The sequence below is a fragment of the Anarhichas minor genome, unplaced genomic scaffold, assembly GCF_050575085.1.
Source record: "Anarhichas minor isolate MPS153535 unplaced genomic scaffold, ASM5057508v1 ptg000010l, whole genome shotgun sequence".
Classification (NCBI taxonomy): domain Eukaryota; kingdom Metazoa; phylum Chordata; class Actinopteri; order Perciformes; family Anarhichadidae; genus Anarhichas; species Anarhichas minor.
In genome coordinates this window covers 10,678,394-10,821,719 of record NW_027466456.1, presented here as the reverse complement: position 1 = coordinate 10,821,719, position 143,326 = coordinate 10,678,394, and the positions used below count along the sequence as shown (strand labels likewise).

The window sequence follows — 143,326 nt, the reverse complement described above, 5'->3', positions numbered from 1 at the left end:
CAACTTTCAAGTTTCAGGTGATTTTATTTAGAGAGTGGGCTGCTTTTGCAAAGCTGCACTATAGTGCAGACTCTGAAACAGTTGTTAAGCTAGCAGGTTGTGGAAGAGTCAGGGGGCAGTTAGCGTGCAGGCAGGCGGGTAGGCAGGCAGGTAGGTAGCCAGTCTACTGATTACATTCAGGCCAAAATAAATGATTGGACGGTTATTATTACAGTCCTGCTACAGCCACAGATTAAGTTTTTTTGTTTCTTTTTTTTTGTCAGAACATTCGATTCATTGATTACAGTCAGGATTTAATGAGAATTTCAACAAAAATATCATAAATGTTTTTAAAGAAGATTACCAACCCTGCCTTTAACGGCAGTATGTGTGATGTATATAATGGACTAATCAACTCCGAGCATGATGCTGACACGTATCAGCCTGGCTGCATATCAAAATAAAAAACAAACACGTCCTAGTTCTTTAAAAAAAACGTAACACACGTCAGACATGGAATCTGTCTAAGTAGCAAAAAGTACCTCTGTTATAGATAAAACAATAATACATTTCTCAGCCTCGAATGACACACACAATCAAGAAATCTATTAAACGTGACAGTGGCGATATTATTATACAAGCAGTCTCCATGTTTTACCAGCAGACCCTCCCAGTAAAACCAACATGATCAAACAGCAGAAAGGGGTCATGTGGACAGGTTCCAAAACATTGTTAGCACCGGCCTGCCACTGTTTCAAAGCTCTCAGAGATTAGATTGGGCAGGTAACTCCATGGAAACACATGAATAGGTTTTGGGGCCGTGAGGTTAGGAAAACGTAACGTTGCAACTGGAAACCCGATGTGACCAAAAGTTAAGACCTGTGAGGTTTTTTCCCAGGGAGGGAACAGGATGGGAATGGCAGAGATGGGCTATTATTGCTATAAATCCTCCAAAACACAGCGTAGGAAATGATTTATGTACATAAATCTGCCTAGTGGGGAAAAGATGGCGGATCATGTTACTGTTTCTGTGTTTGTGCATCTGGGGTTCACGGGTGGTGCGTAACAGATCCCAGTGTACACACCTTAGGTTTTGCGTGGGTTGGCAGCGACATCTCTCACATCATCAGATCATTTGTCCTGCACAGTGATTAGTGAAAGCACCATAAGTTTTGAGAAAAATATCCCAGTTTTTGATGAAACATACATCTGTTCAGACATAATATAATACAGTTGACAGGTGTTTAAGAAAGGAATAGACTTGAAAGGGGCTCAGCGCTCTCATGCAATGTCAGATGTCAGATTTGGATATGGGGTTGCGTGAGGCTATGAGGGTTAAGTGGTCAACTAAACCTGAGAGTTTTACAATAATTACCAAAGATAACAAGTATGAAAATGTATGTTAAGTAAAGCTTTTTAATGGATAATTCTGCATGCTCCATTTCACCAGAGCTCCGTTACTATTCACTTCTCTTAGCAAAGAGAAAGTTCCCTTAAGTGTGCATCTGTCCGTCACATGACTTTGTCACCATGTTTTAGATGGTAAGTATAAGAAGAGTTCCATTTCATTCCGTTTGCTGTTATCTATAATACCCATCTACATCATAGCCAGGCTTACAGCACTGATCTTTTGTTCTAACTCAACTACTTTACTCCATGCGGAAGCAGTGACTCAGATCTTGCAACAACAGCCACATGATGGTAAGAGATTCCCTTATTTCCCCATCTTTCCTTGTCTCCCGCCAAACTACAAATGCTTTTTTTTTTAATCTGAATGATATCTGGGCCACCTAGGTGAAGGCAAACACCCTTCATGGAAAATACACAGCCTACTTGGCTAGATACATGCAGGAGCTTACGGAAAGAAGTCTCTCAGCAGGTCAGGAGAGGTTCGAATTAGGTCTGAACTAAATGAATATAATAATACATACAATGCAAAGATATTATGAACTTGAGAGACAACCATCGCTACAAACTACTGAAGTACAATTTCACCCAACGATAAGAGGCCACTCTGCTAATCTTCACCCAATATGGTCTTCCTCTCAGTGAAAGGGATGATGATTAATCTGAAGTTAATAGCCGTAATTAGGTGATGAAAACAACCAGCTGAGGTCATCATTCAGCTTCTACGGTGGAAGAAAGCATCTCCACAGATCCCCATGGCTATATGACACCATCCTTCCATCCTTTTCTCTTTTCATTTCTTATTGCCCTCTTTTTCTTCGCTCCCACTGAGGACTTTCACTTTGATTCGGTAAGACACAGCAGGGAAAAAGAGAGTCGTCAATGGGTTGTGATCAACTGTAAATCCCTCAGGAGGGGATAAATCATTTAGCCCACATTAGGCAAATATAATGGTGGGGAAATGTAGGGAAAAAACATTAAAGGGAAGTCACTGAAAGATAGAAATAAGCCATTTGTGCATTATGGGCCTCTTTGGAATGGATCAAATTATTAGACACTGACATTGGAAATATATATTTGTAATGTGATGCATTTGGTGATAAAACAACTGTCACCTTGAAAGCTATAGACATTTTTCCTTTATTGCTATATTTAAATATGAATCCATTCCGGATTTTAAATATACTTGTATAGTAATATACTATACTAGCATTATGTAATGATTTGGCTATCAATGTAGCATGTAGTATGCAGTATGTAAACACAAAAGCCAAATCTGCAAAACACCTGGATGTCGTACTGACTCTGAAAAAAATCGACTGTTGCACAATGCAAAGCGCTGGTAACAACAACCAAGGCAAAACAAGTTTTCTATAATTTTCTTATGCTATTTCATCATTTAATTCACTTCTGAGAATTTTAGAGGTGCGAAATCAACTGTGGAGAATATTGGCAGTTTTGCGAGTTGAGAAGCTCCACAAACTCGTGAGCCAGATAGTGAGCCAGCAAGTTTAAGAAACTCAAGTCAAGTGTTGTTGTTTTTTTTAGTCTACCCTCAATCACCATCTCTTTTGTCTTTCTTTACCATGAGCTGTTAGAAATAAAAGGTTTAAGGGGTGGGGCAGCTAAACCATGCAGTGTCTTATGAAGTTAACAGTTAAAGCTCAATAAATTGTGTTTTTCGATAATATTGCAATAGTAGTATGCATTTATTTTTGTCCAGTGCTTTAAGAGCTTGTTTAATCTAATAGCTAATTAGGTGGGCGACTGCAGTGTGACATTACCCCCAAGTAGACTGACTCACCGTAGCCTGTGTAAGCCTACATCCATTGGTGTATTTTACACAATGCATTTTAAGTAGCATTCTCCTTCCACTATCTTGGCTATCTATTTTAAAAGGGCACAGTCGTTGCATCCTGTGTTTAGCGCTACCCAAGATGTTTGTGATTGTTTAAAGAAATACAAACAAGCCAGAGCGTTTTTTCTCCTATCCCGGAATGATATTGTGTGGCGCCAGACCTATCTTTAGTGCTGACACAGCGTTGTGGAGATAGGTCTGGCTATACGGGACAACCCCAAAGCAAATAACTAAAGGATTCAGTCTGTTAAACTGATCATTAGTAAATCATTCTGTAAACCAAAGACTTAGATCATCTGCTGTATAATCTTTTAAACAAATACTGTGCTGTAATTTACTATCAGCCACTATATGTAAGATTAATTGTGGAGCAAAAAGTAATATTATTGCAGTGATAATTACTCAGTTTCCTCCCTTGGTATCATCACAGCACAAATATACAAACAGTACACAAAACCCAACCAAGACAACTGCTTATCAGTGTTGCTAACCAGAGTTTCTACCGTGCATCCCAAAGCATCTCCTCTGTTTGTGTCACCAAGCCAACCCGTGATTGGATGTCCTCTCATTGTGGTATCAAGTGATCACCGGTGGGGTCGTTTCAACAATTCCCACACTGGAAATATTCAAAGGCTACTTACAAAGAAGAACATTTCTATTTAGCAAACATGAAATGAGCTCACAGAGAGCGGATGGAAGGAGTGAAAGCAAATGAGTGCCTGGCTAGGAAATAGTGGCTTGCTCCTGCAGTTTAGTAATACAGCATTAAGATGATCCATTGAAACAAACAAATAAAATGACTTAACCTGTTTTGGGGGGAAAGTGCAGTCAAGGAGAAACATGACATGGCAAATCTGTAACGATGTCTGGAATGTGTTTAGGACGCAAGATCAAATAATCTAATTCATCTGTAATCATATTAGGAGAAGGGAGAGCATATGTAGTCCACTCTTCAGTGCAATCTTCTGGCAATCTTCTGGCTTTCCAATTTATTCACCCAATACATATATTTTTATGAATATCTCCCCATAAAACAATGTTTATTTGTTTTTATGTTTATGTAAGATTAATTCCCACTAAACTTGACTTGATTTTTAGATACATTACCGTAATTAATGCCAACGCTAAATGCTTTTTAACACAGTCCTGTGTCCTGCTCTTATTAGGCTCTTTGTCCCTGTGACATGAACTTTAGTTAATGACTTCACATGCTGTGCTTGAAGGCAGCCAAAGGTTATTATTTCCGGCCCCTTGGTGAAAGTCTCTCTCTGTGTCAGTTGGTCGTAAATAATTCTGACAGCGATGAACTTGAATCAGTTGTCTGAAAGCACCATTGACTGCACCAGGCAGAATCTGCGCCTCATCCCAAAAACGAAGTGGTCTAGCCTCACAGAAACAATAACAAATGCTGCATTCAGGTACTCCTTGATAACTCATGAAGTCAAACATTTAAAAGTGTATGATGCTATTTACGGGATTAGAGTGAAACTGGGATGGGACTTAAAGTTCCAGTCCTGAATTGGGACGTTGCCAAACTGATAATGAATACATGTTAAAATAATATGTGCCCCAAATTTGAAAACAGTTACAGTGTTGTGAAAACCATTTATCTTTGAAGAAACGTTTTCACTGAACAATGAAATTAGAAATTGAAACATAATGTAATTTGACATGATCCCTCCAGATGCTATCTGCAACATTTTACTATCCATATCATCATCCATCCAAACCGTTCTGTGTGAAGTATGAATACATAAACCAATTTGCCATTTCTTAACAGTATAAATCAGCTATTGGTGTTTTCTTATTAAAGTGTAAACTATGGGTCAGAATAAAAAACAAAATAAAAAAAACAATCTCAGTCTCAGACATTGAACTTTACATATGATCTGAGGAACAATGAAAACCCTCCCTTTCCTGGCTGGAAAGGACGTTGGGTCAGCAAGATGGACTTCAAAGTTCCCCAAGTGTGAGACGAAGAAAAGAGGAAATGAAGAGATTTTCTGGGGCTGCTCCTCCATCTCACATTACATAAGAGAGTATGAGGAGACTGTAATGCAGTTTCTGCTACATTTAATGACAACTGCTTTATCTTGTTGTATATTCCCATTGTTTACTCAGGACCTCTGATGCTCTTATCCATAGGTAGTCGTTGTCATGCTCAAGGTTCCTTCCACAATGCAAATGGAAAAAATGTAATCTGTAATATACTTTGAGGTCACGGTTACCCTGGCCTGTCGCCAGTCACGCGTTTCTGTGCATTTGCATCCTAATTTCATGTTTGATTCTAAAACCTGTGGCCTCCATACAACATGCTCAGCCGTCATCTGAGTGTGAAATGAATCTTAAACGACTCCCGCTTTGGATTACATCACAGCCGAAGACAGTGTTGCAAATAAACCTTGAGGACCTCTTTTTTCATTTTACCATACCCGCTAACTCAACAGTAACGTGCATGTTTCACCCAACAGTGGCACACACCAGCAGCTCCAGCCCAATGATTTCACCAAATCACAGCTGTGGCTCCTTCGTCTTTGATGTCTCATTAAGGCAACTGCAAGGGAAAACGGGTTGAATAGAGAGGGAGAGAAGGGAGAGAAAAACAACATTTAGCCTTTACACTGGGGAAAAAAAGTTCAACACTGTACAGACCCTGAGCCCTCTGGTGCCTGACTTTCCGCAGGACCACCTAAAAAGCAGCTCTACAAACCCAGAAAGCTCTGAGAAAACTCAGGGGTTTTCTTTAATGGACAACGCCCTTGCCATGTGCTCATCAGGTTCAGCTTCTCTCTGAGCAGGGAAGGTTCACACTGTTTTGATGTGGCCAAGCCGGGGCTGTACGTAGGTATGCACACATGATTTAATTATAGTCAATCGTAGTCATGCAGGGGATTGACTCTGCCTTAGTCAATTGTCTCTCTCATTTATATGGCTCAATATGATGTGTGAATATAAAGCCTAAGTAATGCCACTGATCCTACATGTGACTTTAACACGATAGTGCTAACATCATCTCATCCCCGCACTTCTTTTCTTAGCAGGATAGGCCTGTGTTTACACTGTGCAGATGGCTAATCTAATGCGGCTCTGCACTCTCACCAAGCCAGGTCCAAGACTAACATTATGAAATGAGCAGCACAAATTACTATAAAAATAGAGGGCTGCTTTAAAATAAACCCAGCTGATTTTACATTTACTGAAATATTAGTTCATCTGAGCCCCCTTCCACATTTTTTGTCAACCACAATCTCTCGCTCTCTCTCTCTTTTTTTCACCTTTTCAGTTAAAAATCAAATGCAAGCAACTGAGTCTGAGTCTGTATTTATTTTGGTGAATGGCTGAGGTAATGTTTCCTTTTCCCAAAAGATCAATGGGCACCGCAAGTACACGGTCTGTTGGATAATATGCACAACCTAAAAACACCCTAACATATACTGGATGTACTGTAACAATGATGTGTAACATCTTAATCATGATATTTACATGTTATTTTGCTTGCAATGAGTTCAATAGTAGAATAAAGCTGCCCTTGCTTTTGGAGGCATGTAGGGGCAATTGTTTTTTTACATTGTCCTTGCTTGGAAAAATAACTTGATTTGCTTGCACATGTTTGATTGACAGCTGATTATTGTGCAGAACAGGACATTTAGGAATGAGTTTAAAAAAGGGGAAAGTTATTCACACATGCATATAAAATAAAATCATATAGTGCATTCATTTAAACCAGTGATTAAACACTTTCATATTCCATTCATATTCCAAATGTTGCCTCAGGCTAAAACAAACTGAACAGGGTTGAAAAAATTCTTCATCATATCCAAATGCAAAAAAAATGTAGTCTGAGAAAGCAGAATATTTAATTTTAAAAAGTAGTACTTTTTTCAATTGCTAAAAATACAGTAAATAGTGGCACAATGACTGGAAAGTTACTTTGGGATACAGAAAAGCTGAAAAATAAAATAAATTGAATTCATACTTTCCATTTTTGCCCTGCTGCCATGGATAAGAAAACCAGGAACCCAGACCATGACTAAAGTGGAAGCGTATCATATAACCGTCTGCTTTACAAATGAAGCTTTGTGTGTTTGCATGTTGCTCAGCTACAGAACAGAAGAGCCAGCGACTCCTGTGCGAGACAGTTTGGAAAATGGTCACATTTTTGTGCAAAGAAAAAGAAACATTTTGCAAAGTGCAAACCTCCTCGGTTGGTGGAACCAGTGAAGAACTGATATTAGTAACTAAATGATTGCTGTTGGACATCTTCTGTTTTTTGATAAATGAAAGTGACGGTGGCACCAAAGGAAATGGTTAGTCAGTTATACTTCACTATATCTCACTATTTTTGTGTAGAAACCTGTAATATTACACTACATTTGTGTTGTTGATCTCTTAATGAGGTCATTATGTTGGAATTTCTAACTACGTGAAGGACCAGAGTGGAATCGTGGGAAAATGAGCAGCCTGTTAATTTGGGCACCGGTCAATGTTTGTCTGCTTGAGAAGAGCTGAAAATCACAGCAGATGTTTATGCTGGAATATCTGTATGAAATTAGTTAATTAATCTAAGCAGAATGGTGCAATATGATTAAATGAATGAATAAATAATTGCTTATTTTTCTTTCTTTAATCAAGTAGTTCCTTGTGTAAATATACAATTTTTCAGTGTGTTGTCAGTGTTGTTGTTGACTTTTACGTGGTACGGTATGATTATTAATTAAATTGTTATTGCTCCACATCCATGACAGAGATGGAATTGAATAGTGTTGTCGCGTCAAAACAATTTGACACGGAGGTGATGCCATTGAGCTGGTCGGATAGCTGGAGCAAGAAACAATAACTTAAAAATAAAACAGAGGTTGTCTAGTTTATTTTATAAAATAGTCAAATAATGATGCTCTCTTGGGTTAAACTGTAACTCTGCAAGTGTTTAAATGACATAAACAACATTTTACTTTAATATTAGTGTCCACAAGTTAAAGAAACTTCTTCTTGAATAGGGAACACTTATTACTGTTTCCACCCTTGGCAGTAATCCATATCTCAAGTTAGCTGGACTCCCTGTGTGTGCGTATGTGTGTGTCTCTCTCTCTCCCTTGTCTTTCCCCATCTATCGGCCTGTCTCACTCTCCCTCTGCCTGTCTCACTCTATCTATTCTGGTCTGTCTCTAAAGTAATTGCCAGCTGTATGGATCCAGACTCTGTTATGGTAACAGCCGGAATAAAGCCCAGTGTTAAAATCATTATGGTGCCATGCTGATGAGGCTCTCAGTGTTACTTCCACTCCGGAGGCATTCCAGGTGTACCGCCACTCCCTTGGAAATGTTTAATAATAGCTGCATCTCAATCTGTAATTGCATTTCCCTCTATGTTGTATTTCCCAGAAGCTGCTTGATTCCGTCATTGTTGACTGGGCATCATACGTACGTATGTAGTGAGTGGAGTTGTTCTTTTCTGATGCCAGAATTGGGATTAATAAACAAGTCTTACTTTAGACTGGAGGTACATTTTTGAATTGATGTTTTGGTCACTGGGTGATCATCCAGGTTTCCATCTAAATGTAGTGCAAATTCTCACCGAATACAAAGAAAACTGGCAAAAGGGTAAATTCTATGCTGCTGTGCATATGTTGGTTCATTGAGATAACAGTTGGTTTCAGTACTATGTGAGAGGATGAGGGTACAACGATATAACTTAATCAAACACGAGCCAGTCAAATTTCATAATGGCAATATGGAATTTGTGTTTTTCATGTATTCATTTCAGGAACTTTACAGTCCACTCCACACGGATCAGAAGATTTGGTCTGCCGCTATTATCAGTTTCTTCAGCCCGGAGTCAGATCACTATGTCTTTGTATTATCATTTTATTATTTCTGAAACAATATGGTATAAAAAAAGCCTCATTGTGCTGCCATCTAGCCTTTGGAATGTTACTATGGCCCCTATAGTTCCCCTCTGGAGATGACATGATTCTAATGTCATATGGAGACATAAAGTACCATTATTGAAGCGGTCCTTTTCGTAAGCTGACTGCTAATCAGTAGCAAAAACTATATAAATTATAAACAAAAATGATCAAAGTAAATAAAAACAGCAAGTAAAGAGACACATGTTGAAGCACGTGGCCAGAAGGAAGCTCTAAAAGATGGCTTCACCTGATAGCATGCTTAGTCTTTAAGCTGGGTAGCTTCTAATGGCGCCCGTCTACACTTATCTAGTTCAGTTGCTCCTTGTGACCCTTCCACCCCCTACAGCGAAACATAACCCTGCCCCATGTTAGGGTGGGGGGGCATTACATCAGCCTGGCTTAAGGCCACGGTAAGTGTGGATGTGTACGCTGAGTCAGGCTGACATCATGCTGGACTTTCATCCGCCTGGTAGCAATGGCGCTGCCCTCCTCTCGTCGACCCCCCACATTCCTGTTCTCCTCTCCCGCTTGATTGCTTTCTTCTTGGACTCGGAGGCTTCCATCTGTCAGCAATCATCTGCCCTTCAAACCCTAGACTGGGCCATTGTTTGCCAATTTGCCCCACCTGCCAGTAATCTTCCCCACAAGGCACCGGCGCTGGTTCCGAATCGGGTCCGCCATTTGTTTCCCCTTCGATGCTAATCACCTGTTTGTTTTGAAAATCTTAGAGTACATGTCAGGAGACACTGTGCCGCTGTGTGTGGGGGTGAGATTAAACAACGTCATGATCTGGGCCACGATGGAGACTGCTTGAGCTGAACGACTCCAACTAGACCAGCTGATGACAAAGATATAGCTTCTAAATGGCAGAAACTGAAGAGCTTTCTATTTTTATTTTGCTAACACAATAAAACATGTTGTATTTTTTTTTTCCATTTTACTTCACATACATTTTGATAAATCTTAACATTCATATGAAAATATGGTTATGTTTTTCATTGGCTTGAAATAAAGCAAAGAATAACTTTGTGCTTTATCTAACTGCTGTGTGACAAAAGCTGTTCTTCAGAGAGTCAAAGGTTATAGATCATGGTACCTTTCAAGCTGTTGTGACAAGTGATTTCTAGGAAATGCCGTGGCAAAACACAGAAGATATGACATAATCTAGCATATTGTCATAGGAATTTAATCTTTTCTGAAGTAACTGCGGCTCCAGGATGACAATGACAGTAAAGAACAGGGGCGTAAATATCGAGTGCAGGCAGTGCAGATCAATGGGTCACGTCGTGACTACCTTATGCCACTGGTAAAGAGCTAGGGAATTGCTGGCAAAAGCGATACAGTACATGTGATGTAAAATAAGAACATTTTAAATCTCCAGCTGTTATACTGCAGCACGCATACAATTACTTTATTTTAATAAATCTAAAATGTATCTTTTTTTTCTTTCAAAATTTAGAGCATTTATATTAACTCTCACCGGCTCTAAACATGGCGATGGCTGAGCCGGCGGCTCTTGGCTAACAGTGCTAACAGCCTTACCAGTGCAAACAATGGCAACGGTGCTGACAGAGTTGAGTTGAGGGGTAAACGGAGGGTGGGGGCTCGGCTTCCACAACAACGCTGTTGGTCACGACAGCGTTATTAGCTGTAACACTGTGTGGATTAATTGCAGGGCAGCGGCCGTGAACTAGCCAGTGGGGCACGCTCACATGCACAAAACTAGAAGGCATGCACGTCCGGCCCGGCAATGTCAGCAGAGCACAGAAGTTTCGATAAAAACAAAAAGAGAGAGAGAGCGACTTAACTTTCTCCTCAGGTTGACATCACTCCACTAGATATATATATATATATATATATATATATATATATATATATATATATATATATACATAAAATTGCAAAAAGCAAGCACAGAATTATGGGAAATAACAAAACAATTTAAAGCTATTGAATTTATAACAAAACACAATTCCATTTCCCACAGTTATTCCACACTGGAAATCTATTTTGAGCAGTCAAATTACTGCAGTGTGTTTTAAACAGTCCAAATTAATGCTGCATGCAAAGAAACACTTCTCCTTTTACCCCAAAACCCACAGGTATTGGGCTTGGATATCCCATTTGGCTGAGGAGGGACCAGCAGATTCATGCGCTAAAGAGTTACGTCATTGAATGAGCACTGACCGAGGTGCAGCTTGTGGCTGTCTTAATTGTGGAAGAAACGGTGTTCAGTGTACAGTTGTGGGTTTAAGCTATTTCGTTTACAAAGGGGGAGGGTGGGGTGAGCTTTAAAAGAAATTAGCATTTCTCATCTGTTGGCCTTTGTATTAATTAAACTGTAGATGTTATTACATGCCTGGGAAAGGAAGGCATTGTGGGGTATATTAGCCAGCCTCAAAATCTGAAAATCTGAAATTATTAAATGAATAATTACGAATAAGTCCTCAAACTTCCAAAAAATGAATTGCTCTAATTTACATATACAAATAATTGAAGGTGACTAAATCCACCCAAAATCTTGTCCAAAGCTACAAATACTCTTTTCTTTGTAGGAGTACCATGACTAACTTCACAACTGCGACACTGAAAGTGGGAACACTGAAAATAAAATAAATGATTATTATTAAAACATAGTGCTCCTGATGTGCATCTGTTTTTCTTTTCCTTCACTTGCATAACTCATTTCACTTACGCTCCACCATGACATTGTTCTGCTCACAAACTTTGAAGTAGAGCCCATATCTGAAGGTTTTGACTTTCCCACATTTTATAATAGAAATCTACTCATTCCTGTGCTTTGGTGAACATGGCATGCACCATGCCAAGCAAGTTAAGCCCCAAATAATGAGGAAAGTGTATTCGTAAAACTCTAAGCATCTGGGAGTGGTTGTGTAGGACGCGGCATCATCAAGGCGTCTTTGGCATGGTTCACCTATGTTGGAAACACATTCTTTCCAAAATCCAGAACAAAAACAAAACAAGTGCTACGGCAGTACTACAGGCTCACTGGGAAACACCGCCATAAACAGTCGCCTCATATGCATTAACACAACAAGCGGCTCACTGTTAAAACCATGACCAGAAATGGTACAGCGGTTTTGATTTGGAAAGTGGCAAATGTCACAACGGGGGGGAACCATTTCTTGAGAGGAAATTGACCTTGATAACATTCAAATGTGTTAGTAAATGAATCTTTACAGCTTGATGTGTGCTTGCCTCTTTTACTGCTGGAAAAAAATGAAGCAGGCTTAAAGTCTCCATTATAAAATGGTGTCTGACTTTTATCAGTTTAATAAAGTTAAAATCCTCTCCACAAGGAATAATATAATGGTTTGCATACCATTAAACTAGATGATTCCAGAGATTTAGTAGGTATTTCTGGGATCAGGGGATGTATTTGAAGTCCCCTTTGGAAATCCTGTAATGAATTTGGAGCAATACATATCAGTGGCAGTCCACCATCTAGATAACACAATAAATGTGCACTAAAGCCTTATTTATCCTGGCAAGTCCATACCAGTGGTCTGTGAAAGAGGCTGTGATGGTGTGGAATCAAGAAGCATGCACATGTGGATGTGGGCTGCATATCGTCAGCCACTAAGTACTAAAGCAGTTTACAATGCCTTGCTCAAGGGCAACTCAGTAATAAATGCCAATGGAGTGGAAAACCCATCTGTTCCTACTCCCTACTCTGATTTCCCTATAGTTGCCCTATGAATCTGACACATTGCCTTTAAAATTACGAGCTGTCTTTTCCTTCTATCATTACAATATAATGAATGATCTCTAAGCAGAAAAGTCAAGTCTTTTTCACATTTTTCCTGTGTGTGTCTATAGTGCACAGTCTGTGCATGTTAATGTCAAAAATCGGCTTGCTTGGCTGTAACTACCTGTTGCAGTTAATCGCTGGAACACTGTTTCTTAAACGGTAATAAGTTCCATTCAGTAACTCAGTTAGCAGATGCCCGATGCTATCATATCCTGATCATCTGCCTATGTTGTTTTTTTAACAGTGGATCCATATTATTATTGAAAGATATTGCAAAGATAATTTCCAAAATGCTTACATAACCATTTTGGAAAATGCTTTCCTTGAAATGTATGAGTGTGGTTCCTCTAAAATATAGTGGCTCTGACTGCAAGAATTTGGTAAAGCAATACAGTCACTGTATGTTGCAAGTATCATTTTGTATTAGCAGATGGGAACTTTTTCCTGATGGTGGATATTTCACTTAAAGAAAATCTTATTTCCATTTACTAAATCCAGTGCTTCAGGGATGGGAACCACTGCTGATTTAGGCTATTAGAAACATATAAACAGAAAAAGAAACAAATTGGCTGCAACAAATCCAATTAAATGGCACCTGTGTGCGTCATCACAAGACATGTCCTAATTCTCGGTAAACACATCCCTTTAAGTAAATTATTGGCGTTGAAAGCTACACAACAAAAGGCCCCACAGGTCTCAAGGAAGCGGAGCAGGCAGATAACAACCACGTGGCTCTGAAAGCTTTGTCCTCGACTCCAGTCTGTTCACGCCCAGGACCTTCCGACTCTGTGCTACGGTTGGTCGGATAATGAGTGTGAGGGTGGATCAACTTATTCATTGGCTTTATCATGACCTGCCATGCTGTAATCCTAAAGATACACGTATCAAAGGGGCTGGAGAAACCAAACATCTGTCACATGTCTGTTTATCACTTGGTTAAAAAAACAAAAGGTCCAATAATAGCCAGAGGAATTACAAGTGGTTGAGAAGAAAAACCATTAAAGTAGATGCATTTCAATTTAAGCAGTATGGATATAACACTTACTGTGTAATTTTGCTCCTCAAAAAATACACTTTCATATTTCATACTCTGCCAATTCTGAATCAAAAATATGAACGTACTTACAATAGAAACTATGCTTGAAAATCTATTTTATTATTTTATTTCGGCTTGCAAATACATTTTTTATATTATCATGCCTTTCTTCAGAAGCTTCGTTTGCTTTAAGAGCTTCTTTGCCACACAGTCTTCTCCCGTCTCACAACAATCAGCTTTTTCCATGTGTTTTGCTTAAATTTCCGACACACTTTATGGTTACCCTTAATGACCTGATTATTTGTCTTCCCATATCAAAAACAGATTTCGTCCCAACAAATTATTTCCCTTGGAAGCCGACGGGGGATTCCGTTAAGGCTGCTTCTCATCTCAGATGGGTTATTAAGAAAAAAAAAAGTACTGGTATCAATTAACAAACACTACAGACTTCACACCAAGGGGAATGTGCTTTGATGTGGCTACTTATCACAGGGAACTTATAACTAATGCCCATTCCTTATTGGTTAAAATATCTCACACTTATGCCCAAGCCTGAAAGTGACCATATCCTCTGTATGTCCACAAAATGTATAGTATGTATGTAGACAATTCAGATCACATACACACTGACACATTTCACCACACAGGCAGCAGCAGGATACAACTACTTCCGTGTGAACCAATAAAGAAGCATGCATTTCTGAAGTCCTCCATAAAAGACGTCAATTAAAAGCATGAATCATTATTTCCTCAATGCCACTGTTGCCCATTAAAGACAGGGATGGAGACAAAGAGGCCTCCACAGCTGGCAGGAAGCAAACTGATAAAACCAACATGGCAACCCAGAGTCTAAAAGCCACCAGGCTCTACTGCACGTAGCACCTCCAGTCGAGTCCTGCTGAAAGATCTATCAAGGCCTGCCAACTTCGATAGCCATTTCATACGTATTATTCACTGCTGACAAGGATATATAGAAAATCCTATGACTCCACCATGCGCATTCAGACTCATGTTACAAAGCGTATAATGTGAATAGCAAGGTATTGTATGTGTTACTCACCGGCCTGTTTGATTTTGCTACACAGCGTTATGACAGGAAATCTTTATGTGGACCTGTACAGCATCACAGGAGGGTCAGAGAGTTTGCTCAAACACTGTATATTGAGCATTTTCTGCCGACTATAAAGGAAAACACTCAGTGGCTTCAGTTCTGGGCAATTTGCTTTCCATGCAAATTTCAATTCCTTGCATGCAAATCATGGGCAACCCCTTGCTGGACTGAATTACTGAACAACTTTACAAAGAGCAAGCACAGTAAAACAGAAACCATTTGCAGGGGGAAAAATGGAATCCCCTGTTAAATGAACTAAACTGCTGACTCAATAATAAACAAATGGCAGGTAAGGGCCAAACATTGCACGAAGGTGCTTGGAAAGAATACTAACATGCAATGTGTGTGTGTGTGTGTGTGTGTATGTGTGTTTTATTTAATTTTTTCTCCCCAGCCTATCTGAAGTAAGTGCCACTGGAACATGTAAACACAGAGCAGTGGAAGCCTCTCAAATGCCACCAGATCTGGAGCTACACTCTCTCATTCCTTCAAAGTATTGAAGGAGTTGCAAGGAGGGGTTGTTTTCGGGCACCAGAAATGGAAAATCCAACAAGGAGGCACCCCTTGTCAAGCGCATAATGAGCAAAGAGCAGTTGTTGTATATTTTTGGGGGCTGGTGGAAATGTGTAGTGAGGCGAGGGAATCCCCCAGTGCTTTAAGAATGAGAATACTTTCTAAGATGCTGTTTCAGCAGTTGTGTAACTAAAGACAGATATCCAGGCCTACTCTTAATGATCAAATCTTTTAGAGAACAAAAAAACAAGTTTTATGAAATCTTAAGTAAAGAGGTAAAAACAAACACCACAATAAGAAGTATGGTTTACATTTTGTACTCCCTTGTCATTTGCAAGTGCCTTCATCATTTCAAGTGTTGATTGTTTTAAAGAAATGTTATTATAAAATAACATTAAAAGCCATGAAGGCCCTCTCCGTATACACAATATACTAAACTTACCAAAGACATGGACAAGAGAAATAGTTACATTTGGAGTACGAGCAGAAGACTGCCTTGCAGACCCTAAATAAAAGGACCTATTCATGACCACAGAAAGCAAATATAACCTACATACTGCCAACCCTTGAGGTTGAATCCTACATCTTGCCACAGCAGGAACCCGATATCAAGACATCACCACGATATGTCATCACCTGTTAGTATCCATATCTAAAGTACACATTTGGCATAATTTAGTTTCTTTTTTCATTATTTCTGCCACATGAGTTGGGTAATATTTTCTCATGATAAAGAGCTGAATGTCAGAGAGGTAAAGCAAGAAAAGCCTGGGTGTGATTATGACTGAGCCTTAAAATAGACCTGTTACCTGAAAATGAATGAAATACACACAGAGAAATATGTTAATTCCATATCTGAAGGAAATAGATTTCACATTATGTGTCATATTAGTCTAATATATTTCAAATCTATCTCAGGGTTCAATGACATATATGTAATCACACTGGTTGAACTGTTGCGGCTAACTGTACAAACAGAATGTAAGTTGTGTAAGCTGACAGATTTGATTTTACTATGATGGCTGATGAACAATGTTGGGTGGCAGGCTTGTGAAGTTCTTCCACAGGTTGTGTGGACATTTAATTGTCCGGGTGTAATCATCAGTACAAAAGATGATCCTGCATCAAACAAATTCAAAGGTACAAGCCTTTTTACACAAAACATAACAAGAGACATTATTACCGAGGAGAAGTTTAGAAAGAAAGATAAAATCACCAAGTAAAAATGATGATGCGTACAATGCTAACATCGAGCCAAAGCTAAAAGACTATGCTTTGTGGAAACCTGATAATTAAGTCATCAGTTCAAACCAACTCACTTTTGTAATCTGTCTCCGGGACCCCTTTTCACCACAGTGACTCACACACAGACTCACAAGGTGAAAACAATACCAGCGTCATTGTCGCGGCTGGTAATAATCCCCAAGTGTGTCTTGAATTGCTTAATTAATCAAACTAACACACACACACACACACACACACACAGACCTATCAGACCTGTTTGCATTCAAATGGATAGCAGCCACAGGGAGCTCTACCTGAGAATTAAATGAAGGCAGATTGGAAGCCTGACGAGAAATTTCCGACTTCGAAGGTTGTATGGAACAAATTACTGTGCCCTGTAATGCCTGCAGATCCCAAAGATATTCTAAGACTCTTTGGCCTGATGAGGTTCTTGGATCACACACACGACGCAGACAAGCATGACGGACTGACCCGTCTGCATGTTCCCTTTGTACTTCTGGTAACTAAACACAAAAGAATTGAACACACACCAACCTGGCACACAAACACACACACAGATCACACAAACAGAGGCAGTCAGTTTCGAATGAGTCACCATTGCACAGGTCCATGGAGAAATCTCAGCGAATCAGCACTCATTTTCCTATCAGCACTAATAATGTGCTCGCCACTAACAGTCCGGTATTATTGAAGTTCCCTAGTGGTAAGTGGCTCAACATGCCTCCGATGTTTTGGTGTCTGAGGTCACATCCTTAAAGGAATTAAAGGCAGGCCCGTACCCCCAACTCTACATTTAAATGCATTGCTCTCACTTAGCCAAAGGCAAGCTTACAAGCTCATGACAGAGAATGGCACACAGTTTCACTGTTTCTTTTGTTGGGTAAAAAGAAAGTGATCAGAAAAGTGCTTTGGGCCGCAGGTGTAACAGCTGCTGATAAAAGAAAGGTGAAAGCACGCGCTAGATTCGGTAGTACTGGAGTTTGAAGATATCAGACATTTTTGTAATATACGTTAAACAATCTGTTACATTTTAAAACCAAAAATGTATTTTCCATGCACAACGTGTGGTTATTGTTTTTTTATAACAATTCATATTTTTAGTAATGATAAGCTGTAACAGAGTGGACTGAGAAGAAAGTGAGCCAAAGATATCCAAATCTGAGTGTAAAAAATAGGCAAATGACGCCCTCCCCTTCCGCATCAGCTGCTGAAAACATTTATTTATTGTGCATTAGACACTAATTTGTGTGAATTAGTCAGTAATTAGGCCTGTCTCTTATCACAGCTACAGTCGCCGACAGCTGCGTCTCGTCCCTAAGCTAGAGACTGACACGTCCCTTTGAGACAATCGTTTTTCCAATCAGGTAATTAGACCAATTAGCCACATTGTACCTACGTAATTACCTGCTGTCGTTTAGTCTAATGATATTACTTACAAACACTCTTTAAAAGGAAGATAGAGCTACTTACTGAGCCACCAACTTCGGTGTTTAGGCCAACAAATGAGAGCATGCCAGCTGCTCAGCAGACTTTGCTCATGTATTTAAAATACCTCTGCCAGGCTTCTTGACTTATAATGCCAATAAAAGTTGGGATAATGCAATAGAAAAGGGAGAGACATGTGACCTACTGAACATACCACATTGCTGTTTAATTGCCTTTAATCCACTGCTACTCCATTTTGCTAAGCAGGTCATGTCATATTTGTTTCCTGCCATTGTTAGCAAGTTCAAACAGGTTATTGTTCTCATCCAAAACTGAACTTTTGGTTGGACAATACAAATAAAAATGAAAGAGTGTCATACTGTCATCAAGCAAATCATTCATCAGAGTCCTGGTGGATAAGCAGTTACCATTTTGCGTCAGCTATTAAATCTTTAGACAAATTCATAACGTTTTTACTTTTGGGCTAAAGTCATTGAAGGTCTTGTATGCTGTCAACCTTCGAAGAATGAAGTTCCCTTGTGTCATGTCAAAAATCAGTTAGACCATTGATTGTCCAGTGCATCGTGCAGCTAATTGTCCACTGCCTTTTCAATTTCAATATAGTTGCTTCTTTTCCTCCTGGTTTTACAGCTGTTGTAGGTTTGTTTAACCACAAAATAGCAGTGAAAGGGATTATAACCCATGGAAATATCTAAAACATGTCAGAGATAAGCGGCTGAGTGGCATTCGCAGGTCAAAAACCCCTGCAACTACATTTGAGCTTGATTTTGGTCAAATATTTATAATACACAGACACGTACAATTATCTGACCATGTATAAAAACACAATGCCAACGTCAATGATTGCATTGCTCAATTATTTTAAAAACATTTATTGAAAAATAACGGTATTGGAAATTTAAGATTTCTGTCTGACACCGACATTATAAAAATGTCAAGACTTTTATCTTAATGTTTTTTGCAGTGCTTTAGAGTCAAGCCCTCACTAGGATATTCTCATAGTAGCATATGTGTTGGTTTCAAGCGACTTCACTCATGGTGGTCCCTTTCCCCACCGAGCAGCCCTAGCAGTGTACATGTTGTTCAGTGAGAGCTCCCTACACTCCTCTGCTCCGTTGAACACCAATTGCCTGAGAAGTGCAGAGTCAGTAGCGAAACAAAAATAAGGTCAGTCTTTTGAACAAGCCTGAAGAAGTGTCTCACACTTGCAAAGACATCAAAGAGCACCACGGGTGAAAACAATACCGGGCCTGCTGCCAACTCAGGATGGATCTTTTAACTAATTATTATGAGAGTGCAGTTTTGCTCTTAATCATCCTTCAATCTAAAAGGGCTTGCTAGTCCAGAGCCAGGAGGTCTCGTTACCTTAATCTAGTGAGAAAAGACCCCTGCCAGACTTTCCCTCTTTATTTATCAGGCCTGTAATTTACTCTGAACTCTTGGTACTTGAGAGCGCTGGTCAATACACTCTAAAAAATTGAAGAGAAAATCAAGGAAACTGGAACAAGTTTTCTTCAGATTGCAATTCAGAGTGATGTTTGGAGAGCCTCTTCGGTAGTACGGTATACAATCTGTCTTCAAAGAACTCTATACTATAAATCTGTGCTGTAGAATTCTAAATTACTTATTGGTTTCCTTTGAAAAAACCCTGTTGAATCATTTGTTTATAGTGTGGGCTCCCCACTGGTCACACTGAGCAAAAACGTAGGGTATGGAAGTCATTATTGAGCCTTTTTTATGTCAAAGTACTCAATCACACTATTGCATTTACGTGAAAGGCTTCAACATTAAGAGATCAAAGAGTTGAAGATTGTTGTTGCACATTTGTTTTACTGTCAGTCAATTTCTACTAAGCTTATTCATCAGCAGATGACTGAGAATGTTTCTTCTTTTTCTACACGGTTCGACTTTAAATACACCAAGGTACACACATCGACACAAAGCTGATTATTAATATCAACCATTATCTTATTTTTTTGTGTTTTAGCAATCCAGTGTTCTTCTATTCTGGAATCATACTGTTAGATATGACGTCAAATCTAGCACACAAGGAGGACACAAGGATGGAAACAATAACACAGACTGAAACTAGAATTACCGCCTCGGGCTGGTGTGCCTCCGCCAACCAGTCACGTTGAAATTTACATCCACGTCTGTCCAGACTCATATCATGTAGGAAAGACTTTGAAGGAATTTAACGAAAGCTACCAAGTGTATTTTTCTGGTGAAATTTCGGTGAAAGTTGTCACTATATTGACACATAATGTTTTTACAGAGGACTGACAGAGAGCTTAATCACATGCTGCAACGACAATCAACTGAAAGTCAATATCAGCAAAAACAATGAGCTTGTGGTGGACTACCAGAGGAACAGGAGGCCCCCCTGTCCTGGTTTTCATCCTGGGAGAGGAAGAGAATAGAGGGTGGACTCATACAAGTACCTTGGGGTCCAAACTGGACTTGAATCACAACACTGAAGACCTCTTCAGGAATGGGGAGAGCAGACTGTTCTTCCTGAGGAGAGTCGGGTCATTCAGTGTTCTGCTCCTGCAGATCTTCCTTCATTCTGTAGTAGCAAGTGCTAGAGGTTGCAGAGAGGAGTATGAGTGAAAAAATGATGAGGGACAGGATCAAAGCCTGGGAGCTGTTCCTCATCCAAGTTGAGTGTCTGACAACAGTGGATTATATTTGCTGTGAAGATTGGGAAGCCCCCCGAGGCCCATTTTTGATTTGTTATATTGGGATAATACCCACAAAAGGAGTGGTCCACAGTCTTCTGGTGTACCATGACCATCATCCCAACTGATTTACAGATGGCTGATAACCCTAGTGTATACGCTGTAGGTCACACACCAATAAAGCCTTCAGCATTTCAGGTAAATTACATTTAGCCCTGTTACCCGCCACTGCAGAGTTCATTATTACCTCATTGACCTTTATCCAAAATACAGAGAGTGTATAAATCAGATTACGGAGATGTGTTTCCTTCCACTGAATGACTATTTCCCTCGTTGTGGTCAGCAGTTTCCCTGCCTTGTTGAGAATCGCTTGGGCAAGGCCATACCGTAGTCTGACATTTTTGCAGTACCCCATTGAGGCCAAGTGTAAGTCGGTCTTGGCCACAAAATCCTAAAGCCTTTAGCACTGTCTTTTAGCAGGAGCACAGTTCCATTGAATATTTTGTGCATACAGAGAATATTGTCCACATGTTTTTTCTTTGGCAAATTATCCTGCAATAAAAGGGACATTACACGTTGTTCCATCTGATGTCACCTTCTCTCATCTGACTTGTTAAGCCTGATGGGGAAGCTTTATTTTGGGTAAATCAGTTGCCTTGTGAAAGAACTTACCTATATTTCATAATAATTTGTTTAGACACTGTATATATCAGCTGTCGCTGATGTTTACACCATGCAGTGTTATTAGTAAGCTGATGCAATTTTGTATTATGACAACACCGCATTACTTCCTAGACCAAACTACTCGATGCGTAATAGTTGCCAGTTTAGAAAGTGTGTTTTCAGTTGTGTTTGCACAAATGTATTTTTAAATATACTCGTGTGCAAAGAACACCACTTTTAACATCTTGTCATAGTTGGCAGATAACATGTGCATTGGCATATACAGTATATATATATATATATATATCAGCACAACAAGTTTACTCTTTTACGTTTAGTCTATCTTGGGACATAATTTCTCACCTACATTCAATTTTGGTAATAAATGTTGTGAATTATAGATCTGGTCGTTGAAGGAAAATACTTTTTTATTGAATGATTAATCAATTGTATTACTTGCTTTAAAATCAACGTGTGAATACATTTCTTTGAGTGCACCTTTGAAAGTCAATCAGGTCAGAATGACCGCAAAACATGCACGTCATCACCGAGGGTGATTTTATTAGCGACATTATTATTATTTTATTAGATGACAGTATTTCCATTCATTTGTCTAAATGTAGAAATAAAAGAGTTGAGTTGATGTGATAGCAAAACAGATTGGAACCCCTGCTGAAAATTGACTTTCTTGCATCTGACCTGGCAAGTATGTTACAGTCCCATCACTCACCTGTTGTATTCTTTTAATTGTTTCATGTTTTAAATCAAAGCTGAGACATTAAAATGTGTTACAACACTGAGCTTTGCCTGCCTAAATTGATTAATTAGAGCATAAATGCTGCACAGGACCTGCAACTTTTCATCTAACTTTTAAGCTTTATAAAGTAGAGTTCAACTGTAGCTTTGCTGTAGTCAAATACTTGCAGGACAGTGATTTCTAATTTGACAGCTTTTTAAATAAGTACTTTGCTAATAGTATAGCAGGTGCTTATACTGTATAGCGCAGCCAAGAAGATGGCTGATTACACCGTAAGACTGTGGCCATCACAGTGTCATCAAATGCGGAATGCCATCACAGTTTGAGGGCTTGGTTTGTCATCATGCATACCACTGAATAAGCTGTTATAAAGTGTTCCTAAACCACGCACACACTTCCTTTTTTAGTGACTATGGGTCACTGGAAGATGAAGCCCTTTTAGTGCAAAGCTACACTCAGGCTTAAAGTAAAAATAGCACTTCAACCTTTCTTCCAGTTTTGTGGGGAAGGAAATGGGCAGTGTTCACCTAATGTCAAGCACAGAAACTGTCGTCATGGGAGTATGAGCAGGGAATTTGTGTCACCATTCCCTTCCTGTGGGCAGGCCCAACAGCAGAACTTATACCCCAAGATAAGAACTTTAAGCAGCCCCAGCTTCACTTTATTTCTACGGCCTAATGCAAAAACCAAAGCACTTCAAAAGCTGGAACTCTGCTTGCTTGTGGTACCCAGGCAGCAGGCCATTTCTCCTCTACCCATCGCATCAACAAAAAGTGACAGGAACTAAAGCTTCAATGGGAATTTCCTGAAATCGTCGCCAAGGGGAGAGCCTTGCTGTGTTTTACATTATGGACGTCTGCCATGTTTTGGCAGTTGACAACAGCCAAGCAGAGATGAGACAAATAACAATTTGGGATTCCAAAACAAAGTAGGTCTGCCCGAAGCCACACCTCCATTGGTTCCATGGTGAGCCTGAGGTTTGATTATCTCATAGGTTTATGTTTGCTCTTGAAGTACGTCGCATCTTGAGCCACATCGGTGAGTCATTAGTTACTCAGTGGACGGCAGGAACGGTAACCATAAACAGAGGCGTGCTGTTTGGGTTGGGATGGCGCTTTGTGTTCCTTCATCAATGCTTCTAAATAATCGTACACAATCCTCATTTGAATGATCAGTTTAGATGTATTTTTTCATACTTGCATTGAACAGTGGCAATGACAACACTGAAAAAGTATTTCTTGATAAGTATTTTCATATTGTACCCTTAAACAAGCTGCCACATACAGTACATGGAAAATGGCCACATGCAAAGCATATGAGCCATCCACGCACAGAAAATAAAGCTAACCTGCTAGTATTACCACCACTCTTTTTTAAATGATTTTGTGACCTTTACCAAAGTTTTACACATTTGGAGGAGGCAATCAAATGCAATCAAATCAATGACACGAGAGAGTGTTCAACCAAATGCTGAATAAGACATTTTTAGTCGACCAAAACAGATAAAGATAAAATAACATAAATATAAAAGATAAATGTAAAATAGATGTTCAAATTTGGTTCACCGACTAAAGATACAATACATATTAGTTTGTCTTTTTTGTACTCAATGATGTGTGAGATCTACAGTATAGAAATTACTTCCTTTGTCAGACCGCCACTTTTGGCTCATTCTCAGTGGAGAACATTACATCAGCAGGAGGGGCAAATTGATTTTAAGTGACCGGGGTTAATGCCAATTAACTTCTCCTATGGAAAACTGAAATCTGGATTTGAGATAAGAAGGGGAGTGCCCATTTGCGACATTTTTTAAGTCTCCGACAAACGTTTAGAGCCAAAGCACATCTTCCAAAAGGGAAACTCTGATCAGACCTTCAATTTATTTGGGTTGCATAATAAGCATTAAAAACATACATGGAGTTTGTATTTATGTATCTAATTGCTGAGGCCTAATGATATGACTTCCACTACTACAATACTGCCCACACATAAATACTGTACATGTTTTTGGTTTCGCTTCCTTTCCTCTTACAGCATGAACTAAAGCCAAAGCTTAGCCACACACAGAATTGGAAAAACTGGAGCATGCATCGATTCAGAGCTCACCGCTCATTTAAAGCAACCAATAATGAGTGGTGCAGGGGCCAGAATCACAACGGCCAAATTAATATTCATGAATAATATTGCAACAGGTGACACAGAGGTACTGTAAAATAACCAAGATACAAATCTAAACCAGAGAAGTAAATTATGCAAGTTGACAAGATAGATCAAGAGCACACTTAAGTTTACTTTTTCCGGAGATTAATTCAGTTGTATGAGATGCTTAAAGAAATCCATACAGTTCACTGTTAACAACAACACCAGCTGTCTGATGTGAGATACTCCCTCTGAACACAATCAGAGTGAAAAACCAAAAAGCAATGAGTCTGAGTGGAGTTTTAAGTGGCTGGTGACTGTTGCCCAGTGCGGTCTGCCGCATGTGTTTTAATACGGAGCTCTGAGGTCGAGAACAGCACACCTGGGACACAGCACACACACTGCTAGAGGAAGTGGTCCTCCGCCAAAGAAAGCAACAGGAATTTCCAGCTAATTCACCAGACGACCGAGACCCCCCTCCAACCCCCCTTTTAAACTCTCTCCTTTGTACAGGGTGAAAACAATGTCCCTAATTGGACGTTTTGATATTGTACAACAGTTTGTAGAGTAGATGCTTCTATTGCAGTTACATGTTAATGATGTCATCCTCATGATAAAAAAGACTTGTGGTTCTTTTGTGTCCACAAAAATGACATGCACATATCAAGGCATGTTGTGTTTCAATAGCTCTTGAACGTGTGAGATTTTAATTTCTCCTTAAAACACATTTGTTGCAATTAACAAACATATGCAGTTGCAGTCTGCCATGTTGAGCCATAAACCAAATATTTTGTTACGGTTTATTTTACGGTAATATTTGCTTCCTTGCTCTTTTATTTTGATCTGCTCCTCTTGATGTGTGGGTCGTGACAACTTTGACGACATCTGCAACTTAGATCAAATAATGGCCATTACCATGTGATTTGCAAACCCTCCATTTCATTGTTTTTCCAATATTCAGTGTCAAGCCGCAGAATTAGTACGGCCTCCAAGTGAATATTGGCCATTATTCTGCATTCAAAGGGAGGGGTGGAAAACATTATGTCTCCTTGGCTTATCTCATGGAGTCAAAAATCACCGCAGGCAGGTTAGTTGGAGCTGCACCCCTCCCTCTTATCCCATTAAAATATCTCATCTCTTAGGCAGATTCTATCTTGAATAGTTCTGTTCGTTATTCCAATGCCTGCAACCATTTCCACATGAAGCAACTGGACGAGTAATAGCATTACGACACAAACCCACAGGTTGTATTCTGACTGAGTGTCCAATAAAATTACTATTCAGCATTTTATAGACTATATCTGAGCAGGCCATTTGTTTTAATGACAAGTGCTTTGTTTTATGGTTTGGTGGCATTTTGAAGCCTAAAGAACTTTTGTTATTTCGTGTCATACAGTTTCATACTGCAGATGTGTACTTTTTTCCCCCCGAGGTTCAGCCAATTTCACAGTGTTGAGCTTAATTTCTCCGTACTAAGTTCTGTAATGGAGAAAGTGTTGATATGAATTTCATGTCTTCTCAAATGTGGTTTGTGTGTACATGACAATTTGTGTGACTTTTCCAGTGGTTTGAAATGTAAACATGCGGATAAGCCCAGAAATTAAACAATGTGTATACTGCACTTGGGTGGTGGTTGGTTTGAGACAATTAAACCCTCATCGGAATGACTGGAGCAGTCATAGCTAAAATGTTGCAGGTTCTGTAGTAGTCAGAACACTTTCAAAAGTTTATTTTGATTGGATTAAATTGACTCTGAATGCAGACCCCGATCCGAGAAGGCCACCAGGGAAAATGTGAAGCATTGGTTATCACTGTTACAAATTTTGATGGTTCCTGTTACTAATTGTGAGCTGAGCTCTAATGGAGTTTTGTTTCCTCTTATATGTTTTTCATGTTTTCTTGTACAGGTGGATAGGTGTAGTAGACATGGGGAACTAACATAGCTGTAGTAGACATGGGGAACTAACATAGCTGTTTTTTGGAGACATTTGGAGACATTATTCCTGTCTTAATTAAAGTGTTTAGACAGATTTGAACTTGGTGCTTTTTTGGAGTGCCAATGAGACAAAGAAAGAGTGTCACCACTCAATCTGACGGACATTAGCAGTCATGAAGAAAGTATCTGAGGAGGCCAAAATTAAGTCAAAAAAGGTGGGACAGGAAAAGGAAAAGGGCTACTGTTCTGGGTGGGAGTTATCAGAGAGGCTCATGGTTCTCATGGAAACATTGTTGAGGTTCCGTATGTGTAAGAATTTGGGAGTTTTTCCTGTCCTTTATCTTTTAAGGAGGGAAATCTAAATAAACGGCTGTCACTGCAGGCTTTGCTCAGCAAGCTGAGTTCAAGGGTCTCTAGAAGAGAGAAGAGCCTCCCCTTAATGATTGCAATGCCCAGAAATATCATGAGGCCTTGGTTTCTTCGCAAGTTGAATTCTAAATTAGGGGCAGACAACATCAACATTGCTTTCTGCTTCCTAGACAAGAGATAGGTTGGGTATTCATAAAGTCTGAAGCTACTGTGGGTGGAAACCTTGTTTAACTTGAAATATATGACCTTAAGAGATAAGAGTCAGCAATTTAAACACAGCTGTTTCCTCTGAAACAAAAAAAAAATCCTTGAACTGAATGAGTATGATAGAATATTTTGTAATAGGTTTTCCTGTACAGGAAGCTGCTCCTGCTGACATTTCCCTCCACTCACGCCTGATTCAAGATCTTACAGGAACACAGCTCATGCCCTTTGTTTGTGAAATCAAATCCTTGTAACACTAATTAATGTTTTGTTATCCCACACTGCTATGGTTACTGATTGACAAATGTCGCCAAAAGTTGCCATTCACTCATCATAATTTAAAATCAAACTTTGTCTGATTTTGAAGTTCTTATTAACTGAAGGATAACTAAGGTCCTACTTACTCACATACACCCTCCATTGCGCCCACCGTCGCTAACGCCACCGTGTGTGTCTCCGTGTGTTTGTGTGGGGGTTGTACACAAGCATAATTGGAGTTGATCACAGTTCTCTGAAGCACATTAGCACAGAGCCCACAGTGTACCAGGCTCCACAGAAGGCAACACAGCTGCGCAAAAACAGGTATATGGAAAACCAAGCTGATACAAAACAGAAACGTCTGAACTGAACAACAAGGAGAGGCAATGGCTGAGAGAGGGGACTCCAACCACGATCTGGGACCACCTCGAAATGGACCCAACGAATCCAACGGGAAGTTTCTTTCCCAGTCAGGATGCAACAAGATTTCTGTGTTTCCCTACACTGAGGAACTGTTACAGCATGCAAGTAGAAAAACAAAAGATCCATCTTGACTCAGCGGTCTTGATGAAACATGAGAAATGGTGACAGTCTGATCTTTTAGTTTTCTTTGCCTGAAGGGTTTGCGGAGTGTCACCATGTAAATCATCTTGGTTTGACTTTCATTAAGGAAGATGGATAGACTTTGATAGTGATAATAGTTTCCTGAACGAAAACGTTATGCCCATTCATCTTTCAGACATGTGACATTTGTCAGCAATTAGGGCTACCTGGTTACAGATCAGTATCAATGACTCTACCAAAGAACTTTAAACTTTGAGTAATGCTTTATCAGTTTCGAGTCAGCTTTCAGTCTAGCCTGGTTCCAGACATATGAATTTATACATGTATTTAAACTTCTATTTTATACTACGTATCGATGTGACCACATGACAAAAATGTTGTCATCTGCATGTTCGTGAGGAGCAGTATGGTCATCACAACTTCGATGTTATTTGAAATGACATGGGCGGATGGACACATTGGTACTTACTGGTTGGGATAAAATGACAAACCGTGCTAAACAGAAAAAGGTGAACAGGAACACGATTTCAGTGAAATGAAACAATGGTAATTCCGCCTTATTGTCAATCTAACCTTAGTCAGCATTTGTTGCTCTGTGTTCTGAACATTGAATACCTTTGGGATACTAAAGGATCTTTTATCGGAGTGGCCTAACCTGTAACAATTTCTTCCAAAAAAATTTCCATTTGGCTACTCTAGTTGATATGACAATATAGTGATTCAGCAAAAGTCATTAAAACATGTTTGATTTGTTGCCCCATGACTAGTGTCTGGTAGATATTTAGTGGAGAAATAACTTGTGACGCCTAGTAAGCGTTGCAGTTCATGTCTTTGGCAGCAGTTTCTTTTCTTTTGAATAAAAATAAGAATACATAAAATAAAAGACCTGCAGTCCAAAGACATATAGCCACAACCACCTTGGCATCAAGGGAAAATCCAAGGAAAAGACATCACAGCACAAGTTGCATTGATTGACAAGTGAACTCTGGGGAGTGCAGTGCAGGAACACCACAGCAATGAACGCTTCGCACCAAAGTTGCTGCCAGAATGACAAAATAAGGATCTTGTGGATTACCACTTGAACTTTTAACCAGATGAGCACAAACTGACACAAAAACCAAATGAGGTGCATTTCTTTCAGCATGTTATATCATCATCGCTGCCATAACCATGTGCTCATGAAACCAGAGTGCAGTATACACGTTTTGTGATTACACACATATGGTAGCGATTAAGCTCATGCCAGTCGGGCTAGCCTCTTGTGGCTGGACCTTGTGGTAGTGACACCAGTTTCACTGAAATCTTAATGCCAAGTATGGTTAGTGTCACAACAGATGATTTTAACCTGACGCAGTCGTGTCTTCACAGAATGAGTGCTGACGCTGTCTGCTAAGCTGTATGGTTATGTGCTGGATGGCGGTGAATTCGGATTAGTCTAATATCATTGTCTGAGTAACAGTTTCCAAAGATGTTAGGAGCAGTTTGATGAGTTTTTTCCTGCTGTCCGTTTTCCTGCCTAAAAGTTGTGGTTTACCAAGGAGGGCGGGACCAGAGAGTTCAATTTCTTTGCGACAGGCATTCAGTCAATTGAAGTGATGCAGGCTGGCATATTCATCCAACAATGTGGCGGCTGAATACGTGCTGATTTGCAGAGGCACACTAACATTTCCTCTCTGAAAATAGTCTCTTTCTTGAATATTACATTTATAGTCTCTCTTTCTCTGAATATTTGTATGGGCTATAGCAAAGGGATGACCAGCAAAGAGGAATAGAAAATCCATGTGAATAGCAAATCAAAAGGTAAATACATCTAAGGGTGGTTACCAGCTGTAGTTCACAAAAACTGCAAGCAGCAGCTATGGCCAAGTTGAAGAAAAAGTTCAACCAAAATGGAACTCCTGCTTTATTTTCTCACATTAAAGTCAATACTCCACAGAGGTTATTAGACCCATCACTTAACCCTCACAGATTAATCTCAGCTATCTCTTACTACTTACATACTATTGAATGTGACATAAGATGAGGTGTTCCATTGTAGTCAGTGCTCGGTTCAATTTGTCATTTGCTGAGCTTCATACATACATACATAGAGTACATACATACAATTGTCTTACCTAGGAGTTCAAATCAAGAGAGGAACAATTCGTAATTTGTAGCCAGTCACTGACGGTATCAAACAGTCAATACAATATGTTATCAATAAAAACTGTTTTCAAAAAGTGTGAATCACTGCAACCACGAGAGGTCCTATACAAAGCACAAAATATATTAGGCTGGTGGGTCCAGTAGTTTGCAAGATTAGCTGTGGACAGGCAGACAGACAGACACGGAGATGCACACACATGCACGCTCATACTCACTCTCACACACGCGCGCGATACATAATATCAAAACACACATTTCTGCAACACAAATGTTCTTACCTTTTAATACTGATTACATGTTTTACTATGAAATGTTTTAAACAGTTTTGCCTTTTTAGGCCTTTGAAGCAATCCAAGAGAGGAACATCACCAAATGGTCAAGATGTTTGCAATATGCAAACTGTGTCAAGGGGTCACATTGCTTTGCTTTCATGGGTGATGTGCCAAAAAGGTTGGGAACCACTGCCATAAACTGTGAAAAAACAATGATATCATATATGTGACATCACACATAGGTAAGGGAGTTGTGGATGACTGGAGTAGGGTTTCCATCATCATGGTTGCCAAATTGGAGCCAGAAATTTCCAAATTGTGTAACAAGTAAGGAACCTACATGAGTGCTGCTCAGCTGGTCTGGAATAGCAACTTGTATTAACCAACTGACTGAATAGGATTTTAACTTTTGTTGTAAATAATCCTAATGTATCTTTTTTCTATCCACTAAAATAAAACAATATTTTGGTTAGGGTATTGGTTCACTAAGATAAATGTCATACTGATATTGTATGGTGTTTGGTTTACTGTGACTACCATCTCTGTGCATTATAATGCATTTGATAAGGTGTATGCGGTGACAGCTTAGACATTTGTCTTGGTTAGGATAAAATAACAATCCTTTTCCTGCTCCAGGAAAGAAGGTGTCCCCCTCATTAAAGACAACCACATTTACTGGGATTCATTTTAAAACAAGAGCTGACAAAGTGCTCAACATAAGGCCACATCAACATCTCAGGTAGACTAAATTTCCTGACTCCTGGCGATTTTCAGCAAAACACACCTCACACATTCTCATCTTAAAAGAAAAAAGTAATGGAAAGGGCACTAAAGCATTATGGGTAATTAAACCTAGAAACTGACTACAAAGCAAACCACTGAGGGGTTAGTTGCTTGATTATTACTTGGAGAGGTGGCATGTTTCCTGTATTCTGTATCTTTCAGCTCCACGCCACAAACTTCCAAACAGTGTTTGCTGGTTTGTTTTGTTGCTCTGTAGTCTTAATTGTTCTTGTTGACTCATGCTCCGACTCCTCAGCTGCAAAAAATGCCACCGTGCCCTCAGACTCCCTCTCCATAACTTATTTGTTTAATTTTGTTTTTGTGGAAAGTGACGGTGTTTGAATTTCCACTTTCACATTCAAAGAACAAATGAGAAAACTTCTTCCTAAATTAGATTGGCACAGTATTAACTCTTTTATTGACTTCTTATTTTCTTTTTCACTCACTCCGAACAGAAAATGATAAAGTTGCAGGATAGTCTTTGGTAACAAAGTGATTATACATGCTGACAGTACTCTGCATTTCCCTTCAAAGACTTTTACATATCTTCTTTTTTCTGGCTATGTGGCATTATATACTATTTTCTCTTGTTCAATTTTGCGTGACCTGCTCATTTAGGTTCCTTAGTTTGAATTCTTATTCCGTCTTTAATTCTTTTTCACTTTGTATTTACCGATAAACCTATCACACATTAACTGTTCTTTCAATTCTTGATAAATGGCCTGCAATCATGGTTGCTGAATTGTACTTCTTCCAATAGTGTAACAAATTAAATTTCTGTGGCATATCGACGCATCATACAATGCATCTATTCATCTGTAAAAAGACACATTAACAGAGACTAACTGTGCAGCAAACTCCTTCACCCACTATGTACTGATATCAATCCAAAGTCTGGAAGGGATAATTTCCACTTTAACAATGCTCTTCAGATTGATGTTGTGCAGAGCAGTTCAGAAATACATGATCTAAACTAATAGTCTTGCTTTAATGACACCAAGCCTTGTATTCAGTGCCAAATTGCACTAGTCAGACGCCTCGGGGTGTTTCTTCCTACTCGAGGCACCACTATTGGGTTTCCAGCCCTTAATTTAGTTCAAATCAACATCCCCACCCAGAACAAATGGTTTACCTCAGATGACTCTCCAAACAGATCACACAGGATGAGCCCAGGTCTCCAACCGTGCTTCCTATAACCTTTGAAAGCCCTCCGAGGAGCCTCTCCTCGTCAAGTGTTTCAGCAGATCAAAGGCGGATCAAAAGTTTTGATGTTTTTCTTTTCTGTGTTTCCTGTCCAACTTGACCAACTGAATTTGATTTAAAATGAGGAGAGATAGTAGATGAAATTCACCACAATAGTATTGCAATAGTAGTAGAATATGGGAAGTCGAAAAGTGAGTACAAACCCCATGACCTCTGAATTATTATCTAATGTCAATAGTGGTAGTAGTCGAAGAGTAGTAATACTGGAAGTAGTATTAGCTATTGTCTGTTTATTGGAACTCAATTTCATTTAAATGTGTTAAGTCAGACTGAGAGTTAACTTGTTGAGTTAACCTCAAAACCACAGCAGGCGGAGACAAAGAACAACAGTCAGTTAGTGAAATGAATATGTGAATGACACTGACCTCTTTTACCACTCGTTTTTTATCTTGAAAGACGTAGTAGTTACAGGCCAACAAGCTAACATAGTTTGGATTGTATTTTTTTAATGGTAACCTAAGGCCTCATGTTTGCAACCTACCTTCCCGCACGCATTTCTCCCTGGACAGAGATCTGAGATTACTTCACCAGAAAATGTTAGCTTCTTTGGCTCGCTGTGAGCGGTTTAACTCCGCCAATGACATAATTTAATGTTTGTATTGTATAACTATAACCTGTATCTGTATCAATAGTGATTGTGTGAAAATGTGCAGCCTGGCGAGTCTGTCAGTCAGAGGTAGAAATAAAGAAGAGGAGGACTGGGGAGGAGGAGAATCTCCCTCAGGCAGGATACAGCAGGGCAGGAGACAACATGGCAAAGGCAGCAGCAACACTTGAAGAACATGGCCGACTGCCAAGAGTAGCTTGGCGGACCTTGACTGACAAAGCACTTCACTGCAGCAGCCACACAAGCTCTCTTTGGTTAAGGCTTACAGAGCTTTGTGCTGAAACAAGCTCCCTCTGCCTCATGCATGTAAACAGTGCACACACACATCAAGATCGGATGCGGTGAGACTCGACAATACTCTTACAAAAACAACATGTGCACACTCGAGAGGTCTATATTAAGCTTGTGAAGCACCATGCAAATAAGGCACGCTGCCCACAGAAACAAAATCCATGCCAAAACAGACAGTATTAGACAGACCACACAAAAACACAGAGTGCACAGTGCTTTTGATCATATCAGGACTTTAATGTACTGCATTCATTCCCCAAACTCTAAACCTCTCCCTCTCTCTAATACGCCTGACCGTAATCTTAACTTTAATTCTAAAAAGGTAGCGATGGAAACTCATCGTTCCACACATATCACTTAAACCGTAGTAGTAGTACACAATGAACACACATAATGTACTAGTGTACTTGTGATACCACGCACACATTTGCTTTTACTAAATGAAAAACGTCTCGTACTGAGACAAAACATACACATCATGATGAAACACACCCGCACATGTCCTTGTACTTGAGAAATACGTAAAAAATAACAGTAAGATTATGTGCTGTTGTTGGAAAAAGAGTCTTGCATCCAGGTAGCTATGAGTCATGTCCTCCAAAGGTGTCCCCAGGTGCTGCAAGATGGTACAATACATAAGCCTTCCCCAGCATGTCCTGGGTATGCTTAGGATTCAGGATTAAGTATCTGGGATGCATCCTGATTTAGGTGGTCAAACCACCTCAGCGAGCTGCTTTCACTGAAGAGCAGTGGTTTTACTAAAAGCGTCCAGATACCCCATCAATGGCAGATTGTGCTGGTAGTCAATTCTGAGTTTTTCTTAGTCCTATTGGCTGAATTACAGTTATACAAATGCACTTTTTGGGAAACAAAGAATGCTTGCACCTGCTTGATTATCATATCTAAATTACTCAAAATGTTCATTGATTGGGGTTGGTGGCTTTCAATCTTCTAACCCTGTGATTTGGGATTATGTGTTGATGATTTTGGAGGCAGTGTGTTGTACAAGTGACTTGTGTTTGTAAGTCTTATGCCTCTATATGTATGTTTGTATTCATTTGTTTGCATGTATGCATTCATGTGCAAGTGCTCCATCGCTGTATGCATGCCAGGTTTGCAATTTTGTCCTCGACAGCTTCTGACAAAGACTAGTGCATGTAGCCATTGAAGCTATATCCCTTCAGTGAGCATGACAAGACAGTCTTATGTATATGTTTGTAAATGGGTACATTTACAATGACTAGGGACTATTTGTTTTTTTTACTTCTGATAGCTTCCTCAAATTTTATGAATTTTATGTTATGTTAAGAGGGAGCAGTGAGAATTAGAAACAAAGCCAATATTCTTACGTGTCATGTTTTACATTACTCACGTTACCTTTGGTTGTTATATTCATGATATAGACATCAAAGCTATCCCTAGACTTGAGCTTATTTTAACCGAGAAAATGGGGTAAGGCAGTGTTAACCGACTGATATAATTACTGCAAATATATTGTCATATTCATAGAATGAAATAAAACAAACTACTCTCTGTTATGCATGACCTGGGCTCACCTTAGCTGTGCACATATTGTGATGAGCACAGCAAGAATGAGGTCTCAAATTATCCAAATATTTATTTTAAAATCTTTAAACACACTTGACTGTATTCTAAGGAAAACTCTAATGTAAACATAATTTGCCATTGAGGAGATAAGAGTTTTAAATGAGCCTTGAAGAACACATCCGATGTCTTTAAATATGTTTCCCTTGGTCTTTAGGAGATAATATTTTCATTACTTGTTTTTTCACATCATAATTGCAACATTCATAGCTGCGGGGCAGAAGCGTTGGCTTCACTGTAGCAAAGCTTTTGGAGGTTGGGCTATTGTAGGATGGCCAAGGCGTCTGATCACTGCTCAGATCTTGTCAATGTTGTAACAATGACTGTCAGGCTTTGAAAAGGAGGACAGATATAGCTTAGTTTTTGAAGGACATTGTCCACAGCAGAGTGAGCAAGTGGGGGTTTAGTCTCCTTGTAATAGGATAACTTTACAGTACACACAGTTGATGGTGGCCACAGGCTAGCATTATGCTAATGTGAACTCGGTAAAAGGTGTCATGGCTGGTTTGCCAGTGAGGTAAGGTAAGCTAATATTAGCTCAGTGACAAAGGAGCAATGCGGTCACTAAACTGCTTCATGGCTAATTACATGCTAAAGGAACCTGACCGCTCCAGTTCTTGACACCACCATCCGGTGCTGCACTGTTTTAGGAAACAAACGTCCACTTCCAATGCTCACCGCCAGCTGCTAGTGCAGCGACAAATTATGGCGATAATTTTGGAAAAAGCTCCACCCAGATGTGAGGGCAGCTTCAGGTCTTATAAAGTGAAGAAATCGTACTTTTACAACCACCCACTGAAAGGTTTCCCTTCCGTTCCCCAAGTGTATTACTTATTTGGAGAACCTAATAACGATTATTCAGGGTGGTAGGGTGGCCTAGTGGTTACAGTGACGGTCCCATCATGTAGAGGACAAGGGTTCAATTGCGGAAACAGCCGTATATCCTGGCCAAAAGCCCTTCAGCAAGATGCTGAAACCACTCAGTCACCGAAAGTCACCCTGGATATGACTGCTCGCCACATGTTAACATGCTCTAAATTAAGTGGAGTGTTTTTTAAATTCTCATATTAAAACTAGAACGTCAGGCCCTGAAAAAGCATTGTGACTCATAGAGCAGATAAACATGCAAAAAGAATTTATCACAACGCATGCGGTCACTGAACATTAATACCACATCTCATTGATGAGAAAGACACACATGGTGGAATTAGAGTTCAACTGTGAACTTGGTGAACGAATATGAAAAACAATGTCGGCTTGTGTGTTTGGATGGAAGAAGATAATGTCTTTATAATATGTCACATAGCTCAATGTCACACTGGAACAAAAATAATGAAAGCAGACGTGGTGTTGGCTTACACTTTATGTAAATGATTATAATATATGTGGGCAAATTAAACTATTCTCAGAGAGAACATGGGTAGAACCTTTATACATAAAATTGACATTATTTTGTTGTCAAAGATGTCCAACCTAATTGCAATCAGTTCCAGTATGACTACTGATTTTACTGTCATCCACAATTTACATTGCATTCTTGCTATGAAGCAACAATGTAACCACTGAGCCGCATTCTTACCACACTTTCACAATTACGAACGGAAATGGTAATTAAAAATATATATTTGGTTTAAAAGCTGCCAGACTTCCGCGACCTATTATAATCATCCTTTATCGGTGTGCAAAGTGCCTCTCAAGTAAATTAATGCATGAAATAATTCAAACCCTTAAAAGAACAGTGAGTAACATATTAAATATAATATTCATGACTATATTTTAATCAGTATATAATCACCCAGAAAGAATCTGTATGTTTTCCCTCGCTAAGAAAAAGCCATCTATATATTTCTAGGGAGCAGGTCCTCTTCCACAAAGTCCGCCATCTTGCACCGCCATGTTTCTACAGTAGCCTAGAAAGGACACTGGTTTTAGCGAGAGCCTTTCGCATTTTTACGTTATCTGAAGGTAGGGATGCATTCCATAACCCGGTATTAAACGGGCCCCGGTGCTAAATAATTAAAGATCATACCCTTGTTACTGTACGTGCAATACAAATATTTGCGAGTAAAACAAGCACCGACATGTAAACATGGTGAAACCAAATTCAATCGGCTCTGGCTGCAGTCTCTCATCCACCACCGCTATGTTTACACAAGCACAGCACGCAAGAATCGGCCAAAAGCTGGCTGAGACAAGAAGACAGGAGGGTAGACGACGGGAGGAATGACTGATTCTGACAGATGTCTTTGTTCTTCATTCTTTATAAACTTCTCTCAGAAATTCATTTTATTAACATTTTACAGTTGTTTCTAGTGATATTAATAACTTTATATATGAACTTCACTGTTGTAAACATAACTGTACCCGCTCTAGAAACAATATTTAGTTATATCTAAATTATACATAACTTCTAATCCTGTTCTTAATTCATTTGTTTTTAAAATTCTATTAAAAACAATTATTAAGTCATGTAGAAGAACAGAGTATTGATAAGAGTAGCTCCTAGTTGTACTAAATCCTAAAGATACCTATCCATACCTGTAGGCCACCGTAGTGCTCCGATACCCTTGGAAAGGGAGGGGTGAGCTCAGGGGTATTTAGTTGGCTGCAACCTGCCACAAACCACTAGATGATACTAAAACTTACACACTGTTCCTTTACCAATGACACTAAAGGGACCCATTTCCCTTGTGTTTGAATTTCTTATTGAGGGAAAAGTCAAATTGTCCACGAAGGATCTGGAAGAATGAATGACTACACTATGTTGGCATATTGTTGCTGCTGTAATGCCTTTAGGAAGACATGTAAAGTGAGCAATCAGAGTTTTTAGAGACTTACTCTAGCAAAATAAACAGAGATGATATCTGCTGTCCTTTCCAAGAGAATTCTGCAAGTCGGAATACGCGAGGACCTAAACTAGATTGACAGGTTGAGCAACAAGGTAATCATTACGTTGCTGATGGTACACATCAAAAGGCAAGCAAAGGAGTGTGGAATACATTTTTAGAAACCCAAGATTGATATCTACCTGTTATCACTGCGCCAGCAAAATGCCACAATATAATATCAAAGCCTAAGGGTCCTGCAGGGAACGGGGAAAAAAGAAATATAAAGTAATGATAACAAGATTGCTTCAACATTTCACAAGTAGGAGTCTGGAAACAACTAAAAATGTGTTGCTGGCTCTTTTTGATCATTCTTATTTATAGCAAACAAGAATTAACTAACAAACAACAGACACAATCTACACTCAGTAATTAGTTATTGTGTGGTGGCTGCTGTCTACATATGTAAGTAGTTTGAAATGCTCCCACATTGTGATACAAATTATCTGTAAAGCCTCCATAGTTAGTGAAAAAAGTTAATGCAAAGATTTTTGGTAATTTATCTACTAAGGCTTTCAAGTGAGTAAACGTTGTGGGATTCCTGTATCACTGCCCCACCCTAAAAAAAACTAAAAAATCAGAGCAGGACATGCACCTTGAAACACTGTGACGTCGGACATTATTGGATTTCTTTTAAACTGCAAAGCATGGGGCCCATTCATGAGTTGGCCAATTATGAACATAATAGTTAATTTGGTGAACATCACTCTTTCCCAATGATTTGTGCCTTTTTATCTGTTTGTTGTTTTAGTTACAAATCCTCCAGATTAGTCGGTAATGAAAAAAAGCTGACAATCCCGCTCCGAAACAGGGACAAACGGAAATGCGGATTGGAAATGTGAGGTGGGCCCACGCCCTTGGGTATAATGCCTCAGAGACATGGACCTTATGGCCATTACGAGTCCCTAATTTGATTCCGCCGTACAATTCCGAACAATCAGGACCAGGCTTGTCTTTAAGGATGACTGGTAAAACCCAGCCAACGGAAAAGTCAGTCTGCATAGCAACATGGAGACGATGCAAAAACAAGCTCCCTTAGACCTCTCATAGGTCAGCTAAAAACGTCAGGAGGAAACAGACCTGACAATGCACACACACACCTGTAGCCCCTAGAATGGAAAGGCGGGAAGAAAATGCAGACAAATCGTCCAACTGCCCACTAAAACCCACTACATCACAATTACAGTAATGCAACTATCCTACAGTAGAGATGTCTATATGGCAGTGCAATATGTGAATCTCTTTGTAGCTAGTTAGAACATGATGGAAACTTGTTCCTCATCCTCACTACCGTGGTCAGTTTAACAGCTTTTCCATGGGAACGTTCCCCAGTATACCCCAGCTGCAGGAAGGGAGCCAAGAGATGCAGGGTTTGAATGTGGGCTAGGGCGAGCCTCCATTAAACTGGTGATCCCAGCATGGCGGTAAACCTCGGTGTGCTTCACTCATTCCTACTGTAAAAGCCTGGTTAAGGCGATCCAACCTGATGCTAAAACTGGAGCTTTAATTTTAACCCAATGCAAACGCTAGAACCTTAATGGGTCTAGTTCCTACTTCCAGTACTTCCAACTGTTTGTTCGGCTTTGTGAACGAGAATAACAATGGATGAACCTGCTGTGCGCACACCTGATGGACAGCTTATTGTGACAGTAAAGTAAGGAAGTGGTGCATTGTGCTCACCTTTCACTTGCTGTCATTAGCTTGTTTACTGTGCTGGTTCCTCTGGGTGACAGCTAGTCCCAACTGTGACTTCAGCAGTTTGAACATCAATCCATGTTTGATATTGTGATATTGTAAATGTGATTTTAAAGAAAATGTGAAAATTTCAAGATATATAATGTATATAGCCTCAAAATATTGAGATATTATGTATAAGCTCTATAGCCCAGCCCTAAATATCACAATAAGTAAAGTGAAACACTTTATATGTTGTCGTCTTTATGTAAGCTACAACTAAATATTTAAAGGATAAAGATGTAGTTAGCTTTACTTCTACATAATACCTGCACATCATGTTAGTGTGCCCCATAGTGCCCTCTAAATACTCAAAATACTCAGGGGCAAATTCAAAGCTTGCAAATTTCGGGCTGGACAGGGATGTCCACATAGGGGTCCGCTCATACCCTCCCAGACATGGGCGGATGACGACATTAACGTCACGCAGACCAAAGTGGATCCTCGCAGAAAGTATGAATTGGCTTTAACTACTCTGCCAAGCAAATAGCTTCTCGGTGCTCCTGTGCTATTTGCACATACTTAAATGAGGTAATATGTGTGTGTGTGTGTGTGTGTGTGTGTATGTGTGTGTGTGTGTGTGTGTGTGTGTGTGTGTGCGTGAGCATGACCTTATGTAGAGTTATTAATGTACTGCCTGGAGTTTCATTTAGCCACATAGTCACCACCTCACCCTAGTTTGCCACCCCGGCCATGATCCTTAACTGTTATCCTAGATGATGTCACTTGATGGTTGATGGCGTGTATGTGGTTATTAGTCTATATAATGGTTACACTTAATTTGGGTGGGGATAATTTCTGATTCAGTATGTGCCAGTCAGATAAAATAACATGATGCCTGTGGAAGAACACTGACCGCTCTGTCTGAGACTGTCTTTGACCTCCTGAATAATGGAAGGGGTCACCCAGAGGTTATGGTGCAGTTCATTCACACAGTCTATAGTGTGTGACAGGAGTTTATGAGAGCGGTGCTTAACGCTGCTTGACAGCAGCCTGAGTTTTCCTTTAATGTGTCAAGTCAGACGCCCTTCAACAGCGCTAGGGTTACTGTCTTCTATCCTCTCTCATTTTAGACTCAGCTGTAGACGCGTACTGGGTGAAAAAAGATCTTTATTAAATTAGCTCCCCACTGTAAGGTTAACTGCCATCAAGCTCGGGACTTTTTCTCAGGTCTTAGGCCAACAGGTTTCTCTTGATGCGTAACGATCCCAGACCTCTGCCGTGTCATTGTGCGCTGGCTTTGTGTGTCATACAAAGGTAAATGAAGCATTCATTCTGGTCAATCAAACAATCAAACAAAATTAAACAATGTTACATCTGCACGGTCATACAAGATTGAATCCATGCATATTAAATGAAGTCTGAGGTAAAATGTGTTTATGACTCCAAAACAATATCAATGTGTTATATTCACCAACACAAACACTGGCTCTACCAAAGAACACAAAAATTACAGAATATGCAAATCACACACGTACTGTAAATATATAGAGTCTGTATTTTGCTATGCGCTAACTTGCTCATTATAGACCTGTGTGGCCTTTGCGCAGGTCTACCTAACTTGACGTCAGAAATCACCCACTAAATAGGAGGCACATGGGAGTTAGGCGTGAAGGTTATTTTGAAAACACCATTGCCAGACTGGCCTGGTTTGTCTGATCTGGGTTGGACCTCACATCGTCACCACGCCACTTGTCAAATGCTTCATCTGGTTTGAAATTACTCTGGTGTGCAAGTGGCTCCAAGTGGCAGCTAGGCTCCTAAATGCAGGTTTCAGTGAAAGGCAAAGCCATAATGCACCTCATTTCCAGTCAGCCAGAAAATTCTTGTAGTTTTTTCAACAGGGACAGCCTGACAATGTAGGTTATGGTGACATGCAGAGAAAGCTGTCAATGGCTTTCTCAACGAAAAATCCACAAATTCCACTGACTGATTATAATAGGTGTCATGAGTGAATCAATTCTCAATTGAAGACACAAGGGTCAACATTTTATTCACAGTGATATTGCCCCGTTATGCTGCATTTAACAAGAAGTGTTAATAAACAGGCACCGATAAGGGTTTCCAGTCAAATCATGTTATATCACTATGCTTTCCTGCCGAGTCAGTTTCAAGCTGAAACGATCATTTGTGTAGTAGAGCAACAGAAAATTGATCGTCAACTATTTATCATTTCAGTCATAAAATGCCAAAGATTCTCTCATTCCAGCTTCTCGAGTGTGAGGAATTTCAGCTTTTCTTAGTCGAGACAGAAAACGGAACATTTTTGGGGTTTGGGGCCGTTGGTTGGATAAAAAAAGGAATTTTAAGACAGTACACCACACGGGTCAGTATGTTTGCTAATACTACTGACATTTTAAGTATGTGTGATTTGTAGTTAATGGGATAAAATGTAAAAAACACTCGTATTTCAAGTTAGTTTTACGAGTGGATAAGATCTGTGGATTGCTTTTAGGCCGTGTTCAGACGAAACACTGTAAAATCTAAGCTCCCTCATTTGTCATGAGACCATTGCATTGGCACAATAATCAAATACATGCAAGCTCACTTTCATAATAGATTTCATCAGATAACATAAATGACCGGTTTCTACTATTTTTACATCAGCTCTTGACGGCAACTTTTAATACCTGTTTTTTCATTATCCTATAAAAACACTGCTAATTGTCCCGTCTAACTTTGACTCATTTTAAGCAGCTCTTGGGTAAAAATGCCAGCTAGATGCCCTAAAGCTCTTAACTAAGCCTTTGAATTTCCTATGTGGTCGTCCTGACACACATTCCTTGTTGTTTTTCAAGTGCAGTAAAGTAGTGACCTCATATGAAGCCTTTGCAGCTCTGGGTTTGTTGTTCAGCTAACAGCGGGTTACATCACTGCCTGAACGCAGTTGTCCTCAGACTTTATGACAAGAGTGAATAAAAATATTTTGTTTTACAGAGGAAGAAGTTGTTTTATTTGTCGTAAGTCAATTAATTGTATCACACCTCTGTGTTTTGGCTGGCTCTATTATTAACAACAACAAAAAGTATGCTGTGCACAAACTGTTTAAGAATAGTATAACTTATACTAGTAGTCTGACTATTCTACTCTACACCACTGATTAAAGGATTGTGTTTCAGTAAAATGGTGTGCATTGGCTGTTAATACTTGCTAAACCATGAATTACATATATTACATCCCGGTGTCTAAATATTGTCTAACTATTAGTAAACCCATAAATTACATATTGGGGAAATATTGTTCTAATATTTAAACAAATAATAATTAGGGAAATAGTGTGTTGCATTATGTTTATGCAGTGGCATTCGTGTAGCAATAGGACTCTTCATTTACAGTCCAGCAAATTATTTGGAACTATGATCCAAGTCTATATATCTGCGATTAAATGTGCTCTTTCCATGTGGTTTTGTCACAGCTTGTGCCACCCAAACCCCAAACACGCGTTTTTCCACATGGTCTGAAAAACACAAGTGATACACCACCGTTAGAGTGGCTTAGACAAAAACATTTCTGCCACCAAGTATGTGTGGCAATGCTGTGCATACTGGAATAAATGCTCTTAAAACAGTCTGCATATTGTCACTTTTATGATTTTAATAGAAATGGTAACATTGGCAAGGACATCAATGCTAATGGTGGAAAAACTTAGTTTTACATAATGAATAATTATTATGAAGATTGTAGCTATTTTTTAATGTTGCCACTAGGAAAAGCATGCTGTCGCAGTGATATCATTGGCCCAGTATTTGACGATGTTAGCAATTTGTGCATGTGCGTTTATACAGTCATTTCAACTACTAAACAAAAACCCAGTAAAATAAAAGCCAGACAGCATCTCTTGTGGTCCAGAAAACAAAATATCTGTGCAAGAATAGCTTTTGACCTAAGAGTCTTTCATATGTTCTTTCCTCGCGTCTCCAGATTGGAATGTTTGTCCGACCGAGGCAATATGCCATGAGGGCAAAAAATTAGCATTTTCTGTATTAAAATCTTAACAGAGAACAGGCACTATTGTTCACCCTTTTAGACATTAGACACATTTGGCATAGTTGGAATTTGGCACCGGTTTTTAAGTGCAATGCCATGGATGTTTGATGATATTATAAGATGTAAAATCTGACAGACAATTTGACTTGTTAGTAGATGACTGAACTTTTTCCACTTTTTAGTCATCTTAGTGTCTGCTCAAAAATCACGAGTATATTTTGGTTATGGAATTACAATAAAGTGAAAACACAAGTGCATGCTTTGGAGCGGGCAATAAAACTTCATTATTCATATGACTCTATTCCACTTGTGGCTTCGTCATCCTTTGTATTTTGCCTCATGCATGATCAACGCTGAACCAAATTTTGGAGGGATTCAACTTTTCTGAGAAGAATCTCCAGGCATCCTTGTTTGTTTGTTGGGGGTCCTGTTGTGCCGTGATAGTGACTTTTATTAGAGCTTCTTACAGTTCATCATTATGGTTGAGAAGAAATTGAGTGATTTTTGACCAAATAACAAGTAATTGAAGTTTTGTGGATATAAATGTAGACGCCATACAGCCAGATGTTAAAAGGCCTACCCCACACAAACCACCAGCTTAGCAAGAAATAATGGATTCCCTAATAAAGACTTTCAGTTGGGGGAAAGATGGACTGGTTTGCTGCAGGGGAGGACAGTGGCATCACAACTTAAGGCCTGTTTTCCACAAGTTGAAAGAAGGTTGATGTGTGATGGATCGTAACCTAAATCAAACAGTGGACGCTAAAACTGAAAGAAATGCAGCAATAATAGTGCATATATTATTTGCATGTGCTTTATCAGATTTACCAATGTAAATAAGGTTACATGAAGTGAAAAAAATGATGCACACCTTGAATATATGAACACAACAAATTAAATTAATATTTGTACATTTCTGTGCATAAATTCACAGATCTTCATTTGATCTGTGAACTGGAATACAGCAATAGTTGATACAGGTGTGGATGTTTTCACAACTTCCCACAGAAAAATAGTGTGTCTGTGTGTGGGTTTGAATGTACAGGATGTAACTGACAATTGCAGAAATCATGATCATCAACACCAGTACTTGAGAGATACAGTCCAACTTTTTCACTTCACAAAACTTCATTTGTATGTCTTTAAAGAACTTGAAAAGGATATCTGCAAACATTTTGCACCATAGTTAAGAAAATATAAGATTCCTCAGTTCATTAAATCTGCCACCTAAAACTAATGCCACAAAAACGTCAAAACAAACTGCCTGAAAATTAAATTCTTGACCCTGGTTTGTGTATATACGGGAATCTATCCATCCCTTGCCATTGACAGCAAGCCTGTTGTTGGCACATGCGAAAGCCTTCAGAGCACTTGTGTGAAAAGCATTAAAATTCCCCGTGCAATAAAACCGTTATTTGTAGGACCGTAACAGCCTTGTAGTTTGTCTTACACAAACCCAAGAGGAGGAACCAAGACACTCAATCCTCTCATAGACACTCACTGCTAAGGCGACTGCAACACATGGCTCCTTTGCTGGTTTGTATAGCTTCCTGATGCAAACCAGTGAAATGCTTCTTCTTTTTTTTCAGCAACATGAAAGCTAGAGGATTTATTGAAAATTAAGCGGATAAGAATTTACTCCAAAGGCAGAGCCAGACAGAAAGGGGGAACAAAAGGACAGAGCAAAGTAGCTGCTCTCAGTAACCCGTGTGATGTCATATGGAAAAGTGTGTAACATTGTTAAAATATACAAAAAAAAGACAAACTTGTGACACAACACTTGCGGCATTGAGGAAGAATGTGTCACTCACTTGTTAAAATTCAAAATAAAGGAATTAACAATCAGAGAAAAATATTCTGCAAAAACCAGAGAAGTCGTCATGGACACAAGGTCAGCAGAGTTCAACAGTTCCACACTGTTGTTGTGGAAGACTGCGGATGAGTTAAGATATGAAGTGGCTCCCCAGTGAGACCGAGCATCCTCTACTGCCTCTCGCCACAGGTACCTCAGAGGGTGAGTGGGATTTTTTCAGCTGCAGTCGCTGAAAGGGGGCCCTCAATTAGTCCACAGAAAGAATTCAATGAGACTTCCTTTCATCTTAAGGGAATGGGGAACAAAACCATCTCTCCTGATGATAGCTGACACTGCATCACCCCAGTGCCACAAAAACTGCAAAAGAGCACGGAGACCGTCGTTTTTGGACAGAATCTTGATGATAGGGCAAGCAGGTCTGGAAACTTGCACCTGAACATATCAGACTTTTTCATTTCCCATTGTATCCAACTTCCCCAGTGTCAGAAAGTAGATTAAATGTACAGAGGTATAGTGTGGCGACAGCATATTAGTGTAAGAGCAACTTCCATATGAAGGTTTTTTGCATTGCAAGACACTGATCGGTAACACAAATGTCACAAGTTCAATTCCAAAAACAGCTGTAATTGAAGAAGATACTTAACGTCAATCTACTTGTTCATGTTAATTAAATCTACAGAAAAAACATGTTCAGAACGGGTCAAAGGCTTGGCCTGTGGTGTTGCTGCTTGCTGCTTTCTCGAGAATCTCTCATAAAGACAACTTCACATTCAACAGTGCCCAACACCTTCCATTACATAGTTGCATCACACATCCAAGAACAACAAACAATCAAGTCAGAAACACGGCTGAAATACTGTACACACTGGTTCACGGGAAAAAAAACAGGGGCCAGACTTTAGGCAAGGCAGACACCGTGGACCTGGGCCGTCCAACAGCTATAAATATATCATATTTAGATATGAAAAATATAAAATGGTGCTAATATTTTCACTCATTGTACCCCAAAATATATTACAAAGCCCCCCCTCCCTCCCTCCCTCCCAAAGCACTTATATATACAACTTAACCATATTGTGTACTTCTACTTCACAGGAAAACATTGTGCAAATACATTTACTGATGCTTCACCCCCGCTGCTGAGCGCTGTTTACTTCTTTATTTTATGTTTATTAATATTGAACGTATCACCTGTAAAAACTGCATCAAATTCGACACGGCACTCCCTTAGGACCCAATATAGGGAAGTAGAGATTGAAGTAGATCAGATGAGCTGTTTTGGAGATATGCAAAGACCAGACAGAGATTCCTTGATCCTTGATGATGTGTGTGTGACAACAAACGGGTGAGTCGGTGAAAGTTCCATTGCGGTGTGACGAGTATGTCATGGAAGTAAGGATATATGACTCATGTCAAAGTTCTACATGTTGGTGATGGAGGAAACAGTTGTAACTCTTTTGTTTTCATAAAGCAAAGTGGGTAGCACATGTTTAGTTTAGCTGATTTACTTGCCATTAAGAAGTGATTACCACATTCAGCTGCCCACTCTCTTTAAAACATTTCTCCAGCAGCTTTCATTCGATTTTGGCAGAAAACAATAGCCGTCAAAATCTTTACGGCAGAATCAAAACTAGCATCACATTGATCAGTCAAGTACAATAACATCTCAGGAGGATTTTGGCAAGGAATGAATGAAAATGAAGTGGAGCAAAGCACATTACCCTGAATCTTCCCTGGTGAAGACATGGATCAGGGTTATGCTAAATTGTGCCTCTGTGTTGTGTTAAAGAGGGCACAGCACGGGGAAAAAGGGGATGCATGTTCAGTAAACATTCTCTGAATCATTAAATGCACCTCTAATCTGCTGTTTGACGTGAACCCTTTTGTCCCCACAGACCCAGTTAGTGAACCCAGACATACGCAATTTTGGAAGTTAATTTACCTTACACAATCATTTTGAGTAAAACTCTGCAATATTGTCACATTAGTAAATGCCTGGTTTACATTGTTGCTGATTGATATAACACAATAGTGTTTCCCAGTTCAGATAAGGTTTTTAGTCTGTTGTTGTAGTGTCTGGTTGCTCTTTCCCAGCACGTCCTCTACTTATTCCTGGGCATACAGGAATGAATAGAGGAAGAACTGGGTAGTTGGTATGAGTAATGATAATCACCACGGCTGAGGAGAGGCAGAAGAAAAGAGTGCCAGGCTCTACAACTCAAACTTAATCAGAGAATTACAAGGAAGACGCCACACTGTTTTATTCATGTCTTAGAAGTGCCCTGCAGAAGCACCGAATGCTAAATGCAATGCTGCTGTGAGACTTAAAGAAGAAAATATTACATATGGGTGTGAGACTTTTGCAGATAGATGCTTTTCCCACAATACTACAGACTGAATCCCTTCTGTATATAACTGGGAAAAGCTCTCACAGACAGCTAAAGGACGGGATGCATTATTTGTTTTGACTTTGTTTGTGTGTGTGTGTGTGTGTGTGTGTGTGTGTGTGTGTGTGTGTGTGTGTGTGTGTGTGTGTGTTAGGATGAGAGCAATCCATTTGCCTGACTTTATTTTCTAATTTAAACTAATTTTGGGTTTCAATGCCAAGTGCTGCTACAGACACTTCCACACATTCATCAGATTATGACGACACTTGTCCAAACATCACCCTCGCTACTCAAGTCAATAGAAATCCAACACACGATGTAAGTTTTAATTAAGGCTAGAAGTCTGAGATGAGATAAATGTGGTACATGAAATCAGGGATTTACTGATATCCTTTCATCACATATGTCTAATCTGCTCCACACAGTCTTATTGGGATTTTCATATACTCCTGATCTGCTGTGAATAATGAGGTATCTTTACAAGATGGTATTGATCCAGTAAACATGTGACTATGGGGTATTCACTTTTCGGCACAGCAAATACTGCCACTCTGTGTTCCAAAACAGACGGTGCTGCTTGAGATTGCAGCTCCGCTCTGCTCCACACTGCTCCAGAGTCATTCCACACTGCAAAAAGTAACAGTGTTTACTGACTTTTTTATTTCACCTTAAATGCACATTTATCTTAAACCATTTGAAAACCACCTGTTTGTGGGCTAAATTAGTATAATTCAAGTCATTCTCTTGACACAGATTATTAGTTATTAAAAAAAACAGGTGTAATTTATTTTAACGTGTGTTATTTCTAGATACCTGCATTTTTGAATCAAGCTTTAAACATTGCAAAAAAGTGAAATTATCACATTCCAACTGAAACCAATACATATCACTACATTAGACTATACGCTATAACGTTAAATGCTATTATATAACGTCCGACTCAACACTGTATTAGAAGATGGCTCTTAAAGGTTGTAGCTTATTGGTTCTACTGTGGTAAAAAAAAAAAAAAAGATCTGTACTCTGTTGTTAAATCAAATTGTTTCCTACTTGGTAGTACAAAGATTCATTCCAGAAAAGGTTCTTGATAACCCTGAAATAAAAGCTGGACCCAATATCCCTATATTGTAAAAGAAGTTGTTCAGATTCTTTAAACCACTAAGGGGATCTTAAGCCTTTTGTAGTACATAATCTTTTTCAGAGAGATCATGTAACACTAAAATAATTTAAGAAAGACTGTGATACCACCTCACTATAAAGAGTTGTATTCTGGATATTTATTGTGCAGTAAAGACGGTAGGAAACATATGGGACATTTACAATTATTATATTGTGGACTGACATTGTAGTAGTATTATTATATGGTTCAATTATTTTCCGAGTGCAGCTATAACATCATAACTAATACCTAATTAGAAACCTGATAATAATTAGGTTAATGACCTAATGGAGCCCTAATCAACCTCCTCCGATTGTGTTGGTGACTGTGTGCGGGTTACTGTCGGGACAGATTGACACAGACAAACACACACGTTTTCAGTACAAACAGGCATCATGGTGCCTCAGAGAAGCCTCAGCATGCGTCTGTGGTTCCACTGTGAGTACCTGGTGCAGTGCGACAGGTCTGAATGGCACCCAGATATCTCCAAGATCCACAAAACAAATCCACAGATCTCATATGAACGAATGATAACGTCATTCCCAGCGAGACACATTCGTAATTCCTTCATAATGAGGCTCCTTTTTTAAATGTGAATCATGTCTGTCGTTTGAACCATCAGATCCATTTACCTTTGAATGTACCATGGTGGTAGATGTCATCGCTCTGCATAAAGTCAACTTTCCAGTAACCTCTTTGCGCACAGATAATCTGATACACGATCTGTTTCTTTGTATCACCGCAAAAAAAAAATCGCAAAATCTTTTCTTTGTGATAAATAAATGGGGCACATCTTTTTTATTTTGAATGCCATTTCACTTGTTCAAGATGTGTTCAAGATGTGTGCAAGAAAGTCTTCGAAAATGACACTTGATGATATAATTCCCTGGAATATAAAACATAAATAATAATATATTCTTTTTATTCCCGTGGCAGAATTTTAATTCTCCTGCAATGAAGAAATGTCATCCTCACTCTCACAGTAGAATATTTGACAGAGCGGCTGGCATCTAATGAGTTATTCCTCTGCCAAACTCGCTCTTCAGCTCTTGACGCGCAGTCTTTGAAACTACCTTCGATTTCAGCCGCTGCATCTCAGCCAGAGGTCTGAAAGTAAAGAAAAAAAGAAAAAAAAGGGACATCTCACTTCCTCCATAGCACAGATGACCGGAGCTTTTATCATTACGGCTAATTAAGCCCTGGCATGACGTGCTAAGAGGCAGGTAGAGAAAACAGGGAGTTGGCGAGAAAGGAGGACCATTACGCAGGTTATCATGACATCACCACGGGCTGGCTATAAAGCGGTGAGGACCAATACACAGAGTTAGAGAAGCACTTGAGGAGCTTTGGAGTAAAGGACGGACTGAAGCCTCTTAACAGCTGATTGGTTGCTGCTACCGTCTCTTTTTCTGAACTTCAGCGCAGCGGAATCCTTTAAAGAATACAAGACTCGGCAAAATGAACTTGTCATACTTGGTAGCGTGTGGACTTATGGTCACCCTGCTTTCAGTGAGGATGGGGGCAAAACCTGTATCTCAGACGCAACAGAAGGTAAGAATAAGTCACTTATATTCTTATTGCTGAGAACTAAAGGGTATTTGCTTCGCTCTATCAACCGTTGGGAGCTGAATGCCGCTGCAGGAGTGAGCAGCTGCTCTGTGGTCCAGACGCGCAGGACTGTTGTTTTACGCATCATATTTCATAATTTCGGTCATTTTTAGCAATTCAGCAAAGGCATTTTTTCCACACCCTGAATCTAAAACATTATAGCAAATCGGCTTTATATCACTTTATTGTATAAAGAGACAGCATATTTTATATCAATTGATCCGATATAGACATCATAACTACGGTCTTTTGCTCCCCAACATTTGACATTTAGCATTTAAGCGCCCAATGAAGTAATTTGACAAGACCTCCAAATAAGAAAAAAACGAAGCATTTTAGCAGAAACCATTCAAATTAAAATATGTGGCTTAAGCAATATAAGAAGCTCATTTACATGATTTGGATTTTCATTATCAACTTGGAATTGATGTTTTCTAATTTCTTTGCCAAATTAAACTACACCAATCTCAACGTGTTTATGCGTAAAATAACCATTACGCATAGAATTTGCCTGTAGAATAAAACCGATAATTCATACGTTACCATTTTAAATCAAAGTTTTAGTTATTAACTTCGATGGCACAATTTGGAATGGCTCCAAGTTGATGCCACAGCCTGCCTTCAGAGCAGAGGAGCGGGCTGCAGGCACCTGTCTTATGACTCCTCACTGAAGGCATCAGCAAGGTCTGAAATGCCATTATTGACCTGTCACCTAGTGAAAATGAAAGTGCAGAATCCTAACTACATTGATGGTCTCCTTTGAGTCCTTTGAATTAAATAGCTTTAGCATCTTGTGGATCTATTTGAAAGTTGCTTTTTGATTAGACAGTACCACTATCCAACACAATTAATCCTATAGCGCCATGCGTAAAACATGGCAAACATTATACATGTTCTCTCTTGGCCAATGCACACGGTGTTTGAAAGAGCTTTAATACGCACCACGTTGAGGTTTCCACCCAATTTAAACAGTTGCTCTGCTCAAAGAGGCACCAAGCATGTATTGTTATATGATCAAAAGAATATCTCTTTGCACAAGGCTAAGGGAGACGTGGTTTATTTATTTTTTTCAATCTGTGTTCCAGTCTCTTAAAAGTTTGCTGGGCGAGGAGCTGGCAGAGTTTCTGGAGTCGGAGGAGAGGGAGAGGCGGCTAGACGCTGTGCGCTCTCGGATACGGTTACTGCGAGATTTACGCATGGACACCCGGGCCAGAGGGATGTGGGCTCGTCTCCTTAACGACCAACCTGCACCGAGGAAACACAAATCTGGAAACAAGAAAGGGGGTTCCACGTCACGGAGTGGCTGCTTCGGACACAAGATGGACAGGATAGGAACCATCAGCGGCATGGGTTGCTAGGGTTGGAGCAGCGCTATTATGGTGAGTTGTCTTCAAGTCATGGACCGCCTCACACTTAGATTCACTGCAGCCTAACGACATGGCGTATAAACAGAACCACGAGGACAAAGGGGAATGTATTGGAGTAAGGAGAGAATGAAACAATGAGGGCAAAAAGAAAAACAATCAAGAAAGTGTAATCAAGGGTCCAGTTTATGGAAGGATGGTGTAAGGGGATGTAAAGACAGTAGGAAGAAATAATGGATAATATGAGGACAGAGAGAAGGAAAGCATTTGAGTTATTTTCTCTTTTGTCAATGGTCATCTATGGACTCCATTTAGGTGACAGATGGGAGGTTTTCAATTTCATCAAAGGTCCTTTATGGGTCTTGAGTTTAGCTGCAGAATGGACAGAGCGAAGGGAGAAAGGAAGGAAAGAAAGAAGGAAGGAAGGGAGGGAAAGAGAAAGCAAGCAAGAAAGACAGAACAAACAGAAAAGATGTTCAGGACAGATGTTCTTGACGGTTGTCTCAGCACAGCGTATGCTTTGCGTCCACGGTTAGGCCAGTTTAGAACAAGCATCCAGTCTGAGTGGCAGCCATATCGAGGATAGCAAGTGGAGAGTGATGGCCATGCATGCTTGTATTCCGTCAGGCGATGAATTGACAGTCTTGGCCAAAGGTCAGCTTGATGTAAGAAATCATATTAAACACAACGCATTCTATAACTGTTTGCCATTAACCTCAGCTGCCTGATGGACTTTTCATTGTGAGAATACTTGAGATAATATTAAGAGAACATGATGCCTCAAACTTCTGATGTCATCAAACCTTGTCCTATCGTCTAGCAGTGTTCCCTCCCTGGACAGGAACCCCCTTAAGACAGCAGGAAAGCCCACTTAAACTGATGTCAGCTGATATATGGGAAACAATCCAGTTGGTATATAGAAAGTCCACTCTTGTATTCATGCACATCATCATAAATGATCCCATCTGCTTCATCTAGAAAACAAGTAGCATATATCAAACGAGGAGAGCGAGAAATGGAGGGAAGAGGGGATACAGACAGGCTGACGCACACACATTGTAAACACACGGCACCCTGCGGTGGCCAGGATCTTTCTGGGAAACCCGTTCTCTTTACCCAAGTGATTTTAACAAAAACAACAAAGGGGGCTGTGGTAGTGAATGAAGAAATGAGGAAGCCAGGTGACGCACAATTAGTCCTTAGGCTTAACGCCTTTTTTTGTGGTTGTGACAAACTGTGAAATCCTCATGGGGGAGTGTGATTTTGTGACTAACTTGAGTGAGTGTGTGTGTGTGTGTGTTTCATCAGCTGACACTCCCTCAGTGGGCTGCAGTGTATTGTAAATGTGGAAGTTTGTGTTAGATATGTGTTCATTGAGGTGAAAGTCATGGCAACACTCGACACGTTGAGAGCCATTGAGAGGCAATCGAAATGCTCCCGATCTTCAATCTTACACCTTTAAAAAACTGACAAGTTCATTTGGAGATTCACAGACTGATGAGAAAAGTGAGGGCTACGTTGATGAATACATGGTCGATAAGCACTGCAACTTTGCTGAATAAATGAACTTGTGCAGTTTGCGAATGCTCAGTCTAAACTTACTTCTCCTGTTTCCTCTCTTTCTCTAGATCTCTGGACGATGGGTTGGAAAACAACGGTTCAGTTTGTTCTCACCTGAGGGAGAAAAGAAGAAAAACTCACCAAGTGACAGATTTTCGGTACGAAAGTCAACACGACCAGCATAAACAAAGACTGAGATGACGATGCTACAAAACCCTCATATCAATTTATATATATATATATGATAAATATGCAGGTATATATACATATATACATATGTGTATACCATACAAATGGTCAACTGATGCATACTACAAGACGGCGGACGCTAGTGTAAAAACTACAAACCGCAAAGGCTGTATATTGTTGTTGCTGCTGCTGTACATTCATGTACTTCATCTTTCCCTGCATCAACGTATTTATGTTTTAAAAACTATTTATATGTTTATAAAAAGAGATATTTATAAATATGAGTTTTATTTATGTAACATTTTGAAAATGGATGCAAACTGCAGGTCAATTCTGTTTGTAACTTTTTTCTTTTTGTCTCAAATAGTTGTAAATGTTTTCAAAGATGATAAAAAGAACATTCCATGTGCACTTACATGTATCCTCTCGGGGTTTTATGTTTCAACGAAGTTGGTCAATTCTAGTTACTGAACATTTTCTGCACGGCTTGCAGGCAAAAAAAAAAGCGGTATGTTGGATATGTCTGCTTGGGCTAAGAAAAAAGCTGCTGTATTTTCAGCTTGACCGCCATTTATTTATATGCTGATCAGATCATGAAAAGGTTTCACGAGCAGCGAGTGTACACCAATAGGGGACCTGCTCCTCACAGAGTTGGAGACATATTACCCTTATTAGGTGGCACTTTTAAAGTTGGTGAAGAACAGTCTAAGCTTTTTTAAGCAACGTAAGGTACCATACAGACAAACATTAGAAAAGAAAATTGAAATATGACTTTGTACCATTACATTGCATATTCACACTATGACATATAGTGATTTAGAGTGAGAGCAATAAGGTTAAATTCCAAAATCCATGGGCCAAAGCCTCAAAAGCAGACATGTTCACAATGTCCCCTGTAAAGTAATAGCATCCAATGCAATATGACAGATATCATGGTTGGATTTAGGGGGCAGAGGAGATGAAGAGATTCTTAAAGCAATATGTTTTCAGATGTTGTTGCACTAACTCTTGGGACGTGGATGAAGGTTAAACCTTCACTTTCACAGCTTTATTACGTTTTATGATTATGGTAATTATACCAATCTTTATTTATATGGAATGCATCTTAATAAAGCAGATTTTCCAAAGTGAAAGGCATGAAAAGAAAACAGTAAAGCATACAGATAAAGACATAAATATATGAGATATTCAAAGAAACAAACAAGCAACCCAAGAAAATGAGATGGAAACATTCAAGGGCAAGTCCATAAAAGTGTGTTTGTGAGGAAAACGTGATAATGAATTAGCTATCCAAAGTTTCTGAGACAGGTTGTTCCACAGTCTTGTGGTATAATCACCCAGAAGGGAGATGAGCGCCAGAAAGACCATATCTGTAGGTGCTGATTCTACTACCGAGGGAAGGAGTCAAATGTTGGTGTTGAATGTGTTTCACAGACTTGTTGTATACCACCCTTCATGACAAGTGTAAGCTACTGTGGTCACCTGTGGATCGGAAAAGTTGAACTAGTACAACTCAAGTCAGGGTTGCAAGGCCTGCACACTACTGTAAATGTGTCCATGGTAAACATATATATAGTCCAAATAGTTTTCAGAAAAGCTAATCAAACTTACTTAAACGTGATATACAGAATGCAAAAAGTGATCATGACTTGCACTACTATACTCCCACACTGCAGGGCAGCAGAGGGCCAACGGAAATGAAGAAGAATGAGACACAACTGTTGCACACACCCGTATACGGGTTTTATTCAGTGCAATCTGAAAGACATGTCACTGACAGATAGTTGTACAATGATACTCTGTATAATGGTCAGTACAGAAAACTGTAACACTGAAGGGTAAGTGCTACATTTCCTCTGAAAAACCCAAAGGAAACACACACACCTTAGTCGGTGTTCAAATTGCAGGAACGCTGGTCACAAAAAAACGGATGAAGGGAGCAGTGTGCAAAACATGATAAAAACTGTCAAACACAAATAAAGGGACTACACTGAACTGCTGGATGGTTGACCAGAAACAAATGTGCATTTACCCATAATAAAGAAAATCCCTTCTGAACTAAAATCCTAGGATGCGTCTATCTCAATCCCTGAGCTTTCTATTTGATGTCCCTGCAAAACAGCATAGGCTAACAGTTGCAAGAAAATATCTTTGTTCATTCCTTCAAATCCAGCATAGTTGAAAGACATTAATAAAACGAGTGACAGTAACAAGACTGAAAACAGACGTTGTGTTCAATAGCCAGGTGGAATACATTTCAAACATCTAAAACAGTGCCGGATTTTGTGTTGAATACACACTGAAACATGAGGGAACTGAAATGCTGAAACACATGACTGAGGTTGACTGCATGGTTCCTAAATTCTTTTATCTATACTCTAACCTCAACCAATCTGCCATGAATCAGGGATTGTTTTATTCAGGTAACTATTTTAATTTTTAAAAATATGACATTGTGTATGCTTGTAACGAAATATGTTATTCCAAGCCAAGCTGTATCGGAAAATGAGTGTCACATTATGAGCGGACTGTCAAACAAGTCCAGTATATATGTTGCTGTGGATGTGCTGTTATTGTCACTGCAGTTAGTGCATGAGATATGACAGAGATGGGGAATGAAATGCAACAAAGGTCCAGCTGGACACAAACCATGGTCCACAGCCTAACCCCTAGGCCACCAGGAAACCCTGCATTTTATTACATCTTTACTCGTCTTTTTAACATTTACGTTAACACAAAAAACATTAATCATCACCAAATTTTATTTAACGCCTTTTTAAGCTGTAAACAATGTTTCAGACTAGTGGTTTATATGAACAACTGCTGTGAATATACAAAGAATAGACACTGAAAATGTATCGCTAAATTAAATGAAACTGTTGTAAGGACATTGTTGACCGGAATATAGGCCTCCTGGACTCCGCATCCCACAGACTTTTTCTAGCCTCATTGTTTGACCGATATACTCCTGCTAGAATCAACAGAGCCATGTAGGCTTGGAGGTCTGGTCCAATGCTCTCCACGTGTCCACAAACACACACCTCCCCTCCAGGTTTGTCATGTACTGGACATGACAACGATATGCAACATCTCATGTGGATGACATCAAGTTTGGTGTCAAGCCGGACTTGACGTCATCCACATGAGATGTTGCATATCGTGTTGGCCCTGGCGTCATCCTTATTATGTTTTCAATTCTCTCTCTGCCTCCTCTGTCCTGGGAGGATGAATACCAGAGCAAGACTGGAATGTCACCTGAGGTGCCTGTTCCTCTGGTGCCACTTCCTCGCCATCTGTTGACTGGTCAGTCTCATAATAGTCCAGATCGAAATCAGGATCAATGTTGTCTTCAATTTCTGAGACATCTTCCTCTATCTCCGGTTCAATCGCTTCATCTGGTTCAAAAATTAGGTCCAGAGCCTCTCTGACAGAAAATCGCCTCATCAGTGGCCTACTCATTGTGCTCACAGAGTAAAATGAGAGCACGGCACAGATAAAGGTTTATTTAGTGCAGGGGTGTCCAAACTTTTTTCATAGAGGTCCAGATTTGATAATGTGAAAATGCCCAAGGGCCAACAGTCCCTGCTGACATTATTTTAAACAATACAAGTAGCCTTGTAGATAAAACGGGGATGAATTTATATCATTGTATAAAGAGAGTGACATGAGAAGATCAATCTCATGTCTGTAAGTTAAATCAGCTATAATCACTATTTTAAAGTGATTAGTGACTCGTCTAAAACATTTAAAAAAGGAATAACTTCAATAGAATCATTCTATACACTGTAGCTTATTTACATTCCATTAGAATGTAAAGAAGCTACATTCTGATACAATGTAACTTCTTTACATTCTATTAGAATGTAAAGAAGTTACATTCTGATACAATGTAACTTCTTTACATTCTATTAGAATGAAAATAAGCTACATTCTGATACAATGTAACTTCTTTACATTCTATTAGAATGTAAAGAAGTTACATTGTTGCCTTTTATTTTATTTTCTTCCCACAAGAATGTAATTTTGTCAGGTTGATAAAAAAATATCACTTTACTTCCTGACATTGTTATTTTACCACAGGGGTGTCCAAACTTCTTTCAAAGAGGGCCAGATTTGATAATGTGAAAATGCCTAAGGGTCAACAGTCCCTGCTGACATTATTTTAAACAATACAAGTAGCCTATACATACATTGTTATTTAATCATTTTATTTTCAATGACAGCAAATAGCAACGTAACCAAATGTAAGCATTCATGTGTGAACAAATCTCAACAACTATTCTGCCTTTCTTTCACATCTTGAAAGTCAGATAACACAAAGAACAAGCCATCTAAAAGCTAATTACATAGAAACCGATTAATATTCTCACCTCAAGACAATCTTAAATATGACTTAGTGAGGGTGATGAAAAGTTGTCTCACATTTAAGTTCAACACACATGAAACAGGCTAACGAAAAAAATCAAAGTTGTCTCTTAGTATCTGATGATAGCTCTTCAGTGTTACGAGCCAGGCAAACATTAGCAAACTCGGTCTTCTTCTCGGGGCAATTATGTTTTCTGCTATTTTCATAACACAGTCTTTGATAAACTCACCTTCCGTAAAAGGTTTGTCATGTTTAGCAATTACCATGGCCACTTGGTAGCTTACTTTGATGATGTTTTCATGTGAAAAGGACCGCTGCTGTGTGGCCACGTTATCTTGGAGTTGCTTCACTTTTCTAGCACGGTCGCTCTCTGATAGCTTGTTGTAGCATTAGCATGTTTGGTCTCGTAGTGTCTCTTTACATTATATTCCTTAAACAAGGCAACAGTCTCATGACTAATTAGGCAGACACAGTTGTTTTGGTTTTCGGTGAAAAAAACATTGCGATCTCCACCTCTCCTGGAAGCGGCGGCCCTCATTATCGACTTTCCTTTTTCTACTTGCCGTAACATGACAGTTCAAGGGTCAGAGCCAATTTCAAACAGCCAGACAGTTACAGAGTGGTGCTGCCACCATGAGGTAAAAAGAGGAATTGCATGTTGAATTTGTATGATTTATTCATTCCGTTTTGACTGTGCTGGCGGGCCATAAATAATGCATTTTAAGACAGAAGGCGCGGGCCATATACAATCTGACCTCGGGCCGTGATTGGCCCGCGGGCCGGACTTTGGACATGCCTGATTTAGGGGGAAGTGAGAAGATATGAAACATTGTTTAGTCTGGAAGGTGTGGTTCACGTGGGGGGATGGGCACATAAACGCGGTATAGAGATGGGTTCCCATAACAAACATCAGATTTTTTGTTTGAAGTTTGAAATGTGTACAACTTTATATATGTTGCTGTGAACAGGTGTTTACACAGGTGTGTGTGTGTGGGGGGGGGGGGAGGAGGGGTGGTTGTGGGTGTGTATGGGGCTGTTTTCCATCTGATGAATGGACATAATCTAGTGTTTCCCATTCATTTCCTATGGCGGTCAATTTTGACCGGGAACAAAGTTGACTAAACCACTGAAAATTCAATAAAAGTGGTGATCAGCAATTTGATATGTTCAAATGCCTAGTGTGGAGGATATCATGAGGCCTTGAGGTAATCAGATGTAAAACACAATATTTATGATCGATTATTAAAGTTGTAAATCGGTCAGATTTGACCCGAACACGACAGGAGGGTTAAACCAATTGACTATGGGCGAGTTGTAAGCAGTCAGTTGATTATAATGCAGAGCAGGGAACAAGAGATAAGAAACACAGAATACACTTTTGCTAAACACAAATGTCTGAAAAGTGTCAGAGAGCAATGTATGTTGTTAGACAGGTAAGGTAACAAACAGTTATTAAGGTTTTCTAAGCTTGCGATGCTGTTCACCAGAGTCCGGATCAGTGACAAGTAATCATTGTTAAGTGTTTTGTAGAAGTAAAAAAGTCTACAAAACAATCTACTATAAAAGACAACACTCCAGGTGATTTTCCCTCAGAAAAATGTGTGCAAAAAAATAAAAAGAGTTAAAATGTCTTTTCAGTTAAAAAAAAGATGAAAGCCAATGAATGAATAAATAAAATGAAACAAAGGAGTTGTATAACCCCCCACTAATGAAATTATGGGTATATCTTTATTTAACTGTGAGACATTAAGCTGGAATGGAAAGGGTTTTTTCACGCACCGCTCTGTGAAATAAGTGAGGGATTTAAAACGCAATGCTGCCTCTGTGTGGTGTTGAGGGTTAATTACTCAAATGTGCTGTTGGTGTCCCCTGGGAATCAGTTGAGTTTCAGATGCTGTTGGCCACATCATGTAGTACACATATATAGTGCTTCAAAGGAAGACCGTGTGGTATCATCAAAGGTTCTAGAACAGCTAAGGGTCTTGTGGTGAGATGTTTTTTCATCTGCCATGGTCAAGAGTGAACTTTCAATATTTACATTGAAGCCCATATATACTCTAGAAAGATGAGAAGTCCTTCAAGAGCTCAAATAGAAATGTGAACATCTTCAATTCCATGATAACTTGGCAAACTCCATCTGCTGGAGAAGATTGAGGGGTACATTCAAAAGCTGCAACTAAACAGACTTAATGTTGTTTTGTCAACTAGGCCTACTTCAATGTTTCTCCTTCCTTATTATTCTTGACTGATATCAGACATAATTCTTTATTTATCATTATTATAATTCTAATAATAATGATGATCTTTTGCTGGACTATAAGCGTTAATACCACAAATTAATAGCCCTACATTTGAAATATACTTCTTATTACCTTGACTTTTATAAAAAATTTTAAAGTACTCAAACTAGCAAAAGCAGAAGTACTCCTTACGGACATCATACAGGCTGTTTCCATTTCTGATGCATTAATGAGGCAGATGTCATTGTTGATCGTGGTCGAGCTGGGACTATTCAACCTACATTATACAGTTAAGTAGTTTAGGCTAACCTTTAACAATACATCATATGTAATGATAGGTGAAATCTTAATCTGCAAAGCAACTGGTAACTATTCAAATCAATGTAGTAGAGCAAGTTAATCTCCTGTTGAATAAACTAACCTTACTTGACAAGAAGCAAACCTATACAGCATGCCATACAGCAGCATAAAATGGAAGTACTCGAGTATTAGGCTGGGCTACCTCAAATTGGTAAAGTAGCCCAACGTTATCTGAGTAAATGAAGTTGCGAGTAAACTGCTCGATGCAACTGGTGCTCCGCATGGTGTGCTCCATGTGGTTGATCAATGATGGCAACTGGCCCAGACCACGTGGCTCACATAAACAGCTGCGTGGGACATACAGATGCTCTGTACTGTGTGGCCCACACAGTACAGGCCATACAACATATTTACCTGTACCATTTATGAAATAGTCGACCATTTATTTCTCTAAACATTTAAAGTTAATAAAGTTAATACCTTTATACTGTATCCCTTTAAATTCAGCGTGACATATGCCTACTGTCTTCAGAGACAAACATTACTTTATAGATGCTTTAGCAACAACACATTACCAAAGTAGTTGTTTAGGTAGTTCAGGTATGTATTCATAGGTACCGATAAAAATGGTTTACCTCTGTGTTAATACATTTTGTGGGCTGTCTGTGGAGGCGATGCGCGGGCACGATGCAAATGCTCTACCCGTTGATTGGTGGAAACAGTCATGTGATCAGGTCGCCGCGAACGCGCAGAGCAGGAGAGTAACGAGCGCGGCTTCCACTTCTCTGTCTTTCCTGCCCAATGTCCCACCGAGTAGGCTGAGCCACGTGTATGCGTTAGCAATTTCGTTACTTGTCTCTAAACGTCCAGTTCTTTGTGTTTCACTGAAACACTCGACAGCGCAGCGCCATGGTGAAATTAGCGAAGGTAAGACCAAGTGGCGCATATTTGACTGTTTAAAGTGTTTGCATTTGTGGTCGAAAGCTCTGTTGTTACGCGTGAGGCCTTTGCGAATAAGTTGCTGCGTTTGTGTGAAAAACGGAAACGACACCGGGGGGAAATGTCTCGCTGGTATTGCATTATATCGAGTAATTACACAGTTAATGAAAGATTATGTTTGGTCTAAAATGCACGGTGAAATTGAAAGCGATCTAAACATTTCATCTAGTCCGAGATCGGCCATGTTTGTACCCATCTTTTGGTTTTGTGGCCTTGCCTGCTAACGGTTAACGCTACCGAGTACTCAAAATGGCATTCATGCGCGGTCTCAATTTTAAGCATAGATTTTAAGAGATTCATAGAATACGTATTTAATGTTAGGAAGTAAATGCTGGGTAACTAATATCAACATTTACTAATTATTTGAAGATGCGAAATATATGTACTGAGCTAGCTAACGTGTAGTGAATTAGCGCTAGCGTGTTGTTTTAATAATCCAAATGCAGAGCCGTAGCGTAGCGCAAGTTTATTTCCTTCGACTTGTCGGCACGACGGCTAACTTGTGGTTCACCTTGCTTTAGTTAACATAAATCGTTTGAATTTACGTGTATTGCCTTTCCTCGTGCAGACGGTTTTCTTTATCTGCTCAGCATGTGCTTAAGAGCCCGTCTCGAAAAGGCAGAATTAGCCAACATGCTAGCAGCCCGACCTCCTGAGCTCCACGTGGGTTGTGCGCCTGCTCGGTGTGACACACGAGGTGGGGGAAAAAAACTCGAAACCGAGAGAACCAGATTACCGCTCAGACATGTGGCGATTACTAAACACGGCACATGTTTTACCCACGCGGATCATTTTTACAGTGATTTAAATAATTAGTTTTCGCGTTAACTTTGTAACCGATGGTGGAAACCCCCAATGTTACTCAGCACGCGGAGACCGGATATACGGGGTTTTGTCTTGCGCTAAATCTGTGATTTGTCTAGTACAATCAAATTTATGAATTGTTTTTTATGTCGATTATTTTCCCTCTTGTTTCAGGCAGCCAACAAGCAGGCAACTCAGAAGAAGAAAGCCCCCCCACCCCCCAAAGAAGTGGAGGAGGAATCTAGTGAAGAGGAGAGCAGTGAGGGGGAGGAAGAGGTACATTTAATCATGTAATATTCTTTACCGGAATGTAAAGTAATAAAAAAATGTAGATTTCATAAATATGTTTTCTTTATTCCAGACTCCGCCCCCTAAATCGGTAAAGAAAGCAACACCAGCGAAAGCTACCCCAGTTGTTAAAAATGGTGCTGCCGCCAAAAAAGCAGAAAGTGATGCGGAGGATGATTCAGGTAAGCATCAGAATTCAACACACAGTTTGGGATGTTTAGAGATTTAAAAAATAAAATAAAAAATCACAACAAGGTCCATTAAGTAGGTGTTCTGGCACTTTGATTGTACAATATTCATCAGAAGCAGCCTGTATGCGTCACACGAGTCGGCTGGAATTTTCCAGCTTATAGAAACTAAAATAAATAAAAGATATAAATCAACATTTTGGGTGAGATAATGTATTTGTGTGGACTGTCTAAATGTTGGTTTGCAAAAATCTCCACTTATTGTTAATGATGGGTAGTTACAATCTCATAATAAAGTTAACAGGAATTAATACTCAATTAATTCCAGTGAAAACGACAATGATATCATGTCTGTACAGAGTATTGGGCAACTCTCTGAGCACTGTTATGCTTTGTTGACCAACAGAGTCTGAAGAGGAAGCCCCACCACCAAAAAAGACCCCTGCAAAGGGTAAACCCAAGGCAGCTGCTGCAAAGGCAGAGGAGTCTGATGATGAGGAAGATGGTAGGACCTTAAATGTTGTATTGCTGGTGTTCTTTGTAAGACTTGTTTATTTGTAATGACTTGTTTTCTGAAGCTAAATCTTAATGTACCAGTTCATCATATAATTGGGTTGAATAATTACATTTGGTATACTAAATATTATATATTGTACCACACCCTCCATTTCTTGACACGCATGTGGTTGCTCAGTGCCCGTGAGTGTAATGTACGGAGGAACAATAAATGCAGTGCTATGTCTTCGGTACCGGTGTGTGTTATCGTCTGCCGGTTCTATCCTCAATCGCTGTAACATTCTGGCCTTTTGTGGCTTTTGGTGGAATTTAAAGGGAGATTGTCTCTGTAGATTAAAAAAAATATTATTTACCAGGCTTGTCCCTTTTTTTGTGAAAATTCATGATTCTTGTGTGTTGTCTAGATGAGTCTGAAGAAGAGGCCCCACCACCCAAGAAAGGAGCTAAACCTGCTGCCAAGGCCCCAGTGAAGGCTAAACCTGCAGAGTCCTCTGATGAAGATGAGTCCGAAGAAGAGGCCCCACCTCCCAAGAAGGCCGCACCAGCCAAAAAAGCTGGAAAGGCTGCCAAGGAGGAGTCTGAAGACGATGAAGAAGATGGTTAGAAAACCCTTTTAAATCCCTTCCTTATTTTGAGTTTATCTGAATTGTTAGAGGTAATAAGTCAGTGTGGACTTCCTGACTTGTGTACTGCAGTCATTAGAGAATATATGATGATCAACAAGGGACTTAATACTGATTTTGTATGATGTCACCTTTATTATGAATCTGATGTTGGCAGGTGGTCAGTGGTTGAATTTGGTCCCATTGACTCTGATAATAACTCAACAATGCTTGTGCTTCTCCAGAGTCTGAGGAAGAGATGGACACCACTCCCGCTCCAGCAAAGGCAAAGAAAGCAGGCATGGTCAAGGCCAAGGAAGACTCTGAGGAGGAAGAAGATGATGACGACGATGACGAGGATGATGAGGAAGATGATGGTGAGTTTTGGTGACGAAAAAGTGGTTCGCCTGCCAAATTTTGGCCCCATCATTCTAAATGACACTCAATTTAATACACAAGTCAATCCCCAGAGTATCATCTGTTTGAAGGCGCATTTATAGTTTTATTTAATTTTTAAATAAAGTAAATTACACCATGAAAAGATGCCATATTGATGAAGGCAACTAGAAACGGATACTAGTGTTTTTCAACTAGTTAACTGAAGCATGTTAAACGTGCCTTTAGTACGGTTTAACCCAATGTGTCTGTTCTGGACTTTATTCCTTTGTTTTGGCGTAATCGATGTCTGAATTCAACATTTTGCAACACTTGTGTCTTCAGATGCCCTAGCGACGCCTGCAAAGAGGAAGGCAGAGGGCAAGAAGGACACACCTGCTGCCAAGAAAGCAAAGGCAGAGGGCGAAGGTAGGAATGAAGCACTGACCCGTCAATCAAATGTAACATTTCATCATGATGATCAACAAGGGACTTAATTCTGATGTCTGATGTCGCCTTCATTATTCTGAATCCGTCTGGCGTAATTGCTACTGTTCAATGCAAAATATGAAACTTGATTGTAATTTCTCTCTCATTTATTAGGGTTCTCTCTGTTTGTTGGAAACTTGAACTCCAACAAAGACTTTGATGAAATCAAAGAAGCCCTGAGGAAATTCTTCACCAAGAACAGCCTTGAGGTCGCTGATGTCCGGTTGGGTGGATCCAAGTAAGCGATCAATGAAACAATAGATCATCAGTACTTGTTTGTAATGCACAGAGGTGTGTTTGTGGAATATCTAAACTCAGGGTTTAGTTAAATTGAGTGCTTACATATTCTCAAGTTATGTGATTGTAAATTGAATACCCTAGTGTTTTTTGCCTTCTGGTAGATTTTCTTTTCATATTGCAGACTTTGATATATTCTCAAACTGAAATCTTTGTGTCGATGCAACACAATACATTGTTTTAAACATTGCTTTCATCTCTTTTCTGTCTAATGACTAATGGCTCTTGCATGACTTGCTTCAACAGGAAATTTGGTTATGTGGAATTTTCATGTGAGGAGGACATTCAGAAGGCACTGGAGCTCAACGGCAAGAAGGTCATGGGTCAGGAGTTGAAGTTGGACCGGGCCCGAAGCAAGGACAGCTCACAGGAGGGCAAGAAAGGTAAAACAAGCGGCTTTCATCTGCCGGTGTATGTATAGGAAAGTCAAACTGGGATGTTTCCAGGCAGTCAACTTGAGAAATTTCTACATTTACACACAAATTGTCACAAGCACCTCCATTTCTTGACACGCATGTGGTTGCTCAGTACTCGTGAGTGTAATGTACGGAGGAAAAATAAATGCAGTGCTATGTCTTCGGTACTGGTGTGTGTTATCGTCTGCCGGTTCTATCCTCAATCGCTGTAACATTCTTACATTTACCTTGAACATCCAAATTGTGTATTCTATCAAGACAAGTCTGAACTTTGGGGAATTAATAATTTTTCAGAATATTGAGAGGAAGCCGGCCCTAATACTGACATTGCCATTTGTTCCCACAGAGAGGGATGCACGGACGCTGTTTGTGAAGAACCTTCCCTTCTCCGCTACCGTCGAGGACTTGAAGGAAGTCTTTGAAGATGCCGTCGACGTCAGGTTACCTCCAGGCCAGAACGGTTCAAATAGAGGGTAAGAAGAAGCCAGCTGTTAGTAAATGTTAGTCTAGACGATGTTGCTAGGGAGAATATATAAGGAACACAAAGCTCCTTGTGAGTCCTAGAAGCTAACCTTCTATGCGCATCCAAACTGTGATGGAAACAGACTTACCCATATCATCACAATTACAAAGGCATCGCCATTTTGAAGCATCAACGTGTCTGGCTTTTGTTTTCCAGTACGCAAACCTGCCATTCATGACCAGCACTCGGTATGTCTCCTTATCGTGTTCTAGAGAAGTCATTTATTTTTCCCTTTTGACAGCATTGCCTACATCGAGTTCAAATCTGAGGCTGAAGCCGAGAAGATGCTGGAGGAGGCTCAGGGAGCTGACGTACAGGGGAGGTCCATCATGGTCGACTATGTTGGAGATAAGAGCCAGAAAGGGGGAGCCGCGGGACCAGGTAAGCTCCTTAGACACCGTGTAAAGCTATGTATGAACATATCATTGGGATGAATAATTCCATTTAGTATACTACCTGTTGCATTCTAAGAATATTGTACCACACCCTCCATTTCTTGACACGCATGTGGTTGCTCAGTGCCCGTGAGTGTAATGTACGGAGGAACAATAAATGCAGTGCTATGTCTTCGGTACCGGTGTGTGTTATCGTCTGCCGGTTCTATCCTCAATCGCTGTAACATTCTGGCCTTTTTGTGGAATTTAAAGAGATTATGCAATACTTGCTGTGATTAGAGCTGCATGTTTGTAGTAGGGAATCAGAAGCAAAGCCTGAATTAAGTGTTTCGTATTCATCTCACTGGTCTCCTGTCCTCTTCCTGTCCCTGTAGCGGCAGCAGCAGCCAGCAAAACACTGGTGGTGAATAATCTCTCCTTCACTGCCACAGAGGAGGCTCTACAAGCCACATTTGAGAAGGCCGTCTCTATTAGGATTCCACAGAGAGATGGCAGACCTAAAGGGTGAGTGTTTGTAATGTGTGCAAGGAGGGTTTTCCATCTTAGGACGGTCACTTTTCATCTCTAGAATCTCAAACTGCGGCACCTTCTCATGAGCTCCTCTTAATCTTACCCGTGATTTTGTATGGATTCGCACGAGAAGCAGAGTCAATGTACAGTGAGAACAGGCTCACCCTCTAATCGGGGTGTTTCTTATGTCTATTGTGCAACAAGTAGAATTTAGGAATCGGATTACGCTGCCATTTTCTTTTAGAGCAGTGTGGTCATATTGCAACACCCAGTCTGGTGTGTTTACTCTCTCCTAATAGCATGCGTCTTTTCTTAGTTTTGCTTTTGTAGAGTTTGAGACTACAGAGGATGCAAAGGACGCTCTGGACAACCTCAACAACACAGATATTGAAGGGCGGTCGATCCGACTGGAGTACAGTCAGAACAGTGGCAGAGACGGTGGCAGAGGAAACTCAGGTAGGTCTGCAGATGTTACCATGTGCATCTGAACTGTGGTCTGTGTTGGGATATCCTAAAAAGAAACGGGTGTGTCAACATGAACCTATGAAATTCTGTGACAGTCGAGTCCTGATCTGGTCTTCTTCCCATGAGACTTAAGCTTGATGAAGGATTTTTATTTGTCCAGATTATGATCATTGTGGATCAAATCTTAAAGGTTCATGAAAGCCGTAGTTTTAATGATATCCTCTCTTTGCAACCAGGTCCAACAAAAACCCTCTTCGTCAAGGGTCTCTCTGAGGACACAACAGATCATACCCTCAAGGATGCGTTCGAGGGCGCCGCAGCAGCCAGAATAGTCACAGACAGAGAAACGGGGTCATCAAAAGGGTGAGTTTGGAGAATTGTAAATACTCCCTCTAGCCATTCGCTCTCCTCGTGAGGGAGAGTGGATTCGCATGAGAAGTAGAGTAAATAAGTTTAACCGGCAGCTACCTCAGAGAATGTTGCCCATGTCTGATGTGAACAATCAACACAATCATGTGCCTGATTGGAACTCAAAGTATTGTGAAAAACTATCCTAGATTTAAACCATCACTTTGTTTCATGTCAACATTTTAGCTATGTTGGTCAGAAATCTTTTTTTTAATAGTTTACATGTTGAAGTATAACGAAGCCCGATCCTTCTGCCTCCCCTGCAGCTTTGGCTTTGTGGACTTTCACAATGAGGATGACTGCAAGGCAGCCAAGGAGGCGATGGAGGAGGGCGAGATCGATGGCAGGAAGGTGACCCTGGACTACGCCAAGCCCAAGGGTGAAGGCGGCTTCCGCGGAGGTCGCGGCGGTGGTGGATTTGGCGGCGGCGGCCGTGGCGGCAGAGGAGGTTTTGGAGGTCGCGGTGGTGGCGGCGGCAGCTTCGGCGGAGGTTTCGGCGGGCGCGGCGGCGGCAGAGGAAGAGGAGGCCCCCGTGGAGGTGGAGGTGGACGTGGACGCGGTGGCGGTGGCTTCGGAGGTAAAAGCTATTGAATCAAAGGACACCAGCTACTGTTTGGTCAGTTGCTAAATTATATCATCTTAAATTTCATTGTTTTCATAATCGATACTGTAACAAAAGTTAAGAAGGTGTTAATCAACTTAAATGTTTATAAAAAAAAATTGCTTTTTTTTTTGCAAACTTTTTCCCTTCAGGGTCAAAGCAGAACGTTGTGAATATGTTGAGTTGAAGATGCCGAACAGTAAACTAAGTTTCCCTTTTGTCATTCCAGGTGGAAGAGGTGGCGGTGGATTTGGAGCCAAACCCCAGGGGAAGAAGATTAAGTTTGATGACTAAATCGTCTGTTTTACTTTTTTGAATGGACTCTGGTTTCATCACTTTTCAGAGCTTTTGGACATTCCAGAAAGCGTCATTGATATATATTTAACTGTTAATGGGCATTTTAGCCCTTTATTTAGACCCTCAAACCTTCCCCACCCGTGTGTGCCAGAATGGTACTTTTGACCTTCTCAGCTCGAGAGCTTTGTGTGAGTACTGAATGTCCCGAATGCAAACCTGCACCTCTCGCCCTCATTAGCTTACTTGTTTTTCCGAAGGAGTAAAATGGAACGGGTCTGGCAAACGAGTTTGCTGTGAAAAATACGCTTGTCTTTGTCAGATACATTGTGTAAATTTAAACAGTTTGTATGATTTCATTTTACCTTTTGTAAAAAAAAAACAAAAAACGAAAGATTCACTTGTATCCATATGTTTTGTTTTTATTTCGTCATTTAGTTTGCTTTAGTTGCCAAGTTTTACTGTAATGTGCAAAGCAGATTTTGATAGCAGATTTGAGTCAGTGGTCAAGAGTTGGGTGTTAAGAAAATGACAAAGATGTTCTGTCATGTTTGTTTGGTGGGGCACAGTCAGTGTCTGAGTCAGAGGATGAAAAACCTCTCGTCTATGTAACATAAAATATTTGTAGTGCATTGACTAATTTTTTATTTTTTTCCCCCCCATTTGAGAATCTCCAGATTTTCACGTGATTAAATAAAACCTTGTAGGTGGTGATTTTTAAACGCCTGTCCTCATTGCACCTCTGAAGCATTGAATAAGTATGAGCTTTAAACACCTGTGAATGTGGATGCTTCTACAGCCAATGCAATGCAACATAACATCACTGCAATAAATTCTAGTTTGAAGACTTATCAACCTGTTGTTTCAACTCCAAATTCTGGAGACTGATTTATGGTGCTGTTAAATTGTATTGCATTATGTTGAACGGTGTTTATAAAGATGTTCGCTGAAATGATTAAGATGGGGTTATAATGAGCCTAAAATACTACAACAATGACAGCTGAAATGTAACCTCTAGTGTTGGCTGTGATTCGTTAATGATGAGGCATCACTTTATATTGACTGGGAGGACAGCTCCCACTAGTTTCCACAAGGTGGCAGTGTCTGTTAGGTATCCTTCATTTGTCATGATTTCAGACGATCAGAGTTCTCTACATGGAACACTGCACACTATATGTGTATGCGTGAGTATATGTATGCAAGTGAGGCCAAATGTTCATGTCCTACAACTTTTTGAGGACTTCAAATTACTTACTGTAAATTCTGGTGGTTAGTAGCTCGTAGCTGGAAACAAAAGTTAAAGTGCATGAGTTTGAGAATCTTTAGAAACTAAATTTTTTTTTTTTAACCCTCAGTGCTTCTGTGATACCACAGAGCGTGCTATAAAACCTCAGTATGATTTTACATTTTGGTAGTTTAGGGGTGAGTTTCCAAAGCAGATCAAAATCTGCTTTATTGGTTGAGTATCCTGAGGAATAAAACACATTTAACTGCAGTTTCTATAGCTGCCAGTATGCTTGCACAGTGCTGAGAACGTATCCAGAGGGAGATGGATGCACATAGACCGACGACAAATTTAAACAATCGCAGCATATATGTACTGGCAAGTGGGTGAAAAAGATGTATATATTCTCAATGTGCAATGTCTATATACAGGTTAAACTGGTACTATAAAATCTTGGTCTTCATCTTGTATTCCTGATCAAAAACAACAGGCCTTAGTGTGACTATCGGAGCTGCTGGGCAGGTCTCGCGTCTGACGCTACCAGACGGGGGGGCGGCAGCAGTATGCTGTCATCCCTCGGTCCTAGTAGCTGAACAGGGATCTTTGTTCGTGAAGGTGCCTGGGCAGGAGGCACTGATGATGGCACCACTGAATACCTCCATTTAGAGATGTGTTGCACAGTGACAGAGGTCATGTCAGCTGTCTGGTATCCCCTGTGTGCTTTCTCTTCTATTGCTGAGTTTACCTCTCTTTTTGTTCAGCTCATCTCATGTTTTATAGTTTCTGTCCGGTTTCTTCTTCTTGTTTTGCCTATTTAACATATCTAGCTGCAATTGTCTAATCGTAATTCATAGTGACCATATTAAGGAGATGCTCTGTTAAAAGAAGCTCTTTTTTTCATCATAATAGAAGCTGTGGGAGATAATATGACTGAGGTAATGATACAGCAAATTTGCCTTATAATTATAATTTATGTTATGTCAGACATGAAACTTTATTGAATGAAGCTTTGACGCTAAGTCACCCGGGCACTGCGAGGAGGAAAGAGGACAAAGACTGATGCTTTCTCATTTGTTTAGTAGCTGATCTAATAGGACCCTCTTTAAATGGGAGTATACAGCGCAGAGTCCTCACAATGGATCTTTGTCAAGTACATGGTGTCCTATAGCACAGATGTACGACCAAGTCGCCTCGGCCTCTCTTCCAGTGTAACACGGGGAGTCAGGGACTGCACTCTCTTTATCAGCTGAGTGGATATGCACATAATTCATCTACTTTACAAACACTTCCATTGTTTCCAGCATGCCCATTCTTGCAGATGGGGACGAAATAGTGGAAGTTAGATCAAAAGGGACCTTTATGTAGCCTCATGTTGTGCCAGTATTTTAATCTCAAACAAGCCTCACAAAGCCTCAGTTGTTTGCAAAATATATTGTCGAATACCATGGAATCTGACGTTTACAGTGATGATTACAGACATACAGGCATACCAGTGATGACCTCTCGGTTTTGGCCGATGAGATGATGTATTGCCTTACTGTGCTGACTCAATGGTTCAGTATGAGGAAGTCACATGTAAACACAGCCTACATTTACATGCCTTTGACATTTAAAACATATTTTTGCATTGACATCTTATAGCAGCTCGCCATTGCAGGTGAGCTATTGGTTGTCACATGGTGTACACACACCTTCGGACAGACTCGGAGCTAACTGTGCCCCCGTTTCCAGTCTTTTTGCTAAGCTAAGCTAACCGGCTGCTAGCTCCAACTACAGATTTACTTTAAAGACTCTCGGCAAGATAACAAATGCACGTGCTTTCCCAAAATGTCCCAACGATTATTTTAAGTGGGTGAAGGTGTTTCCCCGTTTCATTGTGCTAAGCTGACCTAAGAGGCTGCTTGCTGTAGCTTTGAATTTAGCAAACAGAAAGAGTGATATCCATCTTATCATCGTACCATCTTAATCTTGGCAAGTGAACAAGTGTATTTCCTAAAATATCAAACGTATTAGGATTGTTTTCAAGCATTATACTCTATATTGGTCACAACCTTATTCATTTGTAGTGAACGATATCAGTTTCCGCTCAGCCTCTCATTCCCCCATGTCTCATACACCGTTTTCTACTGTTTGTTTAGTTCTGCAAGCTGTTGCTGTTTTTGCATGCCTGTTTGCTTTTTGAAAATAACATGATCCTATCCTCCAGACAGCCATTGGTTGTTATTTGTTTCTCTACAAGACAAAGGTCCACTTGAAATTTGATGATTTAAATAATCCACCCACTAAACTATACTAGACAATTGGATGTAAAATCACATTTGGTGATCTGGAACACTGTGTTTTGTAAAGTGATCAGCAGCAATATAATTACATTAAATACAGTTCACATGATTTGTAATAGCTGAGATAACATGCAGGGCCTAAATGAGATGTTCTGTGATGCCTGAGCTGACAGAGAAGCTCCCGTCAGTAGCCTGTAAACTCAGGAATGTTCTTTTTAATTTCAACATTGATGGCGCTCCAAGAGGCCTTTGAAGAAAATAGAGGGCTAGTGTGAAAGCCTGCAGCTCCTTCCAGCCAACTCCCTTTGACCACGCTGACATCAAAAGCTTCCTCCAATTAGTGTCGGCAAACAATCGGCTCCTGGTCTGCAGGCCGGTTGGAAAGCTGAGTGTGGGCTCACATTCAGTCAAATATCCTCACTAGAGTGGGACATTTACACTAGATGACAGTACAATTTGGCTGGTGGTTGACAAGTTAATTCTTCCAGCCACATAGTCAGCGTTTTTTGGGCTGGGAAAATAAAATCAGAATTCGCCCCACGACAATACAGCAGCAATTGTGTGTCCTTTAATGTAACTCTCTGTTACTGGCACATCTTTTGGCTGTGGGTTTCAGGTTCCTCTCTACTTACAGGTTTTCCAGACAGAGCTTTGAGGAAGTGGGTGAGACACACACACACACACATACAGTACACGCTTTTTTGTTTTGTTTTAATGAGTTTACCTACAGTGGCACTACACTCAACTGTTAACTGACATTCATAGTGCACAATATCTGGGAAGAATGTCCTTTTATCAAACAAACAAAAAGTTCTTAAGCTGCCACAAGTTGCAATCCAATTTCAAAATAAAAGTACAATTTGGTTCCTTCTCACGAAGGGAAACACCTGTTTCTTTGAAGAATTCACTTCCACCAATAAATTACTTGTCACCCCAAATTTCACACCCTTATGTCGCCAGTATCTTTACCCCCAGGACCCAGAAAAACAGAGGAAATCTGACCAATTGGCTTACAGCTGCTAATAATACAAGTACCCGAATGCTTGCTATTGCTTCTGCCCCTTGTTCTGATTAATTAAAGTCAATTAAACCTCAATGGAAACGTAATCTTTGACAGTGAACGATGTGGCCGACCACACTGGTGAATGAAAGCTGCAATAATAGAGATGATTAAGCACATTTTCTTAGATAGGTTTACTCCATATCCTTTGTTCATTGTGTTTAACGCAGGACAGATTAACGACATGAATCTTCTTCAGCTATGCTTCTGTGTTGGCAATTGCACCCCTCATGGAACACAATATTCAGAGAAGTTCCAGTTTCTATACGGTTTTCTTGTTTTTGTCCAGGAAGAGATTGTGAGGAACAACAGAAAGGTATTTGTTTTGTTTTGCCCCTCTTTGTCTTTTTTGGGCCAACTTAAAGCTCTAAACAATATCTTCACTGTTCCCTGCAGTATCAGTCTGAGCAGCTTTGCTCGGTATACTTAACATAAACGGAGCATGTACAGTTGCTTTCTGAATTTCAGTACAAAATAGACTGTGGGTAGAAAATAAATATTTCCCATCCCCAAAATAAAAGATTTGTGTCACGTTTCAAAAAGGATGTTCCGCGAACTTTCTAATGCAGCAGCCTTTTATATTGAAACATTGTAGGAATTACGGAAGTGAAGCTCTTTAACTTCTTCTCCCAGGCAGAGAGAGAACACGCAACACACGTGTGGCCTAAGTTGCTGAACATTGATGAAATGAACATTACGTGTCTTGTTTTGAGTACACCATTATTACCGTATGACTGTTTGAGCATATTATGCTTTCTTGACTGCTTAGTTGCGTAACTGATAACCACACGTCAACACTGGACACTATTGTTGGAACACCTGATGTGGATTTTCACATAGACGTTCGATGCTGATAACGGCCAAACACAAAAGCAACCGATCCGGGACAGAGTTTCAAAGACAAATGTACTGTCAAGAATTTTATTTACAAATGACATTGGATGTACATTTTTATTTTCATGTATTTACATTACCTCGACATAATCATCACCCGCCACATCCACAACATTCAGCTATATGATCATTGAACATCCCATTAATATGCTCACCTGACGCTTTGAATTAAATACCCCCATCCCACATTTGCCCCCTTTTATTGGGGATTAAATTAACATGTCATATACTCGTACCAGCAATAGTTTTAATTCACAGTGTCATTGTTTTTTTTCCAGTCGTGTTGAAGTGGTAGATGTCCAGATCAAGTCAGTCACATCCCCGCCCCCCAAAAAAATGCCTCTACGTAACAAAAGTGATTCAAATCTTACTTCCATGTACTGCGTATGAAGATAATGGTTACACTTAGAGTAGAATAGGTGACCAGTGATGAAATCTAAATATTTGTTTGGCCCGAATCGATGAGGTAGAGAGAGTTGTTTCATTCTCTTACTCGATGTGAGGCCACTGCAGCATGCCATACTGCCCCGAGTCAAGGCAATGTGCAATGTGTGAAACTATGTAACACATAGAACAAACCCAAGATGGAGGCTAGGCAGCATGTGCAGTGGCTTTTGAACCCAACACTTCGGCGCACCAACTAACAGTAACTGCCCTTTTATTTTCAAATTTAATAAACCAAACATAATTTCCCTCCAATTTAAATGCACATTATGCTCCAAACACAAATACATATTCATGGTTCTGTTTGCTAATGATCTTCATAATAATTTAGTACCCCACATTTTTGAAGTGTATTCACATTAATGGTCTCCTTAACATTGTTGTCTCTGAATCTGCGTGCTGACAGTGTGAGTTCTTCAAAATGACAATATAAATACACAATTCTACAACTTTTACAAACTGTATAATTTACTTCACTTTTGAGAAAACGCTTCCAAAAAAACAGCAACATTTACATATTGTCTATGGTCCCTCTCCACATAAAGGAGGGTTTACCGGGCCTCTCATGCATCCTCGTATCCACAGAGGTACGGCTCAGCTCAAGCTATAGGAGCTCCACTTTCTGCGAGCAGACAAGGTCACTGTTGACCAGATTCCACATGTGCATGAGGTCCGACGGGAGCAGCTTGTGCACCACGATCATGCTCTTAAAGAAACAAGGTTCTCGGTTCAACTTGCTGCTCTTATTTTTCACCAAGCCGAACGTCTTAAAGGCGTTGTGTTTTACAGGAGTGACCTGAAGCACCTCCAGACACATGCCCAAGAAGACGTCATCGATGGGGTAGAGCTCCAGGGTGTCTGCCACCAAGTGAAGCCTCCTTGCCAGGGTCCCATCCATCAGAAAACCCCCTCCACCAGCATATGGAGGGTAGTGTGTCTTATGATATAGAGCCTGGGGGATGTAGTATTTGTTTCCCTTGTTACGAATGGGCTTAGCCTTGAAAATCACATCCCCCACAAACAGGTCCGTTGGACTGTTGCTGCCTTCTAGAAACTCAAAGATGTTCTCCACGCTGACAAAGACGTCATCGTCCCCCTTGAAGACAAAGCGTACACTGGGGCAGTACGTGTGGAACCACTTGAGGAAGTGAGTCTCCTTAAGTGTGAGGTTGAAAAAGCTATCCAGGAAGTCCCACTGGAGGATATCCCTGTAGATGTAGTCCTCGTACTCCACTAGCTTCTGGTGGTGCACACTCTCTGCCACACTGGAGGGTTTACCAAGAAGGAAGAGGAGCTTTATTTTTTTGCCGTCAACCACCTGCTCTTTGCCCCAGGTTTTTCGGATGACCTCCCTTCGGTCATGCTGGGTGGCCACGGATTTTACTACCATGAGCAAATACACATCCCCTGTGCACTTCTCTGGGTGGTTGAGGAGCATGGGAAAGTAGCGGCAGTGTCGATAAAGCATGAACTGCTTGAAATTGTCCTCCAGGCCTGTGAACCACTCCTGACTTGAGAAGTTGAGGTTGGAGGTACAGTTGGAGCTGGTTACATCCCAGGTTCTGGCTCTGCTGTCCTCGGTGATCCTGGGCTTCTGCGTTTTGGCCCAAGCTTTAGGCACTGGCTGGCGTTTGCTAGCCTTCCAGAAGCTTTTCATCCCCAGGAACGGGTGACTTTTGCCTTCCGAAGCAGCTCCATGCTCCGCTCCCCCGGAGGCTTCCATGCGAGCCAGCCTCTCAAGTTGGAAGGGAGCCCCTATATTGATACTTCCTCTCTGGACAACAGTCAGCGCCACCACAGCCAGAAAGAACATGACACTCGCCCTCTTGTACACCCTCCAGCGATCTCTGTTGATCCTCCTGGGGAAAGACAAATATCACAGAGGCCAGTCAGATTCAGCAAATTCAATTATCAAACTCAAATACCTACTGATAGACGGAAAGCTAAATACGAAATCGTACTAATACCATGTTGGACCGTTTTGATCGAGTTCATATACATTTATGTATATTGAGAAGTCATTTAGTTCGTCAAACAATGACCTCTGCCAGACATTGAAACATGGGATCAAACATTAGTAAAGGAAGTGGTTTTGTTAATAGATTTTTTTTTTTTTTAATCTCTAAACCAATATCACTGCGATAGGTTTAGGAGCAGATAAAACACCAGAATTTTGTTTTTTTCAGTGGACATGCATCTGTCTCAAAGAGTTGGAACAATAAACTGTTAAAACCAAAATCAATAAAAAAGGTATAAAAATATAGAGGAAAAACAATACCTGCTGTTTCATGTACAGCCAGCAAAGAGGGAAAGATTGTCATCACAATAGGTTCCCACACGTTAACATGATATATATATATATATTTGCTGTTCTTTGTAAAGCCACGGCAAAGCAAGTAATTAGGAAAGGTTGACATTGTACTATGATCGCTCTGTGCTTTCCCTGTAACTACTTTTTTGCATGCACTGTGTTACATAATAAGACAGTCAAATGTGAATGTTACCTCCTTACATGTTGTAATGGCCTTGCCATCGTTTGCTCTAAAACAAATGACATGCAGCAGAGGTATGTTGTCCCCTTTAGTTTTTAATGTGAAGTATCACTTGTCACTTTCCATCAAACCAGTGTCACTTCTGGAAGAATATGTGGAAGTTACTTAGAAAGCGTAGGAACCCCCTGGAGCTTCTCACATTTCTAACGTGTCATGTCAGGACCCCAGAGACACTCCCAGGGGGCCAAGAAGGAGAGCCGCCCCCCAAATAACTAAAAACAAGACAAATCCTGAATAATTCTGGAACCACATTAACGGCTCATTATTCTGTTCTTTACTTCTTTTTTGTGTGTGCTAAAATAAGCTCTTTAATTGAGGTAAAATAGCGCTCACTTAATGTACAGAAGCACTTTCTTAAGTTAGAATCTTAATGAGTGACTTCAGGAGTTTGACGATTTGTAGTTTATGCCTTAGCGATCCAAGAGAGGATGGACTCTGAAATAAGCATGCTGTGAAATTGTTCATCTTGCCTACAATGATGAAGACGCCACTTACATTTTCTCGTGTGATTTCGATGATCTGAGACTGTTGATTGGAGACAATAAACCAACAAAAAAAAAACACGATTATGGAGCCCGGAATCGCTTGAGTTTATGTCGCTTCGGCTGTTGGACAAATTGATAAAAAAGTCCCTTCCATCGAAAAAAGTCTTGTTGATATGTTGATAGAGAGGAGCGGAGAGAGTGCCTGTGATGCAGATGCAGATGCGCGCGGTGTGGTCTGTGCTGCTGAGGACTGCCCTCACTCCTGCCGAAGTCCGTCTTGTTAAAGGCAAGGCTGCAGTTACGCAGAGATCACATACACGTACAGGATGTGGCGAGGAGCGAATAGGGAGGAAACGCACAAAGGATTTAGTGAACATGCACGTGCACGTGCTCCACCATATACTATTCCCCATGACAGAGTCAACATTGCATTTCTTTAGTTTCTCCTGCATCAGTAGGAGTCGGATTTTCCCGTCTCAGTGGGATTATTATGCATCCTGGATCATTGGTTTGGTGACATTTATGTGTAAACGCAGCATCGAGGTGGATCTATTTTGAATCACGTTATATAGAGCTAATAGTTTATTCTATAACAATGTACCATATTGTAAAATATTCTGCAGTATATGAAGTGGCATAAAATGCAAATATTCAAGTAAAGAACGTGCTTAAGTAGAGTACCTGAGTTACGCACTAAGATACTCGCTGTTAAAAACTCACCCTACTTCTCCAGAGATGCTCAGATATCAATAAATCAAGAATTTAACTTAAAACTGATTACATAAGAGAAAACTTTGTTATTTTCATTCAGTGTGCCAGAGGTGAATAAAGACCTTTATAAGAACCAGCATTTAAAAAAATAGAAGATATATATCCATGAAACAAGCGGAAACTACGTCTCCTGTGAACATGGAAGTTCAAATAGAAAATCTGCAGTATTTGACGAGTTGGGAATGAGAATGTGTTGCAGCAGCAGACATACAGTGGGGGCCAAAACAGAGCAAAAAAAAGGAGAGGTATTCAGGTAATGTTCCTTTGTGTGTCTTGGATGTGTGGGTGGACAGTTGTTTGCTACCACGTTCGCCATACAAAACGATATAAGCAGAGATATGGTGATGGTTTTTCTGCCCTCAAGTGGCCCCGGTTTGACTGATACAGCTTTAATAAGTGAAGGTAAAGATATGAACTGACCAAGCCACCTCAAATGAAAAACTCTTATTTCAATGTGTTTTACAAATGAAACGGACACAATATAGGAATACGTATTCAAATAAATAATAAGGAAGGAATGGTGTCAAAAGTATGTACTTGCACAATGGAAACTTAAGGAAGTGGAATTGTGAAATTTCTTAGGTTTATACCGTTGGCCAGGAACAGCCTAGATAACTAACAGAGCCGCAATGATTCACTTAATTATTGGTGATATTATTATACTGCGAGCTTTCCGGTATGCTACTGACGTCAGCAAGAGGTCCTGGTGTTAAGGAGCAAACACCACGGGTCTTTATCAGCTCCCCGGCCTTTCACAGACATTGTGTAACAAAGGATTTCAAATACTTGACGGCCTATAAAAGTGACACGTCATTTGATGTGTCACTTTTATAGCCAGGTTGTTGGAAATAGTTGTCAAGACAAGTTCCGGTTTTTGATGAATGCATTCCTGCAACACGACTTACAGATCTTATCTATTTACTGGAAATCAAAAGCAAGACCAAGTTTGGCTTTCTCTTACAATCTGAGAAATCACACCAAAATATGAGTAATGCACTGTAAACAAATAGTGTTGATGTTTGATCTTCAAACTGGTGATGGGTGAATGGCGGATTGCACAGAGGTCACCACCACAAACGCACTTAACCCTTGTTGTGGCAAACTGTACTCTTCCACCTCTTTATGGTCTGGGGAAAGAACAACACAATGTCTCTCTGAGCTTCAAAACAGGATTTTTTTCAATCCGAACACAGCTGCGATCCAAATTTTCTCCTTCCTCTCCTCCTCTCTCCATTTCCTGGATCCAACCAGCCATCCTTCTCAGGGCCATGTGCATCCTGTTGCCTGCTGGCGGTGTTTTTTTTTTTTTTCCCGTTTTGGTTGTTTTTTTCCCTCTCTGTGGATTCAGGCTCTGCAAGTGCTGCAGAGGAGTGAGATGGTGATGGATACCACGGTCCCTCATCTTTCCCTTGGCTGGAAAGGCAGCGTTTGTCGCTGATTGTCTAACAGAGGCATCAGCCAAGGAAAACTAAGTCCTAAGAGCACAGTGAGTCAATTTCACATGTGGCTGGTGTCAGGATATGACCAAGTAACTGCAGTTTTGTTGATTTTCATGTTAAAGTTTAAATTTCTCTTCTATAAGTTGAGCTTCCTTGACAAATGTCAAAACTCCATGATATGACAGTTTTCAACTGCAACTGCATTTTATCATTAAAAAAAGGATTGTTCTCAAAACGCTTGTCAAAAGATCAAAACCAAACTATAAGAAGGTTAATGATTACCAAAGTCTATACGAGTGTTCCCTATCTCACGAAACCTTAACATCTCACGATAAATGATAATGGATTCGATGGTTTTTGCAAGTATGAGGAAGTCAAGGTGGGCCGGAGGGTCAGGGGTGGTAAGAAAAATAGACTGTTACGAAGAAACGGAAAACCTTGCCGCTTCTTCTGGCTCAGAGGAAGTCTATGCTAATCCTTTGTTGGGTTTAACACACCTGGGGGACTTGGGTGAAGATTCCCCTTTGGTCTGCCCGACTCTTGTCAAGAGCCTGACTGGGATGAACGAGCCTCAGAAAGTTCACGTGTCCCTCCTCCTTTAGATAAGTGAGGGGCCCTGGCTGCTAACTCCGCAGTCGCCATGAAAGAATTTACTGCTGGGGAAGAAGACGTGGCTTGAGGGGATCTTTTTCTTCCCCCTCGCTCTTTTCCACTCAGCCGTCAACTGCGGATCTCCGTCTCTGAAAAGGCTGATCGAACAAAGGCGATGTGATAAGGCTGTGTTATGAATGTCCCTGTCAGCTTTGGCTATAGATAAACACCAGCCCCCTCTTTAAAGAACCAGAGGCCCCTATGGGTTAAAAAACAAACTTTAATAAGGCCATCAGCACCTAGCTACAAAAGGCAATCTGAAATACTCAAAAATTCACTCAAAAATTTAATTAATTAATGCAGAATTCTTGCTGATTTTGCCAACTAAAGTTCCTGGCTTTGAACGTGCTGACACACCTTAATTAGTTTCAAATACATTACTGATTTAGGCCTGAAGAGTCCCTTATGCAAAGTCACAAGAAAGATATGAATGATTTACATGATGCTATTTTGGGAAACCTGGTATGTTCACTCGGTGATTGGCATCTTGCAGCATCAAAACAATTTGAGAAATTGACGAAATAATCTTAACTCCCATTTACTCACTATAGGTAGAGCTCATTTCTCGGGGTCCACATCAGCTGAGGTCGTTTTGTCAATTTCTGTTTTCAGGGTCAAGTATGAACTATCAAGCCTAGCCTCAACCCGAGTCTGGTGTCTTCTTCGTTTGCTTGTAAGCTCACTGATTACTGCTACCTGAGGCTGGAAGGCTGAAAACACCCGTAGGAACCTGACGGTTGGTGAGAACCGCAGTTGAAGCAAAGATGCTCAACAACAAAGACGACGCATCAGAAGCTCTGCCAATGGTTTGAAATGGTATACACTTCCTGTCCCCTAAACTGCGTGTTCGCCTCCCCCCGTCCCCCCACCTTGTCTGAAAAAAATGCCATTTTGGTGTCAGGATGTTCAGAGGATATGTGGCTTATGAAAAATATTTACTTCGGTGGCTATGGGGCAAAAGAATCAATACTAATATGTGTTACTTCTCCCATTTTGAGTTAATAGGCTCAGGACCTGCAGCTACTATCCTATGGGGCATAATCCATGTGACACAGATACAGAAAACTGACAGCGCCGCCTCCTTTCTGAATGGTCTCTGAGTTGAGTTTAGATTATTAACTGTTGTTTTCAATTTAGAGAATCAACTGCCACGCTTAATTCTCGAAACGTTGGCGTCGTCACGGACAATAAACCCTCGGTGCCTGTAGGAAATCCCAGAGGAAAGCAACCAGCGTGGCTTGCTGTTAAGCCGATGCAGCTGTCATCTGTGACAGTGATTAATCTGTTATCCCCTTCCTGTTCAATAATCAACAGCCTTAGACGGACATTTACTGTTTCCCATAAAGCACGCAAACCCCACAGTTCAGGTTTGTTCGAGTGTGTGCACACAGAGAAAGTGTACGCGCATTCATGCTAAAAGTTAATGGATATAGTTTGTGAGGACATTCCTGAGAAGGTCAGAAATGTAAAAGGTGAATTCCAAATAAGCTTTAGTCTTTGGTCTGTTTGATGAGAACCCTCTTTAACTTTGACAAAAGCTTGTTTTTGAACATATCCAAAGCTCTGACAAGAATGCCTTCTGTCGATATGTAATGATGTCTTTTTAATGAACCTGGAAGGAAAGACACACAGCTTCAAGTGTTTACGACAAAAGGGAAGCTGTGGGGGTCACCTCTATCTATCCGTTCAAAAGGACCAGTCAAGAGGAAACGGGAGGTTCAGGAGACAGAGACGCTGAAACGCTGTCATTTGTTGGTTGGCGTCACGTTTTATCAGTGGAGCACATGGCTGTCTACTGACAAACAAATCTGAAATGGGTGCCACTGATCCTGATGACAGTTAGGGCTCTTCAGTAGAGGATGCTCCTGTTGTTGAAGACTTGTCTTCAAAAAAAAAAAAAAAAAAAAAATCCCGAACTGGGTCTTAGTTTTGTAGCTTTGGTCAACATTATGAGCACATTTTCTCACCAGATTATTTGTAGAGATACAAGGATGTGGTCAGTTTTCTCAACATAGCTTTAAAGGAAATGCAGAACAAGGTCCTAAACGAGTCTCCAGGTCACTGAAACACTTTTAAAGTAAAGTCAAAGTAGAAGGTTTTATTACATAGTCCTGCTGTGCAAATTTAAAAAGCTGTTTTGGTTCAAAATTGTCCCATTGCATTTGCTGATAATGCAAATCGAAATCCACTTTTGTTTGCAATTTCAAATGTAACATGGCTAAAGTTGGGATTTGTTTGTCTGACAGCACATGATGCTCATTCTAATGAGCTCTGTTGTAAAGCCGTGAGGTGGGCAGTTGCTTCCTCAGATGAGTAAATTGGTATGATGACCAAAGGGAGTGATTGCCGAAACTACAAAGACCCAAGTTTTAAAAAGCAGAAATAAAGAAACCCCAAAGACGTGAAAATCTTCATTGTGTTCCTGGATAATCACTGCCAGTTTTACCTGCAAGAGGGCACCCATTAAACCATGTTCCTCCAACTCAATTTGTAGTTGTTCAATGCTATGACAGATTTGTTACGGATTGAATTGATTAAAGACATTCATTTAGGAATATGCAACATATGAGCACAAAATGACAAGGCTTCCCCTTCAAGACAGGCTCTCAAGATGCGGTAACACGGAAAGACCCTGTGAAATACCCTTACCATGTCAACTTTCAATCAAATCAACCAAAAGACAAAAGGGAACCTGGGACCTTTCAGGGCTCTTGGAGTTCTAGGATCATGTGGCACAGTTGCTGACTCTGCCTTGTTTATAATCCAGCCTTGATAACAATACAATTGCTTTACAGCCTTTTAAAGCTGGAATGGTGTACCAGATACGCCATGGGGTTGAACTGTGTTTCCCTGCACTCGCTGGAAATATCTTCAGTGTTATAAAAGCCATAACTGTTTGATGATTTTTCCATATCTGTAAGCCCTATCCCGAGTCGTTATCCACATTTTGTTTTGATAGATTGCAGCAGCTTCCTCTCCGTCGCCGTTACAGCTGGACAGCAGCAGCGTGGCTGGAGCTCAGGGTCACATGGCCACCTGCTACAAGTGCGTCACTCCTCATGTGCGGCCTGTTTCCTCGCATTGTGCTGCTGCTCACCGGCAACGTCCACAGTGTTAATCGCTGAACATGTCATGACTCAGGGGACCACGCGTGGAAGTTAGAAAGACTAGCGATACATCAATCCCGCAGCCTTTACATATATCTGTGTGTTATTAAGTAAAGTCCTGGCTAGGTGTTAACATCTTAATCACAGGAACATAACTAGTTACTTGTGATATACAGTGCGTCTTTTAGTAGGGCATCTGTTTGAAGATGGTCCTTTTACACAGCAGACATTTGGACTTGTCATAACAGGAAAAGCACAGTTGTTACTAATGACATTAACGGGTTTAACATTAACCCATTCAAGTGTCTCAGTAAGTCATGACAGTGTGACAGTGATCCAGCATGCACAATACCAGGAGCCTGAAACGGAAGCAGCTCAGTGGAATTTGTCTATCATTCATTTCATTATTTACACCTGTGCGTATCCTTCTGCGTTTTATTTTGAGAGTCAGCACTGATGACACCCATAGAGGGGGGGGGGGGGGGGGGGGGGGCGATGTTCCCCCTGGCGACACCAGGGGGAACATCGCCTGGGGGAACACCAGGAGGGCAACAGTCAACGTGTTGAGTTATATTTCGTTAAGACTTGGAAAAAGAGGGAATTGACTGATTCGTTGTTTTGGACTGTGTACAAATGTGTTTTTATTTTTTACACACCTTTCTCATTCCTTCCTTTCCTTTTTATGACCTTCATCAGTGATTGCATACCTGAAAGCAGAGAGGGAAAGTTGCTGCCAGCAATGCCACGTCACCATAGATCATTATTCTTAATCATTCCACACAAGTCTTTAACGACAAAGCATTTGTGTGCTGAGAATGAACAGCAGTGCTTTACACAGATCCAACAGTTTGCAAAACCTTGACCAGTTTGAATTTATACGATTACTTTTCCAGCCTTGTCACCGGTGAAGGATCTTTGTCGTCCATGTCCTCTATGAACTCTCCGTTGCCCCATGAGAAACTAAACCTTGGTCACTTTCTGTCAAAGCAGCCGATGGGTTAAGTAAGAGAGTGCTGGTGTAAACTGACCGCAAGCATCCAGTGGCAACGAGTGACAACAGATCCTAGAGTATGAGTCTTGAATGCTAATTGTAATTATTCATGGGGACTTTAATTGAAAACTTCAGCATGTCCACAGAACATTTGTGAGGGCAGAGCTGTCAGCTGAGTTGGCGAGCGTGGCATAGCTTTCAGTTTACAACACGATACGAGAGCAGAAATCTTCCTGCTGTGTGACATCTTGATGAGTTGAACACAAGATTTTTTTTTACCTTTGCAGAGTTGCAACACAAAGACGGGCACACAACACTGTGTGGGCACCATATGCCAGCTGGCAGTTATTATGCAAGAGGAAGTGTTTTATGATTCAGGACTGTGCTGCAGATCTTAGCAGTAGCCAACCAGGATGTAGCGCAGAGCTTAAACTGCATCATCAAATTGAGAAATTCAATAAAGCGGCTAATGGGATATAGATTCCAAGACCAGAAAACAGGTGACATGTCGCACGTTTATTTAAAACCACTTGAACAGTATCAAAATGGATCACAACAAAAATGCAGTAATACACATAAATAGACTGTACATCACCACACCTGGAAAACAGTGCAAATGTACAATGCAAACGATGCTGGATTTAAGACGTTCACACAATTTCAAGTTTGTTTGTTTTGTCAGGATGGTGGTGTATGTTAATAGACATAAACACTTCTAAAAAAATATATATATATATATATATATATATATATATATATATATATATATATATATATATATAAACTAGCACTAGCCTGACCACTCGTGTCAAGACCTGTGTCTTTCTGTAAACAGTTCCTGAAGCATAAGTTAAACAAGAGCAGCTACTCTGATATGAGACAATGTGTAATATTTGAAGTAAAGCCGGTAAAATGATTTATTCATGTGGATGGATATTTTCAACCAGTCAAAAATTAATATATACAGTACGTGGTGAAAATCAGGATGACAGATTTGTAGAATCAAGATGAGAGCTTGATTAATATCTGTGCAATCAATTCAAAGACAAAAGGAGTCCTGGCCATGCCTCATTTCAAATGAAATACACTTTGTGATATTCACAGAAAAATGATAATACATTGTATCTCTATGCCTAGTTCTGTCAGGTATCCTAAACCATTCATGCCCGGTTTATGTGTAGTTAAAAAACAGGTAAAACCATGTGTGTTTAAGTCTGAACACGTCAGCTTGTATTCAGACTTAAATACAGATATTGAGGGTTTATAAAAAAAATTTAAAAAAAGGTCTTTAGTGAAAACCGGAAACTTTTTCCCTTGAACTGCCCCGAGTCAGAGCTATACGTTCGAGTTAGATTACCCGCATCTTGTTGCAGGTGACTTTTTTTCACGGCTGGAGGATGTTGCACATATTTAGGTGGGCCAACTATCACCTTGATGAGAGAGTGGAGAAATGCAGGGCCAACTAAGACTACAAGTGACACAGGGTTGGACGGCTGGGGGTTGTGGTTATTGTCTATATCACGTTACAGAAGTCTGTGCTGAAGCCAAAAGGGGGGAAGAAAAAAAAAAACGGAGAGCCACAATGCTTCGCATTGTTTAAGCCCCTAGTCCTGCTGCTGCTGATCCTCGGCCATCTCTGTTGCCCTGACCCTGATCACAACCTCGGGGGATGATGTTACAGGAAGCCCGATGCTCCCGGGGAGATAGTGCTATTCCATGGTGACAACTCCCTCTTCACCTCCTCTTTGACTGGCTGCCTGAAGGAGGAAAGAGAATAGGGAGGGAAGGAGGGAGGGATGTGGGGTTTGAGATGAGGAGACGGTAAAGGACAGTCAGATTTGAACTTATCAATGAAAAGAAAATATTTTAAAGAAGCTCTATAAGGAACTCTGAGCAAAACTATGATTGAGGGGTTGCCCTTCACTCAGCGCTCAACATGGCTAGCAGCTAACAGTGCTAAGAGTATGAACTGTGGAAACAACGGCAACAGTGCTGACAGAGCTAACATTGTTTACCTGGACGGGGTGTTGTTGGTGATATGAGCACACTGCAGAGCGGTGGCCATTAGCTAGCCAGTGGGACACACAAACAGATATAAATCTGCTTGTAATATTCATTTGTGCTCGATGTGAGTGTTTTCCTCCCTTCAGCAGATGAATGTAAAAAAGGCCTTCATTCGTCATTATTCACACAACATTATTTGACTTTTTCAATTCCTTTCATTAGTTTTATTTTGGCAGGAAGGTTTCCCCCAAACTACTGAATGTAAACACGTGTCTTCATTCAACTTTACACAAGAAAAATAAAGGTTAAGATCTGTTATCTTGATAAAACTTAAAATCCAAGATTTTGGTTCTCTTACATTCTTTCCTTCCTACTTGTGAGAAAAGAAAACCTGACTTCCTCATCACATTTTTTCACTCAGGCCCAGAGTGACAGTCCAAAGAGATACTGCGGCGCTTCCTCTACTTTCTCTAGCTGCACGGCAACATAACAAGCAACTGTCATCACGTGAAGTCAGCCTTGTCAACATGACTTGGGGAGGATAATGCCGTTTTCTTTTCTCCATCCTCTCAACATGGCGAGGCAGGTCCTCTCCTTGTTTGCGCTGGCTGAGTGGGTGGTCAGCTATGAAAACGCCTCCCCTATCTTCCTTCAGCCAAAGGAGCGTCTCTGTCAGTCACAACGGATGTGTTTACCAAAAGTGGGCCTAAAGGGGTTCCTGTCTCAGCATGTGGTGGGTCTCTCTGCAGCCAGACTCCACCAAACAGAGAACATTAGGCATAATAACCTCCGACAGTCAGCAGAAACTGCATTCAAGTGAAAATAAATTGAAAAGATAGTGTCTCAAGAACAAAATTTTAAAAAACCTAGCAGGAAACATATCAATAAAAGCTAAAGATGCTCACAGTAAAAGTGTACTTATTTTGTTTGTCCTGTCATGTGCGCCTGCTTATTGCCCTTTAAGTGGAGCTACGATTAAATGACATCCGATAGATGTCTAACACTTGCCAGACCTCATAAGTACAACACACACACAGGAGGATGTGGGGGGCTTGGACGAACCATTAGGCCCTATTACAGGCCGCATGGTAAGGGCACCCGGCGTAAGAGCCGGAGGTACTCGCTCATCAAATGCAGTTAAGATGCATGAGAGCATGGGGAGATGTTATCACCCAACTAAGAGTACCAGAGCAGCGGCTCAGGCCCTCTTCACTGCAGTGACTCAAGTTTGAAGTTTAAGATGTGGAGATAACAACAAATACATAAGGGCTGAAAATACGAATGCCATACTTTGATTTCTTCCAACAGTCATATATGTACTGCCAACACAATAAATATGTTCATGCTGTAACTCTTGCTTCAGATGAATAATAAGATCCAAAGGCTATAGTTTTATCCTTTTTGGATGTTCTGTCCACTCCTCCATCTAAAGGCAATTCGACCGGCCTTGTTCTTGTGAGAGCTGTTGTATTGGCCCCGGGCCATCTTCGCTGCTCTTTTGTTATTATTTTAAAAAGAAAGAAAGCAACATAATAATACTCTTTAGTAGGATTGCAAAGGAGAAAGTCAAAAGGACAAGGAAGGCTGTAGACATTATAAACGCAATGCTCAAAGCTTGCTGAGAAGTCCAAAGACTCAGAGCCTGTTAAATGTAACTGGCTAAGGCAACTGTGAGTGCTATGAACAACAATTGTGAATGAATATGTGAGCTCTAAACTACTTGTTTGATAACTGCCAACTGATGATTGAGTGTCATCACTGGAAACACAGTTATGCAACAGCTTTGAGTAAAGGCAGATTTTGTTACAGAATTCCAGTTGAAACACGATGTGTATCTCAAGTTGTGAGCTTCACGGGAACTGGAAATACGACTTGTCATCTTACAGTAAGTTCCACTTTTGTCTTGTTGTTATTGTAAGTCCGCTTTTATTCAGTTTGAAAGGAGCGGGAAAATGAACTATTTCTCGGCTGTTAAATTGGTGAGACCGACAGAGACCGAGTTCAATTGCGACCGTGGAAGAGTTGTACTGTAATGGTAATATTGCATTTAGAGGACTCTCACCTGCATCAATGAGATGAAGTGCTTTGATTTGTCAGTTGTTGTTGTTGTTTAATGACCAGGATTATCCAAACGTAGCCAATTTCTTTGTGGCTAATTTGCCAGTGAAATTCCCTGATTTATTGTATTATAATATTAGCATAGAAATATAAGGATTTTTTTATGTCTGTATTTCCTGTATTGTAAAGGTGTTTTACGTTTTGGGGGGATAACTGAAGCAGAAGCCAGAGCCAAAGTTTTGCCAACACCGGCTGGCGGGCATGTGCTTACTTCCACTTTGTTTCCCCCTTCCTCCCGTGGAGCTGGCGGAGCCTGGCTGGCTGCTCTGCTGAGGCTCCGAGTTGCAAAACTGGGGTGCCAGAGCGGGGCCTCGAACCCGGTGATCACCGACGCTCTGGCTGTCTGCTGCGTCGGGTGTACGGGGAATCTTGGGGTGGCTTGTAACTGCAGGGACATAATCGCTAATGATGACAAAGAAGAAATAAATCATCAGTTTTGCTTTGCACAGTAATCAACAAAAAAGATATTGTGGAAACAGACATCGTCAAATGAAAAATAGTCAAAATAAAACATAATAACATATTGTTTTCAATATTAAGGCTAGATTAAGCAAGACAGCCTCCTGAGAAATGACAAAAACTGTCCTTTGTTGATTTTATTTTTTTTACAGACATTATTTCTCTTTTCATGTCAGCTACTACAGCTCTTTCTCACTTGCTTACGGTTAAAAGGATTATTCAGAGAGGTTATCCTTTTATCTATTGAGCTGCTCAGTAGCCATGTGACACCACTGCCATGAACAGATCTCATTCCACAGAAGGTTTCATAGCATTGAAATCACGGCATTCCTGGGTACAACATCCACCTTGCACAAGCCTCTTGCCTTTGACACTCGATAGCGTCCATTTCACTTGTTTCAGTCGATAGCCTCCACTTATGGCGATATTGTGCCAGACTGGTTTATCGATACTCCCAAGATACCCAGTATGGACAGCTATCAGTAGGGTTATCCATACCGTACCGCCTTCATTAATATATGCATACACTGCAACTCTATATTATGCTTGGGATTCAATATCATAAGTAAGGTGATGAAAATTAGAGGCAGGGTGTCTCTAGCTTTTAGGATCAGGCTAAATATTTCTGAAAGAACAAAACAAATCTCATAGTCATGAGTCCACTGTGTCTTCTTTCACTATGTATCCTTTTATGCAAATTACACAATATTTGGCAGCTACTTTATATCGGGTTATAAAATTGTTGTCTTTTGGAAAAAGGCCTCTGAAGTCTGAATGGAAAGAGGCCTGGCTGCCCCCCGAGGGGTTGCCTTGAATAAGTTTGAAGCAGAGCTTTTTCCTGGAAAAAAAAGAAAATTGCCAAATTGCCGTGTTGCTAAGATTCTATTCACCGAAACATCAATGACTGTGTCGTGAATATAAAAGTCTTGTCTCCAAAACTGGGGTGAAATGCGGCTACTGAAGTCTGTATTGTAAAGGTGTTTTACGGTTTTATTTGGGGGGGGGGGGGGGGGGGGGTAACTGAAGCGGTTTCCTGGGAGTCATTATTCTTGGGGCGGAATTCAGGAGTCAAGTTCCCCTGGGATTTAAAGGAGAGGAGAAAGTGGGGAGGGTTGATTGAATGGGTCTCTTTGTGGGAACTGCTCGTTTAAACGCATGTCACAGACTCACAGACCAGCTTGGCGGTGCTGAGTCACAGATCGGTGCAGAACATTACTCTCTCCACAGACACACAAACACACACCTCAGGGTTTCACAGGAACCTCAGCTGACTCCCACTGTTTGTACTAGTTTGCATCATTCCGTTACAGTCCTACTGTGGCTCTCTTTTATGGTAGTTGCTACCAAACAACTGACTAAATGCACACACAAGCCGAAGACCTTTTATTGGTGTTATTGTTGTATTCTTTCTATTCTTGTGCTTCTTTTGAAGTCACACACACAGAGGTTTGTTATTCTTTTCTCTTTTCACTTACAAATAAACGTGTTTCCTATGTTGTATTTATCTTAAATCCATTAGTTTCTGTTATTTTCATAACCCACAGCTCACCCTGACTGAAATCAATGATTCTAACTGAGCAAATGACTCTCTGTAACACACACACACAGAGAGAGAGAGAGAGAGAGAGAGAGAGAGAGAGAGAGAGAGCGAGAGAGAGAGAGAGAGAGAGAGAATGGCAGCACATAGGAATTGCTTGGATTGATTTCACACAGACCTCGCGCTCTAACCGTCAATAGGTTTGCCCACTCGCTTCTGTTGGACTGAGAATTTGCAAATACAACAGGCCTCTTTCAAGAGGGACTGTATATAAGGCCAGGGTACCATAAATGGTCATCCACCTTCTTCAAGCCTGTTGGAACATGCTGTGGCTGGAGCACTTCCATAGATGTATTTTATATCCTATGTTGTGTCATAAAGAGGTAGCCAGAGCACAAACTGTTCATTGAACTGCACTGCTTGTAATGCATATGAAAAAGAACTTAAAAAATGGAATGAGGCTCAAGTTGAAGACCTCTTGTTGTTGCAACCATTAAATTGCAGCAACATTCATGAGAACACACAGTTCCTCATAATGTCGGCGTCGGCGTGTGTGTGTGTGTGTGTGTGTGTGTGTGTGTGCAGTTAACATATGTGTGTGTGGGTTTACCTGGCGGATTGTCCATTGTGTTCCTCCTGGGAACAACCTTTTCTGGCTCGCCCTTCGAATGGCCCGTCCAACTCGGACTCCTGGGACAACCGGCCGCACTCTGAGTCTGAGAGGACGGACATATTAGAGCTTCATCACACTACTTTTGGAATTATGAATCAGAACTTAAATAAAACAACGTAACAGTGAGCACAACCTGATGCCACGCTGACGTTAGTTAATATAGAAAATCAAAATAGGTCTTGAGCCATTTGGTCTTTATCCCTTATGAGGAAATAGAAAGTGCTTCCTTGCCAAGTGGACACTGGGCATCACACCAAATAAATCCACATCAACCAAATTACATTTTTTTACTCTACCGCTATCAATTGTATAAATGTATTGGTAAATGACATTTGGGAGGTAAATGACATCATCCACCCACCGATACTGTGGCGTAGGGAGTCAGCAGTGCTGGGCCGACTGCCGGAGCGTGTCGGAGGTCGGGAGTTGTATCGAGAAGGAGGCAGGCTTCCTTCCTCGCTCTTCTGTCTGCTAAGGGGGAATCCCCTGTGCCGGTTACCTTCATCCCCCTGGCCGTCGCATCGATAATCCCTACACATTGACACAAACAATAAAGCTCAGGTATTGCATCATATTTGTAGTTTGTATCATTGTATTTATCTCACATCTTAAAACCTTTATCTTAATGGTTTTCCTGATCTTCATTGGTGCTACCTGTTCATGGTTGTACAGCTTTATATCTAAACATGATATATAATTCAGGGTTAGCAATACTGTTGGTTCTAGTTAGTAATAAAACCAGCACATCAATAACTTGCTGTGAGTCGATGTGAGTTGATGCTCTGGGGCTAGGTCATGTGCAGTCCACCGTTCCCTTACAGCTGTCATATCCATTATTCTGAAATAACACTTTCCCTTCATCCCTTCACCCTGAATTACAGGTTGTTTTATTGACAATGCTCTGCCTTTCAGTACAAAGCAGCTCCAGTTCCAATCTCCTCCTGCTGACTCATTATTTTACAGTACATGAACAATTCAGCAAGAGCAAGAAACGAAACCTTATCTTGCCCCCTATAGTCCACCTGACACACACAGGCACCACGAATTAGCATGAGAGCAAGATGGAACTGCATTTTAGACGGTCTGATATTGTCTGTGTGTGTGTGTAACTTACACTGCGTTGAAATGACGATGAGAACTTGGGGTGACTGGCCGTTGGAGGGGTTCATCAACGCTTGGTCGTGACAGAGGGGTTGACTTCCTCTTCACTTTTGCCATGTTGGTCATAATCTACACAACACAAACACAAGATAATGTATATAAAGGTTATATATCTGTGTTCATTTGTTTTACCTGTTGCCATCTCTAAACAGCGAGACATGAGGTCATGCAGACACTGAACCCGGAATGAATAGAAAAAAATCTTGAAGAGCGATTACAATAATGAGTAACTGGTATGACACAGGGATATTCAGAGCCATTCGATTTGGTGTATGATTCACATCTAGAGGCCTTAAATTCAAATCAAGGGAAACAGAAGTTTTATGAGGTGACACAGTGGTTAGTTACTAATTCAGTGTAAATGCAGCACGATGGTGATGACAACAATCTCTTCCAAATAGTTGTCTGTCTGTGTTTTTAGACACTTCTGTCTTGCTTGTGATCTTCCTCTAGCCATTTTGCAATAAATATGCACAGGGCAGTACAAACTCAATATTTGCTTATGTGTAGCTGGCTCGTCCGCCTTATTCTAAACGGTTTACGTGTCTTCTAAAAAAACGTGTTTATTTAACCTTGCATGATGAGGAGTGTACTAAGTGTATGTATTTTGTTCTTACTCCCAGGTACTCGGTAGTGAGCAGACTCTCCCCAGACAGTTCCCTGGGCTGTGGTTGGAGAACTTCCTCTATATCAAGGTCTGTCTCCATTAGATCTTCCTGCACAAGACAAGGATAGTAAATCAGATAAAAATGACATCATTTGTGGTGAACGTAAAGGTGTGTTCAAGCTAAATCTGAAACATGATGGTCACAAAAGACTACTCGAGTATGCAGTGGCAGTATGCAATCAAATAATGAAATGACCACGGCTGATGTTGATGTTTTCTCCCACTACAAACAGATTATATAAAAGACTCTGAGGTATGTTGACTGCTGTGACTATGGTTAGTTTGGTCGTGCCTAATTTACTTTTTCACAATAACATTGATGTGAGTCTATGAACTAGATTGAACACGATGCTTGGCACCAAGTTACACGGTGCCAACAAGAGAGCAGTGTAGTCTGCACTTGTTGCGGGCATATATATCAGTTCCCCCTTATAGCCACGGTAAATGGATAGCAGCTACAAAACACCACATCTGAGTTCAGAGGCAGTGGAACAAGGGCACTCAAGGAATTCTTGTGTGAGGGGAATAGGGGGACACACATACTGCACACACACACACACACACACACACACACACACACACACACACACACACACACACACACACACACACACACACACACACACACACACACACACACACACACACACACACACACACACACACATTATACACACACACACATAATATACACACACACACACACACACCTAGGAGAGTCCAGCCACTTCCACTTAAACTTACTACCACATACCTTATCTTGATAACCCACTTTCCCACAGAAAGTTATTCTTACGGCTTTAGTATTTCTACTCTTTCAGTAGTTATCATTTAGGTTTCTTAGTCTGTGTTTCTTGATGATTAGGATTTGTTTTTATTTTGAATTGGCTATATTGTAAATGAGTTCCCTACCCCATTGTACTTCCGAGTTAAAATAAAGGTTGAATAATGCGTAGATAGGTATATAATATGATGGTGTAAAGCAATAACTTGTGCAACGGGTTGAGGGCAGGACTCACATTATTGTCGTCCTCATCTTCTTCATCATCCGACTCTGGCCCTTCTTCATCAGCTGGGTGGAACACAGCCAGAACATAAGGATTAAACCAGTCAGACAATTTTCCAAAAAAACAACAGCAGCAGGAGTCTTCTGTCCGAAGGCTTATATAGTGTAAATGATGAAATGTAAAAACTAGGGATTTTGACTTAAGAAACACATCAAGTATCTCAAAAAACAGGTAACTGCTATTAACACATTATCAACCACTGACAACAGCCACGAGACTTTACATTTACATGTAGCTGTTCAATTACCCGTTATGTAAAGCACCTCCTAACATTAGATGTGGCAACCAGTGCATGACTACTGCCGGTAACACCAGCTGCCCCAAACTCCAAATTAACACATTGTCCCTTCCAATAATTACATTATTTTATTCTTCAATGTACATATACAGTTAGTACATACTGTATGCATACACATTCATAGGAAAGAATACATCAATTGTAACAGTACATTTTACTTCACTAACCTGAGTTTAGCTGTTTAATGATGAACTCAATCTGTCTGTTGAGGTCTGAGTTCTCCTCTTTGCTGTAGCAACGGAGAATCTCCTCCACACTCTGCACACATGTGAGGCAAACACACGTCACACCAACGTACAACAGAACTACACAGCTTAAACACAAAGACAAGAGCTACTTCTCCAGTTAGCTTTAGATTCATAATCAGTTACTGAATGCTGAAAGGCAGTATACACTGTAGAGACAATTGGCTTAAGTGCCATTTTTTTTGTTCATTATAACGTATCGTAATTGTGTTGATAATGACCACCAAGGTTTGAGGCATCTGCTTAAAAAGGATATTTGTTGGACAGGACGGGCTCAGCTACATCCACACTCTCCAGCCCACCAGCTCACCAATATTTGGGTACAATGACTGTGTCATATGACTGTGAACACCTGTCGTTTCCCCTCCAAACACTGGTTGTGTGGTGTCGTAAGGAGACAAATGCAGAGCAAAAAACAAACAAACTGGGTCTGTTTCCTCCAAGCAGGTGAAGACATTTCTGCTATCTCACCATCTCTTTGGCTTCCTGTCGCACAGAGGGAATACACAGGATACTGTACAGGGCTCCATTCACATATGGTCGAATCTGAGAGAGCAAAGGGACACAGACACACACACACACACAGCCTCTGTCTTAATGATCTCAGGACAAATGGTAACAGCTTGTTTGAACACGCAGCAGTAAGGAAATGTGGATAAAAAGAGGAAAGAATGCTTATGCTGAGGATCCAAATACAAGTACATCTTTATAGACTCACAGTATGTCATGTATGATAATAATAATTGAGTTATTGGCCCTTTCCTGACGTTGAAAGAAGCTAGTGTTGTTTATGTTTTATAGACTTACCTAAAGTCATTGCTCAATTCTATTAAGACAGCGAAACACTCTAGAAGGCATCATAAACATAGTTTTATGGCATCCTGGGTGTCTGCTTGGGTTACAGTGGTATATGAACAGATCAACTAGTGGTGAAGCTGTATTCATGTGTTATTGGGAATTCTGTTAGCTAATGAAGTGCTGTGTGTTGTCCACTCTAGCGTTTAGATTTAAGTTTAGCACCGCAAACTAGCCAACTCTCTGTTGTGGTGTCGCGTTCTGAACGTGTGAGCATGATTTAATATGCTATGTATGCTGCGTCCATGTTTTTCAGCCTCTATGAGTGTGTTCTGCGTGCACATTACATGTACTGTGTATTTAATATCTGTGTGCAAGTGTTGACGGATGTGTGTATCACCTCGTGGTTCTCATGTCCAAGGACGTCAGTTAGAACCTTTAGCACATGCCTGGCGTTCTCTGCACACTTCCTTTTTCCTGTACAAAGACAGCCATCCAACACACACACACACACACACACACACACACACAAAATGAAAGATAGGATGATATTTCATTCAGATTAATAAATGAATGATTCCCTCCAACCCGATCCTTTTTTCCTTTGCATTTTATCTTTCTGTGTGTAAGATAATAACTCCACTGATAAATCAAATGCAGTACAGTGTTGCACTGAGGCCCTCTATAAAAAGCAGGCCCCTCGGGCAACTGAGACCAAATAGAAGGAAGTACTGAGAAAGAGGGAGAGTATCTTTGTTGTATGTGCATTAACCTGAAGAAAGATACACACTAGATATGGTGTGAGAGGGTGAACCAGTAAGCACTGTGTTCAGAAGAAGCTGTAAAAGCTAAAAGCCCGTCCTGTGGCCATAATAAAATAATCCGACAGGAACAAAGTTAGACAGATATTCTATGTGGCTTTGAAAGAGATAACATTGACCTTAAAGAAACCCTAGATACTGTATCGCAAGGCCAGCTAGATATACAAAATAAAACTATTGCACAACACCCCTTATTGCCTTCATCAGGGACAAAAACGCGGGGAACAAAGCAAAGTCATCTTACATACAGTAAATTTAATGAATTTTGAAAAATGCTATTAAATGATTTAGTGTAAAAACGGACATACTGTCTAGTATTTTGGACATGATCTAATTGAATGTATAAGCAAAATATCCAGTCGAATCTCAAAAGGTTTGGGGTATTATATAATAATTTAACTGTGTCTCTGTTCTGTATCTACCTCTGCCTTGCCTTTACCTTTCGTTCGCAGACACAGGTTCATGAGCAGAGCAGCAGAATACTCCAGGGTGTAGTCACTCAGGCAGTCTGAGTCCTGCAGCTCATCCACCAGCCAGCCAATCAGATCGGCTGCTATCATGGCAGTCTGCTGGCTCCTCCTACCAAGAAATGATGATAAATTAAGGATTAAATGCAACTTGAACTGAAATATTTGTGTTGGGCCGCAGGTCGAATTCACCCAGGCCACTTCGGTAAGCACATGGGTGCCCACTCTACCAAGTAAGGTACCGGGGCACACCACTGTTAAGTTCCTTGCACATGTTAATGTATGTTTATTATGATTTTAGGCCATCTACAAGTTGAAATCCCAATTTTTGAAAATTGTGTGATGTGTGATCGTGTCACACAACATTTTTTTTACCTGAGGCTGAGCTTCTGCAGGGCAACTAGCACATTCTCTCTCGTCAGGGAGTCTTTTTCCTCCGTCCTGAGTGCCTCGGTCAGAAGTTTCAGAAGAATGGGGATTTGGGAGAGGTAAACCCGACCTGTAAGCATTTACACAACATGAAATTAAGATCAAAAGGCAAGAAATTGTCTTCTTTAAAAGCCTCGCTGGACCACATAGAAATACACCAGTTTTATCTAAGTTACATGTAGCGGCTTCAGCAATGAAAAGCCCCAAATATCACAATTCATTTTAGGTGTAACTGTGAATGAGGACAACACAGTACAATAGAATTATCTCAACAAAAGCAGAGCTGACTGGACTCAGCTATGATGGGTAAACCTGATGCAATTACATTTCTACCATCTGAACAACTTACTGGTGTCACATTGCATGTTTTCTGAGTATTCAAGTCCCTAAAACTTCAGGCTGCCAGAGAGATATTTTAACCACTTTTCCTTGTTATTCAGACTGACTGTTAACTACCCAATCTCTTAGAAAACAATCAAACCACAAGCACTTCCTACATAGTAAAAGTAATTTGTGTCAGCATAAATATACAACAGCGTCTGTTTACAACAGTTGCTGCTACGGTGGATCATTAGCGGTTTCAAACCCAAATGGAAAGCCAGTGAGGTCTTCCGTGAATCTATGTCTCCAAATGCATCCAGTCAGACGATGACTCATGTTGCAAAGAAGTAATGATGCTTCAGCACTTACCCTCTGCCAGGGAAGCGAATGCATTGATGAGACGAGCCATGTATTGGCGGACCGTCTCGTTCTTCGATCTCATTAAATGAAGCAACGTTTTCTATGAAAACACAAAATGTAGGATAGTTTAGAATTATATCTACTGCTGCCAGGTAAAATCAGTAATCATAAACTTATGAGCAGGCCTAACAAGTGTGGCAGATAATGTTATCTCAACAGCTGCTGAGATTTCAAGATTTTAAAAAGAGCAATTCCTGTTTTTGTTCGTAACAAAGCATCCTTTAGCCACTCTGCAAAAGCACACCCTGGTTAAAATGACAGTCCTTCTCATCTCAGACTATGGTGATGTAATCTTCTCCAGCAACACTGTTCTTTTATATATTGTACATATTGTGATGTTGTCATTTTTGTACGAGACTGTTTGAGATGTATCTATGTTTTATTTTGTCTTGTATCCACTTGCCTACTGTTCCTGCCTTTTTGGCCAGGTCATCATTGTAAACCTGAACTGGTGGTCAATCGACTTATCTGGTTAAATAAAAGGTAAATTATGGAACTGGTCCGATCAAACCGAATGGGGCATGATATTAGTATCGCCGCTGAGCCGAAACCTGACCAGTGTACTGGGAAAACTTGCCCAATTAATGCTTTTGGCCATCGTCAAACAAAGAACAGTCATGCATGTTATTTGATTACAAGAAATTGACACCCTTCCACTGTTATTGTGGCTCTGAGTAAATGACTCAAGTGTCATTTATGGGTGGCTCCGTGGTAAGTACATAAACAAAGAGCTCAGGTGTGAGATGAGGATCACTTACTCTTCTGTAAAGGGACTGTCTTCAACATGGCGCCCCTACGACTAATGGCTAGGCGAAAGAAATGTGAAAAGAAATAAAATCTGTGTTTCCTGCTCCGACCTTTTGTTTAAAAAGAGGAGATGTCTCAAGAGAATGAGGCTGGGAACATGGCAAGTGTTCAGTCAGATTAAAATCAAATGACATACATAGATCATATTGTGGGAAAGCAGGTGCAAAATTTGATTAATTCTCAAGACATTGATGAAGAGTTACTCGATAAATAGCATAGATGTCCAATCAATTTGTCCTATCCATCCTGGGTTCATCAAGACATTGTTAGTACCCACAATATTTTAAAATGAAGGAAACTGTTGTCAAAGCAATTATTTATCTGATTATTGATTTTTTTCGGTGCTCACATCTGATATCTGTCGACGATCATTTTAAAGGGTTTTACTGAAATAAAATGGTAAAAGTTTTTTGAAATCAATGGAAAGAGTGTGTCCTTGCTATCTACAGGGAATGCAAAAGTTAAAAGGAGTAACATAACGTTTATAAAAAACAAATATCCCAGAAGCATCCAGACATCTGAAATGCTCCAGTTTGTCTATACTGTCTATGCTCTTCACACAATTCAATTATAAGTCAATGGCAAGTGGGAAACAAATCTGTGTGCACCCAGCCAGGGGGCCAATTCACCAACTCAGGGCCTCCTGAAATCAGAGCCTGGGGATTAATTAGGTCGTGAGGCCAATGGACAAGAAGTTATGTTTTCTTTTGGCTCTGATGGTTGCATGAAATATAGGTTGCAAAAACAAGATCACTGTCATTTCAGTCTGTCTACCACAGTAATTGCTTTATAGTGTTTAAACATGCCACAATAAGATTGCATTAAAAAGCTGTAGTCCAATAATCTCACCTGTTTTGTGCTGTAGCGCTCCATCAGATCGTTACTGATAAAGGCCTGGAGTACTGTGTCTCTTTGTTCCCCAGGGAGTGAGCGAGTCAGTCTCTGAAATAACGTGAGAAACAGACCCACCGATGAAGACTCAAAGGAGTAGACATGCAAAGTGAATATGATTGGAGCTCATTAGCTGCTGTAAGGTCAAACAAAAACACTCTTGTTCTTATTTTTCTCTCCTGCTCAGTAGAACCCTAGAGGTGGATTAGGCTGCTATGGCTTTGTGTGAAAAGCATTCTGTTTGTTAAAACAGGAATATACTGTAAATAAGAATATGAATACGCACCCAGCGCAGCGCCTGAAGCAGCAGGGCCTTGAGTCTGTCTGAGCCTTCGACCAGGTCTTTCTTCAGCTTCTCATAGTCCAGTGAGGGCAGCATTGGCACCTCCTTGGATTTCCTGGATGTTAACAAAAAAAGACGAGTCAGCCATGTTTGTAACATGGCGCTTTTCAAACTAAACAAATTTGAATCAAATGTAAGACTTACTGCGGCGCAATGGATGCTCGTAGCATTGAGGAGGCCTATGAGCGGGAGCAACATTGAGAAAAGAAGAGACAGAGGAGCAGAGCATATTTTAGAATTCATCACATTCTTACCTTAAAGTGTGGAAAACACTAATCCATGCGGCTGTTCATCTGTCTTATCATCCGTACTATCTGGTCCCCCTACTCACCCAGTGTTATCCTTCGAAAACATTCAAGTCAGCTACAGTCTAAATAAGTCATTAGTGGGGTTCTTTTTGGACATGCATACATCATGCTTGTGGTACATGCTGAATCCCCACACATACAGGTGTGATGTTTGGCACCATCGCCCATGCAGTCAGTGTCAACTGGGAAAAGATTATTCAGCAATTAAAAAGTACCAGAGAGGGCAAGTTAGTGTGAAACAGCCATCCCATTTGTTGCACCTCCGTGTACTTGTACTGTAGGCCTATGTGTTGTTGTTCTAGAGAAAAGGAAATGGAGACTACTGAACAGAGTAAGATATCATTGTGGTGAGGGTGTTAGGAAGAAGGTTGAAAGAGCTGATTATAAGTGTTTTTTTTTACTGTTGGATGGGGATTTTGAGCCCTGAAATCTAATCTGAAGCCTGGGTGGTTAGGCCTATGTTAGCAGTGTTAGGTCAGCTGATCTGTGATGTATCAGGGGGTCTGGCCACATTTTTGTTTTGGTGTGCAGCGGGAAATACGTAAGCGGAGGAAAACATTGCTACTTGGGTTCCTTCCCAAATTCCTTTCTCTGTAGAAATTTCAGTCGACCTGAAGAATGCTGAAGGGGGACATGTTTCCCTGAGACATTCAACACCGGCGTGTCTGGACCCTAGGGGGCCGGATTAAGAGATGTATATCAATGAAAAGAATATTCTCCATTGCTGTCTATTAACAAGAAAGCCACACACCTATGTTGAATGTAGAAATAGTGGCGTCAAACAAAATGATTTTCAGAGGCAGGAGGTAAAACTATATCATTTCTACATAAAAAAAAAGCAAACTTGAATTTCCAGGCCACCTACCTGTATGCTCATATTTCAGCTAATCATCTACACAAAGAAAAAGCTTGACCTGAATTCGCTGACAAGGCACAGCTTACAGAAGCCTTTACTCTCTTCTCCTCTTTAGCACGTCTTCTCACCATTAACTCTTTTATGACCGTGGGGACAGCTGAACACATCTATTGTTGACGTTACTGTCCAAGTAGACTGCTCTGCCTTCCCCTGGCAGCAAGATAAACCAGAGCGGAGTAGCAAATAAAGATCTGTGAAAAGCCCTCACAATATTATGAGCACATAAAAAGTCTCATAATTATGGTCAATTATGGTGTTATGTGGCAATAAACGGAACAGTTGCTTGCTCATGTGAGGGCAAATTAAGGACTATCAGCTTTCATGAAATTAACATTAAGCACTAATTCAATGCTGATAGATTTGACTAATTTCCAACAGTTAAAGGCTTGCCCTGACATTCCATGGAAGTTATCTTAATAAGTATTATTATTGAATTTATTTCATCATGTGTGTGCTTACTATTGATTATGTTAAGAACCATCACAATTACATTACGCGTTCTGGTTGTCTCGCTGCAAACCGCTTGATAACCTGAGCGTTTACATCAAAGCGCCTTGTGTTGTCCAGTCACTATGTCTGTCTAAACTGTTTTAAAATCTATTTCAAATTATTATTATTACTATTAACAAATGATGTGGGGACAAAACTGAAACTGACCACATTTACCTTTAAAAAAAGAAGACAGACATCCAATAGGGAGAGTTGAGAGGAAGAACAAAATAAATTCAAAGATGAGGTACGCTCGGTCAGTGACCTGACAAAAGAAGTAAATCTTACAACAAACGAGACCTAATATGACTTAAAACTAGAATAATCGAATAGGAACCAAAGGAAAATAACAGGGATTATAGACTGTGTACTAAGTCAGGCCAAGAACTGTATACAAGTAAAGGAAGGGGAGGCAGACACGAGGAGAACGGGAGGAGGAGGAAAAAGAAGAGACACGGCGAGGCATAAGCAAGATGAGAAGTGGGGACCTCAGCGATGACAGGAAGTAAAGATGAAAACATATGAAACTTACATAGCCATCATCATAGGGACTCATAGAGTAATATCCCTTTGTGGACAAAAGCACAACACACGGAAAAAACACAAACACACAGAAAGAAGTTGTTCAGTTCAAAACAGAAAGAAACAAGATTTCACAAACCGTAGCTCAACACCACAATGAAGGCCACTGACAGTAAGCGGGATTGTCATGGTTGTGGTAGTGTGGACAGTTTTTTGATTGTCTGTCTAATAGAGTTACACTGCAACAGCTATCAAACCATGATATGAAAATGATATTTTACCATTTGCTTTTAATATTACTCCTCTAACATTGGCATGCAATCAACCATGTGTAGAGTATCCATTCTAACCCCTTTCATCAAAAGCTAAATTTCAAAAGTGGTTGATCAAATTTGTGACGTAAGGCCCTGACAGCACTTCCCTCTGCCAGTGTTTAGGCCTTGTGTGTTGTTGCTGTCCTTCCAGTGACAGTGGGAAGGAGAAAGAGGGAGAAGAGAGGCGTCTGTGTGCTCTCACTCACAGTGCCAGGTCTGGTGAAGTCAGCGCTCTGCACCACACTCTGCCTCATCTGGCTGCTGAACAGGCGAACACACACAGTCTGCAGGTACTCAGGGGAGATCTGCAAAAACACAGCAGGCCCCTTGAGCTTTAAGATACCGTTTGTGGGTAGAGGGAGGGCAGGGTTGCCATTTCTGGCTCCCAGTTTAACAGCTTTGTTGTCACCTGGTAGCTAAGAGCATACTTGTGCATATTAGGACTGTTTTAAAACGTTGCTATGTATGAAAAAGTTTTTTGTTATCTTAAGTGTTTGGATATACAACCGTGAACAGCCTGATTACATTTTGTAGGTCTGTCTAGTTATGTGTGCACCACATGTGCGCATGTGTGTTGGTCTCTTTCTGTGTGTAGCTCGTGTCCCACAGTCAAGCCGACCTACCATTTTTCCACTGACGGTGGCCTCCAATGAGTCCACCAGCTCAGCAGTGATGCCAATCAGGTTGTGATAGTCTGCCTGCATCTTGTTGAACTTCCGCACGTAGCTAGTGATGCGCCGGTCCGATTCAACTAGTTGGAGATGTAACTGCTGCATGGCCTCTGTGCAGCCATGCAAACACACACAGGAGGAAGTTGCAGAATGTAAACACAAACAAATACGCAACATTCATATCACGAGTGACATTCTCTTTGTAAATTAAGGTAAAAATGTTACATGTGTCATCTGAGAATTTAAATAAAAAAACGAATGGATGGATGCTTATCATCTTTTCACATTTTGTCTGCCAGTCAACACTTCAGATGTTGGTTCCATCTTTGTGTAATTATTCATCTTTACCAACCTCAAATAATATGCCTTCATCAGTTATGTTTTTGGCTTGAGAAAGACTTTTAAAATCTTTATCTGGAATATTTGTCCACCAAGCAGTAAGCAGGTGTGGTCTTAAGATTTCACGGTGTGGGAAGCCTTTGTTCCTTTCCGGAACATATTAAAGGATTTGAGAAGGAAATGAAAGTCAAGGATTACAACACCTACTCAAGAAATCATTGAGAGACACCATACAAGTTCTTCGTGTTATCACATGACAGATAGAATATAATAAAAGGACATAAATAAAATGCAATACACTGCAAAAGGTAGATGACCTGAGAGGGATATTTACCTTTAGTACTCCTTCCTCCCTCCTTCTGGATGCTTCCTGTTAAAGACTATGCACTAGCACTCAATTGAACACAAGTCAAACATTTCTACTGTATTTGTTTCCTTATCCAAAGATATATAAGACACAATGTGTAGCTTAAGTTTGACTGGACATAAAACAAGCACACAATATGTCCTACATCCTGTTTGAACGCAGGCATATTTGTCATAAAAAAACAAACATTTATTTAAGATTTAGCTAAAATAAATAAGATTCAATAAAGAATCAACTCTAGTTTGTTTTAATGGGAGGGATAGATCTTTTTCAAAAAAGGGCAATGGGCCAACACCCTAGTGTGGGCAAACACAGGGGCCATTAAGTACATTTACATGCACGTAAGCATGTAAAGTTTACATGCACACACTAGTCATGTGTGCACTCTACTAACAGTGACTTCTCATTTGTGAGTATGTCGTCTCAGCTGTCAAAATTGCTGCCTGGTGAAGTGTTTAAATATATAAAAAAAGATTATACATGTTAGATAACCTCGCTCTTTTTTAATTATTTTTTAATTATGTACAAAAAGACAGATTTTCTTTGGTCAACTCTTGAGATGATAGTCGCATTATTAATCTGTATGCTTTGATCGTTGGCCAGTAGGGATAGGGGTTTATTTTCATGGTTTAGTTTTCATGCGTAAGGAGGAAGTCGACCCATTGGCGTTCCAGTAAAAGCAACAATTCTTGTTATCATTCACTTGCCCTTCTATTTTGAAGGAGTGAGGGTGAGTTAGTGCCTGCCATACTCAAACAGCCATTTATAAATGCAAATCAAACAGCATTTATTTGCAGCATATGAACCAACCAGGTCAGTCTGAATGTTAATTCATTCTTTAGTCACTTTAGGATTTTATCTGACATTGAAAATGTGCAGTTCAGCCAGAAGAGGGAATGACAACCGCTCTGTATTTGGCCTGTGTGAAATTTCTAAAATGTTCCCCTCTAGATCTTGTTGTATTTTTTTTTGTAATGACAGCAATGACATGTGAGCGAGTCACAATAGAGGATACATATAAATTCAGCAGCCTTGGGGTGTTGGACTGCTTCAGGGTCACTGACAGAAACGGCTCCAGCTTATCCTTCAACTGTGGTATCCAGGAATTCTACATATAAAGAGTGTAGGGTGGGAGAAGATATGGTTATGTTCATTCTTTTGTTTAATATTATTTTTGGTTGCGGTAAGGACTTCGTAAATTGCGTCATGATTATTATGAAGCTGGCACTGAGTAATAACGTTGCATATGTAATTACTAGTTGACAACCAACGAGGTAATGTTCCATAATTAACTGTGCACCTGGAAAAGATCTTTGAAGGAGGGGTGGACGGTAGGGTTGGGAACGAAGGGCAAGGCATAGTAAGGCAGGAACTCTGAGGTCTGGCTCAGCGCTGCTCCCCGAGTCTCCAGGTACTGCTTGAAGTGGGAAATCCTCTCCTCAAACTCAGCTTGGTCCTGGAGAAAGATTCAGGTTTTCAAATGAACTGATTTATTTCAAGTCAATTACAAAATGTCAATGTTAACATTATCTAAAACATGTCCTCATTTCCTGCAAAGACCTACACAGTGACAAGCATGTTATAGAAGTTAGTAACATCATTGATAGCCCACTGAGAACAAGCCTGTAGCACAGCTTAGTGGACATTTTGAAAAAGAGCACATATTCAGCTGTGGGGTTGTGATATAGTTTGATTTCGTTTGAAGATAATCTAAACTGAGTAATGCTCTTGTTATAGAAGAAAATGAAAAAAATGGATCTACATACGTGTCTACCAGGGTGCCTCCTCAGTGGGTAGATAGTGAAGTGGATGTGAAGGTAAAACTCCAGGCTCTGGGCCTCGGTGTCTGTGTCTTTTATCTCAGAGGGAATATTCTCTGTCCACAGTTCAAAGAACACTTTGTGATCTCCATCATCAAAAGAGCTAAGAAGGTCTTTCTAGAAAAGTCAGAGTTAGAGAAGAAAGTGTTGGGGAAAATTACATCAGCAAGAACAATATGCTACTTTTTAATGGTCATTTTATACACATATCACACCATGATAACACAAATAAAAAATGGACAGTTGCCACCTCCATAAATGATCAACAAACTTGAAGCAACAGCAGATTCAAATAACTGTGGAATTTACCTGAATGCCACGAGTCTTTGAGTCTCTAGTTTTTCCTTGAGGCTTTGAGATGAGCTTGCCTTTGTTTTTGCACTCCTTGTCCAAACTGTTCACAGTCTCTTCAAATTCATAAAACTTAAGGTACTACAAATGACAGAAACAAGCACAAGTGGCATTAATTCCATCGTAACCAGTGCAGAAGAAAGTACTTTAGGTCATCCACAGGGGGCGGCAAAACTGCACCTAAGCCATTTAATGGTAGTGGAAACTCTGTTCTATGCATATTGTATTCTTTTCCAAATATACACTACAGTTGAAAGTAATGAAATATAGAGACAGTAGCCTAAAGTAGTTAACATTATTTGTGCCTATCAATAGCAGTAGAGCAACAGCTTGTCCTGGGGTAATCTTTTATGTATTTATATTTGTATCAATATATTGAGGGGGCATTTTGAGAATATATACATAATATAATTCCTGTTTTGGCTGATTCAGTTTCTTATATTGCTCTGTGTGCATTCTCAAAATCGTAATTTGTTACCTCCTTGATCATCCCAAGAAGGTCGGCTTCTGTTGCCAAGATGTCCCCCATCTTGGCTGCCTCCCTGGAACTCATGTGAGTGACCAAAACCTTGAAAACACCTACTGACAGCAAAGACGTCTGCACTCATTAAATAACGCATGTACTTCCATCAAGCACTCTGCAGAGCCTGTGAGGACAGGACAATGCATGGCACTATTAAATAGTCATATGAGTGTAGCACCCAAAAAACGTAATCAAAGCTATTTCATTGAATGTTAGCTAACTAAGCCAACTTCAGCGACAACATCAACGTTTGCAAAAAAAAAATGTGGCGAGCTAGCTAGTTAAGCTACGTTACTAGCAGAGAAGCTAATCAGTTAACGTTATCTGACGTTAGGAGCAAACATAACATCATTCTCACCCTTTTCACACATTCGTGAATATAGGCTATTGTCGCTTTCAATGTGTTCGTCCGCGACTAAATCTTTTACAATCCATTTTCGACAAGGCTTATGGGCTTCACTTACAATATTAGTCAGCTAGCCATTAGCTAGCAACCGTACAGAAATAGGACGCTAAAACACTTAGCAACCAAACAGTTGGGAAATGCAGGCTGGAAAGTAGAGGCAAATGTCGTAAAGTATGACACTTTACTGTATAAGCGGAAAGCAACTGGATCGTATAAACATTAGTGATGGGAATTCCGGCTCTTTTTAGAGAACCGGCTCTTTTGGCTCGGCTCACTAAAAAGAGCCGGTGTGCGAGTTTAACAGGTTTTGAATTAACTGGTTTATGTGGGAGTGCCTGAGGCAGATGTGTGATAGGAGTGGCATTTTAGGACCCACGTAGAATAAACAGGAAATAAATATTTTGATCGTTTCGCCTCTGTCTTTCACGTAGTTTCGGTTTCGGTTTCTTTTGATAGAATATAAACGGAACACTTTGCTGGAAAATGTACTACTCGTTCGCGAGGCTGTGGTTGAGATTCCGAGGACACATAACGAGGACCAGAGTGAATGACAAAGTTGGTGGTAGGTGTCGATGCCTGTTCAAAATACTTACGTCAATACAAAATACTTACGTCAATAAATCCTTTAAGAAACGCTCTGTTGTCCGTCTTATATTTGTATCATATATCGTTATTAATCTCATGTCAAGTCGATTTGAGACCGATATACCTGTCTGTGCATCCATACAGCCTGTGAGTTAAACATATGAGCTCAAACACAGCGTACAGATGACTGTCAACTGTGGGAAGCTGTGATCCACCCAGATTAACTTGTGATTCAATTTCTGTAGGCTATCTCACATCGCTTATGTTTTATATTAAAGACTACGGACATGCATCTTATGTTAACGATAGTCTACACTGTGCAGCACACATTCATCCAGATTAGACATGACTGGTAACTCTCGTTTTGTTACTAGAGGGTTTAATAACTACACGCAGGGGTTAGGGTGTCTGTTGAAACATTACGATGGAGAGGCTTGTTGGAGTATTCATTTAGGATTTCGACAGCATTACCACGACCAGTTTTCCAAAACAAAGCGGTGTTTAAGACCATTGCCCTGTGAGGTACAGTGCTTGGGCCAGTTAGCATCAGCTTCTTTATGAAAACCTTTTCCCGCCCTCTCCACTACAGCACACAGCGTGCCTGCAGTAAAAATATTGCAGAACACTGTTACAAAACATAACCAAATTCAACACGTTTGCAAGAGCCCCTAAGAAGTTGCAGAGGTTTATGGTTGGTTAATAAAACAAAGAATAAATTGTCAAGATAAGAAAAAAACATTGTTAAAAAGGTGACTGACCACCTGAGCATTATGTATAAAAGAAATCTTTATTTACAGTTTGCCAGCAGATGGAGGTTGCAGTTCTTAAGTGTCACAGTCTTTAATCTGTAGTCCATCATCTTGGAGAAAACATAATGTAACTACAAAAGTAAAAAACTAAATATGTTTTCTTCAGCCTCCACATACTCTGTCTATGAGCTGCTCTTGGATGATGGTCACGTGCTGCAGACTTGAGAATACCAATGTTCAGTGTACAGTTCATTTTGACTTTAAGGTTGACTGTGGCATTCGAGGAACCAGTGAAGTGGGCAAGCAGAGGTGAGCCTCAGAAGGCCAGTTTCTTCATGAGGAGGTAGACCCTGGCGTCCACCTCGAAGCCGTGAAGGTTGTTGGCGTCTCCTTGCAGCCTCATGAGGAGGCCACCGAAAGACACATAGGCAGAGCTGAAAGAAGGAGCACATCCGTGAAAGTTACAAATGAGAATGATTCCAACGTTGGTATAAATAATATAACATTATCTCTCACACAGACCTTTGTTGGGCAAGTAATACACATAATTACACACAATACAGAGAATTGTGGACCAATGACAATCCACTGAGAAGCCTCCTACGGTGTAATCTTTTCATAACGATGAGTCAGTAGATTTCATTTTAGTATTAATATACATGTACAACCAAATATCATTTAAAAAGGCCATTACAAACTAGGGGCGTATTTTCTGGCGATTATTTAGCACGTCAATATATTTTGGTGGATCTTTCTGAGCTTTCCTATCAGGTTGTGCTGTACCTTTCACAATAAAAGCCCAAGACATAATCTTTGAAGCAATTATGTCGCATTTTGGCGTAATTTTTTATTGTCATGCCCCCGGTGTATGGAGGCCTAAATGCTGCAAAATATTTTACATTTAATGTTTGTGCGAATTTCAATGTTCTTGTGGGATTATTGCACAAATAATGTATCTATAACAGCTGCAACGCTACTCGTCATTATGCCAATGGTTTATTGATTAGTTATTGTATTAACACATATAAGCTTAACTTCATAGCTTCAGTCAAAGTGAGAAACATCACTCACAGGCGTGTCGCCGCTTCTGTTGAGGTCTCATCGCCCTCAATCTTGTAAACCTTCCCATACATCACATAATCAAACTGGTCCGCTCTGGGAATGGAAACAAAGTTAAATGAGAGCACATATCTAAACCAGCAAACAATATGGTATCTCACAGAGGACAGTCACAGAAAAAAATATATATACACACTGATGGTATTACATCCTATAAAAAAAAAATTAGCATTTGTTTGTAATGTTAAATGCATCAAGCAAATGTCTCACCTAGATGGCCGGTCATCCTGAGGATTGTACTCTCCGTCGTCTGGCGTTCCATCTTCATATAACGTGCTGGCAATAACCAGGCGGAACTTGTCACCTTAATGAAACGGACACATGCAAGTGAGTTTCTATGGTGGGCTCAGACACCCTGGGTTATTTAAGCACGGTACTTTGCTCGTTTATCCTTAAGGTGCTCTCACATATAGAGGACATAAGAGTAAAATGTAGCTGTTTTAATGCAAAATGAGTGCAGCCAAACACTTATGTGGCCACTTTATGAAGGAGTAGAAAGATTGCTTTAGATTTAAGAGGAGCAAATTGACTCTGATGTCATGTGGAAAGATAAATGACTTCAGAATATGATTGTGTTGAGACAAAAAAAAAGAAAAAAAAAAAGACTTCCAATCTTCATTTAACTTAAAATAAATATACAAAAAGACAAAGATATTGCTCCTTACCAAGATCAACCGGATAGATCTGAATGTTCACATCCAAGATGAGGTCCATCTTAAAAGATTCACTTTCACAGTGCAGACGAGATACTTAAGTGGAAAAAAAAACAAGTCGATTTTGGATTAGTTAACCTATATTTACATTTGTTTACTATCATGTATTCAGTGTAGTTTTCAATTGATGTCCTTAACTTTAAAACCGCAAATTAATACTTTTGGCAGGTGAAATACATAAACATAACTCAAAACAAAAGGAAAGAATTAAGATCAACAACAAACAACTAAAATGTAGATAATTGAAAGTGCATTATTGGCCACAAGCGTCATTATTTTGGATTTGCGTTCTTGGACACCTGGTTAAAAGGTAAGACCAACATTAATTCTACTTTTTCAATGGTTACATTTCCACAATGAGAAATGCATCTGGGTCTTTAGCTTGATGCTAGACGTTATTAAGGGTTTTCAGGTCATGTCATATTTTTATAAAGGTGGCTGATGGTTGATGAAGGGATAAATGTACCAGTACTGTAGTAGAGACCGGAGACCATTGTAATGTATGGAGTTATAACTTTGCACGTTCTTCAACGTTGATATTAATGACATTTCACACACCTCTGTCAAACTTCTTGCCATCGGGATCAATGTCCTTTACATCGAAGATATCTTCAAACAGGATTCCAGCCATCTCTGTCCGGGTCTATGAACTTGGGAAGGAAAGAAGATAAAAAATATGACATTATTATAAAGATATTTTTTTAAATGGTTTAATGAAAACAACTGTCATGCCTAGGAAGCTTCAGTCTTTAATAACAAGTGCTCGTGTTGTATTTACTAATGGGGGGGGGAGTGTGACAAACAAGGTGTCTGTTAAGGCATTGCTCTGCTCATTGCTACAAGTCAACCTGTACAAGTTAACGTTATATCAAACTAGAAGATGCCGAAATTCATAAAAACTACAGGCTTTATAATTATTGTTCAGTGGATTTTCAGACTACACACTCGAAGCTTCCTTTCCGACACTGGACACGGATCGTAAAGTGTAACGTTAGCTCAACTTATCAGATACAATAATAGTGATAATAGAGACAAACATACGTCACAAAACGAGTTGAATCACACTGAAGATGAATCCCATTAGCTAGAGTCCATATGGAACATGAACATTAACTTTAGCTTAACATGAAACGTTTAAACTCAAACATGTGTTGGCAACTAAACACTCAGCGGGTGTTAATTCAACAACGTTGCTTCAAGGCATCGCCGAGTTATCATTTGACCAAGTCTAATGGTCTTGTTCGCTGACTAACGTGACGTTACTACTTCAGAAGTATCCCACAATCAGGCTAGCTGTTAGCGCTAGCATGTTGTACACACGCTTCCCAAGCTTACCTCAAATAAGATGACTTTCTTGTATTGTATTGGGAACAGAATAAAGTCACAGTCACCCAGTTTCTCTCTGTGGCAATGCGTGTGTAACGTGTGCGCTAGTTAACTTATTCTTCATTCATTAACGTTACTGTGTGAAGCCAGTTGTATTTAATCAATAGACTAGAATTGTACCGCGGAGAAATGTGCTCAACCTCTGACACGAAAACTTCTTCCGGTTGAAAATACAAACGTATTAACGTATATTATAATTTACCGACTAATGTTGGAAATTAAAATAGATGGGATCACGTTTTATTGTCTATGGCTAACAAAAATAAACTATATTAGAAGTAATACGAAAAATCAACGTTGTAGCTGTCGTTACTGTAATTTCATGTTTAAAAAATAATAATTCAACATCATTTGTTGAATAAAGTAGGTTTTTGCAGTATTAACAATTTTTAGATTAATATCACAATCGTCTCTTGCCAGTTTCTCTAAGAAATAGGTAATGTTTATTAGTGATGTGTCGGTCGCGAACGAAACGGCTCTGAGAGCCGGCTCTTTGACGTGAACGACGGGAGCCGCTTTGTTTTTTGTTTTTTTGTTTCTCTCTCTCTCTCAATCTGTCAACTGTGGGAAGCTGTGATCCACCCAGATTAACTTGTGATTCAATTTCTGTAGGCTATCTCACATCGCTTATGTTTTATATTAAAGACGACGGACATGCATCTTATGTTAATGATATTCTACACTGTGCAGCACACATTCATCCAGATTAGACATGACTGGTAACTCTCGTTTTGTTACTAGAGGGTTTAATAACTACACGCAGGGGTTAGGGTGTCTGTTGAAACATTACGATGGAGAGGCTTGTTGGAGTATTAATTTAGGATTTCGACAGCATTACCACGACCAATTATCCATCTTCATTACGGAAATAAGATTTGTTGTCTGGTGACATAAAAATAGTCGAAATATGCATCATACAAGAATCGAACAGTTGACCGACCTATGATGTCTAAGTGTCATCTGAACTACCACTGAGCCACGGAGCAAAGATACGTGACAAAGTATTCATCGTGTAAAGTTAGTAAATGCTTCACAATAACAAAATTGTAACTTGAGCAGATTACGTATATAATATAGTAACCTTTGGAAATAGTAATATATTTACAATATAGTCTACTCGCTGTCTTTTCTTCTTGCATCATTTAGACCGACCCAAATCAAATACTTACTTAAGATTTCCCTATGGTGAGCTACGTGCACTAACGTTAATGTGACAGGAAACACAGTTCATCATGAATGGCGATACTGTGTGATGATGTGAATGTTATACGATGAGTACTTCGACATTCGACAGTTAATCTGGGTGGATCACAGCTTCCCACAGTTGACAGTCATCTGTACGCTGTGTTTGAGCTCATATGTTTAACTCACAGGCTGTATGGATGCACAGACAGGTATATCGGTCTCAAATCGACTTGACATGAGATTAATAACGATATATGATACAAATATAAGACGGACAACAGAGCGTTTCTTAAAGGATTTATTGACGTAAGTATTTTGTATTGACGTAAGTATTTTGAACAGGCACCGACACCTACCACCAACTTTGTCATTCACTCTGGTCCTCGTTATGTGTCCTCGGAATCTCAACCACAGCCTCCCGAACGAGTAGTACATTTTCCAGCAAAGTGTTCCGTTTATATTCTATCAAAAGAAACCGAAACCGAAACTACGTGAAAGACAGAGGCGAAACGATCGAAATATTTATTTCCTGTTTATTCTACGTGGGTCCTGAAATGCCACTCCTACCACACATCTGCCTCAGGCACTCCCACATAAACCAGTTAATTCAAAACCTGTTAAACTCGCACACCGGCTCTTTCGGCTCCCAAATGGCTCTTCAGATTTTTTTGTGCTTAAATTAATTTATTACCAACAATAATGTAAAATGATGCGCAATATGAATTACTAATGTAAAAAAAACACGCACTATATCAAATGTTTATTATATAAATACACTTTTATTTATACACTCTACAGAGTGATAAAAAAAAAAAATTAGAAAGTGCAAAAACAAATGTTTAACTATTTACAAATGAACTTAACTAACTTTTAACTATTTTAAACTTTTAGCTTTTTAATACTTAACAAATTTAAAGTGAAACAACATACATCCCAGGCCTCTGTCATACAGGCCTGGGATGATTCCTTGGGAGAGTGTTTTCCTACTTGGAATTGCATACATTGGATTGAGTGCATGAATAAACCTTCTGAATCCTTTGTCATCCACAACTGAAATTGTTTAGAAATCACATGCAATCATTTTGGCCAGTTCTTCATCAATTGTCTTCTGTCTTGCTGCGGTCATAGACTTTTGCAAAAATTGGCTCATAGAGCTCTGGGTTGTACTTTTAGGTGGTTGTGGTGGTGTACTGGACGATGCTGTAGACACTGCAGTTGCAGCAACAGTTGCAGTAGACATACTGGCACCTTCATTAATATCAGGTTCACTTGCTTGTCTTTTTTCTTCCAATTGCACTGATGGATGAACAGTTCTCATGTGCCTGTGCAGGTTGTTTGTGGAGCCAGCTCGATATGAGATTTTAGTCTTGCAGACTCTACATTCTGCCTTTCCAGTCCGTTGCTCTCTTTCTCTCTCGTGACTCGTCTCCCTCCCTCCTGTTCGTGTACTTGCTGTGTGCTGTGTGTGTAACTCCCGCCCCTCCCCCCTCTGCTCAGCGCAGGTACAGAGACGACACCACACATATTGACCAATCAAATGCGGCTTGAGAGAGAGAGAGAGAGAGAGAGAGAGAGAGAGAGAGAGAGAGAGATTGAGAGAGAGAGAGAGAAACAAAAAAACAAAAAACAAAGCGGCTCCCGTCGTTCACGTCAAAGAGCCGGCTCTCAGAGCCGTTTCGTTCGCGACCGACACATCACTAATAAACATTACCTATTTCTTAGAGAAACTGGCAAGAGACGATTGTGATATTAATCTAAAAATTGTTAATACTGCAAAAACCTACTTTATTCAACAAATGATGTTGAATTATTATTTTTTAAACATGAAATTACAGTAACGACAGCTACAACGTTGATTTTTCGTATTACTTCTAATATAGTTTATTTTTGTTAGCCATAGACAATAAAACGTGATCCCATCTATTTTAATTTCCAACATTAGTCGGTAAATTATAATATACGTTAATACGTTTGTATTTTCAACCGGAAGAAGTTTTCGTGTCAGAGGTTGAGCACATTTCTCCGCGGTACAATTCTAGTCTATTGATTAAATACAACTGGCTTCACACAGTAACGTTAATGAATGAAGAATAAGTTAACTAGCGCACACGTTACACACGCATTGCCACAGAGAGAAACTGGGTGACTGTGACTTTATTCTGTTCCCAATACAATACAAGAAAGTCATCTTATTTGAGGTAAGCTTGGGAAGCGTGTGTACAACATGCTAGCGCTAACAGCTAGCCTGATTGTGGGATACTTCTGAAGTAGTAACGTCACGTTAGTCAGCGAACAAGACCATTAGACTTGGTCAAATGATAACTCGGCGATGCCTTGAAGCAACGTTGTTGAATTAACACCCGCTGAGTGTTTAGTTGCCAACACATGTTTGAGTTTAAACGTTTCATGTTAAGCTAAAGTTAATGTTCATGTTCCATATGGACTCTAGCTAATGGGATTCATCTTCAGTGTGATTCAACTCGTTTTGTGACGTATGTTTGTCTCTATTATCACTATTATTGTATCTGATAAGTTGAGCTAACGTTACACTTTACGATCCGTGTCCAGTGTCGGAAAGGAAGCTTCGAGTGTGTAGTCTGAAAATCCACTGAACAATAATTATAAAGCCTGTAGTTTTTATGAATTTCGGCATCTTCTAGTTTGATATAACGTTAACTTGTACAGGTTGACTTGTAGCAATGAGCAGAGCAATGCCTTAACAGACACCTTGTTTGTCACACTCCCCCCCCCATTAGTAAATACAACACGAGCACTTGTTATTAAAGACTGAAGCTTCCTAGGCATGACAGTTGTTTTCATTAAACCATTTAAAAAAATATCTTTATAATAATGTCATATTTTTTATCTTCTTTCCTTCCCAAGTTCATAGACCCGGACAGAGATGGCTGGAATCCTGTTTGAAGATATCTTCGATGTAAAGGACATTGATCCCGATGGCAAGAAGTTTGACAGAGGTGTGTGAAATGTCATTAATATCAACGTTGAAGAACGTGCAAAGTTATAACTCCATACATTACAATGGTCTCCGGTCTCTACTACAGTACTGGTACATTTATCCCTTCATCAACCATCAGCCACCTTTATAAAAATATGACATGACCTGAAAACCCTTAATAACGTCTACCATCAAGCTAAAGACCCAGATGCATTTCTCATTGTGGAAATGTAACCATTGAAAAAGTAGAATTAATGTTGGTCTTACCTTTTAACCAGGTGTCCAAGAACGCAAATCCAAAATAATGACGCTTGTGGCCAATAATGCACTTTCAATTATCTACATTTTAGTTGTTTGTTGTTGATCTTAATTCTTTCCTTTTGTTTTGAGTTATGTTTATGTATTTCACCTGCCAAAAGTATTAATTTGCGGTTTTAAAGTTAAGGACATCAATTGAAAACTACACTGAATACATGATAGTAAACAAATGTAAATATAGGTTAACTAATCCAAAATCGACTTGTTTTTTTTTCCACTTAAGTATCTCGTCTGCACTGTGAAAGTGAATCTTTTAAGATGGACCTCATCTTGGATGTGAACATTCAGATCTATCCGGTTGATCTTGGTAAGGAGCAATATCTTTGTCTTTTTGTATATTTATTTTAAGTTAAATGAAGATTGGAAGTCTTTTTTTTTTTCTTTTTTTTTGTCTCAACACAATCATATTCTGAAGTCATTTATCTTTCCACATGACATCAGAGTCAATTTGCTCCTCTTAAATCTAAAGCAATCTTTCTACTCCTTCATAAAGTGGCCACATAAGTGTTTGGCTGCACTCATTTTGCATTAAAACAGCTACATTTTACTCTTATGTCCTCTATATGTGAGAGCACCTTAAGGATAAACGAGCAAAGTACCGTGCTTAAATAACCCAGGGTGTCTGAGCCCACCATAGAAACTCACTTGCATGTGTCCGTTTCATTAAGGTGACAAGTTCCGCCTGGTTATTGCCAGCACGTTATATGAAGATGGAACGCCAGACGACGGAGAGTACAATCCTCAGGATGACCGGCCATCTAGGTGAGACATTTGCTTGATGCATTTAACATTACAAACAAATGCTAATTTTTTTTTTATAGGATGTAATACCATCAGTGTGTATATATATTTTTTTCTGTGACTGTCCTCTGTGAGATACCATATTGTTTGCTGGTTTAGATATGTGCTCTCATTTAACTTTGTTTCCATTCCCAGAGCGGACCAGTTTGATTATGTGATGTATGGGAAGGTTTACAAGATTGAGGGCGATGAGACCTCAACAGAAGCGGCGACACGCCTGTGAGTGATGTTTCTCACTTTGACTGAAGCTATGAAGTTAAGCTTATATGTGTTAATACAATAACTAATCAATAAACCATTGGCATAATGACGAGTAGCGTTGCAGCTGTTATAGATACATTATTTGTGCAATAATCCCACAAGAACATATTGAAATTCGCACAAACATTAAATGTAAAATATTTTGCAGCATTTAGGCCTCCATACACCGGGGGCATGACAATAAAAAATTACGCCAAAATGCGACATAATTGCTTCAAAGATTATGTCTTGGGCTTTTATTGTGAAAGGTACAGCACAACCTGATAGGAAAGCTCAGAAAGATCCACCAAAATATATTGACGTGCTAAATAATCGCCAGAAAATACGCCCCTAGTTTGTAATGGCCTTTTTAAATGATATTTGGTTGTACATGTATATTAATACTAAAATGAAATCTACTGACTCATCGTTATGAAAAGATTACACCGTAGGAGGCTTCTCAGTGGATTGTCATTGGTCCACTATTCTCTGTATTGTGTGTAATTATGTGTATTACTTGCCCAACAAAGGTCTGTGTGAGAGATAATGTTATATTATTTATACCAACGTTGGAATCATTCTCATTTGTACCTTTCACGGATGTGCTCCTTCTTTCAGCTCTGCCTATGTGTCTTTCGGTGGCCTCCTCATGAGGCTGCAAGGAGACGCCAACAACCTTCACGGCTTCGAGGTGGACGCCAGGGTCTACCTCCTCATGAAGAAACTGGCCTTCTGAGGCTCACCTCTGCTTGCCCACTTCACTGGTTCCTCGAATGCCACAGTCAACCTTAAAGTCAAAATGAACTGTACACTGAACATTGGTATTCTCAAGTCTGCAGCACGTGACCATCATCCAAGAGCAGCTCATAGACAGAGTATGTGGAGGCTGAAGAAAACATATTTAGTTTTTTACTTTTGTAGTTACAGAATGTTTTCTCCAAGATGATGGACTACAGATTAAAGACTGTGACACTTATGAACTGCAACCTCCATCTGCTGGCAAACTGTAAATAAAGATTTCTTTTATACATAATGCTCAGGTGGTCAGTCACCTTTTTAACAATGTTTTTTTCTTATCTTGACAATTTATTCTTTGTTTTATTAACCAACCATAAACCTCTGCAACTTCTTAGGGGCTCTTGCAAACGTGTTGAATTTGGTTATGTTTTGTAACAGTGTTCTGCAATATTTTTACTGCAGGCACGCTGTGTGCTGTAGTGGAGAGGGCGGGAAAAGGTTTTCATAAAGAAGCTGATGCTAACTGGCCCAAGCACTGTACCTCACAGGGCAATGGTCTTAAACACCGCTTTGTTTTGGAAAAATATATAATTAATAGACATTACATCACATTAAGTCATATTTATTTTGAGCATACATTTAGGCATTCCTTCTTACAGCCAGTAAATGGAGCACTGACATGTCTGGTAGATATGTAATCCAGACACACGGCTTTAAAAAGTTACATTTAAAACAGCGGAACAGTCGTCACCATCTCTTTCCAGAAACGGGGTTCAGAGTAACGAATCCGCTCACATCAAAAAGGCTTGCAATTAATATCTGCTTTGGAATCTGTCCACATACGAATATTGTTGTGTGTGTATCCTGCTGTAGTTGTCAGAATGAGCAGCTGCAACTTTATTTGGCCTTCAGTGCTACTATGTTCTCCTGCTTTGCATATGTACTGGACATCTCCAGACTCCATGTATTCTACCATACCGCAGGCCCACACTGACCCTGTATACTTTTCTTAACCCCCATATCCTTCACAGTGACCAAGCCGAAAAACGTGAAGAGGCCATGCGTTATTACTTCTTATTAATCTATCTCTGCAAATAGCAAACTGTTGGTGCCTTTTCACAATGTTCAAGAACAGGACAAGACGGGAGAAGATCAGATGGCCTAGATTGCGATGACATCTTTTTAAGATGCTGCCAGTTTAAGTTAATAAGTCACCCGTCCCTCTCTGATCTCATTGTCAGTTTGTATAAAAGCTAATTTGCTCATGCACTCAGCTCACTCATTTGACTGTGTTGTGAGTCAATCTGCAGATTGTAAAGAAAGATTTGACTTGATGTGCTTTGATTAACATCAATCACCACCAGATTAACCATTAAGTGAATCATTTAAAGTTGAGATGTTGACTGGACCCTGTGGCAAAGAATTTAGGAAGTTAAAATATTTAACTCACATATGGTACTTTATTACCCAGCATGCCATAGGCAATGGTCCTATATTTGCTTGGACGGCAGCAATCTAAAATGTGGATACTCGTGAGACAGAAGATTGAATTAAGGGTGAAGAGGCAGCTGTTTGTGTGTAACAGAGGCTTCTCAATGTCAGCGTTAATGGGTGTCACAGGATGTGGAGTAACACTGCCAATGACTAACAAACTCCTGATATGTGCACGGAAAGCCTTCAAACATTGGAGTGTAGTGAAGCTGGAGAATAAGCTTGCTGCCTTAACAAAAAACAACAGCAAAACGGCAAAATGATATCACTACACCAACCAAGTTATTAGAAGAATGTAGATGTTGGGCTTCCAACTGGAAATACTGGATTTTAATGGTTTAATCTATGTTCTTCTGTTGCAGATTTTGCGCTGATGATTAGTAATTTAAATAAATGATGTAACACATTTTCTGCTCAAACACTTATTCACATATTCAGTGCTTTTCACTAGAATACTATTTTCAGTATGGACATGAAACGGAATTTTCTTTTATCACTTTTCAACTGGTGTCCACTGGTCTAATAACACCCTGAATGCAAATCAAATTCAGATTGTCACAATGTTGGTTTGGCATATTACAGAAGTGAAAAACTGCAAATGTAACCTGCATTTTTTGTGTAACATCATAAGGGCATAAATTAATTGGCTTTTCTTGTCTTTTTATGTCTATTTTCTACAACTAGGGTTTACTTTAAATAAAACACTTCTGAGCATTTCCAAAGCTTTATTGAGCTTTCCCTTCTAGTCATTTATTGATTTCTAATCATTTCACTGTGAAAATTAAATTAAACTCGCAAAAGGATTCGTCATTGGGTCCTTTTTTTTAGTTATCAATTTGTATTTCATTAAATGGCCAGGCATCTAAAAGCACAAATGTATCTCACGCCTGTGCAGACGGTTCGGGTCGGTCCTGTGCTCGGTTCCAGTACCCCGGAAGTGATGTGGGTTGGAATACACTGCGCAGGAGCGTTCCGGGGCGGCTTGTTTGCTCGCCGGGGTTGGCGCTTCCAGCTTTACGGGTCCAGGGAGTTTACTGCACTTCACGGATCAACTAGTGCCGTGCAGTATCACAGCCTGTAGAGATATGAAGCACAATACGCACTTATTTTTTCCACAAGAAAATACCGTTTTAAAGCTGACTCTAGACGGGCTTGGTGATGTCACTGCATTCAGATCTGACTAGAAGCACTGCATTCGGGATTATGTCAACAGTGGTGTTTCGTGGAGAGATGAACATGTATCTTCAAGTACACTATTAAAGCAGCCAAACACGATGGATAATCGACGGAAAAGGAAGCTGACGTTCTTTACCATTGGGCTTATATTTCTTCTAAGCGGTGTGGAATATGGTAAAATCTCTTTTTAATTCAATCACGTTCCCTTTAAAATCTAATTGTTGCATAAACATTGACATATTTCATTACGTGCATGTAAAGCTATTGCAGATAAAGTTATCACTCATCATAATTGAACATTGGTTAGTAATATAGAGTGGTGGTTAAAGCCATGTAGAGGGAATTTTACTATTCATACCTTTGTTTTTGTGTGTGGCACATACTGTGATTGAACTTGTGGTTTGACAAGTTGATGAGTGTTTCAATTCATCTGAGATGTTTCACACATCCATTATATGAACCTATCGGATAAAGAATACTTTGGCCAGGACTGTAGGCAGGATTATAGTTCTACAAAGGACAGGAGTGGATCAGTAACTTAATTTAACTGTTCCATTGTGTTAACTCAAAGCCGTCTCCACACTGGCCATGTTATTTAATAATTTACTGTTTTAAAAAGTTTCACAAAAAACTGATTTGGCCTGTGGAAAATCTTTCCTAGGTTGTTAATCTAAATGCCCCAAACAATACCCGAGAACATGACTCAATGTTTTCACCTGAATCAAGCTGCAGACCAATCCATATCTAAGTGAAATCTGGGTGGGGTTACACATTGTTTAGCCCTTATGTCACCTTACGCTCACAATACCTAATACCTGACGGTCCCCAAGGACATGCTTGCGTCATGTCCTTGGGGACCGTTTTGATTAACATGATTCTAATGTTATCCCATAGAACAACACCTTTAAACACACTCCTTTAACACCTCTCTCAGTAAGATTCAGAAAGAAAATATTTATTACAAGACTCTTGTGTCAGATTGCATTTCACTGTACATGTGTTTTTCATTGCCACTGTTGTGGCAAAATGACGAGAAGAGACGGCGAACTGATGTTGCAACCAGCGGGGGAGTCTTTTAATACACACTTGCCAACATATTACAAGTTCAGCATATCGAAACAATCCCCATGTATTACTTTTCACAGATCACTTTTATAGTCAAGATTCACCCCCCTTAAGTTACTTTCCACCAATCAAACCAGTTTTCATTATGTCATGTTCTCATGACTTTGTTTGGGTCAAGGTAACCTTTTGGCAGAACACACGACTCTTTTACGGGAAATGTTTTGGTAAGATTGGAGAGATTTATTACAATTTGTCTGGCGCTTCCTAATCACTTCCTAAGAATGTTTCTATTAGCCAGAATGTGTTATATAAGCTGTTTACTTGTGAAGCCAAAATGTATTCAGTTCAATCCTAAGTTATATGATGATTTTCTTCAACACATCCCCCCTTTGGGGGTCACTTGACCCCCAACCTAACTTCATATAACTTTTGTCAATTAGGTGGAACTGTAACCTAAAGTTTTGATCCCTCACAGCATTGCAACAACACAAGTGATTTATGTAAATTATATGTGCTTGATTATATACCAATACAGAACATTTGAGTTAGTAAGATAATTCAAATAACGTCACTCAATACTAAGGTTCACTTTCATATAAGGGCGAAAAAACCCGCAGGTTGCATTACAGGAAAAACTCCCTTATGGTCCTTCCCCGCCGAGCGACCACCTTCTTGGTATGAAGTGAATCTGTTCTTGCTTACAAACATGTATTAACTGATACATCACACAGTTTAGTTTCTGCAAAATATTTGAACAATATATCGGTATTCATTAGATGCAACGTCTATGATAAAACTATACGCTATAATACTTGTACACAGACTATATGAATCATGGCTATGAATCGTGATTCTAATCAGAAATAAATCAGAAATATCTGATTATAATACATTCAATTTATAGTGAAACAGTTTGGACAGATAAAAACATGTGACGTGGTGTTTATTGGACGTGTATGTACTTTCAACAAAGTTCAGGCTCTCGTCTTTATGCTGAGATGCCTCCTAGTCCTGTTTCCTCCATGTCATCTGAGTCCTCCAGATAGTCCGGAATGGGAAACAGGTCCGGAAACAGGTCCGGTCGTCCAACCACCATTTGAGTGAACTGGGCCTTTGTCCCTCGCTCAATCGTCATCATGTTCATCATCTGAGCCAGTTGGAGATTTATCACGACACCCATCTGTTTGTCCATGCTCCTCTGGCACTGTCTCCTCAGGATGGGTACGATGCAACATGCCAATAGAAAAGCTACAATTAAAACTATTAATGCGCTGATGCCTGCTTTTACCAATGCAGACCCCCATTTTGCCAGAATTTGGTCTACCCAATCCCATGACCACCCCCCCTTACCAGCATTCTCCTTAAGCTCTTGCCTCAAACCCCGAATGTTTCTCCATTTCAACAGTATATTCAGTAAAACATTTCACAACACATTCAATACATGTCGGCTGTGTCTGATGTTTGTTTACTTAACAAATGAAGAGTGGGAATGGTCATAGTTATGTTTTCACAACTTTGGTCTCGTGGTATTGGGTTTTCATACCATACCGGTCTCCTAATGAACGAAGGAGTGATGTTCGCCTGTGGGAACCAGGACACCACCCAAGTTACTTTACAGTAACTGGTAGTATTGCCTACACCAACCCTTTTACTTGGTGCATTGCTCAACTAAGTTGAGTTTACGCACACACACACATCTGGGCGTCCGGCCACCACCAAATACACGGAGCATGAACTTTTTATTTCTTCTCCTAAACTGCACCCGAACAGGATCTGGACACAATATAGCTTGGGATATATGCAGATGGATTGAAACAAACTATATATAAATTTATTTTTTTAATTTCACTTTGAACACATTAAACAAGCCACCCAAAATACATTTACTACATTTTGGCTCCCTGTGATACATAAGAAAAGTTAATGAACAAAAACGGCAGTTCACCTCTACCATCAATTACTATTTTTTAACAAAGAGGGAAAACTAAAATAAAAATACTTTAAGTTTTACAATTATACAACCACTGCGACACTAGTGTTACTAACTTTATACACTCTAATTGACAAGTTGAACTATAAGGTTTGGAAACTTTGAGCTTGTGTACTGCTGTAGAGTCTCTTTGTAACCAGAGCAACTCGATAAAATCACGATGAAACTTTTAACTTCACAACTTATTAGCGGCTTGGTTAAACTGTTGCGAAAGCGTTATCACTGGGTAAACAACCAAAAACATGCCAATAGCTCATACACATGCAAAGCCACCCGGGTGTATGGGTCATCAATAGTCAGCGGCCTCAGTCTGTCAGTCAGTTTTTGTTCAGGTCTTTGTTTTTTATCTTCTTTTTCTAATGTCAGACTTTGACTATGTGTAAGCTTTATTGTTAATTGCTTGTACTCTTTTGTTAAAGAGAGATTCTTGCTTTTGGGCTGCTTGTCACAGTTACAAATGTCCTCTTTATTTCACACGACCACTTTTCCACCAGAGGCTCATAAATTTTTACTCAGGGTTTTGCATAGGGAGTTATGTCTCTTCCCTTTATTCGTCTATGGATCTCTCCTTTATAGTATTACTTTATCAGTAACACCTTTTCAAACTGTACTACTCATTTTATTGTCTAGTTAGATATTACTTTTCCTGCTCATTAGATTTCTGCACAAAATTTCTGAGTCTCTTGTCAGCGTAGTGTCCTGCCTTAAACAGAAACCACTCTTAACAGATTCCCTATATTATAGTTATACTATGTAAATCTAAGCCAGTCCTTTTGTACTTCTCTCGAGCTCAGAGAAGGCCTCCGTAGAGGGTTTTTTTCAGGACCTACGTATCCAACTCACAATGGAGTTCCTTACATTTATTTGCAGAAATTGCTTTATCATAAGCACACAAGTCGCTTCGTGTTCAGTTCAATCCTAAGTTATATGATGATTTTCTTCAACACCACCACCTGTAGGTATAATGTCGTAAAACACTAACAAAGAAGCGAGATTCAATTGTATAACATGGTTTTATCACTCGCTCGCATACAGATGCCTCTGTCAGCGTTTAGTTTAGTTTAGTTTATTAGGATCTCCATTAGCTACAGCATTGCAGCAGCTGTTCTTCCTGGGGTCCACACAACAGACTTGCATAGTGGCAATGCAAGAATGAACGGCACAAGCCTTAAACACAGACAGAATAACATGACATACTAATATCAAATAAACAGGACAAGACTAAAACAGACAAGACAAGCTCCTGACAATTGTGTCATCATCTGGGGGGGAGGATGAACATTCTTGCAAATGACAAGAACATTTCATTTCCCTCGCAGGCTTTATCGGGTGTCTTCTGACCCAATAATTGAGTCCGCACCATGGAGGCATTAAAATGGAGAAGGAGCTACCACTCTCTTAGCATTACTAGCACTGACATGGAACATATTTAAAGTTGCACCTAGAACTAAAACATACAGACATCATCTAATATCTTGTTTCACCCACTGATGAATGTCACTATAGGGCTCAGCAGAGTCACAAGGTTGCAATAAACACTGATGAGATGCCACAAGGATGCAGCCCAACAGAGCCACAGTGTGGTCGATTGACTCCACATTCGAAACTATGACACAGATGACTCGGCATAGTTAAGTTAGCCAGTGTCGGCTCAGCAGATTTTGGAATACAATGTTCACTTCATATGTTGTGTGTTGTCCGAACGGTTTTCAAGTCGGACACTGAAGTGTAACATTACTTCAGATGAAAGTGTACTTCAGAAGGCAGATAAAAACGGATTCTGCTTCCTTTTGTGTCCCCAGCGGTAATATTGCCCACAATATGGAGGTATTTGCAGACATTGGATGCAGCACCCTACTTTCTGGGTTTGGCCCTGTCGGCATTCAGCTTCAGCGGGCTCCTGATGGGACCGCTGTTTGGCCACTTGTCCGACCGAACGCAGGCCACCAAGAAGATCATCTTATTTGCCAACTGTTTTGAGATGATTGGTGAGTCCGCTCATATTTGTATTTACGCCACTACTGCCTTGAAACCGTATTCTCATTTCAAAAACACAACTTCCTTTGTTATTCTAATTGTGTTAATATTCTACGTGGCTAACTTTATTTTTCTACAACTTTTTGCTCTCCAGGTAATTTCATGTACTTTACGGGCTACTCCAAGTGGCTGTTACTGTCAAGCAGACTGGTGGCAGGTGGGTCTGCACCAAATGACACCTCTCATACCAGTAAAACCTGGCAGTATCATTATGTAAAGATTTCAATTTTAGCTTGTAAATAAAATGTTGCACCGTCGTTTGAGCCTTCTAACAGCTGCTGTTCAGTATATTTTAAATGTGGCGCATATTTAACCCCAAAATGATAAATGGTGACTATTTGGTTGACCAGCTAAGTATATCCAGAATGCTTGAAAAACACTGGCATACGTTTTTCTCTTTGTAAGAAGGCTCAAGTAGCCACAAATCCCCTAATTTCAGCACATTGATCATGCTTTGAAACTTGAACCTGCGGTGACACAGTATACCACTTTAACTCTGATGTGTATTTTAGGTATATAATAACACATTATGTGACATAATACCACAAGAATGTACATTGTCAAGTTCCCCGTTTTTTACTGTTAAGTTAAGTTCTTAACGTCTGCATTTTCCCCACTTGAAAAGGATCGAGTCCACCTGAAGGGTCCCAACTGGATTCCACTCAGAAACCAAACAACTTTTTCTTTTTCCTCCCTTTATTTTTGGTAGGTTCAGTTCAGTTCAGTTCAGCACGCCACTCAGTTCAGTTAGCCACTTAGTTCAGTTAGCTTAGCACCTCTAGCCTTTTGGCTTTAGCACTTTTAGCACTGCTCAGTTCATTCAGTCAATCAGGTAAAAAAACCTTTAAATAGAAAAGAAACAGAACCCATATTAAATACACAAATTAATTTACACAGGCAAAGCTTTCATGATAGCTTGATTAAATAAAGCACCAGTGTCAAATCCTATAATCTAAAAATGCCTTGATATTAATAACTACAGTTAATGTTATATCATGTATATTTACAATCCCATCAGTGAATAATTTAACCTCTTATTACAAGTTACCGCAACCAGATAAAACACATTTGTGGGCAGTCAATCATTAAACAACAGCATTCCAAACAAAGGGTTATCTGTGTATGCAGCTGTGAAGATCGCTGTGGCGTGATGCTAATGCTAATGCTAAAAAACTGGTCGGCAGTTCTCTTCACATCAGCTTCAAAGTCTCAGTTATTTGTGCAGTGTCAGCTCCCTTACCGGCTGCCTCTCCAGACCTTTCCGACTCGTCAGTCATGCAGTGACGGCCGCAGATCTCCACACGATACGATCTCGACGGTACTTCCTTGTCCAATTTTCGGACCGTATTTTCTGCGAACCTGTGTGTTACTGCGTCTCTGGTTATATACCTCCAGGCAGATTGGTTCCGCCCTGCTTTCCCTCCGAACACTCACACAGTCAGTATCAATCCCTTTACTAACGGCTTCATTTATTATTTTATTTACCATTAGTTTAAATTCCTTTCCGTTATCTATATTGTTTCTCTCTACATAAAAGAAAACCCCTGTTTGACTTGACATACATCCTCTCCAGAGCTCCAGGTTTTAACCTCAATGTTTCAGCAATGTAATTCACTCATGAAATATGCATTTTCCCCAGGCATCGGCACAGGTGCTGGCTCATCCATCTTTGGCTTCCTGACCCGAAGCACCTCCCCCGACGACCGCGCCACTGTATTTGCTGCTGTCATGGCATGTCGACAAGCTGGCCTTCTGATTGGTCAGTGTTTTGTCTGCTTTCTTATGACAAATTCCAAAGGCTGCCAGCTGGTCATTTGAGTTTAATTGGCATGAACTGGAATGGTTTTCTGATCTTTACACGGAAAATAAGATTGAGATTTGAGTGGAATTACTTGCCATCTAGCCTCCCATTTAACACAGTGAATGCTTAGAGCTCAAGTAGCCTGTATGATTGTAGTTGCTTTTAGATTAGTTTGCTACTTACCAAGATTGTGCTAAATGATTTGCGAAGATTTTGGGGTAACATGTTTTAACTTTGGGTTTGACACAGGTCCAGCATTTAACATCTTCCTGAGGCTGTGTGATTTCCACCTGGGTCCTTTTGTGGTCAATAAATATACTGCGCCAGGGGTAAGGGTCCGCACTACGTTTTTTCCTTTTTGCAGCGTTCTTTGCCCCCTAAAAGAAAAGTTGTAACTCTTTATCCATCACCTGCAGTTGTTCATGTGCCTGCTGTGGACTCTCCTTCAAGTGGCGGTGATCTTAATGTACTGGGACCTACCGCCTCTAGAGAAGGGGAAGGCCAAGAAGAGTCTGACAAGCCAGAGCAGGGAGGAGGTGGAGGAGGATCGAGGGCTTGTGGAGGAGGATCGAGGGCTTGTGGAAGAGGACAATGACGAGGAAAAGCCGCTAATGGGGTCGCAGGAGCTGGGGGGGTCCTACGGCACAGTTGTGACAGCCAACGACTCAGTTGTGACATCCAACCCAACCGGATACGACGCCTCTGCTGCCTCAAAGGACACGTTGAATCATATCTCTCCACCTCCCTCTCCTGTGCCACCGGAGTCCAATCCGTCTTCCAGCCCCCTTAAGAATTTCAGCATATCCCGAGGTGGGTGGTTTACAGTGCGTGTGTCAATATCATTCTAGGTCCTTAAAAAAGTCAGGGAAAAGTTGTAAAACACATTTAACTTCTTAAAAATAATGTCTCTGACCCTCTTTGTAGAGTTCCTGAGAGAAGAAGTAGTCGTGCTGCTGGCTGCTCAGTTCATCACCCTCTTCAATCAGACAGCGCTGGAGGTGCAGACAGAAACACACACACATACGCAAAGAAAGTCTCTTTATATTTCTTTAGTTAAGGATCACTTTCCTAAAACAAGTAGAGTAACAGTTCTGCTTTCAATGACTTGATTTTTGTTTCTAAATAATTTAGAAACAAATGAAACCATGCTGGGATAGGAATTATTATGGGATACTTCTGGCAGACATTTTTACTCTGGAAGTTTATGTTTTCAGGACTTTGTGACAATGTGCTTTCATGCACTGTACCAACATCTCCCCACATTCCCTCCTCAGACCATGGTGACTCCGATGACCCAGAAGTACTTCAGCTACGGGGAGCTGGAGAACAGCGTGATGTACTGTCTGTGCGGTGTGGAGGTGATCGCCGGCTTCCTGTTTGTGCGCTGGCTGAGCCAGCGTGTTGCTGATCGAGTGGTCCTGGCCGTCGGTCTGATCATTTGCAACATCTCCGGTGTCTGGTGCATCATCTTTTTGGCTAACCCACTAGGTCAGACTGCACTGAAGAAACTGTTGTTATTGTACACATAGACCTTCATCAACTGTAACTGATGCTGCTACAAAACCTGATCTCCCACGAAGAGTCAGTTTAATGGTGCATTATTTACTGATGAGGCCTGTTTGACAAAGCAGGTTTACATGTTTATATGGATAACTGCTGAATATAGAACATCCTTAAATCTGGTAAACACTCTCTAGTATACAAATTCTATGACAACCATCCTCTCGATCAAACGTTTGAAATACCCCGTTAGAACCTGGCTGTATCATGAGTGTATCAATGCTTTGGTGTTTTCTTTTGCAGGTGGTTTCTCCTGGCAGCTAACTGAGTTCATCATTGGGGTGTTTCTGCAGGTTTTGGGTTTGCCATTTGTAGCTGTGGCTCAGGTTTCCCTCTTCTCCAAAATTACATCTGAGAAAACACAAGGTGAGAAACTGCACCATCCGTTGGAAAATAGAAAGCATTGCATGTTGGAAAGTGCGTCCTTTTACCTCGCGTTGTTTGGTGTGCTGAGTCTTTGTGCCTTGCTTGTATTGCAGGTTTCAGTCAGGGAGTGCGGCGCTCAGTGGGAGGTCTAGCTACCATCCTGGGCCCTCTGTGGGCTGGTGGCCTCACCGAGAACATGTATATCATGATGGGGGTGATGATGGGACTGCTGGCACTGCTAACGGTATGCAAAAGGGAACTAAAAGACAGAGAATGTGTCTATTTACAAGTCATCCAGTCTGGGTGAAGGTGGTTATGGCTGTGTTTTGGGGAATTGTCACTAAATGCACCATGTGAGAGCTAAAACCGACAATTTCGCCACCAGTTTTGTTAGTTGTGGCATTATTATTGTGCACAAATTTTACCAAATCTACTTCAGTGGAACTTTATTAACCACTAGCGCTGTGTACTGAATCTCAATACGATTGTAGTGCCATGCAGCTATATGTCTGAATACCAAATTATTTGATTTACCCTCATTCAACATGTGCACAAGACACAGATCTTATTTCTGTTTCAAGCAAAAATTGCAATAACAGTTTTTCTTTTTTTTTGCAGCAAGAATCTAATTAGAATAAATAAGGAACAAACAAAGCTCAGAAAAGGGTTTCCAGTTAGGAATAGGAGATGCGAGTTGACATCTTATAGCCAGCAGCTTCTCTTTTGCGCTCGGGAACAAACGAGCATAACGAAATGCTTGTAATGAAGAGTGGGCAAACCATAGCTCAGCAACCAAATGTTTCCACTATCACTGAGAAAGAAGAAAACGCAACCGGAGTGTGTGCCTGCGTTAGAAGGACTCAGTGTGTACACTTTGGAAAAGGTGAAAGGGAGTCCACCTTTCTTTTAAATTAGGCCCACCGGGAAGCTGCCTGCACAGCCCTGTCTTTTCTTTCATTGGTGATGACATGTTGTTACATCACTGACAGCTCTGAAGCAGGGTTTCAAGATCCAGGGTTTGCACCAAATCAGTCAGTTTTCAGGATTAATTTTGCAGCCGAGTGAAGAAAAGTGCTTAGAGTGAAAATCAATTATTTGCTCAGGCATCAGACCTTTTGGTATTTATTCTAATGAATAATTTTCAGATTCATGAGAAATCCTTTTCTAGACAACTTATTTTTAGGAGATTTCTAAATTGAGTTCATTACTGAGAGAGTTCTGAGAAAATGAAATAAATATAAGAAATGTACAAGAGACTCCAACACTTGTTTTTTCTCTTAGAGCGTCATTGCCAAACAGTTTTTTTTCTTTTCTTCTTTTTCTCTTTCATGTATTAAAACTAGTCTAATATTGTTTTATACAGGTGATGATGGCTTTCTCATACAAGCGGCTAGTTGCACCTGCTACAGAGGAGCAAGTGGACGACTCGGACAACTGTGGCTGATGTGATGCAATACAATTTGGATATGGAAGGTAGCCTTTTACAAACATAATATATTTAATAAAGGAAGACATTTACGTATCCAAAGACTTACAAAAAGACCTGTATTTTATTAATGCAAGACAATTTTTGTTCTTGCATGCATTCGTATTATGAGCCAGTAACAATCAAAATGGTCACTGGGATTTGGGACCCCTTTGTTCGTAATAATAAGATGCTATATTCCATGTTTTTGGTTTGACTGGCAAACAATATCTTTCGTCAGATAACGTCCGGGCTCTAAATAGCAGCGTTGTCTACCACCATACTGCCTCTTATGCTGTAAGAATTCCCTGTCCTGTACCTTACACACCCTCCACAGTTTCACTTTCTGCATTGGGACCAGCATGCAGAGTGATAACACCCATACGCACCAACAGCACACACCTCACTTCCTCCCGAGGGCTTACTTAAAACTTGGACTGGTCTAATTTGTCTACAGAGGTTAATCAAAACACTCGTATGGTGTATACGTACGTTTCCCATGGAAATATGGAATCCTGCTGCGTGTGCAAGCTCTGGATGAAAAACATTTCCATCCGTTTGTGTTCTGTACCGGTACTACACTGGGTTCATCACACTCTGACATTAATGAACATGCCAAATGTTTGTGGATTTAGGTGACCCATGTCCTTGAGCTGTATGAGAATAAATTAGCTTTGATACTTGATTTTTTTTCTGCGGGGGGGGGGGCCTCAAATATATTTATCAAGCTTACAGAAAATAATCGGGTAAATGAAATTACCAAAAGTTTTTCATGTGTAAGGAGTTTTTTGAAAAAAACAGGCTTTATTGTCCTCCAGGTTAAAATACATATATTTTGGACCAAGATTTTATTCGCTGATACATCAGAAGGAGTTTAGCCTTTACTCGTTTTATTCCATCTACGTCTGATATAATGAAGGACACAGAGAAATATTTGGAAAACCGTATGTTATTCATTAACTGTTAAATTATGTGCGTTGTTAATTAATACTTTCAGAGGGGCCCCTACCATTGAAGCAGTGTGATGAGTCACCGTCTACAAGATCCACTAACATAAAATAACTGAATTAATGTGCGTTTTAACTATTTGTCATCCGGAGTCTTTATCATCCCCTGGTGATGAAACTTCACAGTAATACAATTCTCAGGGAAACACCTAAATACAACTGTAACTATAATTTCTAATCTTCCTGTTTTAAAGGCTGACTAAGTTTCCTGCTTAAAGCAAATCTATTTGTGTGATGCTGATGTAGTACATAGTTTCAACACTAGTGGGCACTCTTAGTCTTTCTACCAAAGTACATCCCCGTCTGTCCTGCTGAGCCGAATGCTTCCAGTGTGATCTCAGTCGGTCTGATAACTCCATAAGGTCAGGTGCACGATCATACACATTTAGGGAAAAACTGCTTTCATTGGGAACTTTGTTGTACAAAAATAGTATAGTTGTTTTTTAGGTTGCAATAGAAAAAATGAATACCAATCAGGCAAATCACTTTTTGTGTTGTCCCTCTCTGTAAGTTGTTCAGGTTTTATCATCACAAACAAAAATATGTTATAAACTTTGAGACTATTTGTTTCAAATGTATTCTGTATTTATTTATTAAATCTTTTTTTGGCCCCTAACATGTACAGTACACCCAACTTATTTTTTAATTCCTTGTTTCTATACAGAAAAGAGGAACTTCTATTGCATTACATTGACTTGTGTTTCGTTATTCTCTCAAGAAACAGTGAGTGTGTGTGGCGTGCACAGTAAAACATTAACATGTAAAAACAAAAATAATAATGGTGTTAATTATAATATAATTCACAAGAAACATATGTAGGCATATAATATATTAATATATTTAATGTCCAGTTTATTTAAGATCATGCCTTTTTTTAGTAGGTAACATGCTATCAACTCAAAGGCCTACTAATTGAATCATAGAGTACAGTATATACAGAAATATTTATAGCAAATTATCACATTTCATTAGTGATAATGTTGCCAATGGTAACTTTTTCCCCCCTTTCCATAACAGCATTAAAGAGTGCTATGTGTGAAATATTAATATGCTGTCTCGGGACATGAATTAATCATTTTCTTTACTTTTTTCTTTCTTTTTTTTCTATTGATCAAATACATAACATCTTTTCTTTCCAAATTATTGTTTCATTAATATTTAAATTATTGTATTTATTTATTTTCTTTTTCTTCTCAAGATTTCTTTTTTTTATTTTGGTTGTAAAATTCATAATATCTGTTTATAGTCATTCTAATATATTTTATACTTTCATTTTCAGTTTATTAGTTCTTAGCTTTAGTATTTTTTTCATTTGTAAGGGACCATGAACAAAATATTGATTGACAATGTTAGTTATTTTTATGTTAAACATAAATTGTAACAGACTTAGTTCAGAGCTTATAATGCTAGTTGTCTATAATGTGGATAATATTAGTGGCAATGGGTATTATTAATATATATCAATAAAGAAATATTCTATTATAATCTAATAAATCTTTTTTCTGAATCTTTTTTCCTGTACATGATGTATGCACCACAATATTTCATTTACAATCCAGTAGAATCATTTTAAGAGTGACAATATTTTCTTGTAAATAAATATGGATATTTCTTAAATAACAATTCATAAATGTACAATATGAAATGTAAATATAATCTGAATTTACTTATGTATATATTTTGATTTTATTTACAGTACATATTTATATATCATTTTTATTTTCTTTATTATGATTCTATAATACAAATTGAATTACATTTGTAACATACAGGATTATTTTGAAACTGTCTCTGCAATGCTATTTCAAAATGGCATCCATTATCTATGAAACAATTATATAAATTGTATTCAACATTTGGTTAATGACACATTAACATAATATATGAAATATGTATATATATATATATATATATATATAGTTACTCACAAGGAATTGTATTTAATAAATAGACCACAGACCTTCTTAGTTTGCAGATGATTTTAGACCACAGCATGTTTTTACAAAAGTGACATGATGACCAGCACATTTCTAAACCTGGTGTATTTATCATTGGTCTTAATGGGTCGGTGGACTGGGCCCGCTGGGGGTCGCTGTGACCCTAGCCAACAGAACCAGAAAGTAGGGCATAGTTGTGGTCTGTCTTACGCGTGACGACACGCCGTCTGCCTGCTGACGTGGTGGCGAGGGGGTGTGGCCTCAGACCTGAACTCTCGTTGAACCCGTTTTCGTGTTGGGCGGGGCAGGCTCAGAAATGTTACGACACAGGGCAAGTAAAAGAGATATTTGATTATTTTTTTCTTAACTGGACCCCTCCACCACCCATCACACACACACACACAGCCTACAGCGGCAGTCTGACCGAACAGTGACCCTGCGTATCAGGGTCACTGTTCGGTGTCATATCAGCAGCGGTTGTTGGGTTGAGTTTGGTAAGCTCACTCCTCCTCCTCCTCCTCCTCCTCCCCTACCAATCACAGGGATATGGTACGAGGCATATACAGCCTAATTCAACGATGATAATGGACGTGAACTTTTGATGAACTGTTTTTTTTTTCGACTAGAGGGCAGCGAGGTCAACTGGAGTTCAGTGGGACTTAAACGCTCATCGTTTTCAATCTCATTCCCCAAACTTGGTTTGGTTAGTGCAGGGATGACTTTGGATGATGCACTGCGACACTGGGGCTTGTGGGACATCGCAGCTCAGTCGAACATACATATTTTACCCATGGGAGTGTGGACAAAGCCACACTGCAGCATCAGCCACCACTTTTCCCACATATCTCCTTTTTCTTGCTCTTGCACTTTACAAGACCCTCTCTCCGTTCAATGGACAGCTTAGCAGTTCATGAATAACACCTTCAATTTGGTCATTATTAGACTTTCATGACGGTGGTTGAGATGGGTAATAAATGGATAGAAGGGCTCTTAAACCTGGACTTCAAAGCTTTTGAGCTGCCAAGCGTATGAAATATTTAGCTTGTGCTCTAGTGTCACGGATTCTTAATGTTTTTGCAAAAACTGCTCGAGCCTCTGTCAAATCAAAATGGTGGCACCGACAGAAACCTGTGAAAGTCTGTGAGTGTCCCTGCATGAGTAGCACTTGAACCTTGTGTTAATAATACATAATGTCATTCCGCAGAGCTGCGGCATCTGGAAAGCAAGACGGTTATGGCAAAAAAAGGGACAAGTGGAGTGCTTGAGTTGTGGTATAGCGGGAAAAAAGTGATGTGCTGCGACAGGAAGTCTGCCATAACAAAGGGTGAAATACAATACAATCTCATGCCAGAGTTAGACTTTAACCTAGTTTCTTAAGTTGAAAAGGTCATCTGGAGAGTCTAGTTTGGCTTGGTTGATGTTACAAATGGAAGTCCAGCTGAAAATTGAGCTCCATTTCTGTCACCCAAGGCTGTGTGACATTCAGGATTCTTTCTCCATTGGGCCCATCAGGAAAGCGCAGTTGTGTAATGCTTCTTCTGTCTGAATGAATAATTAAGTCTGAGTAGCCTATGGCCGGGGCTCTCTGGGCTGTGTTGTGCAAGCTAGCCAGCTGCTGTTGCGCTGAGAGTTCTGTTTTGCCAAATGTGTCACGCTTCAGTCATCTTCAGTGCTGGAAGTTTGCTTCTAACAACAGTCTTCCCCCCTCTCTTTGATCATAAAACATCATACACTTGCTGTGGATTTGTAATTCTGATGGTCTTTTTGATCCTTGACATGGCACTAGTTCCGTTTCAAGTCTTGACCCGTGTGGTCAATGAGAGTAGAGCGGCACATGAGGGATTTAGGATACTTACGTCCCATTTGACACCTTTTCAAACTCTTTATGTTGGCCGGTCTATGAAAAGAATACTAATTTGTGCTTTTCTCCGTAGCTCTATTCTATCTTCTTTCATTTCTTTAATGCAGCTCAGTGAATCCTCAATTCCTCACATAATATTTTTATTTGGATGTGTTTTGAAGATAGGTCTGCTTTGGAGGCATATAAATGAGATTATGTGTTGAGGTAAACGCATTATAAATGTCAAAATGTCACTTTATACTATGTCTGGCTGTCGTTTAAGTTTAGGAAGCTACAATATTTCTTAAAAATATTTTCTATTCAGGGTTAACTAATATCCAATCTCTCCATTTTTGTCACATACTTCTCTTGTTCTGACAACTATCATCCCACACCCACCCAAGCAGCCACGATTGTATCTCCACCCTCGCCCGCCTCCTTTGCTCCCAGAGCAGAGATTACTAGCCCATCTGTATCACCAAAGCCAGGCCACGCTAAGCCGGGGGGAGCCCTGCTCAGCAAGGCACCGCCGCAATTGTTAACCCTGATTAACTTGATGTGGCGCTCAGTAGAGGGAACAGTGTGAAAATCAAGCCAGTGCCGTGACCCAGTGCCCTGCCGCTGAACCAAGGGGAAATTGGGCAAACTTGGGGAGGGCTGATGGGAAAAGGAGCCAGGAAAAAAGAGAGAGGAGTGAAAACAGAATTAAAAGAGAGACCGAGCGATGGCAAAAGGCGGCTTGAAGCTTCTACCAAACATTGCGCAGGAGGAACAGATATACATATACATACAGCACATACATATCTGTCTCTATTTTAGTGCAATGAAAACTAGATGCAAGTTACGATATAGAATCGAGCGTTAAAACATCAATTGGTTTGACTTTCAGTGGCCCTGCGATGTGCGTCTGTCGAGCTGCTGGATGCAACAGGACATCAAAGATTCAGATATATTGACATTATCATTACACAGAAGAGACAGTGTTGATGTTTGCTGCACATTTTTACATTTTGAAAAACAAAAAAGGTTCACTTACCTCCATGAAAATACAGATTTAATTTGTGTATTGTCCCCGACATACTGATACTTGTTCTGCTTTGTCTTTTAACGTGACAAACAATCCTGATTGTTTCTTGTACAACCGTATTATGGTCGCACCCCAGTTATTTTGGTATATTTGTATATGGAGCGTTAAATAATTAAATACAACATTTTAACTGAGCAGGGATGAAATATACAACAACATATTAAATCACCGCTGAGCCGTGGATAATGCTCTACTATACAGTATGCTTTTCAGTTGGATGTCCTTCACATGATTCCTCACAGAAGAGACTTAAATTCATGCTGTTTGCACATTAAGATGCATTTGCTCATCTAGCTTTGTACCTAGGAATGCGTTGCTGCCAATGACTCAGTCTGAAAGGTCAAGTTAGACCATATGTCAACAGCAATGCCAGCCTTGATATTTGGGTTTTGACATATTGCCGGACCAAGCTGACAGGAAGCCATCAGGCGTGTTGCCTGGCAGGAGTTCATCTTGTTTATTTGGATTCCAGCTCAGTGTAAAAATACTGTAAATAGAATATGGGCCAGTGTGTTTTTACCCACAAGCTCTGTTGCACTTGAAGAAATGTTTCAGTGCAGATTTGTCAGCACATGTGGTTGAGAGATATAGGTGTAAGGTAGACATTTATGAAATGTATGCAATTTTAATTTCAAGTTTCTCTCTGTTGGAAAAAAAGAAAAATAAGTAAATGTTGGTAATGAATACAAATGTGCTGAACACAGCCGTGGGGTTATGTATGCATGTCCACAGTCATATGAAGTTAGACGTCTGAACGACCTACTGGCATTCTCTTCCTGATTAACCCACGGCTCCGTTGTTGTCAAAACTGTGACCGAATGTGACGTGTGGGAGAATGTGACCCCGGACTACAGCATATTTGTCCATCTCTATCTGTTGCTATATGTTAAACATTTGACGAAAGGTAAAAGATTGAAAGGGATAAATTATTTATGTAAAATATTTAGGGAGGTATATAAACTAAAACCTATGAATTCAGGCACTTTAATATAGCTAAAACACTATCAGCATTCCTTTACAGTCTATTTCTATTTAAAATAAAAGCCCAATTTGGAGAAATACAGTTGAGGTTTGTCAATTAGACATTGAGAATGAAACTGTATTCAATTTGATCATGTTGCATTTAGCACTGTCAAACATTTTAAAACATATGTGTATGCTAGAATATTCATACAAAAGCTATAAATAGTATATGTGCCAAAATAAAAAATGTATTTACTTGCAGCTGTCTACATGGTGGGGTGGGAGTGGAAATCATACCTTTGTGCATTTGCAATGACACCCCAAACACATGTAGAGATAATACATGTTGAACCCTTTAACAACCCAACAGGCCCTTCCCTCTCTCAGTTCCTGCCCATTTCTCCTTTGACCTATAATTAATTAAGCTGCTTTCGGCATTATAAGTTGAGAAGCAGCTTTGCCAAACTGCACTGATAAATCTCTCTCGACCGAACTACTGCTTTGTCTTACTTGGATGCTTCCTAGCTCCCTTGTTGAACTCCAAAATATTTTATTATCACACCAAGAAATAAGTCCTACATTTGGAATGAGGACAAAACAATATTGTAAACAGCATGTTGTGAAGAGCGTGTTTCATAAGCTGACCTTTTTTGATATCGTGTCATAAATGTGAGAAAGTTAATTTGAAGCTTTGACCACATGCATGAGTGACTGGCACTTTGTATCAGGAGCCTGTATTCTGAAAGTCATTATAACTGGAGTAAAAGCAGAGAAGAGTATAGGGAAGATGGAAACCTATAGAGGACCTGGTGGTTAGATGGTATGTACTATAACAAAATGGTCACACGTTTGAGCTTCACAATATCCAGTGTGTGAATAGCCATATGAGCTCCAAGGACAATACCAGTGAGTTGGCATGTTTAAACCCATTTACTTCAGATCAAATATCTCTTTTATTACAATTAACTGTTTTGCAAACTATGCTGTAGTGTTTTTAGACTTTGTATTTTGCCTTTGGTTTCCATCAATTCCATATGGCAAAAAAAGAAAATCAGTTGCAGACTCCTTAAACACATCACAGTCACTGATTCCAATAAAGTTCCTTTATTGTTACAAGCTAATGCAGTTTCAATGTAGATCGATAGGAAAAGTCTGGAGTGTGTTTTCTGAACAATAATGCAACTTTGACAAAATCTGAAACTCTTCAGCACAGTTTCCAAAGTGGTCTGCATAAATGTAAAGTACACATAAACTTTAGTTAAAGTGCTAAAGCATGCACAAACACTTCAACCAAAAAAGTACTTCTACTAGTTATGATACATGTACCGTGGGTAGTGTAATGTACTTGGGTACTAAATGGCTGAAATATAAAATGTAGATGTTCTAATATGAAAATCCTATTTAGGGGGTGTATCTTGTGCATTTACGCCAAGTACGTTTTGGACGAATTTCATCACATTATGTGGCGTTAACATAAGATCGTCTTGTTCTGCCCGATGAGAACATTCCTAGCCGGATGTCTTTAGGATGAAATAAAAATGACTAATAAGCCTGAAGATTTGAGTCTGTCTCCTTCAAACTGCAGCGTATTTCCTGAGACGTGAGAAATTAAAGTGAACTAACAACAAAATAAACTAAAACCTGGGTATACCAATCCAGTAGATGACAGAGGCATCAGTTGATCGCACTTGGATAGGGTTGAAACTCAAACTTGCTGAGCTTAAGTTGCAGGGCCGGATATTGATTCCTTTTGAGCTGCAGGTAAGATCTTACCCTGAGCTCAACAACAAACAGTCAAGGACATTCTTCTTCAAATACGACCAGTCTTGTGAGAACATTGTTGTTTTTCGGACAGGGGATTTCTCAGCCCCTTCTGTGTTAGACCGGGTGGACATTAAGAGACACAGACAGGAGGGCGAGAGAGGAGGGCGAGAATGTGTGAGGCAGCAGGAGTCTTGCAGAAAGGAGGGACCTGGGACAAGCTAGCATTATAAAGCAGTGACCCAGAATTAAGCGCGGTGGACAGTAGCAGGTTGATTTGATCGGGCAGTGCTGTGTTGTTAAATCGCTCATTAAATCCAATTAGCGAGAGGTAGAGGGAGACAGAATGGAGGGTGTGTAGGAGGCAGTAGAGCTTTTAGTCTTGCTGCTCCTGAGTGAGATTGCGTGCCAAGCCAAGCAGGTGACAAAACTCCAACTCTGACCTCCAGACCTAGCCATGGGACCCCCCACTTGTTCCCTCTTTTTCACCCTTCTCCCCTTGTTCTTCCTCAGCTGCCCACTCGCCACTTTCACCTGCGACCTCGCTTGTCTTTGTGCCGCAACAGTGAGGTGTGAGGGTGCTGGACATGTCAAAGAGCAATCGGTCTGACCGGCCTTCCATGCAAAGTACACGGTCAAGCCAATGAATGTCTCATCAAATTAAAGAAACCCATAGCTGGAGTGTTGCTCTCATGTTGTGCCGAGACACTGCAGTCACACCAGAGCAGTGCCAAGACAAATACCACACAATTGCACAGCATAACAACACCCTGCTGTGGCCTCTCAATAACCTCTCTGTACAAGTTAATCGTGGACAATGCCCTAACCCTCCTGGACTTAATAATCCATCCACAGTTTTCCCCACTCTCCATTTCACTTTCTTCTCACTTTAATCTTTTTCGTTTCCATGGTTTATAATGTTTTTGTCTCCAAAATTGAATGCATTGGTTTAAGTCACAAACAAACGAGGACGGATTATGAGAGACTTTGATAACTTAGTTAATCTTCTGATGAAGTCTCATTTGGTTTGGTGATCTGTGAGTTCATTCTTGTTTACTTCCCAGACTGTCATAACACCGCTGCTCTTATGTACATTGTTTTTCCAACTCATGTTTCACTTTGTCCCTTATCTGTGATTCATGCGTCGCGTCTCTGTGTTGCCTGTCCACTCTAATCCAAATCCTCTGCCCTTCTGTCAAAGGTATTAAACCCTATTCCTAAAACCTCAGCTAAAAAAAGATACTATGTAGTATACAGCTAGAACAGTCGGGTTATTAGAAATTGACTAGACTATAATACATTTGGATTGTCTCCGCAAAAGTCTCTTTTTGCAATGACTATAGTCAGGATTTCAGAAATACCGAGGCCATGAGAGTCCAGCAGATCATCTTTGAAGAGACCTAAAAATATGTAAAAGTTTCTAGTGATCAGGATCTTTCCAATTTTTTGTAATTCAACTGTCCCATTAAAAATCCGTTGTTTACACTTTTGCATTCATTTAAAAGTGGCAGCGTGATCCACAGGTTCTCTACATGATGGTCCGACTACTCTACTAAATTCTGGTGGGAAAATTGTTTCACATGTCTTGCCCTAAAAATTGTCAAATTTCAAGACATGTATTTAAAAATGATTGGCAACCAATTTTTAAAGACTCACTATGTTGAACTCTAAATTATACATCGTAAACTGAGCTTCAAGTCCCAATATTAAGATTAAAAAAGCATGATAAAATATAATTTGTTGCTACTACTGTATTTCAAAAAACACACTAAATATGTGTTTATTTGTATCCAATTTAATTAATATTCAATCAATAAACCACATTACATCTCTATTTGTTTCTCACATATATTGGGGAATTGGAGAAATTGTCCACACGATAGTTTAAGAGGGCCAAATGATTTGTAGAGTGACATTTTTCACTGTCTCCCTATGCCGTTAACTTTATTATTACATATCTAGGCTACTTAATTTTGCCAAGCTTTATACTGTGTTAATGTTTTCCTGTTCCAAAGTCAACGACCATAAAGTATGTCAACTAATTTTACATAAGTGCAGAGAGCCAGGGGTGGAGCCCTGCGGAACACCTCTGACTCCATTGTGTTTTACTTAGTGGTAACGTACTCTCTGGAAATGCATTTTAATTAAGACAATCCTTTTCTGTCTTAGACCATACGCATAAAAAAACTTTCTCCTCGAGCACTTTTGTAAATATTGAATGGCAGTTAGTCGTGTGATTAACTAAATGGAGTGAAAACCAGACTAAAGCACAAACTGAGGTGAGGTGAACTCTAGTGAAATGAAGTGACTAATTAACTGTCAAGTCATTTCTGGGTTCACAACCAAAGCATGTGTTATGTAAGTTTGATTAGTATAATTGTGGCAAGAAATCATCACAGGATTTATCTGTGAAGCAAACACAGTTAATGTGGCAAAATATTACTCACTTAGCCATTTCATTTTTTTCTAACACAATATTAATCTCACATAAGTTTTACATTTAAATGTTGCAACTTTGAATGCAGACCATGTTGACTCGAATGCTTTTTATTTGCCTTTACATGCTTTCTTAGTGTACTGCGGTTATTTCTCTATTATCTGCTTTCTGATCTTGGTGCTTCTTTATAATGTCTTAGTTTTACCCATGTACAGTATGTTTATCACAGACTGTAAACAATTCACTCTTGGTTTTACCTTTGCTCTCATGTATCTCCTTGTCTTTATGTGTAAGCATTTACTGGTTCCTTCTGGGTCTGTATGCAGATTATATGGGGCTCTTGAATCTTTAAAATCATCGTTTAAATGACTTGTTACGGCCTCAGAAGCTGCTTTGGTTATCTGTCCCTAAGGTGAGTCTGAATTAGTGCTGGCAGAAATGTTCTTGGGTTCTCTTTTCTGTTACAGGAGCCACACCAAAATGATTTAAAGTCCTCTTGATGGACTCAAACTTACAGTAAAAAATATATATATATTTAAAAATATAACTACCTTTGGTTTATAAACCTGCTGGTTTAACAGGAATATTGTTTCTGACTGAGGTGTCGATATAGAACTACTTAATTTGTTGTTTTGGCCAACTACAATTTTATTTAAAAATATTTTTATTTCATGTCCTACTTTAAAAATGTAAAAAAGCAGCAGCATCCACTCAAGTATTTATAAATAATACTGTAAATTATAAACATAACATATTATAGCAACAACTATAATTATTTAAAGTATATTTTATGTTTATTGCTAGTAACATTCACAAGTACAGTTAATGCTTACTATCGTTTTGAGATATTAAAGATAAATAAATTGTGAAGAATTTCATATTCAATGATGCAAAATATTTTGACTTAATTATTTACTTTACTCATTACTTTGGAAAAGTGAAATTCAACTTTGAATATTGATGAATAAAATACTCACCCTCAAAAAAATAAGAAAACACTTCAATGCAAATATGTAAATATTGAACAAAAGAAGATATCTGTGTGCTAGTAGTGTTCTGTTCTGTATTACATTTAATAAATCAAGTCATATTTAGTTCCTTTGTGCTTTTCTACAGATGTGTATTAAACATTTGAGAATACACAATAACAAAGAATACAATTGAAATGAACAGTTTGGTTCTAAGTCTCATGCATTTTTATTTTGTTTTAATATTTATAGAATAAATGCACATACCTTATATACATATAATTTCCAATACTGTGCAGTAGTTAAATTAGTAGTTTAACTATACATTTTGCAGTAGCTTGCTGGTAGTTCAACTACATTCATATTTGCATAGTAACAATTTTCAGCCAAAAAATTATATTAATTATTTTTTATTTATTTATATTTTACCATTGTTTCTCCATTGTAATCAAACTTATTTTTTTTCCAATTAATTTGTCAGGCAGCTGTCACCACAACACACTTGACCTTTAACCTTTAGTGCCTACATGTGCAAAAGGGCGGGAGTAGCTCCATGCTCACACA

At 39.9% G+C, this 143,326-nt stretch overlaps 7 protein-coding genes, 2 long non-coding RNA genes and 4 other non-coding genes across 19 annotated transcripts; 8 read left to right on the top strand and 5 right to left on the bottom strand.

Moving 5' to 3' along the window:
• Positions 1 to 50,232: 50,232 nt before the first annotated feature.
• Positions 50,233 to 51,740, top strand: nppc (natriuretic peptide C). The gene is made up of 2 exons (XM_076087265.1): positions 50,233 to 50,325; positions 51,468 to 51,740. Exons 1-2 carry the CDS (start codon positions 50,233 to 50,235, stop codon positions 51,738 to 51,740), a joined length of 366 nt encoding a protein of 121 aa, XP_075943380.1.
• Positions 51,741 to 51,989: 249 nt separating this feature from the next.
• On the bottom strand, positions 51,990 to 62,055 carry LOC142946678 (uncharacterized). The gene is made up of 3 exons (XR_012953109.1): positions 61,037 to 62,055; positions 53,349 to 53,420; positions 51,990 to 52,118 (listed from the first exon to the last, which is right to left on the bottom strand). It is a non-coding gene; the product is annotated as an uncharacterized LOC142946678 (long non-coding RNA).
• On the top strand, positions 61,173 to 69,293 carry ncl (nucleolin). 2 transcript variants are annotated; one of them, XM_076088135.1, is made up of 16 exons: positions 61,173 to 61,328; positions 62,379 to 62,480; positions 62,566 to 62,674; positions 63,087 to 63,185; positions 63,601 to 63,795; positions 64,044 to 64,175; positions 64,519 to 64,602; positions 64,777 to 64,900; positions 65,206 to 65,342; positions 65,722 to 65,848; positions 66,140 to 66,279; positions 66,668 to 66,797; positions 67,120 to 67,259; positions 67,505 to 67,631; positions 67,943 to 68,253; positions 68,507 to 69,293. In XM_076088135.1, the coding sequence occupies exons 1-16, from the start codon at positions 61,311 to 61,313 to the stop codon at positions 68,569 to 68,571; spliced, it is 2,040 nt and encodes a 679-aa protein (XP_075944250.1). In that variant the 5' UTR covers positions 61,173 to 61,310; the 3' UTR covers positions 68,572 to 69,293. The 2 variants fall into 2 exon arrangements, with proteins under 2 accessions (XP_075944250.1, XP_075944251.1); XM_076088136.1 differs by having other exon boundaries at positions 67,943 to 68,292.
• LOC142947204 (small nucleolar RNA SNORA57) lies at positions 63,342 to 63,479 on the top strand. The gene has a single exon (XR_012953296.1). It is a non-coding gene; the product is annotated as a small nucleolar RNA SNORA57 (small nucleolar RNA).
• On the top strand, positions 65,455 to 65,592 carry LOC142947205 (small nucleolar RNA SNORA57). The gene has a single exon (XR_012953297.1). It is a non-coding gene; the product is annotated as a small nucleolar RNA SNORA57 (small nucleolar RNA).
• LOC142947203 (small nucleolar RNA SNORA57) lies at positions 66,385 to 66,522 on the top strand. Its single transcript, XR_012953295.1, has one exon. It is a non-coding gene; the product is annotated as a small nucleolar RNA SNORA57 (small nucleolar RNA).
• Positions 66,878 to 67,008, top strand: LOC142947201 (small nucleolar RNA SNORA75). The gene has a single exon (XR_012953293.1). It is a non-coding gene; the product is annotated as a small nucleolar RNA SNORA75 (small nucleolar RNA).
• Positions 69,294 to 74,303: 5,010 nt separating the features above from the next.
• Positions 74,304 to 83,456, bottom strand: b3gnt7 (UDP-GlcNAc:betaGal beta-1,3-N-acetylglucosaminyltransferase 7). Its single transcript, XM_076087599.1, has 2 exons — positions 83,365 to 83,456; positions 74,304 to 76,335 (listed from the first exon to the last, which is right to left on the bottom strand). The coding sequence occupies exons 1-2, from the start codon at positions 83,454 to 83,456 to the stop codon at positions 75,081 to 75,083; spliced, it is 1,347 nt and encodes a 448-aa protein (XP_075943714.1). The 3' UTR covers positions 74,304 to 75,080.
• Positions 83,457 to 85,225: 1,769 nt separating this feature from the next.
• armc9 (armadillo repeat containing 9) lies at positions 85,226 to 108,252 on the bottom strand. Of its 2 annotated transcripts, XM_076088125.1 has the most exons (25): positions 106,571 to 108,252; positions 106,051 to 106,173; positions 105,688 to 105,858; positions 105,222 to 105,377; positions 104,937 to 105,029; positions 103,889 to 103,913; positions 103,168 to 103,325; positions 102,751 to 102,849; positions 102,241 to 102,276; positions 100,140 to 100,174; positions 99,939 to 100,050; positions 99,611 to 99,703; positions 97,904 to 97,994; positions 97,160 to 97,283; positions 96,757 to 96,896; positions 95,897 to 95,973; positions 95,173 to 95,247; positions 94,624 to 94,714; positions 94,111 to 94,163; positions 93,042 to 93,140; positions 92,378 to 92,493; positions 91,625 to 91,794; positions 91,201 to 91,306; positions 88,806 to 88,996; positions 85,226 to 86,229 (listed from the first exon to the last, which is right to left on the bottom strand). In XM_076088125.1, exons 1-25 carry the CDS (start codon positions 106,643 to 106,645, stop codon positions 86,207 to 86,209), a joined length of 2,532 nt encoding a protein of 843 aa, XP_075944240.1. In that variant the 5' UTR covers positions 106,646 to 108,252; the 3' UTR covers positions 85,226 to 86,206. The 2 variants fall into 2 exon arrangements, with proteins under 2 accessions (XP_075944240.1, XP_075944241.1); XM_076088126.1 differs by lacking the exons at positions 85,226 to 86,229; positions 88,806 to 88,996; positions 91,201 to 91,306; positions 91,625 to 91,794 and having other exon boundaries at positions 92,374 to 92,493.
• Positions 107,229 to 118,108, top strand: polr2h (RNA polymerase II, I and III subunit H). 3 transcript variants are annotated; one of them, XM_076088131.1, is made up of 6 exons: positions 107,229 to 107,583; positions 115,642 to 115,733; positions 116,256 to 116,339; positions 116,701 to 116,794; positions 116,969 to 117,052; positions 117,692 to 118,108. In XM_076088131.1, the coding sequence occupies exons 2-6, from the start codon at positions 115,661 to 115,663 to the stop codon at positions 117,807 to 117,809; spliced, it is 453 nt and encodes a 150-aa protein (XP_075944246.1). In that variant the 5' UTR covers positions 107,229 to 107,583; positions 115,642 to 115,660; the 3' UTR covers positions 117,810 to 118,108. The 3 variants fall into 3 exon arrangements, with proteins under 3 accessions (XP_075944246.1, XP_075944245.1, XP_075944248.1); XM_076088130.1 differs by lacking the exon at positions 107,229 to 107,583 and adding an exon at positions 114,210 to 114,956; XM_076088133.1 differs by lacking the exon at positions 107,229 to 107,583 and adding an exon at positions 115,005 to 115,250.
• LOC142946672 (DNA-directed RNA polymerases I, II, and III subunit RPABC3) lies at positions 108,373 to 113,214 on the bottom strand. Of its 3 annotated transcripts, none has more exons than XM_076088128.1 (6): positions 113,115 to 113,214; positions 110,746 to 110,837; positions 110,140 to 110,223; positions 109,685 to 109,778; positions 109,427 to 109,510; positions 108,373 to 108,789 (listed from the first exon to the last, which is right to left on the bottom strand). In XM_076088128.1, exons 2-6 carry the CDS (start codon positions 110,816 to 110,818, stop codon positions 108,672 to 108,674), a joined length of 453 nt encoding a protein of 150 aa, XP_075944243.1. In that variant the 5' UTR covers positions 110,819 to 110,837; positions 113,115 to 113,214; the 3' UTR covers positions 108,373 to 108,671. The 3 variants fall into 3 exon arrangements, with proteins under 3 accessions (XP_075944243.1, XP_075944242.1, XP_075944244.1); XM_076088127.1 differs by lacking the exon at positions 113,115 to 113,214 and adding an exon at positions 111,523 to 112,112; XM_076088129.1 differs by lacking the exon at positions 113,115 to 113,214 and adding an exon at positions 111,229 to 111,474.
• Positions 118,109 to 118,228: 120 nt separating the features above from the next.
• mfsd8l1 (major facilitator superfamily domain containing 8-like 1) lies at positions 118,229 to 131,418 on the top strand. The gene is made up of 11 exons (XM_076088134.1): positions 118,229 to 120,652; positions 125,336 to 125,521; positions 125,665 to 125,727; positions 127,210 to 127,329; positions 127,621 to 127,700; positions 127,788 to 128,181; positions 128,296 to 128,369; positions 128,646 to 128,859; positions 129,175 to 129,297; positions 129,411 to 129,541; positions 130,661 to 131,418. The coding sequence occupies exons 1-11, from the start codon at positions 120,577 to 120,579 to the stop codon at positions 130,739 to 130,741; spliced, it is 1,542 nt and encodes a 513-aa protein (XP_075944249.1). The 5' UTR covers positions 118,229 to 120,576; the 3' UTR covers positions 130,742 to 131,418.
• LOC142946676 (uncharacterized) lies at positions 121,527 to 127,252 on the bottom strand. Its single transcript, XR_012953108.1, has 2 exons — positions 126,811 to 127,252; positions 121,527 to 122,751 (listed from the first exon to the last, which is right to left on the bottom strand). It is a non-coding gene; the product is annotated as an uncharacterized LOC142946676 (long non-coding RNA).
• Positions 131,419 to 143,326: the final 11,908 nt, after the last annotated feature.

What these genes read in the sequence shown, in the direction of transcription:
- nppc (XM_076087265.1), top strand. Translation starts at nt 50,233, where the DNA reads ATGAACTTGTCATACTTGGTAGCGTGTGGACTTATGGTCACCCTGCTT. An exon ending in TATCTCAGACGCAACAGAAG is followed by an intron (nt 50,326 to 51,467) that starts GTAAGAATAAGT and finishes TCTGTGTTCCAG; the next exon opens with TCTCTTAAAAGTTTGCTGGG.
- ncl (XM_076088135.1), top strand. An exon ending in GTCCGGTTGGGTGGATCCAA is followed by an intron (nt 64,901 to 65,205) that starts GTAAGCGATCAA and finishes TTGCTTCAACAG; the next exon opens with GAAATTTGGTTATGTGGAAT. An exon ending in CGGTGGCAGAGGAAACTCAG is followed by an intron (nt 67,260 to 67,504) that starts GTAGGTCTGCAG and finishes CTTTGCAACCAG; the next exon opens with GTCCAACAAAAACCCTCTTC.
- b3gnt7 (XM_076087599.1), bottom strand. Translation starts at nt 83,456, where the DNA reads ATGCGAGGAAACAGGCCGCACATGAGGAGTGACGCACTTGTAGCAGGT. An exon ending in CACGCTGCTGCTGTCCAGCT is followed by an intron (nt 76,336 to 83,364) that starts GTAACGGCGACG and finishes GTCTTTCCCCAG; the next exon opens with GAGGATCAACAGAGATCGCT.
- armc9 (XM_076088125.1), bottom strand. Translation starts at nt 106,645, where the DNA reads ATGAGTTCCAGGGAGGCAGCCAAGATGGGGGACATCTTGGCAACAGAA. An exon ending in CCTTCAAAGATCTTTTCCAG is followed by an intron (nt 105,030 to 105,221) that starts GTGCACAGTTAA and finishes CTTTATATGTAG; the next exon opens with AATTCCTGGATACCACAGTT. An exon ending in CATTAAACAGCTAAACTCAG is followed by an intron (nt 94,164 to 94,623) that starts GTTAGTGAAGTA and finishes TGTTCCACCCAG; the next exon opens with CTGATGAAGAAGGGCCAGAG.
- LOC142946672 (XM_076088128.1), bottom strand. Translation starts at nt 110,818, where the DNA reads ATGGCTGGAATCCTGTTTGAAGATATCTTCGATGTAAAGGACATTGAT. An exon ending in TGGCAAGAAGTTTGACAGAG is followed by an intron (nt 110,224 to 110,745) that starts GTGTGTGAAATG and finishes TTTCCACTTAAG; the next exon opens with TATCTCGTCTGCACTGTGAA. An exon ending in ACAGAAGCGGCGACACGCCT is followed by an intron (nt 108,790 to 109,426) that starts GTGAGTGATGTT and finishes TCCTTCTTTCAG; the next exon opens with CTCTGCCTATGTGTCTTTCG.
- polr2h (XM_076088131.1), top strand. Translation starts at nt 115,661, where the DNA reads ATGGCTGGAATCCTGTTTGAAGATATCTTCGATGTAAAGGACATTGAT. An exon ending in TGGCAAGAAGTTTGACAGAG is followed by an intron (nt 115,734 to 116,255) that starts GTGTGTGAAATG and finishes TTTCCACTTAAG; the next exon opens with TATCTCGTCTGCACTGTGAA. An exon ending in CAGGATGACCGGCCATCTAG is followed by an intron (nt 116,795 to 116,968) that starts GTGAGACATTTG and finishes TTCCATTCCCAG; the next exon opens with AGCGGACCAGTTTGATTATG.
- mfsd8l1 (XM_076088134.1), top strand. Translation starts at nt 120,577, where the DNA reads ATGGATAATCGACGGAAAAGGAAGCTGACGTTCTTTACCATTGGGCTT. An exon ending in CAACTGTTTTGAGATGATTG is followed by an intron (nt 125,522 to 125,664) that starts GTGAGTCCGCTC and finishes TTTGCTCTCCAG; the next exon opens with GTAATTTCATGTACTTTACG. An exon ending in ACAAGCTGGCCTTCTGATTG is followed by an intron (nt 127,330 to 127,620) that starts GTCAGTGTTTTG and finishes GGTTTGACACAG; the next exon opens with GTCCAGCATTTAACATCTTC.